This window comes from Sesamum indicum, linkage group LG4 (assembly GCF_026168435.1).
Source record: "Sesamum indicum cultivar Baizhima isolate 11 linkage group LG4, ASM2616843v1, whole genome shotgun sequence".
Lineage (NCBI taxonomy): Eukaryota > Viridiplantae > Streptophyta > Magnoliopsida > Lamiales > Pedaliaceae > Sesamum > Sesamum indicum.
The window spans coordinates 2,549,324-2,693,502 of NC_142660.1; the positions used below are offsets into that span (position 1 = coordinate 2,549,324).

Consider the following 144,179-nt stretch of genomic DNA (forward strand, 5'->3'; position numbering starts at 1 on the left):
TTTAAAATGCTCCATTGTACTATATTTTATTTTTTTTACATGCATATATTTATGCCAAAAGAAATTTAAATAAAATTAAAGTTATTGTAACCTCTTGTATGTATTTTTTATTTATTTAATTTTTTTTTGTAAAATTACACCTTTTCAGTTCCATTGGATAGAGGATGTTACACTTTCGATCCCACTTTATGGACTCAACAACTAATGTTCCACAATTTCAAAAGTCGCGACACTTATGGTCCCAAGCAGAAAGGCCTGTCTGAAAAACATGTGAGGTGCATGCGCAGTTTACTTCAACGAATTGAAAGAAAAAAGTGTACATGACCGTTGCATGGTTGGAAATCGATGAAATTGTTGACGCTAAATTTGCAAGTCATTCTTATACATGAAATCGGCTACTTTCAATTGATTTTTTTAAAACAAAATGAAGGCTTCAAATATAGGCATGTTTTTCGGAGAAATTCTTGTAAAAATAAAAAATTCAAACATCCCACAATACAAACACGTCAATCTTTGAATTTTGCAGTATATGCCCCTTCGAAACTTGTTTGAGTCGACATTTGAATAAAATTTTCAGCCAAAGATATGATCGTCCAAGTGAAAAAGCCCTTGTAATAATTCGTGAATTGCATATGCACATTCCTATATTATAAACTCCTGACATCTTATTTTCATAAATTTATACTTCCCGAATATAATATCCTAAAACAATTAATAGGAATAATGTCGAATTGGAGTAGGCGAGATCTATTTAACAAGAAAAAATAAACAACAGACAAAAAAAAACTTAAAAAAAATGAAGTGTACGAGTTTATTAAGAACACCACGAAACATTAATACTAGATGTCCTAATACGTAATTATAACTAATTAATAGGTTTACGCTTTAATTTGATACAATAAGAAACACCCTAGCAATACTCGATGTGTTTTGGGACAATCCCAATGCATTATCAGACAAGCACATATCATGCATATAATTAGTAGTTTATTAGATTAATTAAAAGTAGACCAAGATTATTAATTAGAACACTGGCGAATCCATTGGCGAGTCCAGCGCAGTTAGAATGTTACTCCAATAACTAATCTTGTTATCTTCTTCAGACAAACCATTATCAACAGGTGCTGTGGCACTGCCAGGTGGCAGATCTGAGAAGCCCTCCAAGAAGCTTGGATACCTCAACCAATCAGCAATCATGTCATGAATCTGCGGCGGAGAATTCTTCATTATGCCCTTGACATGATATCCGTCTTGATTGTTGTCACTAGTAATATTCCTCCCAACTACACATGCACCAGGGCTTTCAACGTAATTTATGATGTCTGATGATGCAAATGAGGGTTCATGGGTAACTCCATTTTTGGATGTGGTGGCCATGCTGTCCGAGAATTTCAATATCGATGTCGGAGATGTGATGGCTGTGTTGGAGGTGGGAAAACCGTTAAAGTTCGCTATGGTAACGTCTTTTCTTGGAGTTCCCCATATCCCTTGCCATACTTTTAGTACGTCTAGACACGGTGGCAAACCGTTAAAGTTCGCTATGGTAGCGTCTTTTCTTGGAGTTCCCCATACCCCTTGCCATACTTTTAGTACGTCTAGACACGTTGGCCTCGACGGTGGAGGTGGCACCACCGATGATGGTTGTGGTGGTGGTGGAGGAGCGATGGTGTAGCGGTAAACATTGGAAACGAGCTTGGACTCACGGACAATTCTAGCTTCGGCTTCAAGTCGGGCACTCTCCCACTGTGCCATGTGGCTAAGGTTGGCAATGTCCTTCGTTTGGCCGCACCCCGGAGCGTGGTTCCTAGGCTTATGAGTTATGGGGTCGAGTCCCATCTTAATTATTTTTTTTTTTAAATGCGTGTTCCAATAGTTTTTTATTTCATTGTCCGTTCTATTTGACAAATAACTTGCTATAGTGGACCATCTGTAAATAAAAAAGAAAAAAATATAAAAATCAAATAAATATTCTAGATAAGAATAAGGAATAAATATGTTCACACTTTTCAATTTATAGTCTGTTTATATCCTTATTATTCTTACCTTCTACATGATTACATAAATCACATTCAATTAACAGCTAAAAAATAGAATAAATTTATGTAATGATATTGATATTATTTAAAAATATCTTTAAAATTATCTACAAAATAAAATAATTTATATAAATAAATTACAAAAAGTTTAAGCATAAATATGTGTATGAATAATATAATCTGGAAGAATTGTGGGGTGAGCCCTTGAATAGACATCTAAAATCCCACATCAGCAAAGCTGTCACCGGAAAAAAAGTAAAAACACCACATATTAAAGTGGTCATCTGCCAAGTATGTTCTAATTCCCGATGACGTGGGACCAAAAATATGCTATTTCTTTTAATTATAGTTTTAATTACAAATTTAGAATCGAAGAAAAACAAAAGTGTCATTCCTCTAGTTATAAAAACAAAATTGCATTTTGTCCTTAATATAATATAGGTACTCTTAGTTAATCATTTATAATTTAATAAATTATTATTACATGTGTACTGCATATGATGTTTTTTTTTAAAAAAAAAACTTAATTGTAAAATAGCTATAAATGAGAAAATGCAAGATTTTGTAAAGTTGAGATGATAAATTGACACAAAAAAATTAAATATCAAAGTGTAAAAATAATTATAGTTGGAATGGCCGTAATTAACCCAAAAGTTAATAATAATAAGGTAGGAAGGTACCTGTTACCAAGAAGGGCATGAAGCTGAATGATGGTCTGCTCTTCTTGTAAGCTGAACTTCCCTCTCTTAATGTCTGGCCTCAAATAATTTGTCCACCTTAATCTGCAGCTTTTCCCACATCTCTTCAGCCCTATTTCATCATCATCATCGTCATCAGATTATAACAAGTCAGTAGCTACGCATGCAACTTAATGAATTACCAGCTTTAGGAGGGAGAGCTCTCCAGCTTCCATGCCCATGTTGCTGTATATAAGCTAATAGCTTCTCATCTTCCTCACGAGTCCATGGCCCTTTCTTCAACCCCACCTTCTCACAGCATGCTGACCTCCCCATTTTTCTATATATACCTACCTCACTTCAGATCAAGAAAAGCTGGAGGGGTGGGGAGATGTGATGTATGGTTTTGTGTAGAAAGCAGCCTGTCGGATCGCATAATATATATAGCAACCATGAATTTAATGCACGCATGTTTCCTCAATGGGGTTTGTACGTATTACAACACAAAATAATATTAGTATAATCAAATATCCATCATTGTTTTTCAATTGTCAATAGAGATGTATATAAATAATAATTTTTATCTTATATAATTATTATAATATAAATCTTCCTGACACCAACAATTTATACATAAAATTATCATTGTAAACAATTAATAATACATTTGTATTGACGACAACACAGTTATACTGCGAATAAATTATTGCCGACATCTCAAGTTGTCGTTAAGTATTTTTAGTGACAATTAACTTTATGTACAATTTTTCTTTCACTAATTCTTTCTATTGCTGCTACAAAAGAAGAGAAGATTAACGACAAAAAATTCAAGTGATAATTTTAATATATATTATCACAAATATAATTTTATCGCAATAGTAAAGTTTAGAGTTTATTAATCATAATTACTTGTGAAAAACATCATAGTAAAAATTAGCTACAAAAAATTGTGCATCTATAAAATTATCATTAAAAACAATTAAGAATAGAAAAATATATAACAAAATTTATATTATTAGATGTGTCACTAAAATTAACATATTTTCTTGTAGTGTGACAATTCTTTTAGTTACAAAATATTAATCATCACTACTTGAAATTGAAACTATAAAACGCATTATTATTGTAAAAAACTAAAAACTGTTACACTTAATTACATATTATTGTGACAATGACAAAACAGTCACTTAATTTCTTTTTTTTTTTTATGTATATATATATTTATATATGGAATATTCTAACCCAAATCAAGTTTGATCCAACATGAATCCATTATATGGTTAATGCAATATACTTATCGTGTGATCTGTGTAAAATAAAATAAAAAAAATGATCACATGATAAGTATATATACTTATTTTATAATTAGTTGATTTGATCAAATTTAATTTAGATAAGAATTCTTTGTATATATATATAGTGTGGGTGTGCAGAGACAATGTGTGCTAATTATCACAACTAGTTCTATTAACCAAAAAAAAGGGTTTAATTTATCCTTTTCTTGGAACCACAAAAAGGGTTGGGTGTTGGTATATATGAGAGAAAGTCAGTAGAGTTTATGAAATTTATATTAAGTAAAAAAATATTATAAAAGAAAAATATATATATGATCCTCGTGTACGTGTATATATATATATATAAACACAATATTATCAATTTATAATGAAAATATGAATTGTTCTATATTACTATGATGGTTAATGTCTGTCCTTGACCTATTACTTTGATCATGAAACTATTAATTACTATATGATAATATATAGTTCGTACATGTTGATTCGGGTCGTAGATTATTGGTCACCTTACATTCTTGGAAGGGTAGTGAACTTGAGAAAAGAAAGCAGATCGCTAGGCTTGTTGGTGGTCCCTAGCTAAAACTCTCTTATACTTAAGTCAGTAAAGTATTCGAGATCAAGTAGATAATAGAAATGCAAACTCAAGCGATTTAAAGTGGATTTTGAGTATAACTAATATGTTACCATAATGAATTAAACATACGGTATTTATAGTGCCTGAGTGGGTCCGCTTGCATGCTTGAGAGGTCCACTCGTATTTTGCCACGTGTCATCATCTTAACCCAGTGACGTATAAGTCAATGGTCTACAAGTATGGGTCTTTAGGGTTGGGTTATGAATACGGGTCGTGACCCGCGACACCCCTTAATCTCAGTAGACAAGTATGCTGTGTCGGGTTGGGGGTTTGGGTTGCGACCCGAGAACGGACCCGTTTATGCCAACTCGTGGATCTCAAATCTTCGGATATTTTTGTAGTATTGGCCTATCTCAAGGGCATTCTTATCTTTTCCCATGGTTGTTCTCTTAATCTCCCATTGTTACTCCCCCAATTCTTCTTAGTATATGAATATGCACTAAGAAAATTTGAATAGTCGCTTGCTTTGAGCTGTTGATCTCTCCAGAGTCCTCAACATCCTGCTGTCCCTTTTGGCGCACTTTTTCATGATCTACCACCTATATATACACTTGCCATTTGATTTATTCTTCACTTTATTCTTGCGAGTCGCATTTCGAGGTGATGTCTGCTCAGCTTTCGAATACCTTTTTTGCTATGTAGCCTTTCACGATCGCCTTTTTAATTTATCATCATGTCTCATGATTCTATTTCGAGCTTGTGGTCTAGCTTTGACTAGTCCTCCTAGGGTAGAAACTGATATAGAAATTGTGGATCCCACAAATAATACCCTTGAACAGTATGAAGCTATGATGTCTAAGGACCAATGGGTTGTGATCGTTAGTACTCTGCACATAGCCGCTAGAGTGATTAGAGAAAAATATTTATATCCCTAGAGATTTTGATAGACTCCTGCCTCGATTTTTTGATAGAATGCATGGTCTTCCTGAAGGGTTCTATCCCTTATCCATTGCTCACCTGGAGGTAGGTTTCCGTTTTCCCCTTCCTCGACCTGTATCCAGCATATTAAGTCGATTGGAGGTGTGTCCCATGCAACTGGCCCCCAATGCTATTCGTCATATACTTATGTTTATATTAGTCATGCGCTATAGTCAACTTGAACGCAGTTTTGATAACTTCTGGCACCTTTATAAATTCACGACCTTGAAAAGGTTTGGTGAGCGGGGATTCTTCTACCTTACCTCTAGGCCAAACTGTAGGTTCTTAGATAAAGTTAAGTCCAATGTAGGTCCCTGGAAGGATAACTTCTTTTTTATTCGTCCCCTCATCTGGTCAAAACTGGCCTTTTTCCATACGGATGACACGATTCAAAGTCTAAACCCGAGACTTATGAGGGGGCCTAGATAACGATGTAATTAACAGTCTTACCCTTTATTGGTACAAGGTTGATAAGATCTTGACAGAGAGCATCCTGAAGTTGGTTGATCTCTCTCCTGCACCCCTCCAAGTACGGAATTCGTTAGGTGATGGTCTTTTACTAGCTTTTTTTTGTCTCCCTCTTCCGCTTATGCATATAATACTCATCTGGAACCTCTTTGCAGATTATATTATAATGATTGCTCGAATCACTAACAGGGCTCGTGCCAAGAAGGGCACTTTACCTGCTAACATTGTTGTAGGAGCTGGTTCTTCACAACCACCTCCAGTTACTCCATCAAAGAGAGATCGTGCTCCCCCATCTCAAGGGAAAGAGACCGTAGAGACCCAACTGAGTTCAACTCCTGGACCTGATGTGTCAAGTCCTGGACCACTTGCTATTGAGATCGCTAGTGGCGACACTGGCTCTGTTGCTAGGATCGAAGTGTACATTCCTCGATCTCGATCCTGGCCTGATAAAACTCTTGAAACTCCGACTGAGGATCCCAAGGAGAAATTCAAAGGAAAGGAGGTCATTAAAGGACCTAGTTAACGGAAAAAATCCAAGAGAAAGAGTAACAAGAACTTACGTTCCAGCAGGCGAAGCAAATCCTCTTCGGCCAGGAGGAAGGCTAAAGCTGATGCTGAGAAAGCTGAAGAGGCGGCAAATCTCAAACTAGTCAGCAAACTCACAGTCTGGTGGAAAGAAGCTCAGGACGAGTTGCGATCCCCCACTACTAGAACATTTGAAATGCAAGGTGGAAAGAAGCTAATACATGATTGGTCCATCTGATCTCAAAGTACTATTTTGAAGACCCGTACTGGGCAAGATTCTTCGGAGGTATACAAATCTTCTTTGTTTCCTAGCAATGAAGCTCTTCTAGCTCCCTAATCGCACATTCGGGTCAAACATCACTTTGCACAAGCATTTAAACGGGTGAGGACTTCTTTACTGATTTTTACACTAACACTTGTGGTAATATGCGAGAATTTTTTGCTGAGTTTTTTTTTTTTTACTAAACTTCGATCTGTTATGCATTAGGCCAAGGCTTACGGACATCATTTGTCCTTGAAAACTACTTACTGGCGAAGGGAGAAGCTTGCCAGTGATAAGTTGCTCACTGAGTCCCAGGAGAAATTATCCTCTGCTGAAGAGAAAATCAAGCAATTAGAAACTCAGTTGAAAGAACAAGTCCTTCAATCACAAGTTGAGTTTTCTGCTGCAAAAGATGCCGCTCTAGAAGTAGGTAAAGCTGAGGGCTTCTCCGTTGCTCATTCTGCGATAGGGAGGAAGGCCTCAAAGTGTGTCGTGAGAAATACTTGGCTCTGCAGAGAATAAAAACCTTCTATTGGATACCCTTTCGTTGGGCCACGAGGAATATCTAGCCTCCAACGACAAAAAGTTTATGGCGGACCCGCTTGTAGGGCGCTAAGGATTTTCTCAAATCACCTGTCTTCCAGACGACTATTAGGATCAAAGCTATAGACTTCCTAGTGCGGGGTTTTGAGTGGTGTATAGCCCAAGTGCAGAAACTCAAGAGCTTTGTGGAAGGGATCGATACCACCTGGCTCGATCTCTCCTTGGATGGGAACTTATCTGCTTTTCTTGAAGAAGATCCTCCCAACTTGAATGATGATGAGTTCTCCAGTCTAGTAGAAGAAGTCGAAAAAATGGCATTTCTTGAAAAATCTCATCCCTTTTTGTCAACCATGATGTTATATCCTTTTTGTAATTTTGATTGAGGATGCCCTTCGATCTCTCTTTGTAATACTTTTTTCAATGAAAATGGTCGTATTTTAATTAGTTTTACATATTTTTTATGCGAATTCCTCTTGTCCATTTGTGAGCTCTTTTCTGAAATTCAATTATCACGATCCCGTTGGTCACTTGGATTCTTTTTTAGAACTTTGTGAATTCTCTTCCAAAATTAATGGCGTGCGACCTCGTAGAGTCCCTTGGATTCAGAATTTTGCGAATTCTTTTTCAGAATTGATGGTATGCGACCTATGGAGTCACTTGTACTTGGATTCTTCCTCAGAATTAATGGCGTGCGACATCATGGAGTCGCTTATACTTCTATTCTTTTTTAGAATTGATGGTACGCGACCTCATGGAGTCGATTGTACTAAGATTTTTTTTCAAAATTTTGTGAATTCTTTTTTCAGAATTAATGATGCGCGACCTCAGGAGGTCCTTCATACTTAGCTAAATTCTTTTTGAGAATTCTTTTGCAGAATTAATGATGCATGACCTCTGACAGAAACAACTCCATTACTTTGGATCTTTTCCAGATCTATAAGAGCGATCCCTTTCAGATGTGTACAAAAGCGATCTTTCTCAGATCTATTAAAGAAGCGACCTTTTTTAAATCTATACAAAAACGATCTTTTTTCACAAATCTATTAGAAAAGCAATCTTTCACAAATCTTTCACAAATCTATACAAAAGCGATCTTTTTCAGATCTATACGAAAGTGACCTTTTCCAGATTTTATAACAAAAGCGATCTTTCATGGATCTAACAAAAGCGATCTTTCACAAATCTATACAAAATCTTAGGCATAAAACCTCCTAAGGTTATGAATATTCCATGGTCTTGGCAAATCTCTGCCTTCCATGTTTTGCAATTGGTACGTTCCCTTCTTTTTTGCTTCAATTATTTTATACTGCTCCTCCAACTTGGGGTCTAACTTTCTCACATGCTTGGAGACCTCAACCTTCTTCAAGACAAGATCCCCAACTTGAAAGCTCCTTGGTTTGACTTTACTATTATAACTTTTCATCATGAGACTTTTGTAGTGCAAGATCTTTGCGAACGCCCTATCCCTTGTTTCCTCGATTGTTGCTAGATCAAAATTCCTTGCTTGATGATTACCTTCAGGTTCGTGTTGTGCGATTCGAGCTGTTTCTTCTCCAATTTCTATAGGTATTACTGCTTCTGATCCGTACACCAAAGAAAATGGAGTTTCCCCAGCCCTTGTTCTTGGCGTGATCCTATTTTCCCACAAAACTCCAGGTAGCTCTTCTACCCACAAACCTTTAGCTCCTTCCAAGCATGTCTTGTGCTGCTACAACAGAATTCTGTTCTTGACCTTTGTTTGTCTATTCGCCTGTGGATTTCCTGGTGCTGTGAAATTCTACTAGATTTTCAATTCCTTGCACCATGCCACTATCTTCTTACCTTAAAATTGGGTTCCGTTATCCAAAATCAACACCCTTGGTATTCCATATCTACAAATGATATTTTTCAGATGAAATTGATTACCTTTTTTTCAAAAAATTTTGGCAAAGCTTCAGCCTCCCCCTTCTTTGAAAAATATTCTACTACTATTGTGATGAACTTCTTTTGGGCAGGAGCTGGAGGGAAGAGCCCTAGGATGTCTATCCCCCACCGAACAAATAGACATGCAATCTTGATAGGCTATATTGGGGTCGCTTGCAAGTATCAAGGTAGCATACTTCTGACAACTGTCACATTTTTTAGCGAACTCCATGGTATCGTTTATCAAAGTCAGCCAAAAATACCCTTCCTTTGTTACTTTTGTGCCAATGAACTGCATTCTGAATGATTACCACAGCTTCGTTCATGAATTCCCCTGAGCACATAATGCACCTTCTCTAGACTTAGACATTTTAACAAAGGCCCTTCCACAGATCACCTATACAACTCCCTATTCAGCATAAATCTATTTGCTCTGAACTTCAATCTTTTGGCTACTATTCAATCCTTTGGCTCAATTCCACTTAGCAAATATTCTTCTATTTCATTCTTCCACAATTTCTCTTCCGTCACACATTGCATGCTCTCACTTTCTTCTATCGATGTCTTGTCTTTTATTATAACTGCTATCTTCCTTTCTCTTAATCCTATGATCATGGCTCCATACTTCAACAATGCATCGGCCCTCGCGTTTTCTTCTCTAGGAATATGTTGAATACTACATTTTTCAAATTTTGCCATCAAATATTTTACCTTTTTCAAGTACTTGGTCATTAACCATTCTCTTGTTTCATATACATCTAGCTGTTTTACCCCCGCGTCCAACGCCATTCTTAAACCCATAGCGGAGCCTCGTATTTTACCTTATTGTTTGTAGTGGGGAAGTCAAGTTTGGCAGCGACCTCGATCTCCACACGTCCTGGTCCCTGAAGCAAAATTCTTGCTCCGCCAGCGCTTGAGGTCAAAGATTTGTCCACGTGCAGCATCCACCCTTCTTCTCTTCTTTGTTCTATTTGTTCGCCTGCTAACTCAACAACAAAGTCAGTAAAAATCTAGGCTTTCACAACCGTTTTTTATTAGTATTCAATATTAAATTTCCCCAACTGAACTGTCCATGTAACTAATCGCCAGATGCATCGGGTTGCAGTCGTAGTGGATGGTTCGTCAACACCATGATTTTATGTGATTGAAAGTAAGGTCGGAGTTTTCTTGTTGTTGTTACCAATGTCAGGGCCAACTTCTCGATATGGATATACTTCTTCTCTACTCCCTGCAGCATCCTGCTAATGTAATAAATGGGGCTCTGCTGCCTTGCATCTTTTCTCACTAGGACAAAGCTCACTGCATCAACAGATACTACTAAGTACAAATATAAAATTTCCCTTACCTTGGGATTAATTAGTAGTGGTGGAGTTGTCAAGTACTGCTTCAAATCGCTAAAGGCCTGTTCGCACTCTGTCGTCCATTAGAAGTCTTTCACCTTCTTAACGTTTTGAAGAAAGGTAGATTTTTATTTGTCGACCTAGAGATGAAGCAAGCTAAAGATGCGACCTTACCTGTCAATTTCTGCACATCATTTATTGTTTTTGGTGAACTCATTTTCATTATAACCTTGATCTTCTCTAGGTTAGCTTCGATTCTTTTTCACTCACCAAATACCTGAGGAATTTTCCTCCTTGGACTTCAAAGGTGCACTTTATTGGATTAAACTTCATGCCATATTTTCTCATGACTTCAAACGCTGCTTCTAGGTGGGTTAAGTGTTCTTCCTCCGCCTTGCTCTTTGTTAACATGTCATCTATATACACTTTCATGGTTCTCCCAATGAGTCCTTTGAACATCTTGCTGACAAGCCTCTGATACATAACACCTGCATTTTTCAATCCAAATGGAATTACATTATAACAATATATGCCATTTTCAGTAATGAAAGCAGTTTTTTCTCTGTCTTCTTCAGCCATGAATATTTGGTGATATTTTTTATATGCTTCCATCATGTTGAACAGGGCGCATCCCGCGGTGGAGTCCACCAGAAAATCAATCCTAGGTAGCGGGTAGGGATCTTTTGGGCATGTTTTGTTTAAGTCAGTGAAGTCCATACACATTCATCATTTTTCCATTGCCTTCGGTACTAAGACCACATTATATAACCATTCACTGTATTGTACCTCGACCACGTATCCTACTTTTGATAACTTGCTCACCTCCTCTTCAATTATTCCATTGCTCTCTACCCCAAACAACCTCTTCTATTTGACGGGCTTGGATTGAGGATGTACATTTAACCTATGCACGATCACCTCTGGATCACTTTCCTTATAGTTTAAAGTATTCCAGGTATCTATATTTTTCCTCAGAAATTCTACTGTAAGGGTCTCTATCTGCAAGCCCAGACGCGATTAGATCATGATTGTCTTACCTGGTTCTCCTAGTACTAATCCTATCTCCTTGTGTTCTTCTGCTGGCTATATTCGTTCCATCCTTATCCTCTTATTTTCCTCTGAATTCTGTTGCATCGAACTGGGTTGCCTCTGGGCATCGCCTTTCCCTTCAGCACCCTTCATTATAGACAAGTTATAATATCTTCTCGTTTCTTTTTTGTCACACCTTACTCCCCAATCACATATACTGTTGGAAACTTCATTTTCAAATGGAAAGTCGACACAACTGCTTTAAACAGATTTAAACCCGGTCGCCCAAGGATTACATTATATGCAAAGAGTGTGTTTACCACCAAAACTTCACAATCATTGTTTTCCTTATGGGTTTCATTCCTATCGAAACTGGCAAATCAATTGTTCCTAAAGGTATCACTTTGCTACTTCCAAATCATATCAACGGGGTACCCACAGGTCATGAGTTAGTTACCCTGATAAGATGTCGATGGAACTCCCATTATCGACTAGCATTATGCACCACGAAGTTCTCCATATCCATCCTAATGACCATGGGGTCATTCTGTGACCCCACATATGTGTCCAAGTCCCCTTTATAAAAAATGATCTCATCCTCTTTATCCACACTCATAATTTGGTAACTTCTTATGTCTGATTCCAAGTACCTGGCATATCTCTTCCTTACTCTCCCTGAGTCTCCTCCTGCTGGTTTTCTAGCTATTGTGTTATGGCTCCCTTAACAGGAGCATTATCTAACTTTCCTTCCTCGTCCTTTCCTTTGAATATCTCTCTACTCCTAGATCGGTTTCTTTCATCCCTTCGTTCCCTCTCTCACCTTTCCTCATCTCCTTCAAAATGTATTCCTTAAAATACCCTGCTTCACTAGCCTCTCTATCTCATCTTTCAGCTGGTAGTAATCCTCTGTATCGTAGCCCTTATCTCTATGGAATTCGCATTATTTGTTTGAATACTGCTTTAATGGCGTATCTTTTGTCCTCTGTGACCATTGCAACAAATTGGCCTTCTCCAATGTCATCATTGCCCTCATTCTGGTGGTTCTCAGAGGAGTATATTTGTGATACCTCGGCTAATAAGGCGACTCTGTTTCTTTCTCAGATCGCTTTCATCGCTCCTTCCCTCTTTCATGGCATCTATCTTGTCTCCCCAAGCTCGACCGCTCTCTATCCTTCATAACAGTCACCTCTTCTTCATCAATACATTTTTGGGCTAGCCGCATTAACTGATCTATATCCTCTGGGGGATCTCTTGCTAAAGCTGAAGCGAAATGCCCCTTCTTCAAGCCGTGTATTAATATGCTTACCATCATGCCTGTTCTCAGGTTGTGTACTTTCAAAGTCTCATTATTAAATCTCCCTATAAAGATTTTGAGGGATTCATCATCTCTTTGTCTGATGGTAAACAGGTAGGTGGCCAACCTCTTCCCCTTCCTTTTGCTAGCAAAATGGAAGGTGAATTTTTGGATCAACTGGTTATAAGATTCGATAGTTCCACTCAATAGGCTGGTAAACCATTCCTATGTCTTTCCTATCAAAGTGGTCACAAATAATTTTTCATTTATATAGTCATTTTGTCCATACAAATTCAATACTAGTTCAAAACTAGAGACATGCTCATGTGGGTCCTTGGTTCCATCATACTTTGGTAGGTCAGGTAACCTGAAACTTGGATCTAGCACCTTTATGAGGACCTTGTTGGCGAACGGTCAAATTCTGCTCTACGCAACTAGTTCCCCACGCCTCTTCAACTCATCTATCTGCTGGCCCAATCTCAATCTGCCTGCCAATATCCTCCACTTCTGCTCGCAAGATTGCTGGCTCCCTTCGCTTTCTTCTCTTGCTCAAGCCCATATTTGAGACTTCTTTTTGTGACCTTTTTCAAATTTCTATCCCCTTCCATGTTTTGCTCTACTTGTCACCTCCCTGGGGTCTTCTATTACCTCCTTTCCCTTAAACAACTACCTTCTTATGGGCTCGCGAACAGTTGGTGTAACCGTTCTCATTTCATATTCAAACATGACGTTCCTTCTAGCTGCTTCGATCATACACTGTAATTCCTCTTGGGATAGAGGTACCATATGTTCCTCCTGCCTCACAGGAGTTTGTTCTTCCTCTTGTTGTATCATCTCCTCTCCTTGAGTGTGTTCCTTTCTAGAAACGCCCTCCATCCCAAATCTCCAACAAGTTCTCTTCTCAATTCCCACATACGGCGCCAATAATCCAGGTAGCATGTTGTTGGTCACCTTGCATCCTCGGAAGGGTGGACCTGAGAAAAGAAAGCAGATTGTTAGGCTTGTTAGGCGATCTTAGCTAAGACCCTCCGATACTTAAGTCAGTGAAGTATTCGAGATCAGGTAGGTAATAGAAATGCACACTCAAGCGATTTAAAGCAGGTTTCGAGTATAATTAATATCTTACCATAAATGAACTGAACATAGGGTATTTATAGTGTCTGAGTGGGTCCATTGCATGCCTAAAAGGTCCACTCGTATAATTAATATCTTACCATAAATCAAACAATGGTCGACAAGTATGGCCTTCAAGGTCAGGTCATGGATATGTGTCATGACCCGCGACCTGACCCTGTAGTCTTAGTAGATGAGTTTGTTGGGTCGGGTAATAGGTCCGGGTCGCGGGAGATCGGACCTGTTCCTTTTTCCATGGTTGTTCTCTTATCCCCCATCACGTGTAATGATCAAAGTTAAGGCTGAAAGAAGAATTACACAATTAGAATAATTACAATAGATTCTTTTTTTAATTTTATAACATATAAACACTACAAGTAATATAATATTTAACCATAATTAATTATTATGATTAATAATAAATAGCAAAATAACTAGTTATTGACCATAATCATACAATGATTATTGATCATAGATATGTATGACGGTTTTTATTAAATCATGCATAATCATTAAAATTATAGTCAATAATAATTATTTTGTCTAGTGAAATCTCCACACCAGAAATAGTTTAAACTATATTTGCACAACTTGACTGGGAAACATCACTATGTTTTATATATATATATAAATTTGTTCTCTTTGTTGTCCGTGTATGTGTTAGGTAGGGAGACATATATGAGGTTCGGTTATTTCTTACACTATAGGAAGAGGCACTGTATTTTTGGTGGACATGCTGAATTTTTATTTTATTTTTCTTGGAATATTTTTTACTAAAATCCCACAAGTACCTCAAAATGGGTTAATGCATGGTTAAGTATTATCATCATAATCATTATTATTATAGGCTATATTTACTTCAAGTGATTAGACCGAATACCTCAAACTATCTGACCTTATCACTCGTTTTGGCGCGCTATTAATTACAGAATCCCGTTATAAGCCTTGATATATGCATGATATGAATCCCACCCAATCTTTAAACAAACAAGCCCCTTCCTCTTCTCTTGAATATTTGTTGGTCATGGGTTTTAGTGGGAGGGTAATTTTAGAAATTAATAAATTATCACTTATTTTATCCCAAATATATACTACAATTAAGCATAAAATTAGTTTTATCTCAAATTTTCGATACTAGTAAACAAGATATATAATATGATAATTTTATTTGATTCCACGTTTAATCCATCATTACTCTATACCAATCTAATCCCATCACTCAAAGTAAACCAATCTTGTTTTTATGATTTTCTAACCATATTCTTGGTTAAAAAAAAAAAAATTGGATATGATTCTATTGCATTTACCACAATAGGTTAAAGCCGCTCGTGAACCCAAAAAAATATAAAAATATAATTTTAATATCTGACTGATGAGAATCAAACACATAATTGATTTGTTTTAAAAAAAAAAAAGAAAAATGGTCCATTTGTAAATGACTTGTTTGTAAAGTAGGAGTGAAGATTGTATAGGTGGTAGAATAGTAGTAAATTTGATTAGGTGATTAGTAACTGTTTATGAGAGGAGTATGCATATATATATATATATATATATATATATATATGTGCCAAAAGTAATCGACGCTTCTGTCACACCAATTGACATAATGTCCCAAAAGCCAAAAGTACTTCACTCATTTAACCCGCACCAAAACTTGTGCTACATTTGCCTTTTGCTTCTACTATTTTCAAGAAATACCTATTTATTTTTCATTTCTAATCATTGCGATAGCAATATTTGTGCGCATATAATCAGATGAATATGATACAAATTTTAAATATAAAAATTTATGATTAAAAGTATGAATATGGGTTAAAATGTAGGATAACCATGATAACATATATATTGACGGTTAAAAGATGTCGTGAGCCATTTGAAATAAATAAATAATTATATATGATGAAGGTTTGAATTAATCACAAATACATTCTCGTTATTTGAAAAATCATCGATATCTCCCTAAAACTAACGTTCATCCAACACTGTTAATTAGCTTCCATAAAGGTAACATCAACATTTTGTATTGAACTATCCTTATAATTTGACATATTTATGTATGCACACGTTTATTTGATGTTGTTGGAAGAATGAAATGAGAAGGATTTTTACTGCATGCTGGCTATGAATTTCAAAGTGAGCCACAATAAAAATAGATAAGTTATTAGGTCGAAATATACATAGGATTATAAATTTGGAGAGATATGATTTAAATTGGAGTGATTATAATTTTACCAGAAATTCATATTATAATAAATACAACATTTATTATATAAATACCATAATTCCTCTTTATGACTGATTTTGTTACAGTTTACGCGTGTATAATTTGTTTCCAAGTATTTAAGAATTTGAATATAAAAGTAAATGTGTAGAGTTTGGGCAGTTGTGGAATGAATATTTTTCCAGCTCACTGCTGTACTAAAATTCAGAGCCTTATTTATTAGTAATAAAAATTTAATGAAAATATCATATTTTTGAAGGCATAGGCAGATAAGAATTGAATATTGAGGGTAAATATCCCTATTTTCACATTTACTGCTCTATTCACTTCGCACACCACTCAAATTAAATAACCAAAATCTATTTTATGTCTTTTTTTATGTTTCTGATTGCATCCCACGTTTTTTGCGTGCACCATCCAATCACATATTCCATTAAAAATATATTTATTTAAACTTAATAAATCATATAATTAAAACTTTATAAATTGAAATGCTGTTGCTCAGATAACATTTACACACTTATGGAAATGGGATTATTCAACAAATCCTGCATTTTATTTGCGTCTTTTGGTACGAGTGTTCATTCGATACAAATATACCAAAAAAATTGATGCGCCAAGATTACTATATTAAATACCAACCTGAATTATTCGATTCAACTTTAGTAACTATCGATTCTTTTGGGTGGATTCAACGATTTGAAATCATGAATTTCAAATTCTTAACAACAGATCCTTTGTGTATATTTGAGTAATTCTACATTTAAAGAATTTCAAATCCTTCTATTCTAATTTTGAACTATGTTTTGATGAATATGAATGGATTTTAAATTCTTTTCAAATAGAGTTATTTGAAATTCTTTCTCCAAATCCTTACTTCAAATCCAAATGTACGATAGTCCAAATTTTTTGTTAAAATCTAAAAATAGTTAAAACTAAATACTAAAATTATAACTTTTTCCAAGTTTCGATTAATAATATAACAAAATTGGCATACAGATAATTAAAAGAGATCAAAATTAAGCATAAAAAATTAATATTTCAATATCCATTACAATTTGGTAACTGGAAACCAAACTAAATACCTAATTTCATAAAAGTGAAAAGCAAATGTCGAACTGAATCTTTTGGGTGTAGATTCACTTTACCGATTCAGTTGGGTCTAAATTCAATTTGCCGTACTGTTAACACCAGTACCCTTTGAAATTGGGCAAAAATTTTGAGCCCACCTTTCCTTTAAGAGAACTGTAAACACTAAACTGTAAACTGCAGCTTTTCAGGGAAAAAGGAAAAAGCATCATATTGAAGTTACAAAGTTAGGTTGGAGGAAATTAATGGTTAATTGATGAACTTTGAAGAGATGTAAATCATGTAGCAGCTAAGGTTGTTAGTTTTTTAGGTGTAGTGTAACAGTATATCTTAATCCTTATTTAGCTCATACCAGAAAGAATGAATACAGTGCTTGCTGGAATAGAGCAGGAAAGTCTATGTATTATTTATTGCTTCTATCTACCGATTCCCAGTGGAACGGTACGACATTAATTGCTACACAGAAAGGCGACTCGATATTACATAACATAACCAAATTACATAGACAAGGGTCTATGCTTTTTCCTTTCTTGATACCCAAAGGAAAATATTGAATCATGCAAATAGGGAAAGAGACCTGCCCCAGCCCAGCAAAATGTATTAGCAGATAGCCAAGCACTTGATTGATTGTATCAGCTGTGTGTAGTTCATTTGCCACATTTCCTATTGCTATATATGGTTGTATGATGTAATCCTTCTCTCAGGATATATACAAACATATGATTCACTTTTTTGCATCACTTTAAATAATGCACGTGGATGGAAAGTCGACTATTTCTTTAACCTATTTAGTACCTCCCAAAAGAATGTCTAATTGTGCAAAGTCCAAACGAGGTGTTACTCGAGCATAAAAAAAAGTGAAGAATACATGTTGCTAGAGATGCAAGCTATTGTTTTAGATATGCAGATTTAGCAAGTATAAAGAATGCATTCAATGGTGCGAATGATTTGAAAAATTGGAATTGACATTTCAACCATACCACATGCTTGGAATTGCACACTGCTCGTGGGTGAAGGGCGGTGTTGGAGCTCGTCCGCATATGATCTTAGTTCCCTTGGCCCCTGAAACAAGTCTAGCACAATTAAGTCCTAGTTCTTCAAACTACTAATCATGGTCGAGAGTATAGAGCAGTAGAATCGAGTAAAAGTGCATAATTCAAGTAAGGGTCTCCCAAATCATTATCTGGTTATTTACACCAAATATGCTCCAACTATTACCTGAAAATTCTTACTGAAGAAGGTCCATGTTTTGGTTTGCCTAAAAAAGCAAGTAGAATAAAGATAACTCAAGCAGAAACACATGTATGGTGAAGTAATTGATGCACAGTTATTCAGTATAATGTTGCTAATCAAAACATCACCACTACCATCAATGCATTATAAATTTGTTCTCACCTCAACCAGAAACAATATCAGATATAAACAGAGCTTTATGGCTTCGACCTGCTCGCTTTAAGGCTGTACATGAACTTGGTGATAGATTGAATGACAGTTGATAAAATGAATTGAAAATCCAGATTCATATCACAGCACAAATGAACTAAGATAGCAACTTATGTCCCAATATGGCCAACAAGTAGAGTAATTCAGATTTAGAGCAAGAACATTGACAGTTTGGGAAAAGAATGAAGATAATAAGATATGTACTCTGTTGATATATAGTCTGTTTTATCAGCCTTCCTAACCAAGTCAGCTTTCCATACATTTTCTTTAACCCAGAAGATTAAGCATGTTGTTATTTGACCAAAAAATGATCGAAATTCTGCATGAATAGGAAAAAAACAGACCGACTGCGGAACGCAAAACTACAAAATGGTGTGAAGCAGTGTACTCTGTTGCCTATGTGCAGCTCAGTAGTAACTCATACAAGGGTGCACATATTCAGGATCCAATAGAGGACTTATTAGAAGGATTGTAGGCCAGCAATCCATCGGAATTTCTCATAGGACACCCAGAACACAAACTGCCAAGGACCAAGCCTAGCCCAAGTAGGAAAGAATCCCTTCCACAATGCCTTCAATCCCTCAATCCTGACAGTCTTCATGAGGCAATCATAGGAGTTTTTGTATTTAAACTTGCTTTCTACCCCAGCGACTTGATTCATCATTCTAGTTTTAACTACATCAGCTGGACAGCTCAATGCAGTAGCTGAAAGACCAGACACAATGGAAGATAGAGTGTGCGCATATATGTTGTCATTACAAATCTGTTTTTCAATTATAAATCGTTTGGCATGATCATAACAGGCTAATTCTCCCATGTTTACTAAGTATGCTCTTTGGACATTGGCGGAAACACCTTTCCAGAGGCCCAAAAATCCTTCAGCACGAACAATCTTGTTTAGAGCATCAAACAGCCCTGAGTATCGGGGCTGGATACCTTGGCTCACCAAACGACCATCTGCTTGCATCCTTACTTTGATGAGATCAGCAGGGCTCGCAATTACCTATGCTAAAAAGCAAAAGTAAGCATAACACAAAATAAGAATTAGAGAAGTGAAATAAGAGCAAAAGTAACGATAACTTGTTTGAGATGACACTGCAGAAAAAGGTCCAATATTCAGAAAATATTATTGGATTAATCTTATTCAGAGGCACCAGATATTTGGAACAAAAATCACATTGGCAAAAGAGCATTAATTCTAGATAACACTGATAAGAAGAGGCATTAAAACAAGTATTTCTTAATTCCTCAATAAGGCAGCATATGCCCAAATTTTATATATGTACATATATACAGTGAAATCATGTCCTACATATTCCTCAATGCAGGTCACTAAATTCTGTATGAAAAGGTTAATAGGATTTTAAAATCAAGTTTCCCGAAAATGTAAATATAGATTTGTATTCATTCACATACTAGTATCTTGTCGCGTGGAGAATACAAGGAAAAGGTCAACACAAAAACAAGCAATGTTTCCAGCAGAATTTAGTAAATAGGAGCCCAAGAATGAAACTCCGAAGCCCTAGAGCCAGGTTAGGCTAACAGGTCCCAACTCTTATTTTTAACAATACCAATGGACCTGCTTTTGAATCTAGGGATAACTTTCCCACAGTTACCTAATGTTACGCTATTTCCGCACAGTTACATGCTTAATAAGATAACAGAATACTCCTTGCAATTCGAATTTTAACTTAGCAATCATTACAAAAACCTCCATATGGTTGGTACAAATACAGTAGGCCCCTCAGGTTTCATAATGAGATCCACCTCTCCTAACGCTACTCTCGCAACTGAAAAAGTCAGTGTTTGGCAAGAAGTTTGACGAAAACACTATTTGCCCCTCTGACGTAAACGTCTTTGGCCCAAGATCAAGGCCATCAGCAACATAAGCAATTGATATTGGCAAGCAAATAACAACTGGGCCTAAGCGCCCACAAGTCAGGCCCGAAGACCCAGTAGAGTCTAGATGGCTTGGATGGACCACACGTGGCAGGATCTGGAGCGTCTTAAGGGTGTCTGTACTATTGTGCCAAAACCTATAAATATCCCCAACCACTAATCATTTAAAGGTACACAATCCAAGAAAACGTTTATCATTCAAGCATGTTTTATATGACCTTTGATATAGACCAAGCTGATTTGGGCGTCAGATTGTCCTCAACGGAGACCACCCGATCACCCACTTCCCTTGGTGTTTAAAAGCTATTCCCGACCCGGAGATCAAGAGTAGTGAGAACAAGACCACGTGACCACGATCATTTGGTGTCGTCTGCAAGAATAGCCCCTAAACATCACTTTAGCCTATGATTCACCACCAAATTATTATCATGGGGGGGATGCAGGGCCCTCCCGTAGACCTGAACCGAGTTTGGGAAAAGTACCACCTAATGACCCCAGAAGAGCCTATGTTCCATTTCACGAAGACAGAGTTGCAACAAAAGGTTGTTTGAGGAAATAAGAGTTCATTATGATGGTGAGAGTCATGCTCCTATGAAGAACTGGCACGACCAAAACAAACGACCAAAGAACATACATGGTAACCATACAACCACAAGAAGATGAAATAGAACACATGGAGGGTGAATATAAGCGACCTATAAATCATCCTGCATATGACCATAGAAGGCACGAAGAGGACATACCGCGCGCAATGGCTGGTACGCGTTTAAACAAAAGAGGATATCCATTTTCTATAGAAATTTTAACGAAGGTAATACCTCTGTCCCACATCTTCCGAGGTATGAAGGAAGCAAAGATCCACAAGAGCACCTTACCGCTTTTGAACATGTAAAACAATTGTACGGTCAATCCAATGCAATAAACACTAGAGTTTTCATTACCATGCTCACGGGCAGAGCGCAAGAGTGGTTCACATCTTTGCCTCCAGGGATCGTTGTGCTCGTAACACAAGCAGTTGTGTTGAAAGTTTCTATATCAGTTTGCCACTAAAGGAAGACCAAGAGACTAGCCATGTACCTGTTCTATATCCGGCAAAGGGAAGGAGAAACGTGGAGGGTCTTCATGAATAGGCTCAATAATTAGTTGCTAAGCTCCAAGATATGCAGTTAGAGATGGTCATACGTATATTGATCCACGGATTACAAAAAGGATCCTTTGCCGCGGCGTTAGCTCGTATCCCCCCATTAGGAAATCAATATACCTGTGAGGAAGAGATCATCGCCACGAAAGATAGTGAATGGATACACCGACCACCCAAATTCCAGGGAGATGGTTGTATGCTGCCCCACCAAGGGGACCTTGTGGATATACTCTACTAGCGCCCACACAGGCACAAGCTCTCATGGCAATAGAACACCTGCATGTGGTAAGATGGCCAAGAAAGATGAAATAGACCACAGAAGGAATGGCGTCACGAAAATATTGTCGCTTGCAAAAGGACAGAAGTCATGATATAGAGGACTGTTATCAACTCAAAAAGGCGAGATAAAAGATTGATACGATAGTGGTACTTGAAAGACTTCTTAGGACAGGCCGGTAGGAGTGGTCCGTCGATGGGTGGAGAAAGGAAACAGAACAGACGATCTAGAAGCCAGTCATTGGGTGGAGGTCATACGCCGCCCATGAGAACGTGCAGTTGGGGATGCAAGGTGAACAAGAAGAAAGGGTGAACAAGTGAGGATGGGAAATAATGCACCTAGAAGAGGAGTTACTAACACGATAAGGGGAGGACCTACCAATGGGGATTCCTTGAGGTAAAGAAAGTGGTGTGCAAGACGACTTTTTTCACACCAAGTTCTAAACATTTTGCCAAAAGAAGATCCAATTATGTTCGATGAGTCTCACGAGCCAGTAGGGGGTGCACATGATGACCCAATGGTCATAGCCATGGATATTGCAAATTTTGCAGATTACAATGTCTTGGTCAACAGTGGTAGCTCGGTCGATATCATCTTCTTAGATGCATTGCAAAGGGTGGACATGGCCATAACCACCATGAAGCCCATAGCCCCTCTCAACTACTACTCCATATTTGTCCCTCATATCTCTTCTTCACGATTCTTTTCTCACTTCCTTCTTTTTACAAACTTCCTCCTTTTCGCAAACTTTCCTTTTTCTCTCCTTTCAATATTGCTTCATATACTAACAATAAGGATTAAAAGTAGCAGATAAAGTTAGGAATGCACATGAACGATCATTGATTTATATTGCCTGTGAACAGAGGCGAAAAAACTGTTACAAGTCGATTTTATCCTTTTCTTATGACATGCATATCTTGCTTTAATTTCAATATCAGATTACTATAGGTGTTAATTTCACTATTGTTAGTTTCTAGGTGATTGTGCATTAATTGTACTTACCCTTTCTATTCTCTGTTCTGATTTTTGCAGTTTATAATTTTTGGGAAGTCATGCATACATGGATCATGTAAATCATGTGGGGAGAAATGGTACTAATAGTTGGTTGGACTGAAAATATTTTGAACACTTACTAAGCTCTTCTTGGTTGGACTGAAAATATTTTGAACACTTACTAAGCTCTTCCTTTCTCACTCTCTATCTACAAACTTAGAAGTCATATGGTTTTTCTTGCTAAACGATTGTTAGCATTTTAGTTTGATTATTGAGATAAGTATGCGAGTACTTCTTTTTTCTTCTGAAGAACTGATCTGCTGTGGATTATTACTTCTTGAAAATTACTGAAAAAGTTGTTCCAGATAATAAGTTCTTTGAACTTAAGAATCTTTTCTTAAGCAGTTGATTTTTTTTATTCTTTTTAATTTGTGAATTCTTATGCTATTTTTTTCATCTCACTGTAGGTTTTTTAATGGAATCCGGTATTTTCTTCTAGGTTTCTTGCAGAATTACTTATGGTATTTCCTTAATGTTGTTTCTGCAATCTGTTTATTACATTGTTGAGCTTAATGTTCTTTATAATTGGTTCCACTGTTTTTGTATCATAAAATGTTACTGTTATGATTTGCACTACGAAATAATACGAATATTTGTTTCTATATATCGATATTATTAATCAAAATTCGCGTACAAGCAGAATACTAAAAAAATTATATGCACCATATTTGGCAAGAAGATAGCATCCCAGATTATTCATAATGGTGGAAAATATTTCCATTGTATTTTGTATTTATTTATAAGGAGGATGTTGAGAGAGAAAAGCAGAAGTTTATGAGGAAAAAGAAACATGGAGTAGCGGGTGAAGAAAAGTAAATAAGTTTCAATAGTAAATAAGTTGCAATAATGTGGTTATTAAAATTACTATTATGTCCAACTATTTATTTTTTTTTGGAAGAAATGGAATGAAATTAAAGTGAGGGTTAAAGTCAATTGGGGAGTACATTAGTGGCACAAGCAATCATTAGCTCACCTTAGTTCTAGCTGAATGGGCCAATTAATCCTAAGTCATATACTCAATTTTTATAATTTTTTGTAAACTTCTTGTGCATATTTAACTGACATCTATATCTATATGTCTAAATCTATACTATTATAAAAGAAAATTCTTTTATCGTACAAATTTTTGAATACCTACATTTACCCTTTACTTCATTTCTTCTCTTAAGAAAAATTTGATCATAATAGTTATTTTAATATTTTTTTTAATAATCTCGTAATTATATTTTTTTCAATCAACCCACTACTCCATGTTTCCCTTCTACCTTCTTCACGTCTTTTTTTTCCCTCACTCACAAACTTCATAATTTTAATAAATCTGCAAACTGTAATCTATTTTTTTGTCTCTCATCTTACCTTTCATTTATTTCTTCTCAAAGACTTCTTTCTTTCTCCTCACCTTATGCTATGTTTATATCTTTTCACAATTTTTTTTCTTAATCTCACACTATGATTCTTTTTTATATTCTCTCGGGAACAGCGTACAACAATGACTATCTTGCTACCTACTTCACTAGATAAAATACCGAGGAGGAAGACCTATATGCTACGATATTTAGTAGTAGATCAGCAGTTTGCATACAACGTGATATTAGGAAGGCCTGGTCTTAATAAGTTCCAAGCAATAGTATCTACTTTTCACTTGATGAAATTTGCGACAAAGTAAGGGATTGGAGAGGTCGTGGAAGACGGGAAATTAGCAAAGGAGTGGTGTTATTTCAACAAGATGAGCTAGAGATGAGAGTGAGAGTAGACAATGGAGAGAGGTCGAAATTTTAAATGGTTACTCTATGGAAGAGGAGAGGAAGAAGAGAAGTATTGAAGATACTAGGGTAGAGCCAACCAAACATATGCAAATTGAATTATTCGTTGGGGACACGGAAAAGGTTACAAGTTACAACAACTGGAGCTCATATGTCAAAGGAAATGGAGGCGATGACCATTGATTTCTTATGAAAGATGCTCACACATTCGCTTGGAAACCGTCGAATTTTAAGGGAATTGACCCTATGATGATAGCACATCATTTGAATATACACCCTATGGTGCGACCAATCCGTCAAAAGAGATGTCAATTAGTCATGAGCTAAAAGAAGATCATTGAATGGGAGGTCGAAAAGTTAGTGGCAGCTGGGTATGTGGTCAAGGTGCATTCAAGGATTGGCTATCTATTGTGGTCATCGTGCCTTAAGGGCGAAAGAAGACGGTGTATGTGCACAGATTTTATATATCTAAACAAGGCGTGCCCCAAAAATCTATATCTTCTACCTCGGATAGATCTGTTGGTGGACTCTACGACAAGATGTGCCATGCTAAGTATGATGGATGCATTTCATGGTTATCACCAAAGATCAAAGACACTCTCCATAACCAAAATTAGGATGTATTCTTAAAGGTCATGCCTTTCGATCTAAAAAATGCAGGAGCACTATAGAAGTATATGATAGGGAGCACTATAGATGACATATGTAGATGACATGCTTGTAAAAAGAAGTATATGTAGATGACATGCTTGTAAAAAGAAGTATATGTAGATGACATGCTTGTAAAAGCACTAAGGAAAGGGGCCATATTGTCCACCTATCGAAATGCTTCGAAATTGTTAGAAGGTACGGCACGAAATTGAATCCAAACAAATGTACCTTTGGTGTTAAAGGAGGAAACTTCTTATGATATAGGGGCACTGAGAGAGGTATTGAGGCTAATTTGGACAAAATCAAAGCAATAGTGGACATGCTATCACCATCATCGACCAAAGATGTACAAAAGCTGACAGGGAAGATAGCATCTATGAGTTATTTCTTATCTAGATCAGCACATAAGAGCCTTCCATTGTTTCATGTCTAGCGCAATGTTAAGAACTTTTCAAAGACCAATGAATGTGAAGAAGCCTTCCTAAACTTGAAGTATTTTACAAAAACATCATTGTTATCAAAGCCTATACTAGGGGAACACTTGTATTTGTACCTGGCGGTCGGAGTCGGTTGTAGCTCGGTCTTGATCATAGTTGTAAATGGCGTGCTTACACCATGACGCGCCCTTAGCGCCATTTTTAAATAATTCCGCAGCCTTTCCATATGGCAATGCCAAGGTTGGGCTTGAAAAAAAATCATAGAAATTTACACAAAAAAATAAAAGGTTGTAGACGTAAGGGTTTTACGCCTTTCCTGAAAGTACATGTTGTACTACCAACAACAGCACGGCGGGAGCAACACAGGCGAGAGTGGCGGCGCGACAGCGGCACAGGCAAGAGCAGTCACGTGCTCCAAAGAGTGTTTAATGTTTAGAGTGTACAGAGATGCTTAGGTCTGATCCAGAGGTGCTTGGGTGCTACAATCCAAATAGTATTTAATGTTTAATTTTATTATATGTTTAGTTTATAATGATTAACTTAATTTCTATTGTTTAGTTTTATTTGATTTGTTTGTACATTTTATTGTTTAATTTATTTTATCGAAGTTAAAACTTTTACCTTTTACTTCTTTTTAATATACTAACTGATTAAAATAGTATTTAAAATATTCATAATTTATAAATTTAAAACTAAAATTTAATTGGCTTAAGATGCTTAAGTTAAAATTCAGGGAGAAAAAGAAGAAGAAGAAGAAAAGAAAAATTGCTTAAGTGAGCACAGGCTTCCAACAGCCGAACATTTCATTCAAAGGCTTCAAACAACACTGTAGGAGGCATGCAAGTGCTTCTAATTGTCGTATAGAAAATTTTGATTTTAAAAAATAAAAACAAATAAAAAAATTTGGCATCTGATATACCAATTGTCACGTACCCAATTTACTAGATACCCAAAGTTTCGGGTACTTGCAAACTTTGGGTAGGGATTGCCAGGCTGGGTAGCTATTTTAGCTACCTAAAATTTCAAGTAGAGCACCCGAACCCAAACTACCTGACCCGGCACCCACCCCCACCCACAAGTCAGGCCCAAAGGCTCGGTAGAGTCTAGATGGCTTGAATGGACCACACGTGGCAAGGAGGGCCTTAAGTGTGTCCATCCTATTAGGCCAAAAACCCTATATATACCCCAACCACTATTCATTTAAAGGTACACATTCCAAGAAAACCTTTATCATTTCAGCATACTTTATACGACCTTTGATATGGACCATAGCTAACTTGGGCATCCGAGTGTCCTCAATAGAGATCACCCCATCACAAGTCTCCTGGGTGTTTGCAAGCTATTCCTGACCCAGAGATCAAGAGTAGTGAGATCAGGACCACCTGACGACTATCACACTCGACATCATTGATTTGTGAAAATGATAAACTTTAGACAGCCCCATGAGGTCTATCCAACTTTACAAAAACCCTTTTATATGTTAGCTTACAAGTTTCATATTGAAGAAGTATGATATTGGCAAGCAAGGTCTGAAGAAACAATTGTTCGAACATTCTAAGCCCAAGAATAGTGTTAAGGACTTGAATTTAGATCAGGCATTTTGCTTTGTGCTTAGTCAAAAATGTCTCACAAGTTAAGGATAGTTGACTGTATAGGAATCAAGCTAGGCCCTTGCCAAGGACTATGTTGAATTAAGTCTTGAAAAGGAATAGAGTAGAACTGTAAGAATAGAGTTCTTTGTTATAAGCTCGTACTTTGAGCAAAAATTTCTGCGAGAGTGCAGTCTTAGATATCAACTAATCAAACATGAACAAATTTAAATATAAGTTCTTGAATTAAAGAATAGGAAAATAATACCAATACAAAGGGCACCAACCCAAAATTTACATTTCGCTTCAGCTGCAAAAGCTGAACTAGATAAGCAATAGAAAAGTACCTGCGCAATCGCGCCAGAGATCCCACCAATTACTGCTTTGCTGTAAAAGGGAAGTGAATTATCTGAGGACTGTACAAAAGAGTTGCGCAAATGCTCGTACCCGACGATCCGAATCGGAGTATAGAACATGTGCCGGAAAATAGCTGGGGATAAGCCCTTGTACATCCCCAAAACGCCGTCAGTCCGAGTGACATCCAACGCCATTCTGAAAGCGGAGGCTGGGCGAACCGACTGTATTGACTCGCCGTGGAGTTGGAGACGAGTTTTCAGCAGGTCGACGGGGAAGGTCGCAGTCTCCGCCACCATCGCGGAGAGTGACGTCAGTAGGATCTTTTTGACGTCACGGTCGCCGGCGTTCATTCCGACTGCTCAGCCTACAACGGTGCCGTTCAGGAGTTGTTCGGATCTCAATTGAATCCGAATTCCAATGCGATGATATGTATACAAATCCGTTCTGGATCGGCTAAAATATGAAAAAAGGCCCTTACATGTCCAAGTTCCAACCCTACTGGGCCCCCGCATTTGCCATACAAGCCCAATATTCAAACTTTAGATTAATGGGCCCGATTTCATGGGCCCAAATCTGATTAACTTGTGGATGTGGCCCAGACCAATTTACTTGAAATGCATATCAAATATTAACTTACAAATACATAATGCCATCATTGCCATGAAAAGAAATATATTACAATATATATATATTTATTATATTGAAAGATAGGGCATTTTTGTTTTCTTTTTATCAAAAATATTGCAATTTTGACCTCAATTAAAACCTTATGGCCTCATTTATTTTATTGGATAAGATAGCTCGAGATTAAACGTAGGATAAGATAATTCAGGAGTCAAAATTAATTATATGTTGTTTACTGTTCGATAAAAATATTAGAATAAATATTGTTATATATTTGCAATGTGAAATAAGATTAATTAAAACCATGAAATATCCTTTTATATTATTTCACCATATGATGTATGATAAAATCTCATACATGCAAATACACCAATAAGATTAAAATTATAATTAAACGTGCCATTATGATCGAAAGTATAGTCAATGAATATAATGATTCGTATTTTATTTTTCTGGAATTGTATTTACATGATGGCGTATTTTAAGAAGTACTTCAAATTTCTTCATAAAATAAAGATCCGCGTACTTTTGCTTGAATCTTTCAAGAAAATTCATACAAATACGAATTATATTAATCTTGGATTGATCGGACTGTCTGGGTCGCCACATAATTTTATAGACTTAAAACCCTCCTAGATATAAACACTCACTCTCCATAATCTAGTCACTTAGGGGGTTGGGAAGTGTCTCCGTCCTTTCAACTTTTAGTTATGCTTATCGTTCACTTTTCCTAACGTTTCCAGTACCAACCAATTCATTCGGGCAAGACATCTTATGATGTCATGATGCGCCCATTTCTATGGCCATTCCTTTAATACTTGTGGCTCTCGGGAGACTCTTTCTAGGATCGTATGCATTTAATATTGTCATATTTATCCCTTTAATTCTCTCGCCCGACTCAAATTTAAATTGATTTAGACATAATCAAAAAGTATTTTTAATTAGACGACATGATACAAATCAACAATCTCTCTTTTTTTAGATCTGAGTTTTGAAGTCATAAATCGAAATGCTCCCACACGTACGCTCGTTGACCTAGCTATTTCAACTCTTAAGTCATTATACTCTTAACCAAAACTATCTCCAAACAGCTACTATACCCTAGAATAAGGAATACTAATATACACAGGAGATCAGGCAGCTCTAGGTATTGGAATGTGATCATCATGACTCTTGGCAAACCCTAATCACACATATATAATTTTGACTTTTTTCACTCTACCTAGCTAGCTCGTACCCTACATGCCATGCCCACATTAAATATTTCCATATCATAACCTTTCGAAAGTAAGCCAGTTCATGCATATTTATTACACTCATCCATATTTAAGAAGCAAGATCTCTATAATCTCCGCCCCGTATTCTCTAACTTAAATACCAGCGGATTGAGTTTGAAACGAATTAACTCGAACGACTTAAATTATTACCTATTTTAGTTTCGGGATTTTAGTCGTAATTTGGTTATATATATATAGTATATGTGTGATCGTTTAGATAAGATTTAAAAAGAAAAAGAGCCTTTATGAGGAAAAAAACCCTAATCTTGTTACACAATTAGTACATGGGAAAATCACACTAACTAACGAATCAGAGTCGTTTTTCTACCTACTTTGTTGTAAGAAAATTAATCCTAACACCTTAGTCGGTACATCTGCATCATTATTACACTAACCTGGAATCATAGTAATTTACCTAAATTACCCCTAAAGCCCAGGCGACTCAATGGGCGACCTCACCAAATTTAGTAACTCACTCCAATAATCTGCTGCATCTTCAAACTCAACGGCTCCACCGGTGCTGTACCCCTCATAGTTATGATTAACTGAGGCAAGGTCCACTGAGCCCGTCATATCGTAGTCGTGATCGTATTCGTAATCGAAATCCACATAATGATAATCATCAAGATTATTACCGCTGTCAAGATATTGGGACGTCGTCGAAGAGTTATCCATTGTGCGCAGCTTCACTTCTGTGTAGCTGTTAGCTTTCCCCAGCCCACATGCGCCGGAGTTGTTCATCGAGATGACGTCGTTTTGCGCGGCTGAGCTAACCGTCGGAACTGTGAGAGTGAGACCACTGGTACTAGGAGTAGAGAAGTTCAGGGTCGAAGTTGGAGACTCTAGGCTTCCGGGTGAACCAAAAAAGCAGTTTTCTGGAACCGCGGTGGCTCGCCAGACTTTGAGCACGTCTAGACACGGTGGAGCCGCTGGATGCTGCGGCGGCGGGGGAGGTGGTGGTGGGGCGGTGACTTTGCGGAGGAGGTGGAGCTTGGAGAGAAGTTTGGACTCACGAACTAGCCTGGCTTCTGCTTCAAGCCGAGCTGTCTCCCACTGAGCCATGTGGCTGAGGTTGGCGGCATGTCTGTCGGGGTTGTTCTTGGGCTTGTAGGTTACCGGGTCAATCCCCATTCTGGTCAACCGTTTCTTGAGTCGGGTATTCCAGTAGTTCTTCACTTCATTATCAGTTCTCTTTGGCAAATGAGCTGCTATTGCAGACCACCTAAAACTAATCCAAATTAATAATAAATAAATAAAACCAAAATTTAAAAACAAACCCTAATTGTACAAAATCAAGCATGTGAAACAGTACATATATATTTCTTACCTATTCCCTAAAAGAGCATGGAGTCGAATAATCGTCTTCTCTTCTTGCGTGCTCAACTTCCCTCTCTTGATATCCGGCCTCAGATAATTCGTCCATCTCAGTCTACAGCTCTTCCCGCACCTCAGCAGCCCTGCAAAAGCAACCACCCGTCATCATCAATTATCATATGATTGATCACTTTTTTTAAATTACGAATCAATCACACTCGTTCTGCAACCAATTCATTCCAATAAGTTAAAAAGGGCAGCTGGAAAAAGACGACGAGCACCTGCTTTTGCAGGGAGGGAACGCCAGCTACCATGGCCATGTTCTTCGATATAGGCCAGCAGCTTCTGGTCCTCCTCTCGAGTCCACGGCCCCTTCTTCAACTCCACCATCTCAACCCTTCCAACTACACGTAATAACACACACGAGAAGATGTACAAATGTTGGTGTAAAAAGGTTCGTGGGCAGCATGCGTATATATACAAAGAATGAAGAAACGTACAACAAATACGATTACTATACATAATTTTATTTTTTAATGAGGGAAAGTAAAGTAGGTAGGTAGCTGCATGGCATGTTGCTAAATATTAGGGTGTATTTAGTGAATAATTATTAATAGAAGGGACGGGAGTTTGTGCATGTGGGGTGTAGTAGGGGAGAGAAATTATTAATGCAGCTTGAAACGGTGTCGGAGCATTAATGGGGTGGTGACGTCAGTGAATTTTAGGATGAGGACATGACTTCACTAATAATTGCGTTGTCCTCTGTGGTAGTTAGAACCTGGGCCAGTTAGATTTTGTAGTCCGATTCCGGGCACAGCCTTATACAGTGCTTTTGTTGTTTTATTTGATCAGACTCTAGAGAATAAATTTTTTTGGATAATTACACTCCAGAAATGATACTTGGTGTAATTATATATAAATTTTTTATAATTTGATAAATTACATTTTATATTTCTAAAATTTGCTTCCGTCTAACAAGTAAGTTCCCTATTGGTTAAAAAAAAATTGAATGAAAAATAATATTTACCCTTAATTGACTTAGAGAACTGAATTATTGCAGGTCAGTATTTTTCAGACTAGATTACCCTTATAACGGTGATAAAATGTGTGAAGATATATGAAGGTAATTCGATCATAAGAAAATTTATTTGACCTGCTATAAGTCAATAATAAGTTAATTAGGGGTAAATATAAGTTTTTTTCTGATCTTTTTGTTAATATCAACAAATTCAGTGAATTTTAACTAGTGAAAAGACTTATTTTTTAAATGGAAGAAAACCTCAAGGATGCTCGATGTCATTTTTCGAACCACAAGGGGTTTATGTGCAATGACACGAACCTTGGGTTTATGTTATAAAAAAATATAGATAAATATTCTTTTTTACTTTTTTTTTAAACGAAAATTTGAAAACAAATGAAGCTCCTTATTTTTTTATTTATTTGCATAAATAAAATATACATATCAAACCATAACAATATCATCATATGACAGACACATAAATATCGTACGCGTTATAAATTTAGGTGCATCTGTGAAAATCTTTTAAGTATGAACACTGATTATTATTTAAATGATTTATATGCATATTTAAGTATAATAAATTGTTGTGCTGAAAACTCAGGACAAATTAAGTCTTGCAAAGTGAATTTGAGTGGTTGATATACCAAAAGCGTAAAATACGTTTAGATCATTTTAGCTATGAGCCCACAAAACACACTACTGAATCGATCATAACCCTCCAATGCTTAAGTCTGTAGGTCGTAAGAGAAGTGCTAACAAAGATCGTAAGAATACTATTAGTTGTATGGGAGGCAGTTGTATACATACAGAGTTCTCCCAAGTATACGATTTCATGTGAACCACAGACATCAAAATGATTCAATGGTCACGGTAAGATCAAACAGTTTAGAGTTTGAAATGTATCGGGGGCGACGAATCATATGCAGCAACCTTAAATTAATAGAAATGAATTTGAAACTTGTTTGAAAATCGAAAGTTCTATGAGAAGATCTTAGTACGATTTTCATAAAATATATCCCACATCGAAAATATTGTTTTAATAAACATAATGGGAATTAGTCCTTGTAAGCAATAATAAGGATGGTGCTGGACCACTCGAAAAGTGATCACAATACTCCAATAGAAGTATAAAACTAAGATACTTTTTCTCTTGTAAATGAGAAAGAAAAAGTTTGATATAGCTGGAAAAATTAAATACTACAAAGTACTCCCCCCATGTGCTACTAATAATTATGTTTCATTTCTTACACTCATTTCCTCCAACAACCTTAAGTTAATTACGTACTTGCTTTCTCTCTAATTCAAAAATTCATTAAAACATTATTTTTCTTTCGATTATTTATTACGAATTAATTAAAAAGTAAAAGAATTATAATGAATATTAATTCATCATAACTACGCAATGACTAATAATTATTGATTTTGAAAACAAAATCGAGATATTACTGATAGTCAAAACCATGATAAATATTTCAATCATACGTAAAATTATAGTAAAATGTTAATTTGAATGCACATCGTCCAATTCGAGTTCAAATTCTCTCTTGATAGAAACTCTCTTTTGCTACTTCTCCGTGCACATGCACATGAGAAAATTATGATTTTAGTCGTGTAATTTAGGAGTGGTTTTTGTATCCTGAATGAATGAATTCTTTTATATTTTAGTTCTGTAATTTTATAATTTTGGCAATTTTAGTTCTTTTCAGGGCAATTTAGTCAGAAAATTGCATGTGACTTGCATTAAACTCAATTAAATTGCAATTTGAGTCTTGTACATTTCAATTCATGCAGGACCAAGAATGTCAGCTTTTCTAAGTCATAGGATTAAAAATGCCAACCGCCCCCTAAGTTATTACAAGACTAAAAATTATAATTTATTTGGGTCAGTTGTAAGTCACATATTATTTTTCGGCCAAATTAACTGCAAAAGAAAGAAAAATATCCAAATTTTAAAATTATATTATTAAATCACAAAAATCAATTCATGAATGACCAAAAATAACACACATCCTAAGTTATATATAGAACTAAAATTGCATTCTCCATCAACACAGACACATGCATATCCCTTAGAAGATATAAGTCTTGGGTTAGTATAGGCATGAATGTGAACGAGTGCGTGCCCAGAAAAAAACATACATACAGACATACATATAAGTACACATGTATAAACACACATCCAATCTTGTTGTATGAGGTATCCATCCTCACATAGGGAGGGGGAAGGGCTTATTTACTTTTATATAACTAAAAAAATATTAATAACAATATAAATTTTTTTTAATTGTATAATAAAAATATTATAAATCGTGGACAAGAGGAAAATAATAAAAAAAAGAAGGTCCACGACTCATTTTTTTCTTTTCTTTTAAATACATTAATTATTATATATTTTAATTATTTAATTATAAATTTAAATATTTTCTTATTATACTCAGTAGTAAAGTCAAAAATTTATTAATTAAAAAATTACAATCAATTGTTATAAATAATATTAAAAATATTATGGCGTCCCACAATTGCATCTGTGGTATTGACGTCTTCTTATTTTTTTATGCACATTTTGTATTGGCCCATTTGTTCATTATCATCATCACTCGTATTATTGTACAACCGACTTGATCGTGTTGTAGAATTGGACTCCACACAATATGGACTAAATGATGGAAATAGAATTGCTGAAACGTTATATCTTGGTGCACATATATGGTTAATTAATGCTAAGGCTTATAAGGTCAAGATCAACATGTGAAGAGTAGGTTTCTGCATGGTTTGGCATGTATAGAGCATATTGAAACCAATCATCTTGTTGTGATGGTTCAGTCACGTAGTAATCTTAAAGTGTATATACTTTAGACGGACCAGTTATATCCAGCCAACATTATCATATTCAACTGAACCAATGACATTGGGCTACAATTTCTCCTTTGCTTGTAGGACATGGTGGGGGCAATATTCTCATATGTCTTTGCATTTTGTTGTGACTGATTGATGAATTTTTTAAGATTTTGAAATAAGTTTTCAAACATGTCCACCAATTGATTGTATCCTTCCATATCCAGTGGTCCAGGTTGACAACTTATTGAATGAATTGTATTTATTCAGACTGAAAAATGTAGAAATTAATGCATTTTAATGTAAAAGAAAAAGTGTTTAAAATAAAGTCTGTTTTATTATTAACATACTACAATTTGGAATGTGGATGCATCTCTAGGTTGATACCCGATGTCCACACACCTCAGTAGATGTACGTGTTATGTTGCTATACCAATTCCAATGATGTGTTATGTTGTTATGTGTTCTAATTTCAAAAATCGTTATAAGAATGTGCAGTAGAAAGATTTTTGTTGATGAGCTGATTTTGAATATTAAATAAGAAAGTTCAATCGAACTATGGAGGAGATTAAGAACCACAAGCTAAAAGCATTTGCATACCTAGACCAGACCAAAAAGGAAAAATGGACGGTTTCTCAGGATGATGGATGTCGGTGCCATATTCTGACAACCAACATGTCAGATGCATCAATGGAGTTTCGCAAAGGGATTCGTCGCCTGCCTCTGACTACAATAGCGAAAATAAAATTTGCCCGTTCTGTTTATTATTTCCATGAGAGGATGGCGCGGAATAATGTAATATTAAACAAAAACCACCTCTAGACAGATTATGTCTACAAGTTGTTCAAACGTTGGTTTGAAAAAAGTGTTAAGCATGCAGTCACGAAATACCATCAATTTGAACAATCCGCCTCTGTCATTACAAAATGACACCATGGACATGGATTAGATACCCATGTTGTAAAAACTGTCACTCGAGAATGTTCATGTCGCAAATGGAATCAATTTACGATTCCTTGCTCCACGCTCAAAAGATATATACTGCATATATGATCAGAGCATCATCAATGTTTAAATAATATTATGATTTGACAGCTTACCAAATGACATATTCTAAGTCCCTCCAACCTTTGATGTTAGAAGATTATTAGGATGTCCCAAACCTTGAGTTGGCTCGTGACACTACTCTTTGTGCTTCTATGCATCGTTGAAGCCAAACATCACGCACTCACAACGAGATGGACTGACCACAAACGCATCAAATGCAAGAATACCAACAACACCAAGATCCTTCAAATGTACCAGTACAGGGTCGCAGACCATAAATAATATTTATAATAATTGATTGTAATTTTTTAATTAATATTTTTAATAGTAATTATAATTAAAAATATTTAATAATAATAGTAATACATATAATATTTTAAAAAAATTGAATCATGGACCAGGTCCACAACTTTGAGTCATGGACACTATCTACAACTCAGCAATTCGAAAAAAAAAAAAAAAACTTCAAATTGTGAATTTTGTCCACGACTTATAATAATCGTGTTAAAGTTTTGTAAGAAAATAATAGTTATATTATAATTTTTCTTTCTATATAATAAGACGGTAGGAGTTGATGATTTTGTGGGAGGAGACTTTGTGTTGGGGCCATAAATAGCATCAACTACTGGGTTAGGGTTTGCGATTAGAACATAAATATTTTGGGTGGAAGTAGTACTCACTGGGGAACCCACCCACTACCTACTGTTTCGAGTAAAAAAGAGAAACCATAACTGCCATCCCCATCATCATGACATGACCATGACCATCTCCATGATCATGACATTCATATGTTGCAACATCGTCCTCATATATATATATATATATGTCTATGTATATTTATATGTATATAATATGCTGCTGCTTCCAGACTCCGGAGGCATTCTGTTCTTTAACGGTTTCCCTTACAACATTATATATAGACTGCGGTAGAGATTACTACATCTACGTATCTCTATCTGTGTGCATATAATTATGTCTGTTTGTTTTCGGAAAATTTTATATACATAAAGAGTACTTATGAGATAGAGGCGCCCACACACACACACATATATATATATATATCTCATTCCTTAAAATTTGGCATAATTATGAATAATATCTCGTTGTTCGTGAAATTATCCACACGACCTGATTTTAACGGTTATTTAATAATTAGCCCAATACATTAAATTTTTATCAATTTCTTGTGGTGAACTGATCAAAATACCCTTGTGGATTAAAAATTATAATTTTATTTATTTTTTTATGGACTAAATTGATAATTTTTTATAATTTTTAAAATTTTTTCATCCACCCCTCTTAATTTTTAAATAAGTTTTTTATTTTAAAATAAAAAAAATATTATTAGGATAAAGTTGACAATTTCACACATTCATTTAAGGATTACATAATTTCATCAAACATCAGCAGTACTTGTGATTTTTTAAAAAATAAGGGAATATTCGTAATTATGATAAATTTTTTAAAAAAAATTATAATTTACCATGTATATATATATACATATATGATGATTAGACACGTAGGGAGGGGGTTCTGGGAGCACAGTGCCCCCCACCCACCACTCGAGCTGTAAATGTGTGTTTTCAGTACAAAATTAATGATTGTTATTGACTACTCTTTCTGCATGTACAAATAATTACGGAAAGATTATTATTTTGAACTAGATTTTACTGAATCGGTTAATTATAGAATAAGTGTAACATATTTATTATGTGTTTTTTTTTTAAATATATGCTAATTATACGAATAAGTATATATATTGCACTTACTGTCAATGACGCCTAACTCAATTGACAATTAAGGCCCCATGACCTTAGAGGTCATGGATGGTTCGAAACCCCGCATTATGCGTGGGATATTGTATATACCGAATAGTATGTGTGTCATTTCTACTGAATAGTAGGTATTGGTTCTACTTTAATAGCAGGTATTGGTTAGATTTAATTTATTTGACATTATTGATTATGGTATGATTATTGTAATGGTTTTTATAAAATGTTGATATCCGACGTAAATGATTGTATTTTAAATCAATTAATAATAGATTTATCCTTACTCGTTTCCATCGAATGTAAAAACAAAATTGCTTCGTATGTATATTTGAAAATTGATTACTTGAGCGCAAACATGGCAAGTAATTCAGTGTTTATATTTAGTAATTAGGCGAACCGAAATCGATGTTATTTAGTGACAAAAATCAAAATTAAAGCATCGATCGTATTTTACACGTGTAAGGGGTATATTAGAAAGGGTATTGCCATTTTTTGTTTTTGTGAGGGGGGTTTTTCGCCTATTAAAATTTTTTAAATTTAACCCAAAGGAAATTTAAAAAAACAGAAATAAAGCAAAAAATAGAAAAAATGATTAATTTGGGTTGTGTGATTAATGCATGGGAAGGTTGATATAATTGATGGAATTTTGAAGTGGGATTATATATATATATATATATGTATGTATGTATATAAGAAAGAGGAGAGAAGAAGGAGACAATGGTCTTAAATTCTATCTCTCACACACTGCAAAACTCTTAATATCAGCTGCTGGGCCTCTGATTTCCATCAATTAATATTTGCACCCTCACTGCTACCAGAATTGAATTAGAGAGTTGTTACAGTTAGAGAGAGAGAGAGAGAGAGAGCAAACCAAAAATTAACAGTAATCAGAACCTCATTTATTTCAACAAACCATTATGCCCTTCACTGCAGACTCTATTCTCTTTGTTAACACTTAAACTCACATTCTCTCTCTCTCTTTCCCATATATATATATATATATATATATATATATATGGGATAATTACACTCTCTCTTTATGAAGTTTAGGTGTAATTACGCGTAAATCTTATAGTTTGATAAATTACATCTAGCACCCCTGATATTTGCTTACGCCTAACAAATAAGTCCCTTGGTTAATCAAAATTCATCGAATTTATTGATCTATACTATATAGAAAGAAAAAATATTTTTCACTCACATATGGCGTTATGATACTGCAATATCGATTTTATTGTTATGCCAATAACACCCTTAATTTGATTTCTTTTTTTTTTTTGCTGGTTGCTTTCTTTCTTTTCTTTTTCTAATTTAAAAATATGATGTATTAGTTTCTATATATTTTTTTCTTATTCATAAAATATTTTAAAACGTAAAATATTATTTATTATATGCACGCAGGGACAACGTGCCATGACGGTTACTATTACCAAAAAAATTAGAAAAAAATCTATATTTACTTCAATTGACTTATTACTAACTTATAGCAGGTAAATTAAATTTTTTGTGACCAAATTACCCTCATATGTCTTCATGTGTTAATGCATGTAAGGCTTTATCGTTATAAGCGTAGTTTAGTTCGAAAAAATTTATTTGACCTGCAATAAGTCAATCAAAGGTAAATATCAATTTGCATTCTGTTTTTTGTTAATATCAATAAATTCAGTGAATTTTGATTAACAGGGGGCTTATTTATTAGACGAAAGCAAACCTCAATGGTACTAGATGTACTTTCCTAAACCACAGATGATCTACGTGTAATTACACCAAACTTCAGTGGATATTTATATAGGGATAATTACACTCCCCTCTGTGAAATTTAGTGTAATTACACGTAGGATCCCCTGTGGTTTAGGAAATTACATCTAGCACACATGAAGTTTGCTTCAATCTAACAAATAAGTCCCTCTGTGAGTCAAAATTTATTAAATTTGCCGATATTAACAAAAAATTTGAAAACAAAATCTATATTTACCTCCGATTGAATTATTTTTTATTTATTACAAGTCAAATAAATATTTTTATGACTAAATTACCCTCATACGTCTTCACGCGTTAATGCATGTGAGAAGATATATTTTCATTGTTATAAAAGTAGTTTAGTTGGAAAAAATTATTTAACCTCTAATAAGTGATCAATTAGGGGTAAATATCAATTTTATTCAATGTTGTTGTTAATATCAACAAATTTGATAAATTTTGACTAATGTGGAGGAGGACTTAATTATTAGACGAAAGCAAACTTCAGGAGTGCTTAATGTAATTTTTCAAAACATAGAGGGCTTACGTGTAATTACATCAAACCTCAAAAAAGGAGCGTGTAATTATCCCATTACTATATCTAAAAAAATCTCAAAAAATGAAAATTTGAGGGGCTCGACGTAAAATTATATTTATATATTGGGTTTACACTACCACGTTATTAAGGGCATCTAAAATATTTTTTTTTAATAATACATCAATTCAATAAATACATTAATATGATGAAAAATAGTAATAATTGAATTACATTAATTCAATCAATATATGAATATAACTAATTAAAAACAATAACAAATTACAAGAATTCAATTAGTCCCTTAAGTAAGATAAGTAAAAATAATTGGGGGCTAATGAAATTTATATATAAGAAAATTACAAAATTTGAGGGCCCACTTTAAAAGAAATTAGAATTTATGTATGGATTGTAAGACTAAATTACTCGTTTTAAAAGAAATTATGTGTACAAATTATTTTATTAATGAATTAAATGCAATTTATCCCATGGGAAGAAATCAATGTTAAAGAAACCCTATTGTTTATAATTTACCCTAAATTCATTCATAAAACCCTAATTCTTAATCTTTAACCCTAATTCATTATTGATATGATAGGAATGGGAGTGTTTTTGTTTAAAGAATATGAATCGGACTTGACAATAGCAATAAATGGGGGTGGAAGGTACTTTTCAGAAGGATGACGAGAGGATGACGGGGTTGGCAATAAATAATAGAGAGAAGAGAAAGTAGAGTGGGTTTTGGATTCTACTCACCATCACCATGCTTATTCAAGACTGCTTTTATTACTTTTGCCAGAATTCTGATATTTTTTTATTTAATTTTGCTCCCCACTACTAATTTAATGCCCGCATGCACTGTCTTTTTCTCCAATTATTATTATTCATAAATGTATTTTTCTTTAATTAATTAAGGGATTTTTTTTTTAACTTACGGTTATTATTCATATAACGATAAAATTGGTGTTGAAGTGTCATAACCGTCGTTTATAAGGAAAACAATCATTTTCTTTTTCTATAGTAGAGAGTTTAGATTTTAAGACAGTAAGAAGGTTAAAAGAATTGTTAATTAGAAATTGTAAAAGTTGTTAGTTGTTCGTTATTCATTACATTATAAGTAACTGTTATTTGTCATGGTTAACAATAAATAGTCGTAGCAAATAATTATTGATCAGACGATACAACAATTTTTTTGTCGTGGTTTTTGCAGGATGATTAAACCATTTGTCGTGACTAAATATTTTTACTATAGCTCATAGCCGTGGCAATAATTTTTTCATGATGGAAAAACTAGTTTTTTATGGCGGTTTTATTTTACTGTAGTTAATAGTAGTCTGGTTTTTAGCCATAACCACTATTCTAGTCAATACTGATCTTTTAAAATGAAGCAATTTACTTCCCTATCTAGGGAGGTAAATTGCTTCATTTTGAAAATACAAGAGGGGTAAATTGCTGCATTTTTTAAAACATAGGGAGGTAAATTGCTATTTTATTTTGTAGGGGGGTGATTTGCTCATTTGTAATATCACAATTTTTTTTTTATATTTTGCCCACAATAACTAATATCGTGCATGCTCGTCTCCCATTTTAAACTTGTGAATATGTCTGCACAAGAATTAAAATAATATATAAGAATTTTACTCGTTATGATAAAATTATTTTTACGGACATCAACCTTACCACTTGAACGAGACCTGATGTACTACGTCCTCATATTTAGATTACTTTATGATGTGTTATTAATGAGCAGAATCAAGAAGAAGATAGATTGTCGGGATCGTGAGATCTGGATGATGGATGCAATTTGAAGCAATAAACGCACTCATACACACACACACACACATACATACGTATGTGTGTCTTCATTAGTGATGTCGAGTATTAATCCAACTCTACCTTCCCTTCTGCCATGCCATTATTATTCATCACTAAAACCATTAATTTTAGCATTATATTTAGGGTTAATTATACTGGGACCTTCTCTAAAGATATTAAATTATATATTTTTTAATTTTTTTTTGAAATTACATTTACACCCCGTTTGAAAAATTTGAATTTATATCTAACCTCTTTTCGTTAGAATTTGGATAGAAAATGCTGACCGGGAAAAGCTACGAAGTAAAAGGGTTGCGAAGTGGGAGTCTACAATGAAAACAGAAAACATATACGGCCTGAGGGAAAGCTAGAAGTATTACGATCTGAGCAAACACAAAACATTTACGACCCAAGGAAAAGATATGAGTCCACGACTTGAGGGAGAACAAAACATCTTCGACCTAAGGAAGAATTAGAGGCATGCAAACTAAAGTAAGGACGAGAAACCTACGACCTAAGCAAAAGCAAAAGCCTACGACCTAAGGGAACGTGATCAAGTGGAGAGGTCCTACAAACAGAAGTCTACAGAGAAGTTCGACTCTACAGCCTGAAGAAAAGCAAGAGCAGATGAATAACTCGCCAATACCATCAAAAGGGGTAGAGAAAAATGACTGAGAAAACGATCCCTTTGGAAAACATACATAGCCTCTTTATTATTTCCCTTGAGTAACCGTTTTATGTATTATCAATTACATGAAAATATTAAATAAGGGATAAAATTATAATTTAAAAAAATTAAAAAAAAAAGTGTAATTTACTTTTCTAAATGGAAATATAAATGTAATGAACCCTCGTTTTTATTTAGTCGGACTTATACTTTTACGTATCGAATATGATCATATTTTGAAGGAGGAGAAAACGTATTTTTCACATACAAGAACATATATGTTGATACTTCTTGATGAACTTTTCGTGTATAAAAAGTGACATATATAATTATTAATCGACTACATATGTATTGTCAATTCATACTTTAAATTGCACCATCAACATTTTTGGCTGCCCCCACTTCCCAAGCCATATTTTAGATCATGTAACATATTTCTCGTGATTGAATTATATTCGGGATTTAAAATATCATAAATTATCAATATATTTATATATAATATAAAATAATTAAAAAGTTTTGTTTCATTCATGTAAGAAATTCTCGAATTCATTTTATCAAAACACACTTACGTGCACAATTTAACACCAAAATTAAATTGACATAATTTGGGAGTGCAACAAAGAGGAGGTAAAGCACTGAGAAATGATTGTAACGAATACAATTTTTTGTGAAAATATGTGTTTTTCAAGAAAAAAAAAATCTAACTAATTCAATAATATCGTGATTTTCTCAAATATCAAGAAATTTCTTTCACACGCATCCAATACATTAATTGTAGATGCGGAATTTAGCGTACTCTGTACGTGCGTATATATTTTTAAATGTATAAATAAAAATTTGAATCAAAATAATTTTTTTGATGGAGAGTCATTTTTATATTTTTTATGGTTTATTTTAATTTATAATTTATAAGAAAAAGAGAATTACAAAGTGAAGCAGGAAAAAAAATAAGAAAAAAGGGAATAATGGCTGTTGTGAATTTATAAATTTGTGTCTCTTGTGAATTTGCAGAAAATGAAATTGATTCAAGGTGTCTCTTGTCTTGAATCTGAAATTCCAAACTGTAAAGGCTTGGTTTGGATTTGTTACTTCGCATTTTCCCAGACAAGATAAAACACACTCAATATTTGTTTTTGTGTTTTTACATATTATCTGCGTGTTTTTCTGTTTTTCAACTTTTTCTATATAATATATATATATATACATTTATATATACATAATATAAAACAAACATGATTTAACAATAAACAGTAATTTTTGTCTCCCACAAGTACAACATTAAACATAAAATATTTATATCTATATATATTTATATATAAAAATATATGATTTGACAATGAACAGTGATTTTTGTCTCCCAAATTCCAACATCAAACCTACACCACTTATTTTAAAATATTTTAGATTTTCCAAAATACAAATCCAAATATATCAAAAGTTTGTCAGCTAGGAAAGCAATCAAGACTTCTTCTCAACAGGCTTCCTACAAAAGCTGTCACAGAAAAAACTCCATATGAAGCCTGGAATGGTTTTAAACCTTCTTTGAAAAATCTCAAAGTATTTGGATGCTTGTGTTTTACTTATGTTCCTAAGACAAAACGAGATAAGATGGATAAAAGGCAGAAACTAGGATCTTATTGGGTACAACTCAATCTCTAAAGCTTACAGAATCTTCCTACCAAACACTAAGAAAAATTTGATTAGTAGAGATGTTCATTTCATGGAGAATGATTAGTGGAATTGGGATGAAAATGAAGTAGTTGAATCTCCTGATCAAGTTTCAGGATTTCAACTTGACAAGGATGAACTGGTTGATGATATTCTAGTTACAGGGATGAGATCACTCTCTAATATTTACGAAAGATGTGGTGTGGCGGCGCTTGAACCAACGGACATTAGGGAAACAAAAAAGGATCAAAATGGACTACAACAATGAAAGAAGATCTCCAAATGATTGAAAAAAAAAAAACATGGAAGCCGGTGAAAAGACCCAGAAATAGAAAACTAATTGGAGTAAAGTAGGTATTTAGAACTAAGTTGAACCTTGATGGTTCAATCAACAAGCATAAATCTAGGCTTGTTGTTAAAAGTTATGCTCATTTTTTATGTTGACTTTTCTGACACTTTTGCCCCTGTCGCTAGACTAGATACAATTAGATTGTTACTTGCAATTGTTGCTCAAAAGGGTTGGAAAGTTTATCAACTTGATGTGAAGTCAATATTTTTAAATGGATAGTATGAGGTCATGAGTGTTTCTCTCTCTAGAAAGTTTTCTCTCTAGAGTGCCTCAATCTTGTTTTGCTCTCTTACGGATTTTCTTCAAATTTCTGCAAATTTTGGATCGATTAATCGCATCTCCTTTCGTTGCTCATCGTTTCTACCGAACGATTTTGAGTTTTGAAGACGTCTTGCCGGCTGTAAAGCATCCACGACCTCTTGTATTGCCGGAGAAACTGTTTCTGCTGCAGGTTCTTTGCTTGCTGCTCTGGCGCAATTTTCCTGCAAATTGTAGCCTTTTGCTGCTACTGCTGTGCACCTTCCACCACCTTCTCCGGTCACATTCATTCCCGGTGGACGGAGGGTTTAAACTTTGAATTTCAGGTGGTCAGAGAATTTGAATTTTGAATTTTGAATTATTGAATTTCAGCTTCAATAGCTGCCCTGCTGCTGCATTTTCAATATTCTGCTACCGCTGCGCACCTCCCACCATTTTCTCAGGCCTTTATCCGGTGGTCGGAGGGTTTGAATTTTGAATTTCTGGTGGCCGGAGAGTTTGAATTTTGAATTTTTGAGTGCTGCATAACTGCCCTGCTGCTGCCATTATTCTGCAACTGTTTCTACAGTCGTTTCACACTCACTGCCTGCTATGGCCAAAACCAATAAGCTAAGGAAACCTGCTGCGGTTGCTGCTGCCGGCCTGCACTCCTACCAGCCGTCGGCAAAAGCCGCAGCTGCCAAAACAGGTGCAACTGCCCGACAGCCGGCCGAGCAACAACCTGACGCCAACACCACTTCCGCAGATGGTGTAGCCGTTTCACATCTACTGCCTGCTATGGCCAAACCCAAGAAGCTAAGGAAACCTGCAGTGGATGCTGCTGCTGGCCAGCACTCCGACCAGCCGTTGGCAGGAGCTGAAGCCGTCAAATCAACTACAACTGACCGTCAGCCGGCCGACCAGCAAGCCGACGCCAACACCAATTCCGGTAAGGTTAATCCTTCGGGTTTTAGTGTTTTTATCTCAGATATGGAGGCTTCCCCCTCCTTTACCACTAAGAACGATGCCCCGAATGCAACTGCTTCCCGGTCGGATGATAAACAACCGACAACAGATACTACCGCTGTAAATACCGCCAAGAAATCTGTCTCATTTGCAGGATTATTCAGCAACAACCGTAAGCTCACTGACGATAACAAACTCTCCAAGTTTGCGGTTGATGATGGTCCCCTCACCTTGGGGCTTAATGATTTGCTTGATGTCCGATCAAAACTGGGTTTCTGCCTCGTTGGCTACATTGTCGGCAAGTTCTCAGGACTAAAGGCGATCCGAGCACTGTCCCAATCTTGGGGATCCAGTTTCCAGTAGCACGAGAGCAGTTGGTTAATCTTCCGTTTTGCCCGTGAGGAGGATAGGCAGCGGATTTTGTCCGGAGGACCCTACTTCGTTTATGGACGTCCCCTACTTCTTAAGCACATGCCGGATTGCTTCGAATTTAAAGAGGACGATATCAGCCTAACACCGGTTTGGGCCACCCTCCCATCACTCCCGCTTGAGTGCTGGCACCCTAATGCTCTCGGGAAGATTAGTTCTAGAATTGGCAGTCCCATTGCCATGGATTCCCTTACGATGAAAATGGAAAGGGTATCGTATGCCAGAATACTGGTAGAGATTAATGCTTCCAAAAAACTCATCGATCAAGTGGAGTTTGTTATGCCAAACGACATAACCCGGAAACAACCGGTCGTGTATGAGTTCACTCCCAAGTTTTGCACTGACTACCACAAATTAGGCCACTTGCAGGAGACATGCCAAGGCGCGCATCTACAGGTCGTGGCTGCTGCACCTGCCAAGCAGGCAGAAGCAAAGAAACCACAGACCACTGAATGGACTATCGTCCAAAGGAGGAACAAGGGCAAAGCTATAGATACAGCAGCCAAACCGGCAGTGGAGGGACACCAACCAATATCACCAACGGCCAGCAAGGTGGATAAGGGACGAATGAGCACGAAAGTACCGCATTCGCTCAAACTTCAAGATAGGGAGGTTCCCTTACCGACTGACTCAGATAGCTCATCAACTGATTCCCCGATGATCACTCAACACGCAATGTTGGGGATCAAGACCAATGAGACTGCAATGACGTTCAGTAAACCGACGAAGCAGGCAGGAGAAGAGTCTCCCCCTCGGTCCCCATGAAGATCGATTTCTAGAATGTGAGGAGCTTCAATCGGCCTCTCAAATACAATGGGGTAGCCCACCTCATCAAGCATAATCAGCTTTGCCTCTTGGGCATTTTGGAGACAAAGCTTACAGCATCAAAGATTCCGATATTTCTTAGCAGATCATTTCTGGGATGGTGCCAAGCCAACAACTTTGACACCATTGCCGGTGGACACATCCTTGTGGTTTGGAACCCGACAATTATCGACCTTCAACCGGAGGATATCTCGCCGCAAGTGATCCACTGCCGTGCCACGAATAAGTCTTCTCAACTCTCCTTCTATATCTCGTTTACTTATGGCCTATATTCTGTTGTCAATAGAAGGAGTATGTGGGAGAAGCTTACAGAATTGGGACAGACGATAAGCATGCCATGGCTCATTATGGACGATTTCAATTGTGTGAAATCTCCTGAGGAGAAGCAGCTTGGAGTGGCCCCAACTTGGTATGAACTCAAGGATTTCGTGGATTGCTGTGCAGCACTTGGACTGCATGACGTCCCCACAACGGGTTGCTATTACACATGGTATTCCAACAACGAAAGCAACCCTGTGTGGTACAAACTTGACCGGGTCCTTTACAACAATGAATGGCTCGAGGCCGGTTTACATTGCGGTGCCCACTTACCCATCGGGATGCCTATCACACCACTCCCGGGTATTGTCACTATATTCGATTGTACACCCACTAAGCCAAAACCATTCCGCTTTTTCAATATGTGGGCAGACCATCCGGACTTCTTGACTACTGTTGAACAACGATGGAACTTCAATGTGGAGGGAACGCCACAATTCAGAGACTGAAATCACTCAAAGGTGCACTGAAAGCTTTCAACACACAACACTACAGCCACATCTCCACCAGGGCCAAAGAGGCTGACCTTGCACTGCAAGATGCTCAAAACCAGCTTGAAAGCAACCTAGGAGATGTAACGCTTCAGGAGTCTTTGGGAGATCTTAGGAGGAAGGCCGTTTTTCTTACCGAAGCCGAACGACACTTCTTCTACCAGAAAGCCAAAATCTATTGGACCGAAACACCAAATTTTTCCACGATATGGTGAAACGGAACGCTGCTAGAAACTCCATCACGGTAGTCACTAGAGCGGACGTGACTATTATCACTGCTGTTGATGAGATTGCCCAAGAGTTCGTTGATTACTACATATCACTCTTGGGCACCGAGGCTCACACCATCCCAATCGATGACGCTGTGTTCGATTGGGGCCCCAAGCTCTTCCCTGAGCTTACTGAAGAACTTTGTAGGGAAGTCACAACACTGGAGGTCAAGGAAGCCATCTTCAATATTAACGACAACAAGGCACCCGGCCCCGATGGATATTCCTCATTCTTCTTCAAGAAAGCATGGAACGTGATGGGTGATCAAGTATGTAGGGCTGTTTTGGATTTCTTTAGGAGTGGACGGATGCTACGGCAACTCAAATAAGAGCATTCCACCTCTATTGCCGACTACCAACCGATTTCGTGCTGCAACATCATCTACAAGGCCATCATGAAAATTATCTCGAACCGACTCGCCCCCGCATTGGAGCACTTAATAGACCACTGCCAAGCTGCGTTTGTTGGCGGCCGTAATATCACAGACAATATTTTTCTGGCCCAAGAAATGGTACGACAGTACTCTAGGAAGCGGATTTCACCTCGATGTACTATCAACATCGACCTTCGCAAGGCATTTGATTCGGTCTCGTGGACATTTCTCGCCCGAGTACTCCATGGGTATGGTTTCCTCCAACGGTTTATATCTTAGATTTTGGAATGTGTCGGCACTTCATCCTTTTCAGTGTCTTTGAATGGTTCCCTCCATGAATTTTTTTCGGGGAAGAAAGGCCTAAGACAAGGAGACCCGATGTCGCCGGCCCTCTTCGTTCTTAGATGGAATACTTCTCCAGATTGGTCAAGAGGAAGACTTCCAGCTCAGACTTCAACTATCACTCGAAATGTGAAAAGTTGAACATCACGCACCTCCTGTTTGCCGACGAGGAGACCTTCCATCTATCCACGTCTTGATGGAATGCCTGCAAGAGTTTAGGGACGCATCCGGCCTTTTCGTTAATACCTCCAAATCATGCATTTTTACAGCATGCGTGCGGAATGAGGAGCTTGACGAGATTCTCGCTAGGACAGAGTTTGCGAGAGGCGAGATGCCAATCCGATACCTTGGCATCCCACTAGCGGCACAAAGGCTTTTAGTCAACAACTACTCACCGCTTGTAGATCAAATTGCCAACTGCATTTCAAAGTGAAAATCCAAAACTTTATCTTATGCAGGCCGACTGGAACTTATCCGTTCAGTTATTCAGGGCGTGGAGTGCTTTTGGCTCCAAATTTTCTCTCTTCCATCGACGGTTATCGAAAAAATTCACCGACTTTGTGGGAATTTTCTATGGAATTCAAAGAGGGCACCAGTCGCTTGGAAGGAAATTTGCCATCCCAAAGAGGAAGGCGGTCTAGGTATTAGGCACATTCAATCTTGGAACGTTGCGCTCCTTGCACGCATCCTATGGAACATCCACCGCAAGGCAGACACGTTGTGGGTGCAGTGGGACGGTGTCTACCTTAGAGGTGCCTCGATTTGGGACTGGCAACCGAAGAAGGGGGATTCTCCACTCCTTCAACGGCTTGCTGATATCCGCAATAGGGTAGTCACTGCTTTTGGGTCACCGGCGGTAGCAATTGAACATATGATGGGATGGGCTACCATTAAGGGCCTCCAAACGTCGAAAGCATATGAGTACTTCAGGCCGAAACTTATGAGACAACCTTGGAAATCATCTATCTAGAAGGCTTTCATCCCACCGAAGTACTCGTTTATTATGTGGCTTGGCTTGCGCGGCAGATTAGCTACAAGGGACAGACTTGGATTCCTCCATGAGGAGGATTTGTGCTCACTTTGTATCAACATCAAGGAATCGACCAAACACCTTTTCTTTGAGTGTTCGTTCAGCAACTACGTTTGGTCCCAGATCCGACAATGGCTTGGGATTAACTGACGTATGTCCACCCTGCACAACGCGATGAAATGGCTAAAGAAGGAGAAAACCAGCTCCTCCGTTCATGACAAAGCGCGACACCTAATTTTGGCATGCACAGTTCACACCCTTTGGAGACATCGCAATGAAGTCATCTTTGAAGGCGCTAAACTCAATCTCGAGGGGCTTATTATCTCAGTCAAGATCATAGTGTATAGGCTCCTAATGACACTTTTCCTACACGGTTTAATTGCTCTTTAAACTTCAGTGAGGGTCCTTTTGTATCTCTCCGGGTATGCCCGGAGTACTCTGTAAATCTTACTGGATGAATGAAAACTTACATTTCACCCAAAAAAAAATATTTTTAAATGGATTCTTAGAGGAGGAGATTTATGTCAAGCAACTTGAAGGTTTTGTGGTGAAAGGGCAAGAAGATGATGTGTACCGGCTCAAAAAAGCCTTGTATAGACTGAAACAGCCCCCTGGAGCATGGTATAGCAGAATCGATGAGTACTTGATCCAGTTAGGTTTCAAAAGAAGTCTAAATGAAGCTACCGTTTACATCAAAGGTCATGAATTCAGCTTCATTGTTATCTCACTGTATGTCGATGATTTACTGGTTATAGGAAATAATGAAGAGCTTATAAAAATATTCAAGGAAGATATGCAACAAATTTTCGAGATGACAGATTTGGGGGAAATAACTTTCTTTCTCGGAATTGAAATAAAGTAGAAAGCTGGAGAAATATTCATCTTCCAAAAGAAGTATGTGAAGGAAATTCTAAAAAAAATCAGAATGGATGAATGCAAAAAAGTAGATACTCCAATGTGCCAGAAGAAAAAGCTGAGCAAAGAAGATGGAGCTGAACCAGTTGATGAAATATTTTACACATGTCTGGTTCAGTTGCTTACTGTACTTAACAACTATTTATCTTACATTCAGTAAATATACTGTCTAAATTTACCAATTGTGCAACTGAAACTATTTTTCTTGTGGAAGCTACAGAGGCCTCAGTCTCAACTTTGAAGGAAGCTTTTTAGGATTTTTCTCAAGTTTTACGCCTAAAGACTAATTTGGAGAATAACCACATCACATTCTCCAGGCGGATCAAGGAGATGTCTTGTTGGCTCTCTCCCTATCAAATACTTGGAAGTGCTACTTTTGTCCTCCAAGCCCAAGATCTCAGATTGTACTGCTCCACTACTTGACAAGATTTATAACAGAATCAATGCTTGAAGCTCTAAGCATCGTTTTTTTGTAGGACGCCTACAACTGATTAAATCGATGCTCAACTCACCAAATACATATTTGTGTACCATGTTCCTACTTCCATCAGGGGTGACTAAGCGCATTGAGGAAAAGATTAGAAGATTTCTTTGGGCTAGGGGCGGAGAAAGGTACTCGGCCAAAGTTGCATAGGATCAAATCTGTCGATCAACTACAGTGAGTGAGAGGCTTGGGGATCAGACTTGTAGTTGACGTTAATAAAGAAGAGGTGTGTAGAAACTTAGGGGAGATAGTTAGCAATAATAGTTCATCCACATTGGATCTGCCATTATAGGTGAAAGGTGAGCTATTGTGGACCGAGGGTGTAAATGAGTCGAGCTCGACCCTTTTTGGTGAGCTCAATTTAGCTCCAGCTGACTTTCGAGCTCCTTAGCTCGTGCTCGTAATAATTATAATAGTAGTAGTAGTAGTAATAATAAAATAATAATAATAATAATAATAATAATAATAATAATAAAAATAATTGAAATTGTTCAACCATCATGATCATTATTATTATCATTATTTTTAGATTAATTAATAGAAATCACTAAATTTCGACATAAATTTATAAGTAATAAAATAAATTGCATAATGCATAGTATGTATCTTGAGATAAATATAAAACTAAGAAATAGATAAAACGAAATCATAAGTGAATTACTTGTCAATTTAAAAAGAGTATAACACAATACAAATATATATTAAAATATAACATAAAGTTTATATGTGTCTATTAAATAATTATTTTATAAAAATATTATAATGTACTAAGTTATTGATTAAATTTGTTTTTATATAAAGATTAAATGTATAAATAAAAGTACCATAATTTATTATTATACAAAATAAAATATATGATATTGATTAATAACTATAATATATGATCAATGTTGAGTATAGAATTGACAACGTATTGAATATAAAATTAAATATATAACAATTTTTAAATATAAAAAATAAAAAACATAGAAAAAGTTCGAGAGCCGACTTCAGAGCTGATGAACAGAAGGAATTGAACTCAAGTTCGTTAGGAGCTCAAGCTGGTTCGACTAAATTTGAGCTGCGTCAAACTCAAAATTAAGCCTTCACTAGTCGGCTCGACTCATCTACTGCCCCTATTGTGGACTGTTTCAGCAACATGCGATTCTTGGCACAGGAAAAAGATGCTCAAACTGAAAAAAGAGAGTACCGTATTGTGTCAGCCCAATTCAATTATAGGCCCATTAGCTAAGGAATGCTTCTGTTTAGCACTCCAAATAAACTTCCAATAGTCCATATAGAGTGGCCCACTTATTTTGATTGACCTCTGACCCGACCCTACTTAGAACCCGGTCCAATACCACCTGAGTGAGTGTGCCCAACCCTCATCTCTGCTCTCACTCAAATTCACACACTGTTCAAAGGTTAAAAATGGCGGCAAATTATAGTGAGATGATTCATGTGCTGCAGAAGAACACTCTCTGCTAGCTATCTTTATCCTAATTACCTATTTTGTTCCGCGTGCGGTGATGATAATTGTGTTTATGTATCGTCCAAGTTAGGTTTTGATCTGTAGTACAACTTAGAATTTCTGTCTTTGTTTTTTTTCTGAAAATGGCGGCCGCGGAGAGTTCATTGGCGTCGCCAATGTGTAATTTGGCGATTCTGGACTCTCTGAATAAGAATTCAGTCGGAGAAATGACGGATAGCTGGAATGCATTTTGTTTGGCAACAGAAAATCTGCTAGGAGGGGGCGGCGAGTTGTCGCTTGATCCCAATTTCGTATCGGACGTGCGTAATCTCTGCAGTCGCGGACTGGAGTCGCTAATTGTTGAGCACTTCCTTTGCTCTGTTGAGGTACTTCCTACTTGCACTTGCTCATTGAATATTTTTTTTTCCATTTTGTCTTTATTCTGAATTTAATTCTGTTAAAGTCCCCCCCCCCCCCCGTTTATTTCTTGATTTTCTTTTCCATTTTGCTTGGCATTGTGTGTATGTTTAGTGTTCAGCTATTTCATTTGTGAGTCTGAGAGTTGAACTGGACCTTTATTATTTAATTTAATTGTGTATTGGATGGTGGAAGTATATAAAACTGTAAGAACTAAATTTGCTTGCAGTTGGTTGTTTTTCTTGATTCTTTGGGGGCCCTTAGTGTAATACATTTGTGGGGTCAGTTTCTTTTGCGGTCATCTGGTTTTCTTTCTAAAACTGCAAAATCGATTTGAAAATCTCGAATATCTCCAGTTATATATCCTTCAGAAGGAAATCAGATTGATAGATGGGGAGATTAAGGAAGATTATATTGCGCTGGTATGCATGAATAGTAGGATCATAGTAAATGGTGTGTGCATTCCTTGTAATGGTTGTCTGCTATTTGGAGAATGGTACATTCCTTACTTCAGATGAAATGTCTTTTGCTATAAAGTATCTTCCTATATCTGAAACCGAAACTCTCTTCACTATTTCTGTTGCCACAGGAAACATTTGAGAAAAATGGGGCATCAAGGTTTTGGAAGCATTTTGGTGTCTACAGAGATTCTGCAATTCTTGATATGGAAGATCCAGTATGTGTACATGTGATATATGAACTTGGGTTTTGCTTTTCTGCTTGCTAACTGCATATTTGATTATTGAATAAATTTAGAGGATAAAGAAAAGGAGGAACACTGTATGGAGTTTTTAGTGCCATCTTTATATAAACAAAGCGCTTTCTTTGTTCAGTAAACTTGTTGTCACTTCTTCATTACTCTAAATCATATAAGAAGGTGAAGTTCATCTTTTCACATCTCAACCCAAGGAATTTGATCTAAACTAAATTTATCATTTTTGGAAGAAACTTTAACTGAATTGGTTTATCATATTATGGGGGAATACCGCAGGACGGTACAATATGAAATCAAGAAAGTTAGAACTAGTTTCCTATCAGCTGCTAGGATTGATACTCATATGTCAACAAAAAACAGTTGTAATATGCCAATATGGTACTGTATTGATGTGATCATTAAAGAATGGAGATTCACTTTGTTTTGATGTAGCATGGAAAGTTTGTCTATAGAAATTCTTTCAATTTTTTCCCCCGTTGCATGGGAAGTGTTCTCTTTATAACATAGTTGCCTGAAATTTAAGTTACAGTTTTCCTTTAGACAGAACAAGTAAGTATTTTGGAAAGTTCGTTTTCTCTGTGATTCAGAGTATACGAGCTGTGTGGAAACAAAATGATCAATTATGTATGCAATGAACCTAGGAGCTGAATTGAGTAATTGACCTTGTGGATGACATCTGCTCTTAGCCTTTCCAATTGGTGCATGTTCAATAAATAGCAGTCTAATTTCATATTGCTTTCGGACATTTATGGACATCTTCTGCATGATTGGAAAATCATTGTCCTGTAAATCTGTTGGTAATAGTAACTTTCAGGTTCTGTGCATGGAATAGAAAGAAACATTTTTGGCACTTAATCTGCTGATGATGAAAATGAGGTTTCCATTGCTGTATCAGAGTGTCTGGCATTCTGATTTGGAAGAATTTGGTACAGGATCAACAAAGTGCGATGCAGGATATCCTACATAAAGCCTTGGAAGAGATAATATCTGAAAAACAATACCAGGAGAAGTGCCTGTTAATGTTGGTTCATGCTTTAGAGATGTGCAGAGGAAGTAAGTCGGAGGAACAAACATATTTAAAAACAGAGCGAAACTACCTGTTCTCAAAATATCAGTTAACAACAGCTTCTGTCCTCATGGCCAGTATTCCACGACAATTTCCAGGTATCTTTTTCCTTGTACATCATGTAGGTCATATTCTTATGTAATATCTCCCTGGATTGAGGTCTATTAAATACTATGATGTGTTTGGTCTGCAAGTTAGATGCAAGCTTACTATGCGATCAATTCATCACATGGATTCATTGTTTTCTTCATCATTTTTGTCCATTTTGAGAGCCTAAGGATAGTCTTCATCTTATGAATACAAGAAGTCCATATGACATATTATTTTATTGATTCTGCTTATTGGATACTTTTGTTATCTTACTAAAGTAAATGTGAGCTTGATGGCTTATGCTTCAAACGAAGATGACATGTGATGAAGTGAAATTAATGGAGGTCTACCTGCATGAGATTTTATCATTTATGGTCAAAAGTGAAATCATATCGTTTTCTACTCTCTTTTGGGTCTTGGTACAGTATTTCGTCATATGATTTCTCAGTGTCACTTTTTTGCTTGCACTTGCCATTCCTGGCCATCCTCATCTTGCTCGGGGAAGGGGTTAAGGGAGGCAAAGGAGCTTATACCTGATGATATTCTGGAAACTCTAAGATATATATACTATGTTTGTTTTCATTTTCAAGTTATTTCCTGGATGAGTCAAAACATACCCAATGTTTGCCATCATATAGAAGAACGGTGTTTTTAACTATTTTAGCATAAATACGTACATATATACACACACACACATATATAAATATAATATATAAAAAAGACATGATTTCACAATGAACAACAACTTTTGTCTCCCAAAACACAATATTAAACGTACAATACTTATTTTAAATTATCTCCAAAAACAAATCCAAACATACATACTACCTCGAAACATACTTATTTATCTTTGTTTTTTTCTCTCTATCTCCACAAACACAACAAAACACTCAGAAAATGGATCCAAACACTATGATACCTTCTTAAACTGCTTCATTTCTGGGTCATTAAATTCAGATGTACTTCGCTGGTACTTTAAGGGGCGGTTGGAGGAGTTAAGTGCAATGATGGCTAGAGGCTCTGAGAATGATAGTGAGTTACATGAAGATGATGGAATGGACCTCGACTGTAAAACAGCAGAAATGGATATTGATGGAACTCATCACCATAAAAGCACTTTGGGAAACAGCAAATTAGTAAGGAACATTGGAGTGGTTGTTCGCGATCTTAGGGGTCTTGGGCTTACCTCAATAGCTGAAGATGCCTATGCCTCTGCTATATTTCTGCTTTTGAAGGTTGTACTATGTGTTTAATATCATTAATTTCAATTGTCTTATTTTTAGTTAGATTCTTTTTGAGAAGTGATGTTACTCTTGTCTAAACTTTTAGATGGTATAATCTCAATAATGGCTGCTACGTTCCCTTTGTTTTTGCTTCTAAGTCTTATTCATTATGTCACTATTTATTTATTTATTTTTAAATTTCTCTTCTCTTGACAGGCTAAAGTACACGAGCTAGCCGGTGATGAATTTAGGTTTTCAGTATTAGAGTCCATTAAAGGGTGGATACAGGTATGTAAATGAGATTGCTCAATAGGGCCCCCCTCAGAATCAAGGACCCCGTTGATATCTCCATTCATTAGGCTATTGAGTTTTTTTTCAATACTTCCGTTTTGAGTCTGAGTTCTAGTAACAAATTCTGAGTTGATAAAAGGACACAATTATGGTTTCATGTAAGATCTCTAAAACGGGGAGCTATAATTTGCAGGCTGTGCCGCTTCAATTTTTACATGCTCTCCTTGCTTACCTTGGTGAATCTAAAAGTTATGAAAGCCCTTCTTCTGGTCTGAAATCCCCTTTGGCATCCCACTTGTCTTTTACCCATCATGGAACTGGAATCCCTTCTGAGGGACTCGTCCGATGGCAGTTGCGCTTAGAGTATTTTGCTTATGAAACATTGCAAGATCTCAGAATAGCCAAACTTTTCGAAATTATTGTGGATTATCCAGACAGGTAACATGTGCATCTTTAAACCAACAAGATAGATCTATGATTTAGCAATCTAATGGGTTATAGGTCACTCAAAACTTGTTTCTGATTCTTTGGAAGGCACATGTGATTGGTACCAGGTGAGTAAGACATGCATGCTTGATTTGAGCCAGTACCTGTATCTGAATATGTAGTCTTTCCTAGCTCATAATGCAGTATTATACAAGTATTTCTTTTTTCTTTTTTTTTTTTTTGGGAATCCATGAGTGGGAAGAACATTCACAGATTGTACTTGAACCTTCTTTTTGTCTCTTGCTCAATTGGGTTGCACTATTTCTGAGTCAGCAGTTAAAGCATGGGAAAAGCTTTGTCTATTCATTTGATTTCATTTAGGTGTAAGCAGCTAGGTTTTGATTTATCTGAAAAAAAGTGATCTCTCTTTTTGATGATGCATTTATAAGGTGTTTTTATCGTCTTCTTCATCTTCAGTTCCCCTGCTATAGAAGATTTGAAATTATGCCTCGAATACACGGGACAGCACTCGAAGCTTGTTGAATCATTCATAGCTGCTTTAAAGTACCGGTTACTGACAGCTGGTGCCTCTACCAATGATATACTGCACCAATATGTTTCAACTATCAAAGCCCTTCGAACAATAGATCCAGCTGGTGTATTCCTTGAAGCTGTTGGTGAACCAATAAGAGAATACTTAAGGGGAAGGAAGGATACCATTAAATGCATTGTCACTATGCTTACTGATGGGGCTGGTGGGAATCCAAGTGGACCAGGAAGCACTGGGGACAGCCTTCTGGAGGAATTAAACAGAGATGAAGAAAATCAAGAGAATTCTAGCCTTGATGATGACGCCAACACCGATGACAAGCAGGCATGGATTAATGCCCAAAGGTAAGCTGCTCTACTCTAGAGAGAAAATTACAGAGTGTGATTTATCATACCACTTTATACAACAGATCAAATGAATAATCCTTATGGGCCATAAAAAGGGAATAGATGCACAGTCGTTTCCCAAATTGGACTGTTAACACATTGTGATGGTGTTTGCCCTTTAAGTTGGGAGCCTGATCCGGTGGAAGCAGATCCCTTAAAGGGTGGTAGGTATCGGAGGAAGGTTGACATTCTTGGCATGATTGTTAGCATAATCGGTTCAAAGGATCAGCTGGTGAATGAGTATCGTGTTATGCTGGCTGAGAAGCTTCTCAATAAATCTGACTATGACATTGACTCAGAGATACGTACTCTGGAGCTCCTCAAGGTTGTTTGGAAGATAATTAATTCTGCAACTTGAAATACTATGAAAGTACTGCAGTTTTAGCTAATATACCTCCATTCTTTTGGTGTTACCAATTGCAGATTCATTTTGGTGAGAGCAGCATGCAGAAGTGTGAAATAATGCTCAATGATCTAATTGATTCCAAGAGGACTAATACAAACATAAAAGCAACGCTTAAACTACAACCCCAGCCAGGTTTTACTTGCCATTATATTTATGATTTCTGTATTTGGAAGAATCAGAATGCTTCCTTACACAACCATCGCAAGATTCTTCTTCTGAATTAGTACCATCTTTTTACAAACTTTGAATGGCTGATGCTTCCATGAAATACAGTTGCTGATGTTGGAGAGCATGAATTATCTCTTGATAATCTTAATGCTACTATTATATCATCAAATTTCTGGCCACCTATCCAGGTATGGATATCACTTCTTACCTTCTTGCTTGGCCCACACATCTCCTGCAGCTTGTCAAAAGGAAACACATTAATTGTGGCTTCTGGAAAAATTAAAGATGTTTAGAGAAGTAATATTTTCGATTTGACTTGACTCTTAAGTGGCTATTACATAATTTAGAATTTATTATGTATGCACCTGTTTTGTTTAATGTCCACTGAAGACTAATAAATTTTCACTTGGTCAATGATGTTTCTTATTTCAGGATGAGGCACTTATTATACCTGGACCAGTGGACAGGCTTCTGAGTGATTATGCTAAAAGGTTCAATGAAATCAAGACCCCACGTAAGCTCCTTTGGAAGAAAAATCTTGGTACTGTAAAGGTCAGTTGCTTCCAAGCAAAATGCAAGCAGCAGAATATTTTACTTGGACTTTGGAACCATTCTAAAATATTATGAGGACATGCTATTCTGGACCAATTTTACTCAGGACTCAACAAGGAACAAAATTATTTCACTTATGAAAGTGGAAAAGAATCTTGTTGGATCATGATAATTGTAGTTTTATGTGATTATTAATCTCGCTTGCTTGAAAAAGTCAGAATTAATATAATAAATGTAAATTCTTTGAAAAAATAAACCGCTTGAAAAGTTGTCAAAAGAATGTTTAAACCTTGTGCTCTTGCACCACCACAGCTAATACAATACCACCCATGTAAGATATGCATTAACATCGTTCTCTGTCTGGGTCTCGTACTTGTGCAAACAACATTAACAATTCTCTTTTGCCGTATTGTCCAGTTGGAGCTGCAATTTGAAGATAGAACACTGCAGTTCAGTGTCACACCTCTTCATGCATCTATTATTAGTCAATTTGAGGATCAAACAAGGTAATGCTGAGGAATTATATTTGTCAATTTATTATTTTTATTATGTAAGATGCATTATTATTCTATAATCATGTGTTTTTCGCTTCCAGTTGGACCTCCAAGAACCTTGCTGCCGCTGTAGGTGTCCCTGTGGATGTCTTGAATAGAAGGATATATTTTTGGATAAACAAGGTTACTTTCATATCCAGCATCCTGATTTATGATTCTCTTAGAAGTTCGACACTCTAAATTATTTTTTGACAGGGTGTTTGAATTCATTATGCTGTTATCTGAGTTTTAGCTTCTTGAGTAAGGGCAAATAGCATCTAGACATCTTTATTAAGATCCTGGGTCGCTTGCAATTTTACTAGTTTCATTCTTCCTTGTATAGTTCTCAGTTGGCAAAAGGCATTTGCCTTTCAAGGCCTGTTGACTTCTGCAGTTGTTTGAAGCTCATAAGAAATCCAAGGGTTTGTACTGATGATGTCTATTTGCTTTAATCTCTTATCCCTCGGGTTAATGCAGGGAATCCTAGCAGAATCAATACAAGAGTCTGGCGATCACAAATTCACATTGGTGGAAGCTTTGGTTGAGAGTGGAAAGACTGGAGCTAACACTGGTAGCTGTGAAGAGCTTCTAGTGGGTGATGAGGAAGGAGAGACATCAGTAGCATCCGTTGAGGATCAACTGCGAAAAGAAATGACTGTTTATGAGGTAAAACTGCAAACCCTCCCAAGCAATGAATAGAGTCTACTATGGATACCAATTACCAGCTTGATGCTAATGTGACGCAAATAAATCTCACAGCTGTTAAGACTCAGAATTATATTTCTTCTTAGAGCCAGTTTCCCATTGCTATGACTAAGTTGACCAATTCTTTTGTTTTTATTTTTCTTTTTCGAAAATTGTTGCAGAAATTTATCACGGGGATGCTTACCAATTTTGGCAGCATGGCATTGGACCGGATTCACAACACTCTCAAGGTAATTCTTTCGGTAAAAGCTGAGGACTGTTAGGGATAACGGATACATGATAGCACGACTATCTGATCAAACAATACAATGCCTGTTACAGATGTTCTGCATAGGAGATCCGCCCTATGACAAATCACTCCAACAATTGCAAGGCTTTTTGACTGGTCTAGTTGCAGAAGAAAAACTCGAGCTTAGAGATGGAATGTATTTCTTAAAGAAGTAAAAGGCTTATGAGCTGAAACTCTTGATTAGAAATGATGGTCAGGATTATGCAGCTCCCTTCTTTGGTTAATGAGGAGGTTGAAGGAAAGCTCAAATTTCAGCTGGCAAATGGGCTAAATTTCTTGTTATTTTCAAGAAAGTGTAATTTTAATCAAATTGTTGAGCAAGCTTACTTGCACCCTGCTGTATAAGTGCAAGGGTCTCTATAAGTTGTATAAGAGCGTGAAATGATCAATGCCTGCCTGCTAGTCAAACACCAATATTCAGAATCAGGAAAATAGCTTTGTGATAAGAAGGTATTGATAAGGTTAAATTGATTGGTGCACACAGGTGGCATCTGGTAATTTCGGTTTCAAAAGTGAGAAAGTTTAGTATCTCAATGGCTGGATTTCTTTTTTGTAATACTAGTTGTTGTGTTATGCTATTTTTTCTTGCATATAATAAATAATTCTTCACATTTTAAAATATATTATAAATAAAAACAAAATATATAAATCACTACATTACATTAAAAAGATTAAAAAAAATACTAATTATTAGTTAAATATAATTTGAAAAATTGAATAATCCCCAATCAACCTACATTAGGATATATTTACGTATATATATATATATATATATATAATCACGAGAAACGGAGGAGTCATGATAGTTTTCCTGAAAAGGAATTTGGAGTGATAATCCCCAGACAGTAAATCAAAAGGTTGGGAGAGTAGGAAGTAGAGAAAGAGTGGAATGGAATAGTTGTAGTACTAATAGCCGTAGGAAAGAAACGCAATAATCCAAAGTGTAAAAACGGACCCCAAACAGTCGCCCTTTTCATTCAAGTTATAGCCGTTACCCATGTGATGACCACAATTAAAATAAAATAAAAATATTTACTCCGCAATTCGACCGTTACATTTACTCAATTCAAATTTTCACTCGCCAGAGACCAAAAAGAGTGAAAATCATCGAGGAAACAGAAACTACAGTAGCACCAAACAATCGACCAGACACAGATGAGAGAAACAGAAGCACTGCCGCAAGAAGAAGAGATGGAAGTAGAAGAAGAAGAAGAAGAAGAAGAAGAAGAGAGAATGCAAAATTTGAGATCCAAAGCCACAGAACTTCTCCTAAGAGAAGAGTACAAAGGCTCAATCCAAGTCTACACTCAAATCATTTCTCTCTGTCAACATTGCATTTCCAAGAAAAGTCCGGACGCAGTCCACCTCTCCAAGCTCCAGAAGACCCTCTGTTTGGCCTTCTCCAATCGGGCCGAAGCCCAGGCCCGGCTGTTGGAGTTTTCTGAAGCATTGAGAGATTGTGAGGAGGCACTCAGAATTGAGAAATCTCACTTCAAGACTCTTCTTTGCAAGGGTAAAATCTTGTTGAGTTTGAATAGGTATAGCATGGCCTTGGACTGCTTCAAGGCAGCAAATCTTGATCCGCAGGCCAATGAGAACTCTGATGTGGTGAATGGGTTCTTGGACAAGTGTAAGAAGTTTGAGTTTCTATCAAGAACTGGGGCATTTGATGTTACTGACTGGGTTTTGAGTGGTTTTAGTGGGAAACTACCCGAATTTGCGGAGTATGTGGGTGCGGTGGAGATCAGGAAGTCTGAGATTAGCGGGCGTGGATTGTTTGCAACCAAGAATGTGGAGAGTGGGACTTTGCTGTTGGTGACTAAAGCTATTGCTGTTGATAGGGCCATAATGCCTCAAGATTCTGGTGAAAATGCTCAATTAGTTATATGGAAGAACTTCATTGATAAAGTTGTGGAGTCAGCCACAAAATGCAGCGAAATCAAGAGTTTGATATCCAAGTTATCTCCAGGTGAAGATGAGGAGAATTTGGAAGTTCCAGAGATTGGAATTTTCAGGCCTGAAGCAGAGATGAATAGTGGAATTTCTGTAGACAAGCTAGATATGGGCAGAATGTTGAGCGTTTTGGATGTGAATTCTATGCTTGAGGATGCGATTTCAGCCAAGGTTTTGGGTAAAAACGCTGATTACCATGGCGTTGGCTTGTGGATCTTGGCTTCTTTCCTCAACCATTCTTGTGATCCCAACGTGAGGCGCTTGCACATTGGCGATCATGTCGTGGTTCATGCTGCAAGAGATATGAAGGCAGGGGAAGAGCTAACGTTTGCCTATTTCGATGTGCTTTCTCCTCTGAACAACCGGAGAGAAATGTCCAACAATTGGGGGTTCCTATGTAGATGCAAGAGGTGCAAATTCGAAGAAAACATGTGCTACAAGCACGAGGCGACAGAGATTGAAATTGCACTTGGAAAAGGGCTAGTGGACATGGGGAGTCTGGTGTGTAGATTGGAGGAGGGAATGAGGAGGTGGATGGTTAGGGGAAAAGGGAAAGGCTATTTGAGGGCCTCATTCTGGGAAGCTTATTCAAGAGTTTTTGGGTCTGAAAAGCTGATGAGAAAATGGGGGAGGAAGATTCCAGCAGCTGAGGCCGTGGTGGATAGCGTAGTCGATGCAGTGGGAAGCGACGAGAGGGTTGTGAGAGTGTTCATGGAGGGACTAAAGAGAGGTGGGATCAATGGTGGGGTGGTGGAAATGGAAAAAGCAATGAAATTAGGAAGAGGGATTTATGGGAAGGTAATGAAGAAACAAGCAATGAGAAGATTGCTTCAGTTTAGTGGTACTCAAGAATAAGGCTCAAGGATTTGTTCATTCTTGATGCTTCTGTCTTGAAGAGGTTGATCCAGTTTCAGACATTGTTATGTTCAAGTCATCTTGAGCACTCTAACCTTGAAAATGTTTTGTGTTTTGGTTTAAGGATTATGATGATATACTGTTCATTTGATTTTCCCACTTAGATCATTTGATCCTTTGGATTTGTGTTCTTATGTTTGACTTTGTTGATGATTTGTGAATCTGTGGTTTCTTGGCAACAAGAAGCTGTAAGAAAGATTGTGGGTGGCAGTCTTATGTTTAATTTTGGGGAGGAGTGGATTTGCAAAATGAATTTTCAACTTATACAACGTCTGCCTCGATTTATTTAAAATTATTCTAAAAATAAATTATCGAAATGTTTGAATAAAATAAAATAATAAAATTTATAAAATTGTAATGATGATACATTTCTAATCAATATGATCAAAATGTAAAAATTTTAAAAAGTAAGCTGATAACCCTTGATACTGTTCCTGTTTGTTTCTCTTTCACAAATTGCTCACTTTTGATTCATATTGCTGCCACTTATTTTTACACAGGGTTGGATATATATAAGGAGTGCTAAGATGTTAGCCGCTCATAAACTCCTTTACCAAAAGTAAAAAAATTCTTAAATTTTTATGTAAAATTTTAACAAATTTCTTCGATCTTAATCATATTATCTACAAACGTATCATTTTATTTACTCAAATACTTTATAATTTTATTTTTAAAGTAAAATCTAATATATTATAAACCTTCAAAATAATATATAAGATATTTTAATAAATTCAGCCAAAAACCTTCGCAATCTGAAGATAAGCACGAAAAAGAGAAAAGTAATAGTTTGACCAGAATCGGATAAGGATAAGTGACCATAATACAAATTACCTTTTTTATTTTTTTTATCATAAAACAAATTTCAAATATTAAAATCATATTATAATATCAACATAGTATAAGTTGTCCAATTTGTGACTGATTTGGTAATCAATTAACGGGGCAAAATTTTGTGATTTATAACTCATACAAAATTTTAAGTTGACTAATATATATATTATATATATATATATAAAAAGAATTTAAAATAATTAGTTTGTTCTAATAGATATCATCACCTTACATCATCCCATTTTCCCAATTTCCAACTTGCATCAAATCTTTTTTATTTTATTTGCTTTAATAAATACTTTGTTTGGATAACTTTTTAAATCAATTTTCATAAAATTTTGACCAGAAAATGACATACTATGAAGTTGGCTGAACAATTGGGTTTTAGGCGTTAATGAAATTTATTTTATCTGATATTGTAAATAAGTAAATTATTTTTTTTATGGTAAATTTTTTTTAAATGAAGTAATTTTACCTCCCTATCTAAGGAGGTAAGTTGCTTCATTTTAAAAAAGTATAAAGAGATGATAAAGAGTTTATAAACTCATTTAAACACTAATATGTGAATTTTTTTTCGAACTCGGGCCGAGGCACTAGAAGAATGATAATCTTCTGTTATTGTTGATTATCATAGTTAAAAGTAAAAAATTACAGTAAAAATTAATTAACCATAATCATACAACGATTATAAGACCAAAACATTAGCCACAACTAAAAATTATGTCAAAAGTTTTAGCCGTAATTAAAATGATAATGAATGCTGGTTAATCATAGTCCGAATTTAAATTTTTGTATTAATTTTAAAATATTGTAGTAAACACTATAGATTTAATTTGAAATTATAGTCATTTAGAATTGGGGGAATAATTTATTTTTTGTTTTGTAGTGAGAATAATAAACAATGTGGTAAGTGTTGGTGAGTTTGTAGATGAACAAGTCTTCCACTTTGGAATAGAATAATTCCATAAAAAGGAGTCAATAAAGACAACCCCACTACTAACCTTCATGCATCTTATTAAATGAATAAATAAAGACTTTCAACTTTTTCAAAAAAAAAAAAAAAAAGTCAATAAATTAATTAAGAAAAATAAATCCATGAGATTCACAATAATATTCTTAATTTTATCTTTGGAATAAGGGATAATTACTATCCCTTCGTTGATTATAATTTGAAAAATTACATTTAAAATCTATGATATTTATTTTTATATAATAAATAAATCCCTCCGTTAGTCAAAATTCACCGAACTTGAGTACATTAATAGTAAAAATTGGAAAAAATCTATATTTACCCCATATCGGCTCATTACTGAGTTAATGCAGGTCAAAAGTATCTTTTTATGACCAAATAACCCTCATAAGTCTTCACGGGTTAATGCATGTGAAGAGGTATATTTTCACCATTATAAGTGTAGTTTAGTCAGAAAAAATTGTTTGACCTGCTACAATTCACTAATAAGTCACTCGAGGGTAAATATCAATTTTCATTCAATCTTTTTGGGTTAATATCGTAAAATTCAGTGAATTTTGATCAATGAAGACTTATGTAGTAGACGAAAGCAAAATTCATAAATGTTAGATGTAATTTTCAAGACACATGAAATTTATATATAATTATACAGAATCTCGAGTAGAGGAGTATAATTATTTCTTGGAATAAATTAATAAAATCTTTTCTTTTTTTTCCCCCAAGGAAAATAGAGCACAATTCCACCACGCCACGTGTTGATAAGATAATGTTAATCCCAAATGATCTCTCCCCAAACACGTGGCATCAATTAATTAAGGTTTTAAGACCTACCATCATTACTTAATTTAATTTTGATTCCACGTGTTCTAATCAACAATCTGGTGGCTAATCAAATTTAAATTAAGTGGACAAAACTCAAAAACTCTATTATTAATATTATAAGGTCACGAGCCTCAATTCTATTCATCATATTTATTTATTTATTTTAATTCATGCGATATCTATTAATGTAATTAATACCTTGTAATATGAAAAATATCTGCAAATCCAACGTAGGACGTATGCCTATATTACTAATAATAATTATACATAAAATTTATGTATCAATTGTAAATGAGGAATTTGAGTAGTTTACAAGTTTTAATATCTCATCTCCCTAACGAAATATTTTTTCAAGATAAAATCGTGAGACTCATGCTAAGTTGGAACTGACAACGTTCAGTTGCATCAGATATGTAAATTGAAATTTTGATTATAATGATCTGTATAGTTTATAAGTTTCAAACTTTCTCTTTTTAAACGAAGCGTTTTTTTATGATAAAATTGTAAGATTTTTGCAAAGTCGAAGCAGACAATACCCAATTGTATTATATATATAGATATAGATATAAATTAAAAATTATGATTATAATAATCTATATAGTTTATTAAAAGAAAAATTAGAAAATGAAGAAGATGATGTGTGAAGCAAAGCCGTGAAGTGGGCAGATGACAAGAACCACAAGTTAAACCAGCCAATAATATTTATTTTATTTTTCTTTTATTTTATCTTTTGTGTCACCCATCCATTCGAGGAATTTAAGGACACGTGTCCTCTTTTTAAGTGGCTCCTGATAGCTATTATTTTGGGAGGATGCACGCCATGCCATTGACTAGCCCAGAACTTTTGAATTGTTCAATTAATTTAAAAGTAAATCACAATTATCTCTCTAAAAATTTGATATAATTATGAATATTTTTTTATTATTTAAAAATAATAAATATCTCATAAAATTTGATGAAATTATGTAATTATTGGATAAATGTATGAATACACTCTTATTGTGTTTTTTCTTTTTTTAAAAAAATAAAATTTATAACAAAATCGGATGGAGTGAATATAAAAGTTTAAAATTATAATAAAATTATCCACTTAGTTAGTAAAAAAATTAAAAAATAAATAAAAAATTATAATTCATAGTACACGAGGACATTTTAGTCAGTTCACCATAAAAAATTAAATAGAAATCTAATGGAGAATAATGGAGTGAGCTAATTGTTAGATGACTATTAAAATTAAGGAATATTGGTAATTTTTCAAAAATAATAAGGGGGGTATTAGAAATTATACGAAATCTTAGGGGAGATTGTTGTAATTTACTCTTAATTTAATTAGCAAATTATATTTTATTTATTTATATGAAAAAGCAATATAGTCTCTTCACGTTGTTGACCGAATTTAATTAAAAGTTGCCTAATCTACTAGAAATATCAAAAAAGAAAATAAAACGAGAAAAATAATATAAATTATGATAATTATCCTTTGACATAGTGATTGATTGATATCTAACTTACAAGAATAGAAGCATATTTTATGGTTGATGTATTTAAAAAACGTACGGGTCCAATTGATATGAACTATGCTCAGAGATTTAACCGAAGCAAATACCAATTTTGAAGGGGGGACCTGCAAAACAGGCGTTAGCATTGCATGCCCAAGTTGGTATCGAATTCAGGAGAAAAATAATTGTAAGAAATAAAATGTAATGAGAAATCGTGATAGAGTAAGCAATTTCATGAGAGAAATCATGCTAAGATTGCAATTCGAATGCTAAAGTAAGAATAGAGAGTGATTTTCCGAATTCTAGAGGGTGTCCCTTTTGGTGGACGGAAGGTGGTGTCCCTGTTGGAGGACTGAAGAAGGCGTCCCTCTTGAGCGATGCTGAAATGAGAAATTGAAATAAAAAATAAAGATTTCGTGAGTAAAATATGACAAAAGCACGAATTGAGAGTTGCAGCAAAATAGCAAAACAATTTCCAACTTCTTGAAGGGGTGCTGCAGGTATCAGTGTTGAGGGGTGCTACTTGTATTTATATAGAAGGAGTTCCTCTTGGTAGGAACTTTAGGGTGACCTGCCTTTCCGAGAAAGAAGGCGAAAATTCGAGGATAAGGCACGATTTTATCTCCTCCTTAACTTGAGCAACACGTCTTTGGTTGGAGGAGGACTCCCTCTATGCGAGAACTCTTGTTCTGCAAGGAGTCCTTCTAGGTCAATTTGTACAGCTTCTTGAGGGTGCCTCCCTTCCCCCAGGGCTGGGTTTGGAAGGCAGGTCTTGTACCAGGCCTCCTTCTTGGGCCGTTCTTAGTGTACTTAGCTTCCCTCTTGGGCTGAGCCTGGTAATTTTCAGCGGGCTGTCCTCATCATGGATTGGCGGACTTGGTTTAGGCTTTAGATATCTTCATGGGCCAAATGAAAGTGGGATGCCTTCAACCTCTTTTCTTTGCCAATCTTATTTTCTGGAGGGCACACGCCAAGGTCGCCAGTCTGTCTGCTTTCTAAAGGGCACCTACCAAGGCCGCCCGCCTGTCTGTTTTTAGGGGGGCACCTGTCAAGACCGCTAAGTGTTTTTGGGCCTCTCATGACTTGGGTCTCCTAAGATATTACGTGCCTTTCGTTTCTTTCTTCTTTTTTGGATCTTTTGGGCCTCTTTGGGCTAGCCTATTATTATGCACATCAATGCTATATTTGGATTATTGAAATAGGTGATCAAAAGCTAATTAGATTGGCAGTTTTTAGAACCATTCAAGCAAGCTTTATTTAAGTAATATTGTCTCGACAAATATGGTAAGTATTCGTCTTCGGCACACATGTGTGTTGTACTTACCAATTACATTAAGCTTTGCTTTGACGTTACAACAGATGCCTACAGACCATTTAATAAACCATGTAGTTAGGCTGTGCATTGGATGGCGGCTAGGTAACCAACTTCTGAGGGTTGGTCTGAAACGTTTCAAGTCGAGGACCTCGAGATTGGGCATCCAAAGTCCTACTGAGACTTGCACTAAGTATTACTTTTATTGGATGAGTGCCATATTTCATCGACGACAGACGTTGGACGTCTATTTCAGTGGGTTAGTTGACAAGGTGGTTAACTGATTGAACTGACTCGGGGGGATCGTTATATGAAAGCCTTGGAGGTTTGGTTGGTATGACACGAATCCCCGATTCTGATAGCACGGGAGTAGTCCTTAGACTTTAGGAATCACGGCAGTCACATGCATGCGATGACTATATCTTAGATCTTAGCGAGAGGTGATTGTGTCGCAGACATGATCATCATAAGCCTTGTCCAGTGCAGTAAGAGTATGTAGCGAGGACGATAAGTTCCAAGAAGAGGATTCGTCCCTTATCGGTGTGTGACAGGTATCTCCTACGCACTTGAAGATATATTCACGCCTTATGAACCTGTGGCTTGATTGAATAGGAAAAAGAGGTTCTATGTCTAGAAACTTGGCGTAACGTGATCTCAAGTATTAAGCATAGATATCTAGTCCAGGATGAAAACCGACACCAAATTTCATGCCTTAGACTAAGGCTGAAAGACGTAGATGGAAGGATCGTACCCATATGGACTCGAGAGTCTAAATGTTCACATGGACATTGATCTAGTCTCTAGTGTCATGGACCATTGCTAGACGGCCACCCATGGTAGCGACTTTCTTGATCAAGGATTGATCAAGAACAATTAATTAATTGGATTTAATTAATTGTTACTGTTGGTCACTAGTCCAAGTCTAGCTGAAAGATGAACTTAAACAGTCACACACAAATCACCGAGAAAGAATAAGGAATTAATTTAGAATTAATTCCATAATGTGTAAGTAATTGGATTACTCACATATGGGGGTCCATTGGATGGATAGTCCAAGTTTAAATAAGAGAAATTTTGGGATTGAGTATTTAATTAGATTAAATACCTAGTGAGCTCAATTAAATGAATTTTATTAAATTGTATTTAATTAAAATTTATTGGGTATTGAATTTATTTTACATAAAATCAGCCCACTCATTGAGGTCCACTAGCAAAATTGATAGAGAGAAAGTTGACCAAAGAATTGCATTTTTCGAAAGTACTAGCTTGGTCATAATTTGACTTTTCTTCATTTGGAATGGATTAAAGAGTTGCTTTATAGATAATAGAATGTATATAGACACATTCTAGTTTATCTATTCAAGATATATAAATATATATCGTGTATAATTAGTATGATAATAATTCATTACACAATACAAAAAAAGAAAAAAGAAAAATTCTGCTCATACTCTATATGTTTAGTCGCCCCTCTCTTCTCACAAAGAGTGAGACTTTGGCCTCGATTCCTTCTAGTAAAGGGATCAAGGCATCGTTTATTCTGATGTGGTATGAATCATCTTTGGAGGATTCCTACATTGAAATCTCGAGTGGGCAAATTAGACAAAGTTGCTTGGTTGGAAGCTTGAAACTTTAAGAGGTAAAATTCGATTTTACACTTATGCCCCTCCTCTTATTTTGAACAATAGCCTCGTATGATTAATTCTTTATTGTTGCATAATTTTCATACTACATGGAATGCCTGAGAACTCCAAAGGTACACCCCCTTGAATTCATTGTTTTACACTTTAATTTTTAATTATTGTATGCGTTTTATGCTACCGCTTCGCTAGTGCGTTTTCAGGCCGTACCACGCGATCCTTCATGGATATTGATGTATTTTGACACCAATGTGCAATAAAATATAGTTTAAAATAATATTAATGTATTACAAAAAAAATAATTTTCACACATCATAAATAATTAATGACTAAAAATAATAGTAAATCAATACTATTTATCACGATCAGACAAAATCGACATAAAAACTCAAATTCTAACTATGACTGATCAACATTCGCTATGATTTTACGTATAACCAAAACATTTACCTAAGAAATTGAAGTCTGTTTGAAAGATCGAAATTCTAGGTCGAATCTAACTCTAAATCAGATTTTTTTTATTTAAATATAAATTGTAGCCGAAATCCTCATTATTAAATAGTGAGCTAAATATGCCTTTTAATTTCTTTTGTCAAAATCTTGGAATGGATTTGTGTGAACAAATATGAACTCAGATGTATAATATTTACATGCATTCTAATTAAACTAACTACTTAATTTAATTACTGTCCTGAGAAGAAAAAGAATAGGGTTACTATTAGAAGCTTTTTTCTACAGAAAGAACTGAACTGGTCAGTAACACGTACCAAAAGTCCAAAAGCCATTGCAATAATTGATGTTAAAAGATTAATGAACATGGGGCACATGCATGCATGCATGAGTTTGTTGGATTTGTACAACGTTATTTTTCTACGAATACATACGTATGCATGTGTATATACTCATGCCAAATGTAGATATTTTGGTTCCAAAACGCGTAAGAATTATTTCAAAAATCAAAGGCGGCCAAGTTTAATTTGAATTCCATTAATTACACTATCCGGATATTTGGTATAATTAATTATATAGATATACATTTTTTGTGGTTTGAAAAATTATATTTAGTATTCTTGAATTTGCTTCTGTATAACAAGTAAGTACCTCATTTGGTCAAAGTTTATCGAATTTGTTGATATTAACAGAAGACCGAATAAAAATCTATTTTTACTCAACATTGACTTATTATTGATTTGTTGTAGGTCAAATAAAATATTTTTTATGATCAAATTACCTTTATACATATTAACACGTTAATGTATTTGTAAAGGTATATATATCTTCACCGTTATAAAGGTAGTTTAGTCGAATTTTTTTTTGATCTGCAATAAGCCAGTAATAAATCAATTAAATATAGATAGTGATTTTCATTCAATTTTTTTATTATTATCAATAGACTCATTGAATTTTGACTAGCGAAGGACTTATTTAATAGATGAAAGCAAACCTCAGGGATATTGATGTAATTTTTCAAACCATAAAAAATTTTATGTGTAACTATACCAAACTTTAGGAGAGGGTGCGTAATTATACATAAAAAGAATTAATAATATGCAGGTATTTAATTATAATTATAGATTTATAAAGAAGAAAAAAAAAAGAAGAATAAAGAAAGCAAAGTAGAGCATTTTGAAGTAATCCCGCAAGTATGGGTGTGGTTAGGTAGCTTGCAGCATTTGCTCATCCATTACATGAAAGCGAAAGTCAAAAACAACCTAATCAAATACATACAAACTGTATATATGTATGATGTCATCCATAACATGACAACAAACCCTCAAATATAAATTGCCTACCAATCTTCTTGCAAACATTTCAAACTCCCTCTTCTCTTTTCTCATCATACCCCCCCCCCCCACCCCCACCCCTAAACAAGAGATAAAAACTTGAAGAAGGCTAAATATTGTCACACATACTACTAGATCTAGCTAATTAATATTTGTGTGTTCTTGTTATGACAAAGAATATGGTAGGAAGAAATAGCTCAGCCCTTCCCCCTGGTTTTAGATTTCATCCAACCGATGAGGAGCTAATAATGCACTACCTCCGCAACCAGGCAACGTCGAGGCCATGCCCCGTCTCCATCATCCCTGAAGTCGATATCTACAAATTTGATCCTTGGGAGTTGCCCGGTTAGTACGTACTATATGAATTATATTGCTTTATTATATGTAGGCCACGTAGTTTCACACAACATTAATAGAAATATGTCGTATTTGTACTAATTGATGGTTTCGTTGCATGTGAATGGTTGAGTTCAGCGAAGGCTGAGTTTGGGGAAAATGAATGGTACTTTTTTAGCCCTCGAGATAGGAAGTACCCTAATGGGGTTCGTCCCAATAGGGCGGCTGTGTCAGGGTATTGGAAGGCCACGGGCACGGACAAAGCCATCTATAGTGGATCAAAGTATGTAGGTATCAAGAAAGCCCTTGTTTTCTACAAGGGTAGGCCGCCAAAGGGCATCAAGACCGATTGGATCATGCAGAGTACCGATTGAGCGAGTCAAGGTCGCAACCCCTCAAGCAAAATGGCTCCATGAGGGTAAGCCATCCTAATTAATCTCTTTGAAAAATTCTTGTACAGATCAGGTCTATTGGACTAGGCAAGATCACAACTTGTGCTGACCATCAATAACTTGTATTTGATGTGTATCACCAGTTGGATGATTGGGTGCTATGTAGAATCTACAAGAAGAAGAATTTGGGAAGAACATGTGATCAACAAATTAGAGTTGATGATGAGAATCACTCATTCTCTCAACTAGTGCCTACCACTACTTACAATAGTCATGCCAATACTGAACCACAACCATACAAATTCCCAAGAACTTGCTCCCTAACTCATCTATGGGAGTTTGAATACATGGGCTCAATCTCCCAACTTCTGAGTGACAATGCTCAAGAAACGTCGACACCACTTAGCAACAACGGCAACTTTTCGCTGGCCGGCGAAAAATATTACCAGTTAGGGCAAGCGCAGCAGCAGCTGCCGTGTGCAGAAGCCATGATGATGAAGTTTCATCAAGTGAACAGTAATCAGCCAGTTCTTGAGAATCCAGTGTTTGAAATGCAGTGACAAATCAAGCATATATGGATGGAAATGGGGTGAAGATGCAAATTGCTCATTCATCGTCAACTGTACAAAGAAGATGGCAAACTTGTCATTGTCAATGCACAAGTACTTATGAATATCTTGCAAGTCTTATCTTGTACAAAACAACTGTTGTGCATGATTATCTCATCTGATCCTGTTACTACACAGATAAAGATAAAGCAGTTTGTACATTTATCATATTGGTTTTGGAATGATATACCTTTTTCGTATGTCGGGTGAGTTAGGGAATCAATTTTGATCATATATTAGAAATGAATGATATATATATATACGTATATGTGTATGTGTGTGAAAATTTAAACATGTATATGAATTTTAATAGGTAAAATTGCAAAATTAGTCCCACAATTTAAGGTAATTTCAAACTAGACCTAAATTTAACCCATGCTTCTTTAAACACAATTATAAAAATAGACCATAACATGGAAAAGAAAGTCCCCTCCCACTAATAGACATTTAGTACGTGAGTACTCCACCGTTATTAGCATTGGCTTTTTTGTTATTTTTGTAAATTTTAACAAAATATGTTACTATATATAAATATAAAATTTCGGGATAAATTTGAATTGTGAAAGCATCCTAAATTGTAGAATTAGTCCTCCAATTTCGCCAATATTCTTACAATAGTCTGAAACAAACAAACGACGGCTGCTGGACTTAAGCAGATGTAGAAATAAAAAAAGTTGAATAATTTAGGAATCAAGTTGCGCCGCCGTTTGAAAAACATGGACGACTTTTAACTACATAGGAATCTAATAAAGTTGCACATAGAATTAATTAGGTGGTCATTTTAGAAAATTTGGACCTTCCAACTCTTCCATTATTTTAGTAGCTGATTGATTAATTAAGTCGGGTTTCTGGCCTGATTGTATTAAGTCGCATTCAGATCTGTGAAAAACCTAAAAATTTGATGTATATCATTTTTCATCGATCTATTTTAAGTACATAGAAAAGTACTCTTAAAAAGGCGGGTGGGAGGATAGTGGGATATAGTTAATCAATTAGGGGTATTTTAGGTATTTTTTTTATTGAAAATTAAATGTTTGGTAAAATTAAAACTATAATTAAGCCCATATATACTGATCTTATCCCTTAATTTATGAAGTTGATATCTGAGGTGCATGCATGAAGTGTATATATGAGCATGCATCACTTTAGTGACATCGACATTTAATTTTAATTAGGACGTACGTTCCCTCTTTGGATGAGAACCAATTTATTTAATACTTATATTGCCACCCATCTAATTATCTTAATTAATACCTTAATGAATTATTTTAATTAAGTTTTAAAAATATAACTTTGAATTAAGGTACATAATTAAATTAATTCTTCTTACCTAACTATATATTACGTACATAAAGGAAATCAAAGTCATAGTCAATTTTTACAATTGAAACGCATGCAAATATAATAGTGTCCACAATTAATTTTATTTCGAATCTGATTCAATTATATTTATAAATATATATATTTATTATATATATGTTTGATGTATAATTATAGATAAATAAATAATCATATAAAAAGTATAATATTTTTTCTTGTATTAATTCCGTGTGATTCCGTGTGTTTTGATTTTACGAATTTTTATCCATGTATAGGAATAACGGGGGGGGGGGTTGTTGACTTGGGCACGTTCAACTAGTTAGATTATAATTTTACTAATGCCTCAGGCCATATAATAAATAATATTTTATATTTTAAAATATACTATAAATAGAAAAAGATATATATAAATCAACACATCACATCTCAAAAAAAATAAGAAAGAATAAAAGTAATAAAGAAAAAAAGAAAATAAAATAAACTTAGGGTTATTATTGGCATAATAATAAAATCAGTGTCACGGTGTTATAACCGTCATTTATGAGAGAAAAATGTCTTCTCTTATATATTAGTATGGATTACACTTTATTAGTATATAATTAATTATTCTTTGAAATTACATAATAAATAATTAAGAAAAAATTACACATAGATCCTCTGTATTTTGAAAAATTACATATAGCATCCGTGAGGTCTGCTTCTGTCTAACAAATAAGTCATTTCGTTAGTCACATTATCGAATTTGTTAATATTAATAAAAAAAAAATGGATAAAAATTTATAGTTACCCTCGATTGGCTTATTAGTGATTTACAATTCAAATAAATCTTTTTATAACCAAATTACCTTCATACGTCTTCATACAGTAATGCATGCGAAGAGATATTTCTTCATTAATCGAAAAAAATTTGTTTGACTTGCAATAAGTTAGTAATAAATTAATCAATGACAAGTATCAATTTTCATTTAATTTTTTTTTTTGTTAATATAAGCAAATTTAGTGAGTTTTCAGTAATAGAGGGACCTATTTATTAACTGAAAGCAAACCTCAGTATTTGTTAGAGGTAATTGTTTTAAAATGTATAATTATATCAAATTTTGAGGGATGGAAGTCCAATTATCCAATTAATTTGAATTATTGACAGATCTGGAGTGGTCATTGGTTGTGGGGGCTCCCAGCTGGAACAGGTAGCTGAGCAAGACATGATGCACGATTTGCTGCTAGTCAAATGTTTATTTATAAAGATTGTCCAGTCAAGAAACCTAGTCGTGCCAGCTCAATTCACGACTTATACTGTTAAAACTCAATGGCAACTTCACTACATCACTTTCAAAAACCACACCCCCAACTGTTTCAATTTGACCAAATTGCATAAATTATTGATGCGAAATGCGCCTTTACATGTCTTCACATGTGGGGATTTTTGTATGGGTCGCCTACAATGCTTTTTTCTTGATATCTACATGACCCTTATCTTAAACCTCTCCAAGATTAATGGAAAATTAAATAAAAACAATAAATCTTACAATCTAGTACCAAAAAAAGGGGACTTCTTTTATCGGATGGGAAATTTGTACCTGAATTATGTTCTTTTACGTCAAATCAATTCATATTATAAATATTACTGCATTTGTCGTATAATTAATTCACTTTTTTTAATAGGACAACTATAATATGTTCATGATAAGATTAGTACTTTTGATTTCACGGAATGTGATTCAAACTAAAACATCTAAGTTAAAAACTCGAAAGAAAGATCGGCTTTCGATTCACCGGATAATCAATTTGCATGGGCCTTTGACACTGCAAACATTACGGTAATTCCTAGATTTACAACTCATAACCTAAATTTTTTAGAAAAATCACCAGAACATGCATTTCTGCATTGTCAGTTTGTCACTACTAAAAGACAAGGCATCCGCTTCGGCCTAGCCGTGACAGATACTCAAATATATGTATTTATAGCTACAAAAATGACTGTAACTACTTCCGAAATCTATGCCTCTGTAGTTAATTTTGATTAGAGTTATTTTTCTTTTTGTATCTATCTCATGACTACGGATTCTTGTACCTCTTTTCTTTAGGCATCTAATATGTTTAGGTTTTGTGGCTAATCTTTGTTGAAGTAATGATGAAATATCTATTGCAAATATTTAATAATTTTTATAATATTAATTATGAAATATTTATTGTTATATTCATGTGTCACGCTTCTGGATCACTTTCAAGCACGTAGCACTTTATCTTGGATATCACTTAGTTCCCGATTTTGCTTGGTGGTTGACCCTAATACCATTTGTCACACCCCGAACTCGAGAGCCTGTTGGACTCGAGGATTGCCTCCAAACCCATCGGAGTGCATCCTGAAATTTAATTGTTAACAACTCGCCAAAAAAATCCAATTGATGCGCTTGAGTTCTTACTCAATGCTTATTATTGTTTATCTTATTAGTTCATAATCCATGTGGCATGGGATATCACATATAGTAACAAAAAATCTGTAGCCAATTTTGTTGCAATAGAAGTGGAAATTTTGTAGTCTACGAATATCATTTAGCAATTTTTTCCACCAAAATTCCGCAGCAGTGTCGTAGCAACGAAAATTCATAATCCATTGGTACAACCTACGAAGCACATCGATCATTGTCTCATCATCACACAACTCTTGGCAATAACCGCTGCCTAGTCAATACTAAACCTGACAAAGGGATCAACAGAACAAAAATAAGAACTACACCAAAAGAACCAATCAAAGATCCTGTGATTCGCTCGCAAAATTTCTGGTACTGTTGACAAATAGCAAGCCAATTTGCTGATGCGTTCCCCTTGTGTGCTAAATATACGATGGCTGCTGCTGCGGAGGCTCCTGCAGTTAGTACGGACAACATTGTCTGCAGAAACATAAGTTCTAGTTATGCATGCTGTAGTAGGGTAAACCGAGGTCTTCTGAAGTCATAAGGCAAACGTAAAAGTAGGATATCGATGGTTTGGCATTCCCTTTTGGGGTCTATGAGTGACTGAATAAGAAAACGGAGAGAAGGAAGTTCTTTATTACCGCGTCCAAGAAAATCAGCAATGCTCGACTCTTTGCTGCTCCTGTTCTGATAACGTGATAAACGGCCATAGGAAGAGAAATTGCAAGATATCCAGATACTAGTGCATTTGTGATCACAAAGAACCTATTCAACAGTTAGAAAACAAAAACGTTTCCGTTTTGAGTATTGTCAATAACGTAATGAAATGAATCATATGACAGGAGAAAAGTACAAGGTTCCTTGTTAAGAACCTGAAAGTTGGGATATCGTCGTATTGAGCCTGGAATAACACAGTTTGCGTGGAGAAGGGAAGTGTTTGATCAGTTGTTCCCATTGCCACAGCACTTGCTAATGTCCCAAGAATTGCAACAACTCTGAGCACAAGTTCTAGTATTGGAAATCCTCTCCTCAGTCCTAATTCTTTGGATTCTTGACCAGCTGTTCCTTCTGGCTTCATTCTCCCGTGCTTCAATGTTCTTACCTCAGCTGAGTCTGTGTTTAAATAGAATTCAGGCAGTCTGAGACTTGAACAAGAACATTCTTCGACTGCTACAAATTAGCATATGAAAGCAATTCTGGATCTTCCCATGTAATCCACCAATGGAATATAAGCAATGTGGATTAGGTTTCGGAGATTTGTAGTCATGCAACTTTGCTTCCCTCATCAAATTACACAGGATTTGATTAGTTTATGTGCTGAACTCCTATGTGGCCTATTTCATTGCTTCTTTTTGTCAGTGAGTTTTTGGAATAATCTGCTTCAAGATAATACCCTTTTCTGATGGTGTTTTAGAACGAACTTAAACAATTTATTGGATGAAAAAGCTGATTTAATTGACTTTTTATAATCAAGAAGAGAAAATATATAAATGAAGGCACTAGCACTCAGCAATTGGTGCTTGAATTATCACTGCAGCATAGGCCATACTTATCTTTAATTAAATGCTATATGGTATATCAGTATATTGGCCACAATTGAAATCGTTCTTCAAAGTATCATCTTCTTTATTCGCCTGCAATTGGAGAAAGAAACCACGCGTATATACAGCGAGGAGCAAATATACCGTTGTCTGAGAAAGTTTTGAACCATGAAAAAGCAGCAGCAACATAATTCTCCTAGATGAATAAATACATAGCCAACGGCAAAGGAGATTAATCAAAAAGCTTGTTCGAGCAAACCCTGTACCAACAGAACGATTAAACAAAATCCAGATTTCATCCACAGGATATCACTGTACTGAAACGGACTTCAGTTGTTATATTAGTCATCAAAGCATAATATTTGAAGGTACCCAGCAACAAGTTTTTCATTAGAAGACGATGTTTGAGGACATCTTCATCTGGTTCTCGTTGCTTTGTCTTATGCTGTAGGCATTGCCAAATGGGGTAATAATGGTAGCTTTAAGCATCATGCAGCATAGCTGTTTTAGAAACAGATGACGGGAAAGAAAACATGAAAATAAGCCGTATTAGAATTCAGGCTACATAGGACAGAGATAACAAGTTAAACAAATAAATGCATTGATTAGTGTATTAATAAAACCGGACGAGAAAAGAGTGTCACAGTCCAACCAATATCAGACACAGCCAAAAACATTAGACTAACCATAAGATCTCCTTGAAGAAACTATGACAGTTTGGAAGAAGTAGAAGCTAACCATTCAAAACCTCCAAAGAAAGAATTACAAGCAAACAGAAGCAAGCAAGTTGTGAGCTTAAAGAGGCTGTAATTTACACTTATTTTTCATAAGAATTTCAAGGGGGATAAGCTTTTCTACCTGGAACCGGTAGGGCGACCAGCTGAATAAACAGGATATGCTCCATAAGCACTTTCACTGACAACCTGAATCATTGGACTTGGATCAGATGTATAGAAGGGAAATGTTTGAAGATCGTGTTCCAAAATGAATGTAATGTATGAGACAGAATCCAGCCGAGTCAATCCAAAATCAAGCTTACCTGTGAATCGTCATAATTCCCATAGTTGCCAGTTGAAGGCAAGGTTTTAGAACTGTAGCCACCAGAGTAAGTAGAATATCCTGGATTACGTGTTCTGTTATCAGGAGTTACATACTTTTGACCAAATGTCTCTGTTGATGTTGCAAGAGATTGAGCAGGTATAGGAAATGCGGACGAATTTCCATCATTCTCAAATACATTGGTTCTCAAGCGCTGCATTACTTGTAACAATGCATTTTTAGCAGCATGCGCATCCCCAGTTATCTGGTCAGCATTATATGAAAGATTTAAGTGCTAGCATCTGAAACTCATGGCCTCAAGGATAGTACATAGAATTAAATATTACAAAAATAAGATGGGAAAATGCATGGACATGTAAACAAAGGCTGGTACGAAGACAAGTAAACATGAAAAGCAGATGCCAAAATGCATGGCACAAATTTATTCACCTGGACCATCTCATCATCTTCAGATGCAACTTTGGGAACACTCTCGTCAGAAAAAATACGAATGTTTGCTCTAGAGGTACTCCTCATCTCTTTAATAATTGCCCCACCTTTACCAATGATACATCCAATTCTTGAGCTTGAGACTAGCAAACGAGTTATGATCACAGAATCACCTGAATCTCTTTCCATTTTCCCACTGCACCTCGGTTGCAACCGCATCACCGCATCAATAGTCCGAGAAGGAGCTTCAAACAACTACAATAGCAGAAAAGGGTTTAGTACATTGATTAACACCTAGTTCATTTGCTATATGAGCAGAATTATGTCCAGTTATGCTCACCTCCTTAGCAGAGACGGATATAATACAGTCATCTTCATCAGCACCAGAACTATCAACTATTATAGATGCACCTGATTCCTGTCTTATTTGTTTGACAATGGCACCACTTTTGCCTATTACGGCACCAAGATTTTCAGTTGGACAAACTAAACGAAGTGCGAATTCCTTCATCATAAAAGACCAATCTCTGCCGTTGTTTTTGTAATTCCCATAAGGACCCATTAATGAGGTCACACCAACAGGTCGTCCACCTACATGTGGATTACTAAATGTAATTCCAGATCTGTAAATGCTTGGACTACTCAATAGTGATTGCTGTGACCGCGACGGGTTTTCATGAAGACGAAACGCGACTTCATAAAGAGCTTTCTTCACAACAGTGGCTTCCCCATTTATCTGATATTTCAGCATGAAAAAGAAACTCACCAACCAGATTCTTTCAACCAATAACAAAAAGCTGATATCTAGGAAACAAGACATAAGATTGGCATTCGTAACCAAACTAACCTTTTAAAGACATCAGGAGTGGGTTGTGGATATTGTTCATATTAAAATGGGCACCAATTAGATAAGAAAATTCCACTTCATTTCCAAAGGGTGTGAATGGGGAATCTTATACGCATATGTTCTTGCTCCATAAAACCACTAATAACATAAATGAATGTTCATTTTGAAACAATTGTGAATTACCAGAAATGGAAAGTGGCAGATTATTTCATAAAATTTTAGGAAACATGGATATAAAGAGAAATTAACATGGTTAAAGTACCTGGATAAGTTCATCAGAACTCAGAGCACAAGGTGGTAAATGATCGCTGCCCAAAATTCTGATCTGAGCATGAGTCTCATTGCGTATGTTCTGAATTATTTGCCCCCCTTTACCGATCACACAACCTATCTGATCTGATGGGACAAGCAAGCGCAGAGTAACTTGCTGAGGTTCCTCGAACGGACCATTCAGTGGCGGTTCTTCAGCCACCACCCTATCATGCACCCTAAACAGCGCATCCTGTGCAGGAGAAATGTGTTCATTTCCATAAATGTTGGTTTCATGACTTGTGCTATAAATGGTGATAACGCGTTCGTCACACCCCGGAATAGTTTCACTAATCCTAATCCTCGCATTAGTCTGGGCCCTCAACTGCTTAGCAATATCACCACCAATACCAATAATGCTCCCAATTTTTCTCAAAGGGCACAAATAACGGTAAACCGTATGATCCAGTCCAATAGAGTTTTGTTCTTTTTCATCATTCACATTTCTTCTTTTCCCTCCATTTCCAGAATATTCAGACAGTACCTGCGACCCTTTTCCGTAATCACTTCGCTGGCCCATTTTCTTATCAGGGTTTATCTACCTAACTGCAACAAATACAATCCATTATCTTGTTATACAAGGTGACAAAAAATCAACAATCCAATTCAAATGGAAATGCAAAATGCAGATACAAAACCGTTCCACGTCAAACATGAAGCTGTAGACGCACATGCATTCAGAAAACAAAGACACGGAAAATCAGAGAAACGTATACAAAGAAACAATAAATGCTCAGGCCACAGTACACAAGTTAAAGAATCGTTCTTGTTTTCCAGTTTCTTGTGACAGAAACTGTCTATGTACCAAACAAAGCTGAACCCATTAAACTGAAAATGCTAATTGGAACAAAAAATAACAAAAAGACTGAATTATTTCATGAATAACCTGAAAGGTTGCACCTTTACGCGAAGAAATATCAGTTTCAGAATTCAATAATTTCAAGCAAGAAAGAGCATAAAGAATGCAGACCGGAGATTCACAGTTGAGATTAAACAGGTGAATGCTCTTACGGAGAGGTAGAGAGATGAGGAAGATGGTTTCGCCGTTGAATTCCTTCAGGGGCGCAAATGTTGAACTATGTTGTAGAGTGTGTGTGTGTGTGTGTGTATTCAGTATAACCGCTTCTGAAAATGTTGAAGGGCAGATTAGAAAATTTCACAAAATATCTAGGGAAAGAGTTGGTTAAAGGAATTTTAGGGTAAATACAAATTAAAAAAAAAAAAAAATCATAACAAGAAGGGAATGGGAATTCACAAAAATATCCTATTGCATAATACCTAATTTGTTTGCGAATTTATTATTTCAAAATTTTATGTATAAAAATATGAAGAAAAAAAGAAAATGCATTTTCCAGTAGTTTTTAGACCACTACTCTAGATTTTAAAATATTAATTATATCATTAAATATTTTTACTAATATAATTATTTTTTATTTCAAATCATCCACATTATTTTTTAACCGTCTATGTACTATCATATTTATCATCAACTTCCACTCGTATTAATCACTTGATCCATTTTGAATCATATACTGATTTTTGCTTTTAAAATGTATGTCTAATCTATTTGATATTATACACGGGAGTGTTGTGTGCCTCAATGATTATTTCATAAAAGCCACTTTTTACTCACAACTGACGACTTGTGACGCTGCATCACTAAATTTTAAATTACCTATTATAACCATAAATATTGTATTAATATAATTACTTATTTATTTCTAATGGTCCATGCCATCTTTTAATTATCAATATAGTATCATATTTATTCATTAATTTTCACTCATGTTAATCACTTGATTCGTTTTCAAAAATATATTTATTTTTATTTTAAAAAAAATTATGTCGTGTATATCTAATTATATGCACATAAGTACAGCATGACACAATGGCTAATACATATATATATATATATATATAATTGTATATACAATTGATCTGATCAAATAATGATTCACATGTCCACTTGGAGTAGAAAATAGTGACATAAAATGCTAGAAATTCGAGAGTATAAATGAGAGTATTATTTCTTATTTTTGTGTACAAGAGAGAGATTGACATTTATGTAAAATTCTAAATACAAAATTAATGTGTTAATTTCAACTAAAATTATAGTGTGAAGGTGAAAATCTTAGTATAAAGGTACAAGGTATATTTTTCTGCTAGGAGAGCTCTATAGGCAACACAATTCAATTGGAGAAGATCGAATCCCCGCAAATTTAGTGGAGGATTCTAGTGGATTTGGTGGAGCATAATCTCAAAGTGGTTATACAAGTCTGAATCCCTCATGGATTCGATAGAAGGTCATCTCTCAACAGTTGAGGGATCCCCTTGAATTTGGTGGAGGGTATCTCCTGTCGGTTGGAGACGAGTGCTACTAAAGGGGCGTTTGGAGTCTCCTGCAGGTGAAGGTGTATTCTAGGATAAGAATGCCTTCTTGAATTTTCAATTAGGTGGGAGGAGACAACCTTCTCCAAACCAAAGTCCAAGCTTTTAAAGTTTATAGATTACTTCTAACTGGAGGCGATATGTTTCCCAAGGGGGTTGCTGGTTCTTATCTGATTTTGTGAGTGTGCTTCTAGAGATCCTACATGGATGCCACCTAGGCCATCCGTGAACACCACGTGATATGAACTGACTTGGTTTGTGAGGCTTTGTTAGATCTGTTTATTTCTTGGGAGTACTTCCCACTGGATTACCGAGGGGCTCTATTTGGACTGAATTTTTTAGGGGGCACTACTTTTTCCTTACCATAGGTCTTGCATTCCTCTAGACTCTTGCAATCTCTTTCTTCTTTTTAAATCACTTGGGCCTCTTTGAGCTAGCTTATTTTTATCGGCATCACTTACCCCCTGCCCCCCTCCCCCCCAATAGGTAGAGATTTTGCCATTTATTAGAGGTATCATTATCTACCAGAGGTAAGAGATTGGCCCGAAGAGATAAGCATGCTTAGGAAAGAAGAGCTTACTTCATGCCTATATAGAGCAGGATTTTCTAAAGGTGTTTGCTTGGAGCAAGGCTTATGTGTTTCAATGGAGTAGGGCTTAACGGATGCTTTTTGTGCCTACTTAAGTGTAGAGCTTTATTTTTCTACAAGAAAATATTAACAATAGTGATGTGCTGTTATGAATAGGGCTTTCGTGCTTGCTCAGATCAAGATTTATGTGCCTCCATAGAAGACGACCTATTTGTGGGTGCATACTCGAAGCAGAACTTAAGGGCCTCGCCTGAGGAGCGATAAGGTGACTACCCGAAGCAGGGTTTATGTGCCTCTGCAAGGAGACCTAGGTGCCTACATAGAGGGGATTTGTGTATCTCCACGTGGGAGGGCTTATGTGCCTGTGTGGAAAACAGGATTTTTTTGTGTCTCAATGGAGGAGGGTTTGTTCCTTGAGGTTTGTGCGAGGCCTTGTCTTCCTGTTCCTTGCATTTTTCATCAAGAATTTTTATGCTTGTACTTGCTCTTCTCTATGTCAATATATATTTTTGGTGGGGCTAGGAGATTGTCAAGATTTGGAGCAGGCTTTTTAGGTGAGGACTTGAAGAAATCCCCATCTTGCAATCCCTGTGTAAAAGCACATATTAGTACATCAGAGATAGCAAAAGAAACCTCTATGGCTGCTAATTTAAAACGTTGGAGATGCTCCTCATGGATTCTCCTCCTTTTTGTTGTATAGAAAAAAAAAAAAGGCTCATGGTTGAAACATTTATTACTAGCAAATTGGTGCAAAAACAGAAAGCGAAATTCCAAATGATCAAATTGATCCCATAGGCAATTGGCTGAATTATTGTTGGGTTGACAGTTTTGAAGGTGGTTATGAACAAACGACACTTGACCCTAGCGGTATAACGGTGGAGAATGGCAACATTTTCAAAGCAGGACAGGTGCTTCTAAGGATCCATGGTTCCATACTCCAGTAGATAAGGCCCCTTTCAATTGAGGGAGAGCCTCGTCTGCCAAGATTTCTTTGCTGAAGGTGGTGCTCTCCTACTCTCCCAGAGGGGACATCCTGCTCCAAGGTTCAATGCACATTAAAAATTGAGTTGATAGAAAAATTAACATTAGGTAATGATAAAGGTGGGGCATCTAAAGTTGGATCCTAGAAGAAGGTAGTAACCATTCGCTAGAGGTCCTCTAGTGTGAGGGGAACCATCTTGTCCGATGAGGTGTCAGCTCCAGTGTTTGTTGCTTATGTTATACACATCTTAATTCTATGAAAAATATGATGCCAATTTTGTTGCAAGAAAAAAAAGGTGCTCATGTCCACTTGGAGTGAAAGTAGTGAAATAGAACGCTAGGAATTAAGAGAGTGTAAATGAGTCAAAATGAGATGTTATTCCTTGTATTTTGTATTCAAAACAGATATCGACACTGAAGTAAAACTTTAAATATGAAATTAAAGTGTTATTTTCAGCTAAAGTTATAGCATGAAGGTGAAAATCATAATATGAAGGTACAATGTGTCTTTTCCCGCTAGGGGGGCTCTTTGTTTATATGCACCCATAAGTCGGTTGGAGATGACTGAGTTCCTCGCGGATTCAGTGGAGGATTGTAATACATAATTGTGGGGCTAATTAGTAAGTATTCAAGAAATTTAAATTAATTGATAAATAAATTATCAGTTAAAATTTGAAGAGGCTTTATAAAATATTGGGACAATTTATATTAATTAAGAAAAGTTAGAGAACATAATCGATATTCAATTTTTTTTAAGTTAAAAAAGAAACAGGATAAGGATGGGTGCGGCCCACGTGATCTAGCACCCACCTTCTTAATTAATTGTTTGATTATACACACAATTATTAACTCACACACACCCTATTAGGAGAACATGAACAGGTAAGGAAAAATCTTATATTAAATTATTATTAATTTTTATAATTATATTACTTTATTAGTATATTTATTAAATATTATCTATATTATTTGATTTAATGTTTAACTGAAAATTTCCTGAGTTTGATTATTTATAAATTAGTAATTGGTTAAATATCTCATTTGAATTAGGGATGTTATTGTTAATTAATGAAATTACTTAATATAGTAGATTCAATCGTTGCTATACTGATTTATTCAATTTAATTGAATTAGTTAACCATAAATAATTACATGGATAGGTGTTTAATTAGTTGCCATAATAGTAAGGAATTAATAAAAAAAATGAATGAAGATGTTAGAAAATTATATTTGAGAGATACTAGAAAGTTATATTTGAAAATATTATATTTATTAAAAATGAATATAGAATTTGTGAAATAATTCAATTTAGGGATGTTATCAAGAATAATAATTATAAGAAGATGAGGGTTTAATAAAATAAATTCTTATGAGTTAATTAATAAACTATATATATCTTTAGAAAGTCTAAATTATCTAGTTATTTAGAAGAAGTGGAATGAAAATTTGTATTTCGATATATATTCAATACTAAAAAGTTGGTAAAAAATGTACAAATGGTATTTGATATTTTATGAAAATTATGATATTATCGAAATATTGATTATATGCATTATAATTTATTATAGGATACGGGAATAAAGTAAAGGATTGAACAACTCCCTATTTACTAATTGAATTATCGTAAAATCGAGGTAAGTAAATAATTAGTATTATCGTTTCTTTTTCTTTGGATATTGCTCTTATATAAGAAATTAAGTAATAATATCAGATGCATGGTTCTCTACCTCTATATGCTTTCATGTTTGAAGTGTATGAATTGTGTTGGAAATTAATTACTATGTATAATATTGGTGATTTGAAGCTTTAGTTTGAATGGTTATATTATGGAGGTAAAATGAGAGTGTATTTTCATATTTCATGAGTTTTATGATATTAATGTCATGTGTTTGCAAATGAAGATATCATGATATGTGAGTTCACGTAGTTAATAATTTACAAGAATGTGGATATGTGAAAATGTTGAGGTGATAGAAATAAAATATAATTATTATGTGAATACTCGTTGATGATTTTAAATAGCCTCTGTGGCAAAATAAAACGAAAAGAGCTACAATGCGAAATGAAAAGAGCTATGGTGCGAAATGAAAAGAGCTATGGTGCGAAATGAAAAGAGCTATGATGCGAAATGAAATATCTATGATGTTAAATGAAAAAAGCTATGATGTGAAAGAATATTGATTAACATGTATCATATAAAGGGATTCACTTAAATATATGTGATGCATGGTGAGGTTGAGTTCATAGATAAATATAGTATATCACCTTTCTGGTAAGTAGATTAAGAAGAGAAGAGTAGAATTGATTGTCCAGTTATGAGATGAATCCATTATGAAACAAAGTTAGACATGTTGGAATCAAATTGATTATATTTTATATATGTTGCTTGGTTTGTCTTGTTTGAGACTATATATATTTGATGTACATGTATAGATGGTGTCAATTATTAACTTACTCAGTTGCAGTTCATTCCTCTACTCATATTTTTCTGGCGTAGATCTCGTTGTGTTTACTCTCCGAGGGCTAGGTTCAAGTATTGCATTCCGTTGAAGTCTGGTCATACGCAGTTTTCTACTCACCCATCAATAAACATAAAAATCACACTTTGGGGATATGTGATACTTAGACAAGATACAGTCGTAGTGTTGTTTAGAAGAGTGTTATAAGGATTATTACAAATTTGGTGGAGCAAAATCTCAAAGTGGTTGAATAAGGTTGAATCCTCCACGGATTCAGTAGAAGGTTATCTTCCAGTTGTTGGGGGATCTCCCCCAAATTTAGTGGAGGGTTATCCCCTATTAGTTGGAGACCCACGATTCTCAGGGTGTAGTTGAAGTCTGTTGTGGGTGAAGTTATCTTTTAGAGATTAGGATTTTTTATTGGATTTTCGATGAGGTAGTTGAGGAAACGCCTTCTTGTAGTCGGAGTCCAAGCTTTTAGAATTAATAGGTTACATTTGACTAGAGCAGCCACGTTTCCCCAAGGGGCTACTGGTCCTTATCTGATTCTATGAGGTGTGGCTCCAGAGATCTTATGTGGATGCAATCTACGCTATTCGTGGACGCAATATGGGCTTTGACTTTGACTAGGGAATTGTAAGACTCTAAGCTTCCTTATAAGCCTGTGAGATGTTCTTGGATGTTTTTATTTCTTGGGGGCCCCTCTGCGGAACTCCCCCGGGGCCTTACCTGGATTGAGCTTCTTAGGGGCACACTGGGCCCTTACTCGGAACTGTGCCTTTTAGGAGGCACATTGAGCTTTGCATTCCTTTGGGCTCTTGCAATCCCTTTTTTCCTTTTGAACTACTTTGGTCTCTTTGGGCTAGTTTATTTTTATGGGCATCAATAATCAGCATAAAACATTAAGGAAATATTTGGTTGAGATACTTTTATTTCAATATTATCCCATTTGTTAAAATTGATTTTTACTAACTTTTTGAATAATTCTTTATGTGGGTTTTAGTAATATTGGATAAATTGCATAAAACTCCCATGTGTTTTTATTTTTTAGCTAAAACCCCACCTTGTTTTAATTTTATTGGTAAAAATCGTTTGTTTCACAAAATAATGCAAATTCTCATATTCTATTAGTCAGAGTTAATGGCATTAAATTTTCTAAGAAGTTGACCATTATACCTTGTTATGATCGCCATGATCTTCAATAGTTAAGTATGAAAAGTCTAGATTTAAGTTAATTTAAATATATGCTATATTAAATATATCTGGTTATCTCAATATACAGTTATATATACATATGTATACATTTATATAAATGTACAATTATATATATATATACATGATACCCATAAAAACGGCTAGTCCAAAGAGGCCCAAACTAGCTAAAAAAAAAAATAAATGCAAGGGCCATGGTGTCCTCCCAGGAGGCTCAGTTCGGGAGAGGGCCCAAAATGCCCTCAGAAAACCCAGTCTAGGTAGAGTACCCAAGGAGTTTGGCAGGCACCCCCAAAAAATAATTGGGCAAAAGAAGCTTAATCGGCCCAAATTCGAGAGGGTCCTATTTCGAAAAGTCCTCACAGACCCACAAGAAAGTTTAGGGATTTTTAATCCCCCCAGCCAAAATCAAAGTGCATCCACATGGCGTTCAATAGTGGCTTAAGTGGCATCCACGTAGGATTTCTAGAGGCACACCTCACATAATCGAATATGCAACCACCCCCTCGGGAATATGCGGCGCCTCTAGAGAGAAGTAACCTATAAATTCTAAAAGTTGGGATAATGATTGGGAGAGGGCATTTCCTCAACCTCCCTAAGAACTCGGGAAGACATCCTTATCCTGAGAAAGGATCTTCATCCGTAGCGAACTCCAACTGACTCCCTCGAATCCGGGAGGAATCTTTCAACTGCTATGGACTCTCTATCGAATTTGAGGGGGCTTTAGCATTATTTAATAATTTTGAGATCATACCATCCCAAATTCATATTTTTCTCCAACCAACTTAGGGTTACCTATAAACAGCGAGCTCCTCCCAGCAGGAGAAGGCATGTTTTTTATATTTTCTACACGTTGACCCTACATATTATAATTTTAACCATTATGCTACCACTTTAGCTGAGGGAACATTATAATTCGTATTGAGAGCTTTCTTTCAATATCAACCTTTCATTTGTACATGTAAGATGAGCAATAATACTCTCTTCATCACTCATTTATACACTTCTATTTCTTAGCATTTCACTTTATTATTTTGCACCTAATTGGATTGAGCATCACTATTTTTTGCTTGCCACATTGGCGCCGTGTGTGGAAACACAAAACTATAACGTGAGAGCAATAGAAGCTACCAACATCGGAGCTAGCACATCCTCGAATACCTTCTCTGGAAATATAGTCCCCCTTGTTGAAGGACCTCCACTGAATGATCATTACATCCATTCAGGGCCAAACTTCAGCAACCCTACCATTATCATCATCTAATGCTAATGTCCCTATTAACCAACTTTTAATGTGCAAGGAACCTCGCGATAGGACGTTTCCTTTGGGAGAAGGCGGGAGCACTGCCCCCAGAAAAAGGTGCCCCCATGGACTGCAAGGCGCACATTGATAAGTTTCAGTAGGAACTCTTAGACCTACAGATACGTGTTTTCGAGGTCCTCTTAGGGAGCAGGAGGCACCCCTTGATGGGTGTCGAATCCACCAAAAATAATTCCTACGAACACTTTTGTAGATGTGTGAGTAGGGTCGAATCCACAGAGATTGGTTTTAAATTAATTCCTTCAAAAACGAAAATAATTAGGGGGAGTTTTGATTGTGAAGAAGAATAAAACTAAAAAGCTAATAAAATTAGAAGAGATAAATATAAGAGAAGAGTATTCCAGTTAAAGATAGGATCACACTTAATTCCACGGTTGATCATAGATGCAAAGATAACAATTATTCATGATAGATAAATTGGTTATGGCAATTGGTACGACCTAACGACCTCACCTTTCCTTACCTTGTGGATAGTCAAGGAACGTCCGTTGACTAAACCCCTAATCAGTAAACAACCTTGGGAACGTCCTCAAGATTTAATTTACCGACAGCATTAAGAACTAGAAAGGCCCAATTCTAACCAATAAATTCCTACGAGGATTTATTTAAGTTAGATTGTGCATTCCCCACAACATAATCGAAAACTTCTACATAATCAATTATGTTGTGTTACCACTAGTTATCGAACTAAACAAACAATTACGGATTTGAAAGTTCAATTGGCTAGGCAAATATTCTTGACAATAAATCAGATTATTTGTAATAAAAGCACAGAGAACAACACAAATACCAATATGAACAAAAGTAGAAAGCATAAATTAGATCTCACAACCCGTTGGATTTAAGCGTTCACCAAGTCTTCGACCGGAATGAGAGATTTAGCTAGACATGCTCATGGAAGAACGCATGAAAAGCAAAATAATATAAAAACGTAGAGAAATAGAAGAGTTCAAAAGTTGTCTCTTAAAGTGAATTACATCACCTATTTATAATAGCTAGATACCTAGTTCTACTAGGATTAGAAGTAGATTCCTAGTTGAACTAAAAGACTTATAGAGATAAAATTATAATCCTAGTTAAACTCTTCCTTCATCAGAGGTAGTCCAAGCAGTTCCAAACTCTTGCCAGAATTTGAGTTTGAGTCTTGTTTGAATTTCCATTTTGGTGCTTTTCTTCATTTTCCAATTCTTTTGTCCTAATGCTGCAAAATAATATTTAATTAGGAGTATTTGATCACAAAATAGGCTAAAATATTATATGAAATAAGTACAAAATGCGATTCTATCAAATATCCCCCCACTTAACCCTTTGCTCGTCCTCGATGCAAAGAAATAGAGATAAAATAGTTGAAAAAATTCATTCCAAACTTTATGGATCGCAGACGAAAGTAACAAGCAAGAATCTAGTTAAGTGTTCAAAGAATAGTACATCATATGATAAAGACAATTCAACAAGCTTCAAACAAGTTTTCACAAGATGATCTTCATGAAAACTAAGCATGGAAAACAAGTGGACTATGCTCTCATATCTCCCAATCTCTCAAGCGTTTTTGGTTGAGTGTTTCGCTCAAATGCTTGCTATGAAAATGCTTCACCATAGGCTTGATTATACACCAAAATCTCCACCACTTATAAATATGCACACACTTGAATCAAGAGGTCTTATATTTTGGTTATAATGGGGCTTTGGTTTGGGGGTAGGAAGAATAAGGAAAAATGAGGTGAAAATCCAAGGAACTAAATTAGAGCACCAAGTAATAGATGTAGGAATCCAAGCTTTTCAAAATTGATTTATCTCATGCTCTTTCATGTCCCACTTTCCTCGACTTGAACTATGCCTTTCTTTCGAAGAGAGAATTTTCTTTTTCTTCTCCTTTTTTTTTTTTTTTTTCTTTTCTTTTTTTTTTTGTCCTTTTTTTTTTTTAAAGTATTTCTTTTTCTTTTCTCTCTTTCTTTGTCTATTAAGGCATAGAATAAGATTGTCATGTGACATGTTAGCTCATAAACGTCCTTTACAATAATTGAGATATCCCCCCACTTAATGTCAAAACATATACTTAGAATACATCTTTGTTCTTTGACGCTCTACTAGTCCTTGGAAGGGCCAAACAAGGATAATAAAAAGACGGTAGAGTTTGTTTATACATAGGGTTGCATAACAAGGAATTAAGGCTTATAAGGCTCAAATGGGCTTACTAAGGGGATTTGTATGTAGGTGGTCTTTTTAAGCTAAAGGGGTTTTTATCCTAGTGCCTTTATCATTTTCAAGTGTATGCATAAAGATGTGGCCTCGATATGGTTCAAAGCAAGTTCTAGGAAGACAAAATCATGAAGCATTATCTCTCAAGAAAAGAAAAAATTGTAGATTTTTATGAGTGTATAGGCTCAAAATTCCTCTCTAGGTAGGTTATGTCCACCAATTTTCCACATTCAATTTTCAAATCAAATCACCATTTGCAAAAATAAGTTCTTAACCGTAAGTTGTCAGGAGTCATTAGATGCACATCCTTATCACACATTACCAAATTATTACTTGATTAGCCTAAGTCTTTGATCATAAAGCTAGTGTGAGAACAAGATAAAATAATATTTGCTTCAACAATTATGGAAGGAGTGGCAAGCATCAATCAAAATAATTAATTCACCAAGACTCGTTTTCTATCAAAGCAATCAAAACACCCTCCCCCCACTTAATTCCACATTGTCCTCAATGTGGTAAGCATGTATATCTAGGACAATAAAATAAGGAAAAGGGAGAAAGAGAGCGTCCCTTAGTGATTCGGGAGTAGGTGGTGGAACTGCGGGAGCTCGAGAATTGTGAGGCTTTGAATGAGAAGGAGAGTCCCTTGTGGATGCTCATACCTTTTGACCTGCAAAAATCGATTTTAGTGGTATCACAACATTCACAAGAGGTTAGATGAGAGAGAAATAAATAACTGAGAAAAAGAAAAAGGACATGGGTTGCCTCCCAAGAAGCGCCTTTCTTTAACGTCTTTGGCTAGACGGGATGGTGTTTCTAGGTGATGGTGGGTTCCATGAGTTGTATTTTGTCTACTAAAGTTGATTGAAAACCTTCGTAGAATGGTTTAAGCCTATGCCCATTCACCGTGAACACTTTTTGAGTGGTTGGACTTTTGATTTCAACTGCACCATGAGAAAAAATATGAGTCACAACAAAAGGTCCAATCCAACGAGAACGCAGCTTACCCGGAAAAAGTTTAAGTTTGGAATGAAAAAGCAGCACTTTTTGCCCAACAACAAAGACTTTTCTTGAGATGGCTTGATCATGGAAAATTTTAGTCTTGTCTTTATAGATCCTTGAGTTTTCGTAAGCGTCATTTCGAATTTCCTCAAGCTCTTGGAGTTGCAATTTTCTTTGACACCCCGTCTCATCCATCATCATGTTGAGTTGTTTGATTGCCCAAAAAGCCCTATGCTCAAGTTCAACAGGAAGATGACAAGGTTTACCAAAAACTAAACGATACGGGGACATACCTATTGGAGTCTTGTATGCAGTGCGGTAAGCCCATAATGCATCATCCAAGCGAACGCTCCAATCCTTGCGATTGGGATTGACTGTCTTTTCAAGTATGGACTTGATCTCACGATTGGAGACTTCGGCTTGACCATTTGTTTGCGGGTGGTAGGCAGTGGAGACTCGATGAGTTACATTGTACTTTTTGAACAAAGCACTTACCATCTTATTGCAAAAGTGAGTCCCTCGATCACTAATGATGGCTCTAGGCATCCCATACCGAGAAAAGATGTTAGTCTTCACAAAATCTATGACAGTTTTAGCATCATCCGTACGTGTGGCTTTTGCTTCAATCCACTTAGATACATAATCTACCCCAAGAATGATGTAAGATTTACCAAAGGATGAGGGAAATGGTCCCATAAAATCAATTCCCCATACATCAAAGATTTCACACACAAGTATGGAGGTTAGGGGCATTTGATCACGGGGACCGAGATTTCCCGTCATTTGGCAATTCTTACAAGATTTGCAGAATAGATAGGAATCCTTAAACAAATTTGGCCAAAATAAACCACATTCTAACACTTTCAATGCTGTTCGTTTAGGCCCAAAATGCCCCCCACAAGCATGAGAGTGACAAAATTCAAGAATAGATGTAACTTCGGATTCGGGTACGCACCTCCTTATGATTTGATCTGAGCAATACTTCCACAAATATGGATCGTCCCACACATAGTACTTTGCATCACTTCTAATTTTTTCTCTTTTTGCTCTAGACAAATCATTAGGCAAAGCATTAGTAGCAAGGAAATTTACTAGATCAGCGTACCATGGGATTATTCCTTGTGTGGCGAGGAGTTGTTCATCCGGGAATTCATCTTTTAAAGGGGGTGAATGTCCATCGATTATTAATCGACTGAGATGGTCGGCAACGAGATTTTCCGCCCCCTTTTTGTCCTTAATGGTTAAGTCAAACTCTTGTAGTAAGAGTATCCACCGTATGAGCCTTGGCTTTGCGTCTTTTTTTGACAAGAGGTACCTAAGTGCTGCATGATCAGAATAAACAATCACTTTAGTACCAAGCAAATAAGAACGAAACTTTTCTAAAGCAAAGACAACAGCTAATAGTTCTTTTTCCGTGGTGGTGTAATTGCTTTGAGTGTTGTCTAACATCCTTGAAGCGTAGTAGATGACATAAGGGTCCTTTCCAACTCGTTGGCCTAGAACGGCGCCAATAGCATGGTTGCTTGCATCACACATGACCTCAAATGGTAGTTTCCAATTTGGAGGTTGAATTATTGGTGCGGAGGTCGAAGAATCTTTCAACTTGTCGAATGCCAGTTTGCATGCTTCATCAAACACGAATGTCTCATCCTTTTGCAACAACTTGCACAGGGGTTGAGTTATCTTGGAGAAATCCTTAATGAACCGTCTATAAAATCCTGCATGACCAAGAAAAGAGCGAATCTCCCGCACACTAGCGGGGTAAGGTAGGGATTTTATGACATCAATTTTAGCTGGATCGACTTCTATTCCTTTAGAAGATACGATATGCCCCAAAATCAAACCTTGATCAACCATAAAATGACACTTTTCATAATTAAGCACAAGGTTCTTCTCTATGCACCTTTCAAGAACTTTAGCCAATTTTCCCAAACAATCATTGAAAGAATTTCCATAAACAGTAAAATCATCCATGAATACCTCTATGAATTGTTCCACATAGTCAGAAAAAATGCTTACCATACATCTTTGAAATGTGGCGGGTGCATTGCATAAACCGAAGGGCATTCGTCGATAGGCAAATGTGCCGAAGGGGCACGTGAAGGTTGTTTTGTCTTGGTCGGCTGGTGCCACGGGTATTTGATGAAAACCTGAGTAGCCATCAAGACAACAATAATGAGAACGCCCAGCTAACCTTTCTAACATCTGATCAATAAAAGGAAGTGGAAAATGATCCTTTCTAGTGGATGCATTGAGTTTTCTATAATCAATACATACACGCCAACCATTTTGAACACGAGTGGGTATCAAATTTCCAAAAGAATTTTCAACCACAGTGATACCCGTTTTCTTAGGCACAACTTGAGTAGGACTTATCCATTCACTGTCAGAAATAGGAAAGATTATACCTGCATCAAGAAGTTTTAAAATTTCTTTCTTTACCACTTCCATCATAGGCGGGTTCAATCGACGTTGTGCCTCTCGTGATGGTTTGGCTCATTCTTCAAGTAGAATCCTATGCATGCACGTAGAAGGGCTTAGCCCCTTGATGTCGGCTATGGTCCAACCAATGGCCTCTCGGAACTCTCGAAGCACACGGATCAATTTTTCCTCTTCTAAGGAGGAAAGCTTGCTAGAGATGATCACCGGTAGAGTGTCGTTTTCTCCTAAGAAGGCATACTTTAGATGCTTGGGTAATTCCTTCAACTCCAAAGTAGGTGCCTGCAAGATAGAAGGGACAAGTTTAGTATGAGATTGTGGCAATTCAATGAAAGCAAGATTGGAGGGTAAAGGTGGAAGGGCTTCAAATTCGAAGACGCTTTCTCCTATGTTTGGATCGAGTGCTATAAAGTCCTCCAAAAGTTGCACTTGTGTGGGTGTGAGGCTCCTTTCTAGCACTAACTTGGCGTGGTCTTCATTATCATAATTTGTCAATTCCTGCACAACAGGGTCAAGTGCATCCAAAAAGAAAGCAGTAGGTACATCACTAGGATATCGCATGGATTCATATATATTAAATCTTATAATTTCGCCATCAAATTCCATAGTGAGAGTACCATTGTGGACATCAATTTTTGTTCTAGCGGTTTTAAGAAATGGCCTTCCTAACAAAATAGATGTAGAATTGGGGGAGTTATCTTCCCTCATATCTATCACAAAGAAATCAGCAGGAAAAACCAATTCATTAACTTCTACTAAAACATCTTCAAGGACTCCTTCAGGATAAACAATAGAACGATCAGCAAGTTGAATCACAACACCCGTTTCTTTTAATGGACCAACATTCAAAGATTTAAAGATAGTAAGAGGCATGACATTTATAGAAGCACCCAAATCACACATGGCTCTCTTAATACCTATTAAACCAATTTTACAAGGGATAGAAAACATACCAGGGTCTTTGCATTTGGGGGGTAGTTTTTGTTGGAGAATTGCGGACACATTCTCCCCCATACTTACCCTTTCATTGCCTTTCAACTTTCCTTTGTTGGTGCACAGTTCTTTGAGAAATTTGGCATAGCGGGGTATTTGTTTAATTGCGTCAAGTAATGGAATGTTTACCTCCACTTTACGGAAAGTTTCGAAGATTTCCCTCTCTTCTCCTTCTTTTTTACCCTTAGCAAATCTTTCCGGGAAGGGTGGTTTTGTCACCAATGCCTTAGGAATGTCATTGCTGGTTTGTTTGGATTTTTCAAGCTCTTCCTCTGTTGTGCCTTGTTGTGTGTCTCCATGCTTAATGCTAATTTCGGACTGTAGCTCTTTTCCACTGCGTAAAACAATAGCACTAGCATTTTGCTTAGGATTAATAATAGTTTGGGAAGGAAACTTACCTTGAGACTCCAAACGGCTAACGGAAGAGGCTAGTTGGCTCATTTGGGATTCCAAATTTTGTATGCTCGAACGAGATTCTTGTTGGAATTGTTGGGTGCTCAAGGCGAGTGTCTTCACGATATCTTCCAGAGGCATACCATTATTGGGATTGGCTTGAGGTGGTGGTGGTGGTTGTTGGTGTGGAACCCTTTGAAAGTTTTGAGGTTGATTGCTATACCTCAAATTTGGGTGATCTCTCCATCCGGGGTTATAGGTATTGGAAAATGGGTCATATCTCCTTTGTTGTTGCCCAGAAAATCTACCAACGGCGTCAGCATGTTCGGTTGATTCTTCGTGAAGTGTAGGACAAGCGTCGGTGTAATGTCCCGAAGATGTACATATCCCACAAGTTTTGGCTTGTTGAATGCTTCCCCCTATAAATTTTTCAACAAGAGATGTAAGTTTATCCAAACGTTCATCAAGAGAAGTACTTACCTCGTTTACCCTTTGTGGGGGGTTGTCGTTTCTATTACCGAATTGTTGATTATTAGCCGCCATGGTTGTGATTAGTTTGCGTGCTTCAGTAGGAGTTTTGTCATACAAAGCACCTCCACTAGCTGCATCCACCAAGCTTCTATTTGCCTCAGACAATCCTTCATAAAAATATTGAATTAGAAGATGGTCGGGAATTTGGTGATGAGGGCAACTCTCCACCAATTGTTTGAATCTTCCCCAATACTCATAGAAACTTTCACCGGAGAATTGGCGTATTCCACTTATTTCCTTTCGGATGTTTGTAGTCCTTGAAGCGGGGAAGTAGTTCTCAAGAAATAGTTTCTTGAGTTCGTTCCAACTAACAATAGATCCCGAAGGTAAGGAGTAGAGCCAATCTTTTGCTTTATCGCCCAATGAGAATGGAAAAGCTCTTAGCTTGACTTGTTCTTCGGTGACTCCTTGAGGTCTCATGCCGGAACACACCACATGAAATTCCTTGAGGTGCTTGTGTGGGTCTTCACCTGCAAGGCCACGAAAAATGGGAAGTAAGTGGATGAGACCGGATTTAAGTTCAAAATCAACATCTAAATTAGGATATTCAATGCAGAGTGGTTGTTGATTTAAGTCAAGCGAAGTCATCTCTTTGATCGTTCGTTCGGGATTTTGGGCCATGACTTCGTCTTTAGAGTTGTTAGACGTGGACACGTCTAACTCAGAGTCTGCTGCTGGTTTGGGAGAAGTAGAAGCCTCTTCCTTGTGTTGCTTGGTTTCTTTTCGGAGTCTACGAGTAGTTTTCTCGATCTCTGGGTCAAATTTAAGTTCACCTGTACGAGAAGAACGTGGCATAAAACCAAGTAACTAGAAAAAGAAATTAATTTAAAGACACCAATCCCCGGCAACGGCGCCAAAATTTGATGGGTGTCGAATCCATCAAAAATAATTCCTACGAACACTTTTGTAGATGTGTGAGTAGGGTCGAATCCACAGAGATTGGTTTTAAATTAATTCCTTCAAAAACGAAAATAATTAGGGGGAGTTTTGATTGTGAAGAAGAATAAAACTAAAAAGCTAATAAAATTAGAAGAGATAAATATAAGAGAAGAGTATTCCAGTTAAAGATAGGATCACACTTAATTCCACGGTTGATCATAGATGCAAAGATAACAATTATTCATGATAGATAAATTGGTTATGGCAATTGGTACGACCTAACGACCTCACCTTTCCTTACCTTGTGGATAGTCAAGGAACGTCCGTTGACTAAACCCCTAATCAGTAAACAACCTTGGGAACGTCCTCAAGATTTAATTTACCGACAGCATTAAGAACTAGAAAGGCCCAATTCTAACCAATAAATTCCTACGAGGATTTATTTAAGTTAGATTGTGCATTCCCCACAACATAATCGAAAACTTCTACATAATCAATTATGTTGTGTTACCACTAGTTATCGAACTAAACAAACAATTACGGATTTGAAAGTTCAATTGGCTAGGCAAATATTCTTGACAATAAATCAGATTATTTGTAATAAAAGCACAGAGAACAACACAAATACCAATATGAACAAAAGTAGAAAGCATAAATTAGATCTCACAACCCGTTGGATTTAAGCGTTCACCAAGTCTTCGACCGGAATGAGAGATTTAGCTAGACATGCTCATGGAAGAGCGCATGAAAAGCAAAATAATATAAAAACGTAGAGAAATAGAAGAGTTCAAAAGTTGTCTCTTAAAGTGAATTACATCACCTATTTATAATAGCTAGATACCTAGTTCTACTAGGATTAGAAGTAGATTCCTAGTTGAACTAAAAGACTTATAGAGATAAAATTATAATCCTAGTTAAACTCTTCCTTCATCAGAGGTAGTCCAAGCAGTTCCAAACTCTTGCCAGAATTTGAGTTTGAGTCTTGTTTGAATTTCCATTTTGGTGCTTTTCTTCATTTTCCAATTCTTTTGTCCTAATGCTGCAAAATAATATTTAATTAGGAGTATTTGATCACAAAATAGGCTAAAATATTATATGAAATAAGTACAAAATGCGATTCTATCACCCCTTCAACGAAGAAATCTTGGTAGATAAACTCCCCCTCAACTAGAAGAAACCCAATCTGTCAGAGTATGATAGAACCACTGATCCTTAGGAGCACCAGTCCTGCTTTGAGAATGTTGCCCTTCTCTATCGTTATACCATAGGGGTCAAGTGTGGCATGTTAGAAACCACCTTCACACGGTCGGCTTAAAAGTGGTTCAACCAATTACCCACGAGATCAATCTGATCATTCGAAGAATTTTGCTCTCTCTTTATGCACCAATTTTCCAGCAATAGACAACGTCGAATGACAACAATGAGCCTTTTTCCCTACACCAAAAACAAGGAGAATCGCTAAGGGAGTATCTTCACCGTTTTAACTTAGCGTCCCTAAAGGTTCCTTCTGCTACATCTGAGGTACTAATCTATGCTTTTTAGCATAGATTGCAAGATGTGGGACTTCTTTTAAGTCCTTAGTCAAAAAGCCCCCTCACAATTTTTTTACAATCTTCTAGCTCGAGCTGAAAAATACATTAACTTGGAGGAGACTAGGAAGTACAAACATAAATTCCTTGGTGAAAAATGCGAGGAACAAGAAGACGAGGCCACAGACCTCGAGGGATAAGTCCTACTTTCGAGCAGACAAGCTAAGCTTTCCTTCGTGCAGGCACTTTAGTCCTTCTTTGGGAAGGCACATAAGCTCTATTCTGTACAAGCACAAAAAAAAAAAAAAGAAAAATCTTGTCTTCCACATACGTATATAAGCCCTGCTCCAAGTAGACACCTTATCCTCCCCCCCGACAAGGCCTTTAAGTCTTACTCCAAGTAGGCACCTTCTTAGAATAAGCCTTGCCCCCAGACAAGTACCCTCTCAGAATAAGTCCTGCCCCCGAACAGACACTTTCTCAAAATAAGCTCTACCCTCAAGCAGGGACCCTCTTAGAACAACCCTGTCCCTAAGTAGGCATCTTATCATAATAAGCCCTAGCCCTAAGCAGGCACTCTCTCAGGCTAAACCATGTTCCTAGACACATCTCTATTATTAACATTTTATTGTAGAAAAATTAAGTCCTGCACTTGTGTAAGCATAAAAGACACTCTAAGCCCTTTTCCGTGGAATCACAAAAAAGCTCTGTCTTCCACATAGGTATATAAGCCTGCTTCGAGTAGACACCTTATCTCCCTTCCAGCAAGGCCCTTAAGTCCTTCTCAGAATAAGCCCTGCCGCCAGGCAGGCACCATAAGCCCTCATCCGCGGAGACACAAAAATACCTTATCTTCCATATACACAGACAAGCCCCTTTATGGAGGCATCCAAGCCTTCCTTCGGGCAAGGTACCTGTATCATTCTTTGGGAAGGTATATAAGCTTTGTTTTGGGCAGGCACCTAAGTCCTCCTACGTGGAGGCACATAGCTATGTTCCGGGCAGACACCTTATCCCCCTTCTAACGAGGTCTCTAAGTCTTGCCTCAAATAGGTACTCTTACACAATCCCTTCTCCATGGAGACACACAAGCCTTCCTCCAAGAAGGCACCTTCAAACTGCTCCATTTAGGCACGACGTAAGCTCTTCTTTTTCTAAGCATGCTTATGCTAATAACATTTCATGGAAGAAATTCAAAATAAAACTGGCTCCCTCCTTAGGCCAGTCTCTTGTATCTAAGACATTTACTCTAATAAATGTCAAAGTCTACACTTATTATAGTTTGGGGGGGGGGGGGGGGTTGAATAATGCCCATAAATGGGCTAGCTCAAATAGGCTCAAATGGTCTAAAATAATAAAAGAATGCAAGGCCTATAGTGCCCCCAAGCCTAGTCTAGTAGAGCCCCCAAGGAGTCTGACAAGAACCCTAGAAAATAAATTGAGCAAAAGAAGCTTAATCAGCTCAAATCAAAGAGAGCCCTAATCTAAGAAAGTCTCACATGCCCACCAGGAAGCTTAAGGACTTGAAGCCCCCAACCAAAGTCAAAGCTTATCTAATATGGCGTCCACAGGTAGCCTAGGTGGCATCCACATAAGATCTCTAGAGGCACACCTCACAGAGTCGGATAAGGATCAGCAGTCCCCTTCGGGACACGTGGGGCCTCTAGAAAGAAGTAACCTACAAACCCTAAAAGCCTGGACAATGGTTGCGAGCAGTCATTTCCTCAACCTCCCTGAAAATTTAGGAAGGCATCCTAATCCCCAAAAGGGACCTTCATCCACAACAGATTCCAACTGACTCCTTGGAACCCAAAGGAGATCCTCCTATTGCTTCCCTCAAATCTGAGGGGATCCTTCAACTGCTAGGAACTCTCCACCGGAGTTGAGGGAGATTCAACATTATCTAACAATTTTGAAATCATGCTCCCCAAATTCATGTTTTTCTCCAACAACTTAGGGTTGCTTATAAATAGAGCTCCACCAACGGGAGAAGACATGTTTTAGTTTTTTTTACACTTTGAGACTATATACTATAATTTTCACTACCATTTTAGCTCAGGGAAACATTACAATTTGTGTTGAGAGCTTTGTTTCAATCAACCTCTCATTTGTACATCCAAATGAGTAATAATACTCTCTTCATCACTCATTTACACACTTTTATTTCTGCATTTCACTTTATTATTTTGCACCCTAACTGGATCGAGCATAATTATTTTTTGCTTGCATAAATACCGTTATATGTATATATATATAATATATATTATAGGGAGGCAGTGACGATCGTCTCCTTTGCGGGCAGCAACCGGTATCGCGGTCAATACACGTTGTTGCCCAAACTTCTGGGCAACCTCACTGTTGCCTCGCTCAAGCAAGCACCCCCCCCCCCTTCTAGAAAGATCGTCGTATCCCAGATCCATGGGAAGACAGTGGTCAGAATGCGGAGGCGGTGGGGGATAGACTATCGATTTTACTTTTTTATTTATAATTTTTCATTATATATAAATATAAATATATATAAAATAAATCTTAATTTGAAAAACTTATTTTTAAAAAAATAATTAAAAGTAATTTAATTTTTCAAAATTTTAAAATAATAAAAGAATTTGTTACATTTTTGTTTTAGAAACATGGTAATTTTAATTTAAATATTATTTATAAATAATATAACTTAAAAATATTTTTATATTATTTTTTAGTATTTTGATATTTAATTAATATATTATAAATAAATAATTTTTTTGAACATATCTAAAAATAATAATTTAATGAGTTAGTAATATACAATTGTTATAATTGATTTTTATTTATAATATAAATATTTAAAATTTAAAATTATATTTATTTTAGGTATTCTAATATTTAGTTACTATATTTTATAAATAAATATAATTTATTAAAACTAAATAATAAATTTAATTAATCAATAATATGTAATTTATTAAAATGATGCACTTTGCAAAATGAGAATGAAAAAACATCTGTACACTTAAATGTCTAACAAAGGGGGCAAAGTAGACATATGTTAACTAAAAATAACAATAAAAACGGCCAACAATGATTCCAACTTGCATCACCTGGGATAGTTTGTTGCCTTTTAAATAATATGCGACTTTTTTTATCTATAAACATAACACACGAACACCTGTGGTGTTATGCAATTTACTCTTCAATATTTATGGAAAAAAAAATTGGATCAGTATAATCTACTATGTGAATAAACATATATGATGTATTTGATTGTTTAAAATTAAATTAATTGTGAAAGTGCACGAGATGATGTGCAAATTGTTGAATACATAGTGGGAAGGTGTTATACAAACACTGGAGCATTCAGATGTAATAAGTGGAGGAACACTGAACACAATTTTTACTATATTTATTCACAAAACCAGGGTGGGGGGGGGGGGGAATGTATTACTACATTTGGTTCTCATATTAAATAAGGAAAATATTTTAGCGAAAAAGCAAAATAGAAATGTCAAATTGGACAGATAAAGAAACAGCTCCACTGGCGTTTCTCACACAGTACACAAAGTCGGTCAGATTGCTGAGCTGAAGAGGACGAACTCCGGAATGACACTTTGTTCATCCAATCCATGCTCATGGTTTTTCTCCAATCTCATCATCACACAAACACCAAGAATTACTTCCCCAACCTTAAGAATGGTGAGGAAAAGCGCTCAAGATTTGCCTGGACACAATGGCGGCCAACAATACTGCCCATGTTGTCCCAGAAGACATTTTCTTGGGTCAGTGGTAGGAACAGGTTTATTGCCCGTTTTCCCTGCATTAGCCTCTGATAAAGATTCCATTCCCCAGGATCCTACGGTATGATTCTCATTTCTGTTCTTGCTACAGAAATTGCAAAGAAGAGTGAGTGAAAGATAGGTTCTTTGTTACTTTCATTATTTACTGAATATGGTACAGCAGTTCTACCAATGTAATTGGATGTTAGCTAGTGAAAAAAGTTGCAAGGTTTTTGACCCTTTTGTCCGTACCAAATTATTCACTTTGTTTTGGATTTCATATTGTGAAAAATTGGGTCTTGACAGCTTTTGTAGCAATAGACTTGAAAAATAAAAGAGACTATTTTTGCTGCGCTCAATGCAGGAAGTTTTGAATAGGATTCATCCTCCAAGGCCTGATTGGTATGAGGAATTCTATGCATCAGCTATGGACAAAACAATGAAATCTTATGAAGCAGAGGTTAATTTATTTTTTTCGTGCAAGATTTGTTTTCGTGTATAGTTCTAAGTATATGATAGTTAAAATAGTAGATGTTGGTGTGGTAAGATTGCAGGTTACAAGTCACAGCTTTTTGCTAATTTGAGAGGAAAGGCAGACAGGATTTTGGAGATTGGCATTGGGACGGGTCCTAATATCAAATACTATGCTAATCATTCAGGTATCAACGTTGTCGGAGTTGATCCGAATAGGAAAATGGAAAAATATGCACAGGCAGCAGCAGAGGCTGCAGGACTCCCACGATCGAATTTTAGCTTTATGCAAGCAGTATGCATCTATTCAACATGCCTTAACTGTGTTAAGATCTCTTAATTTGTAATATATATGTATCATTTTCTTCATATTTTGTGTATTTGAAGAGATCTACTTTTCCGTCCCTACTATAATGCTTTCTAGGCTTTAGAACTTAATCTAGACTTCCAATCCTTCATTTCTTTTGAAAGGGAGATCAGAGGTGGCAAAACCTGTTTTCGTTGGATTTTTCTTCTGAAAATTCCAGTTTAAAAGGGTGAAATGAGTATCTTTCTGCAAGTAGTTCCACCATGATTATGCTCTATGTTCTGCATTAACATGGATCAAGATTGTGGTGAGAACAAAATACCACTCTGTTAGTGAATCTGCTGATAAATATATATTGTGAAGTACGGGTGCTAAAAGAATCTTGGTTGATATTACTCAAGTTTTACGCAGGTTGCAGAGGCTTTGCCATTAGGTGATGCATCTGTTGATGCTGTTGTTGGAACGCTCATTCTATGTTCTGTAAAAGATGTTGATCAGACATTACAAGGTATATTGATTCTTGCTGGTTCAATCTTCCAAGTCTGTGCATGATCCTCTATTTCGAGTTTCATTGTGGAAACAATTGGACAAGAGGATTCTCATATTTGAAAGGTCTAATTATCTCTGGTTGAGTATCATTAAGAGTGGATAGTTTCCTAAATTATGTTCTCGAAACATAAGCCAAGCTTAAATCTTAAGGTAAATTACAACTACCTCCCCTGAGTTTGACATAATTATAAATTCCTTCTCGTTGTTTGGAAAATACAAATACCTTTTAATTTTAATGTATGTTTAACAACGAGCCCATTCCGTTAGCCTTCGTTTGGTTTCCGTCAATTTTTGTGGTGAACTGCCCAAAATGCCTTTTTGGATTACGAATTATAATTTTTATGTAATTTCTAGAATTTTCTAAAATACTTTTATGATAAATATAATCTATGGATTGTTTATTTTAACCACCCTCATATTTTTTAAATTTTTTTTCAAACATTTAAAAAAAAATCAGCAAGGGTAAGCTAATAATTTCCAGCTCACCGTTTAGTGGTTCATAATTATTTCCCATTTGAAAGGGTAGTTGTAATTCCCCAATCAATAAGGTGTATTCGTAATTATACCAAATCGAAGAGGTAACTGTAATTTACCCTAGATCGTATGTTGGAATTGTGAACCAAAATTTGCCTCATCCTACCAATAATAGGACTTCTCATTTTTACATCAAGTACTATATATTCTTGTTGGATGTCATTAGGTTTCCTCGTGTAAAGTCATAAAAGCTACTTTAGGCTCAATCTCACATGCTCATATCAAAGTCTTCTGATTACAAAAGGCTCATTGATGGATATCTGAATGCATACAGAGGTAAAAAGGGTGCTTAAGCCTGGTGGGCTTTACATATTTGTGGAGCATGTAGCTGCAAGAGGTAATAAATCAGATTGATGATGTCCTTTGTGCAACAGAAAAAGAGCTCATTGACGTCCCATTATTGCTTTCCCCTCCCCTTGCTGAGGTATTTAACATCAAAATTTAAGGTTTATTTCCTTGTTAATTACAGATGGAACAATTCTTAGATTTGTACAGGGGATTCTTGATCCATTGCAGCAGACTGTAGCGGATGGGTGTCATCTCACCAGGAATACTGCAACTAATATTGCTGGAGCAGGTTTTGCAAGTCTTGATGTTAATCAGGCTGTTTTATCCTCCGCGTCGCTCATAAATCCCCATGTCTATGGAATAGCTTACAGATAGCTCTAAATTACATTTATCATAGACATGAACACATTAAACGGAAGTAGAACATATTGAAGCTTCTATCTAAGAGCTTGAGAGCATAGTCCGCATCCATGTGATCTACTTAGTTATTACATTCTAGAAATATCATTTATGACAAGTGTGCCAATTATCTATGTTGTAAGTGTAGAAATATTAGTTAGGACTGCCTTAATGAAGTTGTCACTCATGTTACTCCTGCTGCTGATACAGGTTCCTTGTATTCCTGAATTCATTAACTGAAACAGTTATTCTATACTGACATACAATTCGAGTACTGCCAAGAGGCTTAGTAGAACACTTAGCTGTACCAGCTGATCAACACTATGACGATGAAAATTTGCCGTCAAGATTTCTTCTGTGATAGTGATATTGCATATATGACGGGACCTAGTTACTGTGCTAGCACACATAAATAACTAATCCTTGCCGTGGCCAATAATGTTTATGCTTGATGCGACTTGCAACTGAACTGTTAGGCATACTACGTGACATGGGAAGCGATCCCAGTTATATGACTCATCATGTGTTTGCACTTTCCTTGTGTCAAGATTTCTCATACCGGGAACTGAATATATGAAAATCGACGAAAAGGGCACATGGAAAGCAGGAAACTCCAGTGGTTGGATCTATCATTGATGTAATGATGTGAATGTTTCTATGAACTACTTCCTTGGCATTTGGAATGCATCCTAAACTACTTGTCCTAAATTCCCATGATTTTTGGTGCTGTTCTGTGAACAATAATGGGATTTTTCTGTATGTGTCATTTTGTTGGTTCTGAGAGTTGGTGATTCCTTTTGAAGCAACTGAAAAATAGAATGTTTCTGGTCTGGCATCCGAACATTTCACCTGCAGATTAATGATTGGACAGACCAGCTAAGAATGTGGACCATGCTGAATTATTCAGCTCATTATTAGGGGAAAATATTGTTGTCTTTGTTTATCATTTCAGTGTGATTCATTTCCTTTTCTTAGTCTGAATGATTGCTTCAAGACAAGAACATAAGATTTGGTTGCTGTAATCATGAACAATAGTGAATGAGCTAAAGATTTCTAACATGTTGAGCACTATTACATGTACTAATTTGAACTCAACCGTTGCTGAAGAGAAGGCAAGGCAAAAGCCAAAGTGAAGATTTGTGAGTAAAGAGTTGTATTATGTTGAAGAAGTGTACAATACAAAAATAAACAACAACGAAGTATAACTCAGGGATAATTACACTTTCCTCCCCTAGGATTTGGTGTAATTATATATAGATTTTCTGTGATTTGAGAAATTATATCCAACACTCTTAAGGTTTACTTCCATCTAACAAATAAGTCCCTCTATTAGTCAAAACTCATCGAATTTGATGATATTAACAAAAAAATAAAAAAAGAATCTATATTTACTCTCAATTGACTTATTACTGATTTATAGTAGGTCAAACAATTTTTTTTATAACCAAATTACCCTCATGCGTCTTCACGCGTAATACATGTGAGAAGGTATATCTCACCATTATACAGGTAGTTTAGCTCGAAAAAAATTGTTTAACCTGTAATAAGTAAATAATACGCAATTGAGGGTAAACATCATTATTCTTTCAATTTTTTTTATTAATATCAGCAAATTAAGTGAATTTTGGCTGATGGGTGACTTATTTGTTAGATGGAAACAAAGCTCAAGAGTGTTAGATGTAATCGCTCAAAATATGTTGAGTTTATGTGTAATTATACTAAATCTCAGAGGAGGAGGGTGTAATTATCCTTAGAACTTATTAACATGACCAAATTTTTATATTTGTTATGCTTGGGTTCCAACTCAAAATTACTTTAACAATGGGGAAACAATATTTTTCGTCACATAACTTAGGGTCTTTTCATTTTTTATTCTATTGGCTATGAGATTATCATATTTGATCTTGTAAAAGTAACAATTTGGTTTCATCCCACATTTTCATTAAAAAAATTTAACGAAAATCGAATTTACACTTATGGTCACATTGGCTAGGGGATTATTATTTTTGGTTTAATAACTTTTAAAAGTTAGCATTTTTTACCACGTGCACTTAACAGCCACGTAGCCTTTTCCGTTAAATATTCAATGGAAAAGTGCCATGGGACCAAAAATACTATTTTTTAAACTATCGGATCAAAAATAAAAAAATCCTAAGTTACAGGACCAAGAATACTATTTCCCATAATCAGTGTTTGTGCCTCAATAGCAGTCGAAGCACACGCAATACTTATGTCTTATTTAAAAATTTTATTATATTTATTTAATTAAATAAAAAAAAAGAAGAAGACGAAATGTATAATTGATCAAAACTAATAAAAAGGATAAATTTTAAAATTGCCAAAAAAGAAATTATTGAACAACTTTGTTCGCTCACCATAAACAAAGAAAAAGAAAAAGAAAAAGAGGAGGTTCAAATGTAATATAAATATATGTGGGTAGAAGAAGAAATACTATCTAAATAAGGGGCAAAAGTGCAAAATGACTACTTAAAGAATCGCGCTTCTCTCCGTCAAATTAGGGTTCTTATATTTCACTCAAACGCAGACTTTTTTTCCCTTCTACTCTATTCAGCTTAGTCGCTTCTCCCAATTGTAAGCTGCTCCCTCCCTCTCTTTCTCCTCTCTCTGCTATAGCTAGATATGTAAGTGAGTACGTATATGTGGTTGTTAGTTTACCTAATTGTACGATTTTCATGGTTTTTGGGTTTCATTTCTTGAGCTGGGTGCATTTCATGCATTTCTTTTTCATTCTCTGAATTTGCCCATTTCCGGTGGCAAATAATTTTTTTATGGGTTTTTCAGTTTCTTTCAGAAAGTTGGGTTTTTGGCGGGTATGCTTTAATTGTGTGCTGCAATAATTGGGATTATTGAAAGCCTTCTATTTATTTTAATTTAATAAAACACCATTATTGTGTTGACCTTTTTGTGGGAAAAACTGCCAGATATTTTGGTTCTTCATGTAAATTGGCTCGCATGAAGCTCAAGTCGCTTGTAGAACTTTTATGCTTTTTACTACTTTTCTATGAAAATGTTAACATTTGAGGAGAAAATGAAGGTCTTTAGTTATAAGAACTGAAGTTTTAGAAGATAATTCTGGAGGGGTTAACTTGAATATATTAACTGGTATGAAAGGTAGGTTTTGGTTTTTCTATTTTCCTTAATGCCTGTTCAAGTTGTGATTGCTATTTTGTTGATTTCTTCTTTTGGTAAAGTAAGTTCGTTAGTTTCACCTTATATATGTAATATTGGCGGTATCTGAATTACATTAAACTTTATTTTCTTAGGTCCCAGTTGTGCAACTTTTAGCATTTGAACGGCTCTCTGAGGAGAGAATATGCAAGTCTTCATGGGGGTGGTTGATGGCTAAGGAGACGGTCTATTCTTCTTGTTGCCTTTGTTAAGCAGGCATAGTCTAATTCTTGCCAAACTTAATTTCAGTGGTTGTACATAATCAAGATTAGATTTTCAGCGACCATTTTCACAAATTTTTGTCTGGTGGTGCCTAATGCAGTGATCAATATCTATGAATTGAGATCCTACTTCTGGAAGCAATGTATTAGTCTTCTTTTGTCCTCTGAGCTTTACTAACTTTTTTCCTAGCTGTTTCCGGGAACATTTGTTTGGTGCCTGAAAAATTGGTGTGTCGTGAAAGATAGCTAAAACGGGGTCCCTTTGTTGTGTGGCTGCAAGGCCACATGGGTCCAATGCAACCAGCAGAGACTGGTCTGTGGGGCCACATGAGCCATACTGGAGAACTAATACAAGCTTTTCTCCTCCGCCATCAAGATGGGACTTTCAATTCCAATCTGAAGCTCTCTCATTTGGTTCTCACGATGGCATTCCATTGTATGGATCATCTGCATCGTCAAACAGCAGAGAAAGTAGAAATTGGTTGAGGGGAAACAATCTAACTAATCATCAGTTTCTGGTATCTGATGGAATTGGTCCATATTTAAGCAGTCCATCTGACATATCACCTGCCCAGCAATGGACCCCCCCGGCCATACAAGAAATCAGCAATGATGATTATGGTGCGTCAAGTAGAGGTATGAACATGAATTTCTTCATCTTGCTCCTGCACTATTATGATTTTCATTCCATGACTTATATTTTGCCATACATTGATGCTTTTTTGTCTTTCGTTTTCCATTATATAACATGATTTTCAATCTTGGTACTACATATATTTTCAGGATAAGTCTCCATTTGTTCCATCTGGGGGCTTTATTTGCAATTCAAATTTTTTTTTTCACCTTTTTCGGACTAAATATGGATTTTCCTCACACATTTTTGTACCTTGCTCAAGTTGTTTAGATCATTCAGCTTTGACCATGTGTTTCTAGTGAAGTTATCATGAGTTCAAATCTTGGCACCTCTATTTTTGATTGAACAGAGCTCTTCTTCCTTCTCAAAAGAAAATATCAAATAGAAAACCAGGAAGAGAAAAGTGAGGGTTCAACCCTGAGTTTTGTGTGCCTTTGGCAAATTACCTAACTTATTTTGCCTAAAAAATTGTCTTGTAATAGGCTTCGGTGCAAGTCCTCTGTAGTATTCTATGTGTCTGATATGGGCTGGTGCCTCAGGTCTTCATTTTTTGGATTATATCTGCAAGACTCTTTTAGAAGATAACAACATTTGGGAAATTATATCTGGAAGAGGATTCCATCTTTCTCCTCATGTATGCTTACTGTGTTCCTACTTTTGTTCATGTATTCCTTTGCTGTTTGCAGATGTAGTTTTGAGGCCATTATCATTTTCTCCAACAATGGAGGTATCATGTCTCTGATTGCCTTTATGTTCTGGCATTATATATTTTGCTCAAATTGTAAATGCTTACCAGGCTGAAAATTTTATAGGGAACATCGGCTGCTAGGAATAGTGGAGGTTCTACATCGTCCCGATCGGACAGTAGCTGTGATTATGAGTCCATGGTCAAGTCACACTCCTCTCATCGTAACCGTCGATGCTTTATGTCTAAAGCAATTTACCCTTTGTCATTTCCACCAGAAACGCCCACTAGAGAAAGTACCGGCCTCCCCCCTGCTGGGTTGCCAGAATTTGATGCAGCCACTCCACAAAGGGATAGACACCATTTGAGCAGTGCTAGTGGTAGCATTGATCTTGCAGAAGTACCTGAACCATTTGAATATGATCTTTCCAGCAGATCTCGTAGTCCTGCAGATTGTTTCAGATGCGGTTTGTGTGAGAGGTTCCTATCGCAAAGATCACCTTGGAGTTCTCGTAGGATTGTCAAAAGCGGTGACATGCCAGTTGCTGGAGTCCTTTCTTGTCGTCACGTTTTCCATGCAGAATGCTTAGAACAAACGACACCTAAGGCACGCAAGAATGACCCTCCCTGTCCCATCTGTGTAAAAATTGAAGAAGAAAACTCCCCCGACCAGCGTGTCTTTTCCAAGTTGAGGAGTAGTTTCCCTCGGCTTAAACCTTTTTGTGAAGATGGGCCTTCCAAGCCCTGGGGTTGCGCTCAGGTGGGAGACTGCGTTGAAGGGGCATTGCACACGCCCACTAGGAACACATTGCTGTCCCTTAACAGGAGCCGTTTCAGAAAAAATCTTTCCTTAAAGGGCAATCCAGGCCGAGAATGTCCAGGGAAAATCAAGAAAAGCGGCTCCATCTCTCCCCAGCTATTTATTGGACCAGCTGAACATGATACCGCTGGTTCATCAAAAACAACAGGGAGCGGAAGTCTGAAGTGATGCACAGGTTCTGTACAGACGGGAATGCAAATCTTGTCAGCTGTATTCAATTTTTGGGGGCGTGGAAGCAGATTATAAGCTTCTTGTTTGTGGTATATTATCATTAGCCGTAATTATGAGGATCTATGTTGTTTCCCGCATTTCCTTGTGTATGAAAACCACCACTTAACAGGAAAATATTAATGCTGCTAAAAGCATGTATGCTGATATTTCTAGTTCAAATGAAGCTGTCTTGCATGGTAGAGTTATAAATTGCAACTGTATGTATCATTCTGAAATCATCACAATCTATGGAAAATGGGTGGAAATTTTGATGGCAAAGGATCTTTTTTCATAGCACAGTAAGGCATGGTGTTGACTGAATATCTCCATTCCTGTACTGAAAGTTGGATGATTCATTGTGCTTTCTCCAATGTATAAAACAAAAGGTTCAGAATTACACTCTGAAGTTGTTATTTCATTTCAGCCCAAGTACAGTACCCCAACAGAAACATGATGAGAAACAATTTGCATTTTTCCTCAAGATTTTTGTCACTGCATAAAAGCCCAATTTCTAAAGTACATGGGCCAACTAAAAGAGCAATTCATTCATGACCAATTTACCCAATCTTAATTCTTACAGATCTGTATCCTTAACATTTAGGCCACCAAAATATTAAAAGGGAGCATCAAATTTTGCCTGAATTCTTTTGAATAGCAGAAATTGGCAACTCCACGCTCTACATGAAAAATCTCAGAAACTGGAAACAATTTTTGGAAACAGAATAGTATCTTTTCATGTTGCCCAAAATTTCGATCTTCACATCCGTGTATGAAAGTCCTCATTTTCCTACGATTTTTAAATAATAAATGGAATTCTCTCAAATCTGTGTTTGTGCTTTATTTTCATTTATTCGTTCCCATTCGTCATTTTAAAATAAAGAAATTTAAATTAGGTACCATCCGCCACTTGACTGTTTAAGCTTAAAGCGTGTTTCTTTTTATGCGTTTATTAAAGTGTAATACGTTTTTCCTTTTTCTTTTATCTTCCAGCTGTAGAGTAGGTGTATGATAACGTGGATAGTTGGTTGGGGTAATTATAGGTATTTTCCTTTGCTCCATTTCTATAAGACGCTGTCTTCTTCGTTCTATGTAGATGAATGCGAATTTCTCTACTTCAAAACTCGATTTAGGCCTTCCCAATCTCTGATTTGCCGATGAATATTTTCATGTATAATTTTCTACATGCTATCAGAGCCTTGAAGAACTTTGTATAGATAAATTAATTTGCGCTAGCAATTTTTGATTTCCTATGATCAGCTATGGTGGCTGGGGATGTTGATGATGCAATTGCAAACGGATAGATGCACATGGATGTGAATTTTGGTAATGTTACTGAAGATTTGAAGCAGCCTGAACCAGCTAGAGTTTTGCAAATTTGATGAAATATTTTGTTTACTAAAGGCGCATTTTTAGAAGTGCACTTTATATTACCCGTTTGTTTCTGTTATTAACAGTTAGCGGAGTAGTTTTGTTAGTTCCTTAGGATTAGTTAGTTTATCAGTTAATTAGTTAGTTAAATCATTCATTATTTAAAGAATGTTTTAGCTGCTGTAGAACTACTTCTCTTCTTCTCTCTGTATGTTCAACAGAATTAGTGCACAAAGCACTTCCTTTGATAGCGCTTACTACGTCTTTTGTGCAATCTTAGCATGGTACCAGAGCAGTAAGATCCTTACCGCTAGCCTTTTTTTCTCTTCTTCTTGGAATACTTTGAATCAAGAATTCAATTCTTCTAGTTTGTACTCCATTATCTTCCAATACCATGGGGGATAAGAAACCTGCCGAAGATACTGGAACAGGGGACTCCAAATTGCATCCGATTTCACAAAACATGAAGCTGTAAGGAGGTGATCACCCTGGAATGAGCTTGGTCTCAATTCCTCTTAACGGAAACAATTATTTCTCTTAGGTCAGATCCATCAAATTCGCACTATGAGCCAAACAAAAACTAGGATTCATCGATGGCTCTTGCCAAAAACCAACTGATGACAAGAACGAAATTGAGCAATGGCAAAGAATCGATGCATGGTTGTGTCATGGATTCTAAGTTCAATACCCAAAGATATTGTAGAAGTTTCTCTTTATACAACATCTGCGAGAGGCCTTTCGCTTGAACTAGAATCAAGATTTGGGGAAAGTAATGGGCCTTTACTATATCAGATTCAAAGAGCAATAACATCCATAATATAAGAAAACATGTATGTGGCAGTTTATTTCACGAAGTTAAAGAAGTTATGGGATGAATTCGCAAGCTTAGATCCCTTGCCTTCATGTTCTTGTGGGGCGAGTAATAGGTTAGCAGATAAGACTACATCTATTCAATTAATGCAATTTTTGAAGGGTTTAAGTGATGCCTATGATCATATACGTAATCAAGTGCTCCTAATGGACCCTCTACCCACTATTGGAAAGGCTTACTCCATGTTCTTGCGAGTGGAGAAACAAAGAGAAGTTTATTCTGGAGTATCTGGACTTGACAAAGAAAACACATACCCAAGAAACGACCTGTCAAGAAAAAGGGATTTGTTGATAAGAAACAACTGCGTTGTGATCACTGTAAGAAATCTCAACACTCTAAAGAAAATTATTTTGAATTAACTGGTTTTCCAAATTGGTACAAGGAACTCGTGGAGCAAAGGAGAAGAAATGTTAGACCACAAAATACAAGAGCCTTGAATGGACATCTAGAAGATGGAGAAAGTAGCATTTAAGAAAACTTAATGGCAAGACGCAAAGCATCTTATCTGAAGTGATTAGGACTGAACTAAGAAGGGCACTACAAAACCAAGAATTCAGCCAACAACACTCTACTTTGTGGAGTATCGAGATTTTGTAGGTACTGGTTTAGTATGTACTAAAAGCATGAAATTATGCAGTGATCTATGGATTATAGATAGTGGGGCATCAGCTCACATGTGTAGAAATGCTGAATCCTTCAAGGAACTCAAATCTCTGAAAATTAAAACTCTATTAAATTGCCTAATGGGATTACACATGAAGTGAAATATGCAGGAAATGTTCCTATTTCTAGAGACATCACACTTATAAATATCTTATATGTTCCTACCTTTAAATACAATCTATTGTCAGTGAGCAAATTATTTGCTGATGGACTTTTTAGTGTAACCTTCACACAACATGAATGTCTTGTGCAAGACTTTCGGACTAAAAGGGTGGTGGCAGTAGGTAGACAAGAAGGAAGACTTTACATTCTGGATAAAGGATTACCTTTTGGGAACAACACAAAGACCATTGATGGGCTTAGTAATCAGAACTCTGTAGCTCTTGGAACTAACCAAGAAAGTAACCTAACGTCTATAGTTGATGTAAATCTCTGGCATTGCATATTAGGGCCTGCCATCAAGGATATATTCAAACACTTACCTCTTTCTGGAAATAAAATCACAGATTTAAGGAATTGCGAAATCTGTCCTCTTACCAAGCAACATTCATTACCTTTTCCTTTAAGTGATACCCGAGTTACTACTGTTTTTAGCTAATTTATGTAGATGTTTTGGGACCTTATAGACAATATTCTATTACTCATTGCAATTATATACTTACCATAGTAGATGACTATAGTCGGGCCACTTGGACGTACATGATGTTACATAAATCTCAAACACAACAGAAATTAGAGAGTTTTTGCAATTTAATTGAAACACAATTCAATGTCAAAATCAAGATAATAAGAATAGATAATAGGACTGAATTTACTAATGAGCAATATCAAACATTCTCTCAAATTGAAGTTATTATACATCAAAGAACTTGTGTTTATAGCCCTCAACAAAACGAAGTTGTAGAATTGAAACATCAACATTTACTTCAAGTGGAAAGATCACTCATGTTCCAAGCTAAATTACCTTAAAATTTTTGGATAGAAACTTTGCTTACAACAACATATTTGATCAACAGAATGCCTACAAAAATTTTAAATTGGAGAAACCCCACCTAACTATGACCATGTAAAGGTTTTGGTTGTCTATGCTTAGCTACGAATGTGATCCCTCCTCATACAGGAAAGTTTGAACCTAGAGCTTTGAGGTGTGTATTTCTAGGTTATGCTCATGGAAGAAACGGTTATAAAGTTATGGACTTAGAGTCAAACACTGTACACATTGCTAGAGATATGACCTTTCATGAAGGAACTTTCCCTTTCCATAATGTTGAAAGCTCAGAAACCTCCTATCATTTGCCTGTGGTTACTGAACATGAAGATATGAAAAAAATTTCAAGACATTGAACAAATGGAAGAATCAATTATCCAACAAGAACAACCTACTTTACATGGAAGATCTACTAGGCAGGTCACAAGGCCTTCTTGGTTGGATGACTTTGTCAGCAGTGTTGTTGATAATATATCTTCACATACTAATATTGCTTTAACTCATATACATAGCTGTTTTTTAGAAAAGTTATCTGTATTGCAAGAACCAAAAGGATTTGTAGAAGCCCAAGTAAAGCAAGAGTTGAAAGAAGCAAGGCAGAAGGAGATAGATGCATTAGAAAGAAACAAAACCTAGGAAATCTCCACATTGCCTCCAAGCAAAAACACAGTAGGGCTCCAAATGGATCTACAAGATCAAGCTCAAACAAGATGGCTCAATGGGGAGGTACAAAGCAAGGTTAGTGGCAAAGGGGTTTAGTTAAGTTGAAGGCATAGATTACCATGACTGCTTTGCTCCTATGGCAAAGACAGTCACTGTAAGGTTATTTCTGGATAGCAAGGAATTGGCCTCTACACCACTTAGATGTAAACAATGATTTTCTGTATGGAACCCTGGATGAAGTTATTTACATGGATCCTCCAGAAGGTTACTAGGTTCCACTAGGAAATGCCTGCAAGCCAAGAAATCATTGTATGGCTTGAAGCAAGCTTCAATGTAGTGGAATCAAGAGTTTACAAACTGCACAAAGGGAAAACAACCCTTGAACTGGCAAGATCCCTACAGGGGTTGGTAGTAACTTAGAATATTTATATTCATGATATCTTAAAGATACTAGACTGCACAAAGGGAAGACAACCACTACTCCACTGCCTCCAGGCTTGAAGTTTTCCACTGATTCAAGAGGAGATCTTTATGATCCATCCAAGTATTGGAGGTTGACAGGGAGGTTATACTTGGGATTCATAAAGCCTGACATTTTTCATGCAACACAACAATTAAGCTACATTATGTAGCACCCATGCCAAGAACACTAGTATGCAACTATGCATTTAGTTAGATATTTCAAAGCTAATTTCTTTACAGGTTTATATATTCCTTCAAATAATGATTTTAAACTAAAAGCCTTTTGCGATGAAGATTGAGCAGCCTGCCAAATTACAATGAGGTCGTTGTCAAGATATTACATATTTCTGGGAATGAGTCCAGTCTCATGGAAAACAAAGAAACAGACAATAGTGTCAAGGTCCTCTATAGAGGTAGAGTACAGAAGTATGGCAACAACAGTCTGTGAAATTACTTGAGTTACTAATCTTCTTAAGGATTTAGGGGTTGAGGTTCCTACACCTGTTCCATTTTTCTATGACAAAAAAGCGGCACAACACATCACAACAAACACTATGTTCCATGAGAGAACCAAACACTTAGAAACCGATTGTCCTTAGTCTCAAAGCAACAGATAGTCGGCATCTTCACCAAGCCACTGTTTGGTGTTTCTTTCTTACATTTGCATTCCAATTTGGCTTGATCGTCCTAAATTCAAGTCCAACTTGCGAGGGGGCTGCTGAAGTTGCTGAAGATTTGAAGCAGCCTGAACCAACTGGAGTTTTGCAGATTTGATGAAATATTTTGTTTACTAAAGGAGCATTTTTAGAAGTGCATTTTATACTACCCGTTTGTTTCTGTTATTGACAATAAAGGAAGTAGTTTTGTTAGTTTGTTCGGATTAGTCAGTTTATCAGTTAATTAGTTCATCAAATCATCCATTATTTAAATAATATTTTGGCTGTTGTAGAACTACTTCTCTTCTTCTCTCTGTATGTCTAATAGAATTATGCACAAAGCACTTCCTTTGATGGCGCCTACTACGTCTTTTGTGCAATCTTAGCAAATTTCTTACAGCTACAAGGAGCGGGTATGATCATAGTTACTGTACCTATGGATGGTATGAACGTGAGAAATGAGTTGTGCTGCATTGATGGTAGCTATGGTCAACCTAGAAAGGAAGATGCAAATAGATAAAAATATTAGAGTTGGTAGTATGGTACATATATGGATTCTGAACTTGATATATAAGGTTATAGTTGATGCATTCTTTTATACTAAAACGTCTAGGGAGCTATGGTTAGATTTGGAAGAGAGATACGAAGAATGCAATGGTCCTTTGCTGTATCAACTGCAGTGAGACATCGCTTTGATTCCTCAAGGATCTCAGTCTATTAGTCTTATTTTACACGACTGAAAATGTTGTGGGATGAACTAGCCTGTTTGATGCTTACTCATTGATGTTCTTGTGGTCTGTGTACGTGTGGCTATGGAAATTAAATGCGGAAGCTAACACTTTGAATCAATTAAGGCAATTTTTGATGGGGTTAAATGAGAAATATGATCATTTACGCAACCAAATATTAGTCATGGAGCCTGTGCCTTCGGTTCACAAGGCTTATTGCATGTCGTTATGAGTTGAAAGACAATGACAATTGCATTTGGACACAATTGAAGCGATTGAGGGCATGCTATGAATGCAAAGTGGTTTAACAAAGATGCTGAACACCAGGATTTTAACAAAGAAAATTATAAGAAGAATGATGTGGTTGACTGGAAATCAATCACAGTTTTGTACTCACTGTAATAAGCCTGGGCAATGGCATATCAACCCTTGTGGTGTGGCTAAATCTTTTGTACGCATCACCAACAAACATGTATACGCTATATCTTGAGTCCAACTTATCTCCCACTAGTTTCTTAACATACATGGGACTTCCCCTTACCCTAAGATATTTATAGAAAGGAGGTTTATCATGCCATATACGATATGGAGTCTGAGTCATAGTCTTGATGGTGCTATGTTCAATAACTTGGCAATGTAGTCCCAGAAGGATAGAGGCAACTCTGTAAAACTTATCGTGAACCGAACCATGCCCGATATAATCCAATTCATCCTTTCAAAAAAGCCGCTAAGTTGTGGCTTTCCAAGATAAGTCCATTGAGGGAGAATCCCTTTCCTTTTTAAGTAACCCAAGAAAGCGCCACTTAAGTTTTCACCCCTTTGATTGAATCAAAAGACTTTGATTTTGCGATCAGTTGATTCTGTACTTCAAATCTGAACTCTTTGAACTTTTTGAATGCTTCAGACTTGTACTTCATTAAGTAAACGTAATCATACCACAAACAATTATCTATGAAGGTTATGAAGTAGTCCACCTTTGACCTGAGTCATTGGTGGCCCACAGATATCTATGTGGATCAAATCCAAACAGATCCTTGGCAAGACTACTTTGTCCAAAAGGTCATTGTTGTTACTTTCTCTTTTAGACATGATTCGCAAGTCAGAAGGTGGTCTAAACCCTCTACTTCTATATTCTTAGAGTTACTTTCTAGTTCCTATCTTGGGTTTACTTGATTATCTAATTTTCTTTTTGGTTGAATATTCATAATTGTATTATAGTGTGAAAAAACACATAAGCCACTATGTAATTTTTCAAGCATAGATGAACAATCGTTCTTCATCAAATAAAAATATTTTTCATTAGTCAAAAACTTGTAGCCCTCGTCATAAAGTATGGGGATTGATACAATATTCCTGATCATGCTAGATACAAAATAGCATTTGTTCAATACCATCCTAACATCAAGGCTAACAACTAAATGAACTTTTGCCACAGCTTCAGCGACAACCTATTTGTTATCTCTTAGCCAAAGGATCATATTCCCTTCATTTAGTCTTTTGCTTCTTGTCATCACCTGCAAATATTGCAAATATGAGTTCCATAGTTGATTTCCAATACCGAAGAAGTAATATTAGTCACCACATTGACTTCAATAACAAAAAGACCTTGGATAGAGGTAAGGTACTCCTTGCAATTCCTCTTCTAGTGTCCTTTCACAAAGAACTGACATTCATCTTCCACATTTTGGCCCTTCCATAGTTGATTTCCACATTTTCCTATGCCCTTAGCTTGGGGTCCTTTACTTCCACTTGGACCTTTAGCCTTCTTCTTCTTCATCCAATGTCACGCTTTCTTGCCCTTGAACTTAGAATTCGATGGTGCCTCAAGCATAACAAGCATTGTTGGTTTTTGAACCATCACATCATACTGAACTAGCATATTGATCAGTTCAGAGATGGATTTCTCAAGCCCATTCATGTTGTAGTTAACAAATTGATCAAAGAAAGGGGGAAGTGATTGAAAGAACACATCAATGTATGTGTCATTGTCTAATATTAAGTTCAACCTACTTAGTTTCTCAGCAAGTGAGAGAAACTTGATACAGTGGCCATGGGCAAATGATCCATCGGTTATCTTTGCCCTTAAGAACTCCTTAGATGTCGCATACCTAGTATGTTGATCCTATATCGCATATAAATCTTATATACAGAGGCGTGGTCTACGTAAGTGTGTTGTTTCTGTATCTCATTGCTCATGATTGCTAACATGAGGCAACGTGCCTGACAGTCATCATTATGTCCATGTTAAAACTATTCATGTTTGACATCTGTAGACCCTTCAGACAGGGAAGTGAGGGGAAGTTTGTCAAGCGATTTTTTGAATCCATAATAATTTTGAGATTACAGAGCCAATCGACAGAGTTTTTTCAAGTAAGATGATTATTCTCAAGTATAACGGAAAGCTGATTTTGGACATATTGATCTACGTCAAAATAAGATAAAGAGGAAATTAGTATTCATTCTTAATATTAAAATGTAATATTTATTACTCAGTCTTTTTAGTCACAAATTACTCCCACTATTTTTTCAAAATTCCACCAACTCTCAAGTGGTCTTCCGAAAAATATTTTCCTAGCGGGCTTGAGGTCCACAAAATAGTTTCCATACTCCACTTTTACGATTCGCATAAAAATTATTTTATGGGAGGCACCTCTTTACCATATGAGATCCCTAAGTATTTGCCTCGCTTTTCATGCAACTCCAAGGACTCCAAGTGAATTGCATAACTATGCATTACACCTAACCCATCAACTAAAAATAATCTTATATGTTGCCTCCCACAACTCGTGAGACATGGTAACCACTAAAATGATCTACTTATTTTGTAATAACAGTACAGCTTTCCACTACTCCAAAAAAATTCCACAATTCGTGAGACCATGATTTGGAAGGTGGTAGTATCACATACTACACCATTATTGATGGAAGGCTTGGATTATCAAATATTTTTTATTTAATCCATCATGGGTTAATATTTAAACCTGGACTTTTCAATTGAGAGTTTATGTTTTTCATGACTTCAAGATCTCATCACAATTTTCATTGCATATTTTTCATGTTTGTTGTTCAAATATCATATAGGAGTAGTAAGTAAAGCATAATAAGCATCACATACAAAATAAAATCTAACACGCCCCTGTGGATGATCATGAGCCCGTCCTATGCGATCCATCGCCCATGGTGGCACATTGATAAATCTAATGTGTTGCAATTGATAGTGGTCCTATACTATTATAAAGATTGTATCCAATACAATTATAGGCCTTGGTCTCCTTCAATTGAACTCCCACCAATGGTCTCCATCTTCATGACTTTCTTCACTAATTTAATTTTTAAAATAAAATAAAATTCTCACTTCTAATCTACTCTCACAACTTATATGAGGAAACCCCAATCATAAGTCGAGAGAAGTGCATAGGAGGAAGAAATAAGCCTTATTATTCCAAAGGAATAGACAAGATGAAATGAACTAAAGAGACATATAGGCCTCATCAAATGCACAATAAATATCTTATGTTAAAGTTTATATCAAATATATTCCGAAATCTAGTATCATACATATTTATATCAAATCTCATATAGTCTCAACAACTTGAATTGAAAATAGATTATAGGCGCCACAAGTATTTCTCAAAACATGTATTTGGATATTCTAAACAGAGTTTTAATTTATAAATACAATATAAAAGTTAAAACTCCAAATATTCAATAAATCATCAAATGATGTAGTGTTGGAAGGCTCGTTCTTCCATTGTGCACACTTGGGTTTGAAATCTAGTTGTGTCACAAAAACTATAATTTTAGCTGCAGGCTCACAGCACGTGCACACGCACCAGCATAATGGGACATAAAATAAGCAATGAAAGCAATAAATAAAACATTAAATGAGATTATATCCGACGTAATTCATACTATTTGTGCACTTCCATATAAGTTAAAGGATATCTTGCTTTGTCCACCAAACTTTCTCTAGAAAGTATACACAAAATACAAAATTATAACAGTGAGACTAGAACAACACTTCTCTAAAGTAAAAAGTGTTCTAGATTTCTAAAGAAAATCTTAAATGAATTTAAAGTCCTTAAGAAAAGGATGAAAGAGATACAACTCTTTGAGTAAAAAGAGAGATATAAGAAAGTGAGGAAGAGAAATATAGATATACACATCTAAAAACACCCACAAATGGACAAGTACTAGCTCTATATATAGAAAAAGTAGGTCCTTGTGGTCTCTTGAGGATTCCTTGAGGCTTGACCACAATTTGAATTAAACACACTTTGAGTTTGAATTAGTAATTAATTGATCCAATGAATTAATTACACGTCCACATCAAATCTTTATTAATTCTTGGGCATAAGATTAATTAATCTCTAAACCTAAATATTTAATTAATTTAATTAATTAATACTTTAGGTTTTCTATCATATAGCACCTCAATTGAATAATCTAGTTATTCAAATGATTAATTTAAATGAGTATCTATTTTGGAATTAATTCTCCTATTAATTTTTCACAATATCATTAGTATTTTGTGTGCAACCCTTATAGATCTATCTTCAACTAGGCTTGGACTTGTATTACTTGTAATATTTAATCTAGAAGCTAACAGGATTAGATTAATTGAATCACAATCAATTATTGACTATTGATCAACCCATTAATCACTGAGTGCCCATAACAATGCGTGGTAATTTAGCAACGGTCCATAGCACTAGGAATAGGTAAAATTAGTGTGAACATTGAACTGCACGTACCATACAATACGACTCTTCCATCAAACCATATCCCAATCAAAGTCTAAGGTAGAATTCTAAATCGGTTCTCATACTTGACTTCTAGAACTATGTATCCACTTTTCACTATATTTCTCATTAACCAACATGAAAAACTATTTTCCTATTTGATCAACAGCTCTGGTCATAGACTTCTAGAGATTTACATAGTATAGAGGATATAGGAGATTGCCATTATCTTGATAGATAATGGATTCGTTCTTGGATTGCACCAACTTCCATGTATGTTATGACTACACTGGTGCAGGCGTTTTGGCAACCACACAATACTGTATTAACATTAGTTAGAACCAAAGTATAGCCGCCCCATATACAATGCTACTATGGCTCCTCAAGTTGGAGGACTGATTTCCATACTATTGCAACTTAGGAGTTCTAGTCATACTAATCATGTCACACGAACTTCCATATAACAACTCCTCCATGCGAACTCAGTGAACTTGACAACTTATTTTTCAAGCATCCACTAAAGTGCATTGACATGGCATGTCCATTGGCGATGAAATGCAACATTCATCATGTGAGTACATCACTCGATGTCGGTCTCTACAAAACTCCTCAATGTCCACTCTTGAGGGTTCTCGATTTAGAATATTTTAGGCCAACCTTTTCAAATTGATTTCATGGTCGTCATCAAATGTGCAACCCAACTTTATTGGTTTAACTGGTCTGTGGGATTTGCAGTGAAAGCAGTAATAACATATAATATAACACGACAAAGATGACCAAAGTATAAACTATATGATGGTTTTTAATATTATATTTAATAATATTAATAGTAGATTACAAAACAGCCAATTAATTGGATTTCTGGTAATCTATACTAATAAGATACTTGTTCGATTTCTCTATTGCCTTCTGGCATTAAGTTTGACATAGATTCGGGCCCTTTACTTCATTTCTCCTAATCGTTACAGACACTTGGTGGGCAGGTTCTTATACCTTGGTTTCTCTCTTCCAAATATTTCATTTGTAGTGCAACAACTGAGCTAGTTTTTACAACATCCAAGGCAAGCTCATTAGGATGCTATAATCTATTTGCTCCATTATTTTAAGGGTTCACCTCACCGTGCTCTATTCCTTCCTTCATTTTTCTAGGCGGTGCTTTGGCTTCCTAGAAGACAAAAAAGCAGGCAACTGTGTCGCGCTCTTCTACCAAAGCTGAGTATCGCAGCATAGGCGCAACTGTTTGTGAGCTCTTATGGATAAGCTATCTCCTTAAGGAATTTCAAGTTCCTATTCCTTCTCCCATTCCTTTTTTGTTTGGTAACCAGGCGACCACTCACATAATGAAGAACCCTGTCTTCCATGAAAGGACCAAACACCTTGATATTGATTGTGCATGATCCGGGAACAGTTTAAAATGGGTTTCATCACTCCACAACACATTTCTAGAAAGGAGCAGCCAACAGATTTGTTCACCAAATCTCATGTCCCTCCGAGACGCGGGGGGGGGGGGGGGGGGGGGGTGGCGGCTATGGCAAGTTGTAGTTTCATCCGTCATCTTTAGGTGGCTTTCTTTACAAGTGATAGCTTTAAGAAGAATGCCTTTACCGCCACTTGACTATTTAAGTTTAAGCGTGTTTATGTTCACGCGTTTCTTCAAGTGTAATACGTTTTTCCTTTTCTTTACCTTTCCCGTTGTAGCTTAGGTGTATGATGACATGGATAGTTATTTGGGGATAGTTATAGATAGTTTCATTTGCTCCATTTATATAAGAGATTGTCTTCTTCATTCTATGCAAATAAACGAGAATTTCTCTACTTCAAAACTCAATTATGGCTTATCCAATCCCTGATTTGATGATGAATATCTTCACATCCGATCTCCTACATATTTGAACAAATTCTCCATTTATTGAAAAATAAAAGTTAATGCAAACACTCCAGTCATAAATGAAATGAAGGGCACGACATGTGACTTCGGGGCCCATAATCATCATGGGTTAATCCGTCTCTAAAATAAAAACAACGGAAACATTGGACTGATGAGTTGATTTTCCTCATGTAACCAAACATGCTGCAGAGGCTTACATAGATACAATGGTGTCAAGGGGTGGGTCATCCTCCATTAATTCATATCATGGGCTGTCTGTCTGAATCAACATTCTTAGTTGATGGTGAAGAAGCTAACACCTCAATAAGCACATGCTGCTCAACTTGGTTCAACTTCAACCAATTGCCCACTTTTGCTTTTTCTTTTTTGTTAATGCTATCTACCTCATCTTTCTGTCACTCTTGCTTATGCATATGTATATACATCCTCACAATTGCCACGGTTTGTATCCGTCGCCACAATTTAAATTTAAACACTCATCGGATTTTTTTGCTGAAATAACTAAAATTATGTGGTTAAATCACTTAAATTAAGTTAATTTAAATCAAAAGCAGTAAACGTCTTACTCTCTCAATTCTTTCGTACTTTAACGATAAAATCATGTATATATTGAATTGAGCAGACTGAAATTTATTTTTAATTATGTAATATAATGTTCTTTGGATTTGACGATAAATTAAGATCGAACTTATATGTTCTTCATTCATTTGAATTTGATCATAATTGAAGACATTAATGTGTATATATGTTTGAGGCGACCAAGAATGATAGAATCAAAAATTAAAAAAGAAAAGAAGAGTTAATGAATGAGGAAACTAAATTATAAAATTTTATTTAGGATAAACTGCATTTTGCTATTCGAATTATGTTCTTTTATATACTTGGGTGAATAGCAATTTATTTTCAATATTGAAAATGAGCATATTACCCCCATATTAGAAAAAAAAAAGTAGTAATTTACCTCCTGTACTTTTTAAAATGAAGCAATTTGCCTCCTTATACAGGGAGGTATATTGCTTCATTTTAAAAAACATAAGGAGGTAAATTGTTGTATTTTAAAAAATACAAGGAGGTAAATAGCTATTTATTTTTTCATAAGGGGGTAATTTGCTCATTTGCGATATCACAATGATTGCTTGCATTTTTTTCTTTTATACTTTGTCATCGAAACTTCTTTTGTGTCAATTTTGTGAAAATTTGTTGTTTTTTCTGTTAGAAAAACATCGAATGATGTATACACATGAAAAATATCACATAACATAACCCTTAAATATCACATTTGCACTGTATATGATTTTTTTCAACAAAAAATTTGGTTGAAAAACAGTCATAAATGGTGAAGTGCAAAATTTCGTAAAGTTGAGATAGTAAATTGATACAAAAGTTTCGACGCCAAAGTATAAAAACAGTTATAGTTCAGATGGTAAACAATTACCAAAAAAAAAAAAAAAGTTGTAGCAAAATCTATGTTTAAAAAGAAATTTCACTCCTAAATGATGCTCTATCATCAATGGACAAAAAAGTTCTTACTCAAAATAAATTTGATCGAATGAAACTAATCACAAAACAAATATAATATACTTATCATTTAATCGATCATTTTTTTCTCAATTATATATCAATCTCATCATAAATATATTATACTTATTATATAATCAGTTGAAATCGCTGAATAGAATTTCCCATAAGTGGATAGAAGAGGAGAAACTGCAGATTTTGAAAGATGGCCACACATTATCCAGTAATCTTTGCCAGCTCCAAACCCATTATTATTATCTCTCTTTCTTTCCATATGATTATATCCATCACTTGTGTTGCTATCCTCACAATATGTAGCTGTTGACTCATTATTACAAACACATCTCTCCTACATTTTTCCCTTTCCTTCTTTTTTATATATATATTACGAAAATATAATAAATAATTTTTCATATTCTAAAATAAAAATAAAACATGTAAAGCAATAAATTATATTTAAAAGAAAATGAAAAGCAAAAGACATCCAAGTTAAGAATATTATTCACACAACAAAAAATTTAATACGATAGTATTATATATCGAGGTTTGTGCGTCGAAATATCTTTATTTTATATATATTAATATAAATAATAATTATTATAGAAGAAAAAGTAAAATAATTGTGATCGAGGGCGAGTGGAAATTCACGTGCAAACCCATCGAACAGGATTTTGCCCAAGTCATTATTCCCTCTCTCTCTCTCTCTCTCTCTCTCTTTGTCTTTTTAATATTTTAATTAGGAGAGTTATTATATATTCTTTGCAACAGAAAACGATTGTTCAGACAATTATGGCAGACAAGGAAATTTGCTGATCTTTTTTGAAGTTTATTTTTGTCGTTGCAAACTGCTGTGTTTTAATAATACATGCAGATAAATTGTTATTTTTTTTATTGAGATAATTTGCTCATTTGCAATGTCAGAGGAGGATTGCTTGTACATTTCCCGCATAATGATCATCGCTTCTGTCCCTTTAGCATAGAATTACTCTATTAAATTGATAAATATCAATATTAAATATGTATAATTAATTAATAACTATCGTTAGAGTAGACCAACAACTACTGTTGAAGTATACTAACGCCCACATATAGGTGGGACTTCAAACCATCATAACTTCGATCTTGGTCAATTTTTTCTTTTTTATAAAAAGTGAGATCGATGAAATATTATTTCTTGAACAAATCAATTGCAATCATTAATATCAAATAACTACAAAAATCATCTACTAATAATCAATATCAGATAACTAATCAACAACTACTATTAAAGTAGAACGTCATCTACTGCTAAAGTAGAATAATATCCCACATGTTAGTGGGGGTTCAAAATTTCGAATCAACGACCTTAAGGTTACGGGGCCTCAACTTCACCAACCGAACGAAGGCCCATTTACTAACTCCGATCTTGATTATGGAGTCACAATTTCGTCGTCTAAAGTAGCTAATTATGATAAAAATATAGATAATTGTCTTCAATTAGTGAACAATCATTTGAATAAATCAATCACTAACACACTTTATTCTTTGCCCCTTCCACAAAAAGATTATGTTTGCTAAGTTGGGTACCATAAAAATTCATTTTAGTTTCCATTATATTTAATTTTAATTTTAAAATTGTCTCTATCTTTTCAATTTATTTTAAATTAATTTTTTAGTGGGTAGTTTTTTATATTACCCGTATAAAAGTTTTATTCTTTTTTTTTTTGTGTTCAAACATTTTTATTTCATTTATTTATTCATTTTTTTGAAAATCCAGTAAGTTAATTAAATTTACAATTGTTAATGTATTATTATCAAGTTATCTGAATAATTGGCCAACGATAAATTATACCAATTAAAACGGTTATATTTTCTTAAGTTTAAAAATAAAAGGACCAAATTGTAACTAAAAATAAAACGTGACTGAAAACTAATCTTTCTGAAAAAAAAAAAATAGAAGTATCAAATTGTAACTAAAAATATTTAAAAAAAAAGAAGAAGAAGAAGAGTTTTCTAAGGGTAATGGAAATATTGCCTATTGCAGGGACTAATTTGCAATAAATTCAAAAGATGTGGACTACTTTAAAGGTAAAATAAAAAATAAGGGACTAAAATGAATTTTACCCGTCATACCTTCCACATCGACTGCAAACAAAAAGTTTAACTGATTTATACATAAACCCCAAATCTTCGATTTTCTGATAAGACACTTTTTTTAGGACAAAATCATAAAATTCATACGAAATTAGAACTAATGATACGTCACTTATTTATAAGAGTGATTTTTCTTCAAACGGCAAACACTCTCAGTAAAGCAATAAATCAAAATAAAAATCAAGAAAGTGCAGATGGCATGTGGAAATGCTTTGAGTGAGAAGATTGGTTAGTTATGTGTAGAGATGGAAAAAGCATCCAACGGCTCATGTGCAGCTGAGATTTGGTAGTTATATTATTTAAGAGCCATCCATGCATCCAATTTATTACACACTTCTCTACACCTTTTTCTAAGCAAAGTTTCCACCCATCGCGCCGCAGCTTTGGGGCTCTCTTTTGTCTTTTTCCTCCACGTGTAACGTTTTTCTTACAAGTCTTTATTGAAAAATAAATATTTAAATTAAATCTGATCGAATTAAATTAATTATATAATAAATATAATTATATTTATTATGTGATTTATTATTCTTTCGATCAATCATTTTTTATAAATTATATGTCAATTATATATGATTGATTTATGTTCGATCCGAACCGGTCTGCATTGCAATTTTTTAAAGATGAATGAGTAATTCTCCTCTTTATATTTGATGGTAAATATGTGCTATCATCTCAATTTCTTTCTGATTTTAATAAAACGTTTTTTCAAGAATAAGAGAGTAAGGGCGTAATATCATGATAAATTAGTGCACAAACTCGTAGCATTAAAATATTAGATTTTTTTTTGGTGTTTTGGTATAAAAATTATAGGGTAAATTATAATTTGTCATCCAAATTTTTTGTGTCAATTTATCATCTCAACTTGTAAAATTTTTACTTTATGAACATTTTTTATCAATTTTTTTTTCGGAAAAACATCTCATGCACTGTATATGTGATATCTAAGGCACTGTACAGCAAAAAATCACATGTGCAGAGCATGTAATGCTTTTCCCAACCGAAAATGGCGAAGTGCGAATTTATTAAGATGGTAAGTTGACACAAAAAATAAAAAAACATAATATGTAAAATGAATACAATTCGAATAGCAAAATTATAATATATGAATTAAACAGTTTATTTAATCTTTTGAAATTAAGAATTATGAACCTTTATTCCATCAGTTAAATAATTAAAGTTATGGTCTAAGAGCATTTTGGAATTATTGGTCTATGATTGGATAATTGCTTCTCAATTAGCTGTCCGAAAGCTTATTGCATTGTCCATACTCAACTACAATTAGTGTAATCCAACTAAGAAGATATGCTGTTTTGCATTAAGCTCACTAAGTTCCATACAAAAATGAGGTGGCAATCTATGATACTTGTCCCAAAAATGTGTCATTTCAAATCCTATGTTATCTCATAATTGTTCCATGAATTTGGGATACTATTATTTTGATGTGCTACGAATCTTGAGCCCGTTTGGTGTGTTTTTAATGAGATTTTTTTCACTTTTTATTATTTGGATAGGTGGAATTTTGTTTGGTTAAGTCATTTTCATTGAATATGTATTCCTATTTTAATTTTGAATTTTTTGAAATTATAGGTCACATGGGTTTGTCATACTTGTCTTACCTTGTCAATATGTCTTTTCTTGTTTCAAATCAAATAAAATTGCTTTCTCTCCCAACCATTTTGGTCAACCCTCATAATTAATTTCTGTCACATAAAAAATACATATACCTATATTTTTAATTCTCACACCAGTATACCTATATTTGAAAATAACTAATCTAAACATATTCTCAATTTTCGCACGGAAATCAATAAAGCATTTTTACATAAGTACAATTGTTAGAAACTGAAAATGAAAATGAAAATGAAAACACAACCAAACGGGCTTTAGGGTTTTTATTTATTTATTTTTTCCCTATAGTTTCTTATGATAATGACAAATATATTGTGTTCATATCAGTGTATGGATCGCATATAAATTTATAAACCTCAATACTTTTTTTTCTTGTCGAGATATTTTTTCCCAAACGAGGCTGTAAAAGTCAGAGCGAACAGTAATTTATGAATCCCATCGTTCGCTACATCATTTGACACAGTTTGTTGTAATAGTCCATAAGGGACCTTTCCCAGCCCCCCATATGGAGGGCTGATGATGTTCGTCATGTCTCATATATATTAGTTGTAGACAATGAGCTTGTATGGTTTTTAACATCTTATCCTCTATCTCTCCAACGTGTTTTTTCAGAACAAAACAGTGAGATCCGAAAAAGCCCTCAACCTCACTGTATGCTACATCTTAATTAATAAAGCTTAATTCATTTACCTCTTTGTGGTATTGTAAATAAACAAATTATTTCCATATCATAAAAAAAAAAGAAAAAAAAGCAGTTTATCCTCTGTACTTTTAAAAATAAAAAAATTCATCTCTCTATCTAAGGAGGTGAATTGTTTCATTTTAAAAAGTATAGGAAGGTAAATTACTTTTTTTTTTTTGTAAGATAGTAATTTACTCATTTGCAATATCACATAAAAATTACTTGTTTTTCGTTAACTAATAATATGTTGTTACTTTGTAGTCCGAGCTAATGCTTGACTACGTGGGAAACCGTAGATTGTTGGAGCCTATTTAATCAACATAGGTTAATGCAAATTGCAAAACAACCAAATCTACTTTTGCGATTCTTCATAATGGAAAAAGTCGTTGTTTCGTAAGTCAATGTCGCTAATTATTTCGTTATTCTCTTTGGCTTTTAGGCGCAGAGCATCAAGAACCTTTTACACTGCAGCAAGAACAACTGCATGGCAGGTGAAAAATTAAGAGAGATTTGACCAGGGTTAAGAAGATCGAGTCATCTGGGGTAATGCTGACAAAAGTTATTCGGGATGGACGGACCTGATTTGTCCGATTTTTGCATCCGATGGAAGTTAGTCAGACCAGAATATCTCTGTGGTTTGGAGTTGGTTATTACAGTTGAGTGTTATAAAGTAGTCACTCTTGCTCAAAATGACCAAATTCTCCTTCACAGAGAGTGAAAAGTAAAATTCTTGTAAATGCCACACTTTGTATGTAGGATAATTGTAATTTTGGTCCTCAAATAAGTTATTTATACAATTTTGGTTCTTAAATAATTTAAAATTATAATTTTGGTTTTCAAACTATTTTTTTTTTGCGCTTTTAGTCCTTTGTTAATAAAATCGTTCGATAATAGAAGTTTCATTTTAAAGCCAAAAATATCTATTTTCCTTTCATTTTGTGGTATTTTTTAAATTTTAACTCAATGCACCCATTTTTTCCATTTTTCTTCAAACTTCAAAAGAAAAAAATAAAAAAAAAAGAATTTAATCAAAAAAATTTCTATATAATTTTAACTTTAATTTTTCTTTATATATTTTGTCTTTCTTTCTAATTTTTTGTAATCTACGGTTTAAAAAAGTATGATAAACCCAATATTATAAAAATAACAATGAAACTTGAAAAAATGGACAAAAATGGTACATTGAACCAAAGCTTAAAAAATACCACAAAATCAAAGAAAAATGGCTACTTTTTTCCCCTTCAAATGTTAACGATAACGATTTTATTAACGGAAGGACTAAAAATACCAAAAAAAAAAATAGTTTGAGGACGAAAATAGCAACTTCAAATTATTTAAGAACGAAAACTGCATAAGTGGCTTTATTTGAGGACCAAAATTATATTTATCCCCTTTTTATAGAATATATGAATTTTTTATGATTAACAGATATCCTATTTTTTAAAAATTACAGGGTATGTAACAATCATTCAAGCACCCGATATATAAAGTATTAAGTATAGTATGAATTTGATGGTGATGGATGTTTTGATATGACCGGAAATTGAACTTAATTTTCCGTTGTACTTAATTCAAGTTATAAATATTGAAATAATAATATTATTTTAAAAAAATAATAATAAATTTGGGCTCCATAAAAAAAATGTACTGATTGTGATAATAATTTGAAAACACATATCGATATGCCACCCGTGCTGGTAATGATAATAAATGCGCCCAAAATCATGTGCTCACATACATCTTGTGCATTTAAAAATAACAATAAATAAAGAGTAAATTACAACGACTCTCTTGAGATTTCGCATAATTACGAATACCTCCTTATTATTTAAAAAATTATTAATATTCCCTGATTTTATAGATCGTCTAACAATTAGCACAAACTGCTAGGTTTTCATCTATTTTTATGACAAACTGACCGAAATGCCCTTGTGGATTAAAAGTTGTAATTTTATTTAGTTTTTAAATTTTTTTGGACTAAATGGATAATTATTCTATAATTTTTAAAATTTTTCATCCACCTTGTTTGAATTTTTTTATAAATTTTTAATTTTAAAAAAATTAAAAAATACAGTAAGGACAAAATTGATAATTTCATACTTCTATCCATTAATTACATAATTTCTTCAAACATCAGGAGGTTCGTAATTTTTCAAACAATAAAGGAATATTCTTAATTACGACCAACAAATTTTGGAGGCGGCTGTTGTAATTTACCCAAAAATAAAATGCATTATTTTCCCTCCAAAAATTCAAATCATAAAAAATAAGTAGAACAAAGTTACATAGGTGATGATCAAAATTAAATTGAAGACAAAGGTCACAATATCTTTTTCTCCTTTTACATAGAATCCAAATGGACCCATTTGAAAGGGACAGAACGTGGTGTGGTCATCAAAGCCAGAACTGTAATTTCCCTCTCCTTTTTCTTCATTTTTCTTTTAATAAAAACAATCCATAACCATAATAATGTCGAATACTCAAAATCGGGCAACATTATTTAAATAATATCAAAAAAAAAAAAAATACAAAACTAATGTTGTTGTGAAATTCTTAAAGAATTAGCGGTGCATACTGTTTTATTAAAAAAAGGAAAAAGTATTATATTACATCGTTTTGAAAATTAATGAATTGAGTTAATTGTTATACGGTTGTTAAAATCAGAGGGTATTAGTGACACTTTTCAAACAATAAAAGGGTATTTATAATTATACCAAATTTTAATAGAACTCGTTGTAATTTACTAAAAAAAAACAAAAGAAGAAATGAAAGATGATAATATACATACACAATTAAATTATTATTCGAAACGACGTAATATAATAAGAAGATAAATGACCAATTAAAACATTTAAGAGCCAATTTATTCATAATTTATATTTTAAAAGAAATAAAATTAAAACTTACAACAATTATATTGTGTGACTTAATTGAAGTAACGATACCAACAAAAATTATTATTATTATTAGAATATATTTTTATAGGAAAAAATAATTTTAATTTAATAAAAAAATACAAACGGTATTTGTGTAATTTAATCTAATCTCGAAAAATATTAATGTAGTTTACCCATATTATTAACTATCTAAATTGATATACCATCTGAATTATATTAATTGATAAACCATGTGTATTATTAATTTGAAAATGGAATAGACACAATTTTTAGGGAAAAAAACATCCAAATTTATATATATATATATATATATATATATAGAAAATGGCACTGAATTTTTGTTTTTTTTCTTTTTTAAAAAAAGGCACCACGATCTAAAAAGATAAATAGTTACTTATTGATATCGGAGTAAAGGAGTGTAAGATCTAAAAAGATACGACCTATGGGATAACAGGTCTCGAGAATGAGGGGAGAATGAAATGAAAAATGAACAATCTCACTAAAAATTAACTTATTGCAGGTGAAATAATTTTTTTTCTAACTAAACTAGCATTATAACGGTAAAAATGTACCTCCTCATCTGCATTAACATGTGAAGATGCAAAAGAGTAATTTAGTCATGAAGAGATTTATTTGACATGCAATACATCAACAATTTTGTATCCGATTTTTTTGTTAATATCAGCAAATTTGGTGAATTTTAACGAACAAAGGAATTTATTTGTTATGACAGAAGCAAACTTTAATAGTATTAAATATAATTTTTCAAATCATATAAAATCTACGTGTAATTATTCCTTTTTTCTTTAGGCTATGGAAACTCGTTGCCTAGGTTGAAATTGACTAATAGGTTAGTAATTTAGTTCGAGTTATTTAAGATTCTGATGAACATGCATGTTACTATTTTTTTAAACCAAAAAAAAGGAAATTCGTTACTTGGCGATTTCTAAAAAAAAAATATTTTTTTTAGTTAATCACGACTCGACATATTAATATTAATATATTATAATAAATTATATTAATGTAATTAATAAATAAATAACCGATCCACTGTGGTTATATTGTTGGAGAAAATTACCAAAAAAATGTCAGGTTTTTTAAAATTAACGTATATGGTAATATTGAATTAATCTCTTTGTGGATACGATAACACCTGTCCATTGATAGTCCTATTAAAATTTAACTTCGTACCAATCATTTCTTTTCTTTATTTTCGATCGGGCTCACCAGCTGTAACCTGGTTCAAACTGATCCCTTGAAAATTTATCTGTTTGTTCTCTCTACCCTAACGTATTTTAATTTAAAATTGTGATAGTATATAAGTTTCAACAAAAATCTAAGTAAATTTTCTTGTAGTCGAGAATACATAATAACTTATATAAAATTTTTAAATAAATATGCACTACGCACCTTTATTAACTTGGTTGTTGATGCATCCTGAAGGGGAATTCTAATGCAAATTCAGTTCGATCGAATTTGAATTAATTATATAGCAAGCAATACATTTGTCATGTGATGGATGGTACAGTTTAAAAAAAGTAATTAATTATATAATAAATATATTATACTTATTTTATAATTGATTTGATTCGACTCAACCTAATTCGAACAAGAATTATACCTTCCCTTTTTGGCAGGTTAGTCTTTGATTTTAATGCCTTCTCATTTATATTCATTTTTTTTTTCTCTTTTTGCAATAATATCGCAACTAAAATATAATTATAATTAATTTTAAGAATAATTACACTGTCATCTTATGAAATTTGGTGTAATTATATATACATTTAATATGGTCTGAAAATTACACGTAATACTTTCGACGTTTGTTTCTATCCAACAAATAAATCTATCCGTTAGTAAAATTTATAAAATTTGCTGACATCCATAAAAAGAATTAAAAAAAAATCATATTTATTTCAATTGACTTATTACAGATTTATTTAAATTTATTATTACTATAAATTAATTTTTTAGATGATTTAATGGAATAGCCGTAAGAACGATAGCCGCATAATAGATTAATATATATGGAAAGATAATTGTTGTTTTCTAATTTATAATTTTTATGACATAATAATATAAAAGTATGCGTATTAATTTATCTATTTTATGTTTTCATTCACATCTAATTATTACTATAAATTATTAATTAATAATTATTAACTCATCATTATTTTTATATATTTTCATTCACATAACGTTGTGATCTTATTCCAATCAAATCTTTCAACACATGTTCTTGATATAATTAATCAACGGCGTTGACCAAATATCTTAATTAATTATATATAAAAAAATATATATGTCACTGAGATATATTACTTTAAAATGAAAATTATTCGAGTCCCACTAGTTTTTGTACTTGATGAATCTGGATTAATTATTTTTTTATTAATATAATTTATTTAAATTTGAAATCACGACTTGGATTAAAAATTATTTTTTTAAAAAAAAAATTCTCATGTCGTCGTTTGAGACCACGACATCAAGTTGTGGTTTCAAATCCCGACTTGGATAATTTAAAAAAAATATATGTTTTAATTTTATCGCGACTCGTTATATTATTATTATTCTATTTAAATAAATTATATTAATATAATTTATTTATTTTTTAGTAATAAAAAAATAATTAACCCTGATGAACCTTCTCTATATATATATATACCGCAAAATTGCAAAACTACTCCCATAGTTTAGAATTATTTTATATTTGATTCCACAATTTAAGAAATTTTAAAATTAATCTTATATTATGTTAAAAATTAAAGAAAAATCTAAGATAATTGTAAAAAAAGACCCCATACGTTGCCAAAAGAGGTATTTCTTACAATGTTTTTGAACTCTTTTTGTAATTTTTAACGAAACCTAGGATTAATTTTATAATTTTACCATATATATATACTAGTTATTGTTCTACGCGCTTTTCACGAGTATATAAAAAGAACCATAATGTGAAATGATAAGATAAAAGAATTTTATGAAAGAACAAATTATAATTATAAATTATAATAAATGTGGAAAAGTAAAGTGAGAGAGAAATGTGGAAAAGATTTTCTTTTCTTTTTTTTTCCTCACTAATTAAATAAGTTTAACAAAGGGAGAGCGTAAATTCTTAAAATACATAAACGCTTCAAAATTTCATGCGCACGATACTGAACATCAAGATGAATATGACATAAATTTGATACTGTGTCCGACATGCCAAATATCATATCCGTAATTAAATAAATTTTAATACAACCGATGATTCGTGTGTTGAATACGTTTTAGTGGTAAAAGAGGTGTTTGAGTGATTTATAGTCCAAGCCATCATCTCTCCATCGAGATACCTTTTTGAAACAAAATGATGAGACTCACATGAAGTTACAACGGGAAGTTACTCGTATAAAAATATACGGATCGAGTCGTAAGTAACATAATTATGCATTATCCATGGGAATAAGACCATGCGACATTCTCAAGCCCATCGTCTGGGATACTGAAGATGTAGACAAATATCTCACATTAGTTATAGACGAGAAATTTTAGTGGCTTGTAAAACCTAAGGCCTCTATTCCCTAATAAGGTACATTTTCAGGATAAAAACATTAAAAAATATGAAATCAGAGGAGATACTACGTTATGCAATGGGGCATCGATCAAATGAAAAGTCACACCATTTGGCACTGTCTGTGAGAATGAGACCATGTACGCCCGTCCCAAGCCCCCGTCTGGAGATAAAAATACAGGCAAACATCCTACTTAATTGTAGTTGATGAGGTTTAGTGTTTTATAATCCTATAAATCTCATGTCTCTAATAATGTGTCCTTTTTAAAAAATAAAAAAACTAAAATATTATTAGCAAAGGGCATCGGATCGAGTCGGAAGACACGTCAGTTTTATAGCCATATTCGTATTATTTGGCATCTATTTTATTGTGTCTGTGTCAGTACATTATAAGTGATCAATGAGTTGTGTTTTTGCCTTTCTTGTGCGCATATTATTAGTAAATAATGGAGAGAAATTGTCTTTTCAAGATAGGCAAAATCCTATAATAAAGACCTCTATTTAATTCTCTTACCATAAAAGATTTTGCATTTAATTCACTCACTTAGAGAAAGTTTTAGTGAACGGCTGAGATGAGAGCAGCCGCAAAGTATTAATTGTCATAAAGAATTTGTCCCATTAGGATCTTGCAAAATCATTAAATATATGAGATAATTACACTTCTCTCTTTTAAGATTTGATGTAATTATATGTAGATTTTTTGTGGTTTTAAAAATTATATCTAGCACTCATGAGGTTTGTTTCTATCTAATAAATAAATCTCTCTGTTAGTCAAAATTGATTAAATTTGTTGATATTAACAAAAATATTAAACGAAAATTGATATCTACCCTTAATTGACTTAAAACTGACTTATTATAGGTTAAATAATTATTTTCGGACGAAACTACCCTTATAACAGTGAAGATATAACTCCTCACATGCATTAACGTGTGAAGATATATGAGGGTGATTTGGTTATAAATAGATTTATGGACCTGTTATAAGTCAGTAATAAGTTAATCGGGGTAAATATAATTTTTTTTCTCAATTTTTTATTAATATCAGCAAATTCGATAAAATTTGACTTATGTGGGACTTATTTGTTAGATAGAAGCGAACCTCAAGGTGTTAGATGTAATTTTTCAAACCACAAAAGATCTACGTATAATTATGCCAAACCTCAGAAAAAAAGAGTATAACTATCGTTAAATATATTTATGGGGCTACAATTATTTTTCATGTAATTATTAGTTATACCCATTAAATAATTTTTTAAATTCTCTTATCAACATTAAGAATGGACTTATTTTTTAAATTTAATTATAATATGCATTCGTATAATCAATTATAAGATTACAAATTTAAATATCTTAATAACTCTATTTTTTTTTTCTGAAACCATATGTATTAATTAAATCAATTATAGAGCTATGCCTATGAACGAAATTCTCTACTATAGTTTAGTTTAAATATTAAAATAACTACAATAATTTCTTATATTCTAGCTCAATCCCTACCGAGACTCAAAAGGTTATATAGGTGTTAATATGCAATTTAATTAATTATTAATCACTAAACTTTTAAATTAATGACTGCTCTAATTAATCCAGCCTACTACTATCTAATATTTTTTTAATTTCATGAAAAATAAGAGAGTGAGTTAATAGTGCTAATAGTTAATTAATATTTTATTGCATAATAATATTCAATTTTGAGTTGAATGAAAGTTATTCACGTTACAAATATTAGTCTTATTATTTTTAATATTTTCATTTTTAAATTTTTTAATCTTTCATTATTTGTTTGAAAAATGAGAAATCATATTTGTGTTTTTCTTTTCTTTTTTTTTTTGTAGACATTTATCAAAGGATTAATGTAATTTACTTCTTTTAATATTGTAAAATGGGTAAATTATTTTTTATAATAAAATATGAAATAATTTATCTCTTTTAGCTTTTTATAATGAAGCAATATACCTTTCTAGTGTAAATTATTTCATTTTAAAAAATATAGAGGGTGAATGACTGCATTTTAGAAAAGGAAATAATGCAAGCAACCTCTTGGTGATATCGCAAATGAGCAAATTACCCCATAATAAAAAAATAAATAGCGATTTACCTCCCTATATTTTTAAAATACAATAATTTACCCTCTATAATTTTTAAAATGAAGCAATTTACCTCCCTGTATAAGGAGGTAAATTGCTTCATTTTAAAAAGTGTAGAGGGACAAATTGCTATAATTTTTTCATAAGGGGGTAATGTACTCATTTTTCATAAAAAGGTAATCTTCTTATTTGCAAACTGAAGGAGAATTATTTGCATTTTTTCCCATTTATCAATTAGATTTTTTACTATAAATTTTTGTTGTATGTTTTATTTAAATTAATATGTACAATTATATATAAAATTATGTTATTTATTGTATTTAAAAAAAAATTATACACGTGTACAATAAAAAAAAATACAATCCGCACATTTATGACCAAGCAATTAATCAACTTTGGTGGGGGGACAAAATATATTGAATTTGAAGATCTTGGAACAAAAATTGACATCAAGCCGAAATATCAGGTGCAAACCCAACACACATTTACTACTTGTCTGAAAAGGGGGTCTGAAAAATAGTGCCACAATTAAGGGGAACAATAAACAATAAAAAGAATCGAGATAATTACACGCTTCTCTCTCTTGAGGTATGGTGTAATTATATTTATATTTTCTATAATTTGAAAAAATTATATTTAATATTTTTAAAGTTTATTTCTCTCTAATAAATAAGTCTTTTCGTTTGACAAAAGTCACTGAATTTGTTAATATTAACAAAAAAATGTATGAAAATTGATAGATTTATTACTGACTTATTGCAGGTTAAATAATTTTCTTCGTCTGAACTCTCGTTGTAAGCAGTGGAGATATACCTGCTCACACGCATTAACGCGTAAAGAAGTATGGGAGTAGTTTAGTCATAAGAAGACTATTCTGATCTACGATAAATCAGTAATGAGTTAATTGAGGATAAATATAGATTTTTTTTATTTTTTTATTTATATCAACAAAATCGATGAATTTTGACTAATAAACAGACTTATTTATCAAATATAAGCAAACTTTATGGGTGTTAGATGTAATTTTTCAAATAACAGAAAATTTAAGTGTAATTATACCAAAATTCAGGAGAGGAGAGTGTAATCATCACAAAATAATAAAAAAAAAAGGTTGAGCTCTCACAATGAACTCGACTTATATGAATGTAGGTATTTAATATATTTTTAATAATAGTATATTATTTTTTATTTACTTTAAATTTATTAATTAATTTAGAAATATTAATACAAAAAGTGAAAGAGAAGGAATCAAACTGGACTACTGCCAATAATATTCGGCTCAATTATTTCAATAATATTAAAGAGAATTGCAAACTATATTTTGGTCTCTTTGCAGTTTTTTTTAATATTATTGAAATAATTAAACCAACAAAAAAATAACATGGTTTATGAAATTGTGGGAAAAACAATAAAGTAAAAACCCAGAAAATAAAATTAAAAAAATAGTTTATAAAAAGTAAAAGAAGGTAGTGGGACCCACTTATAATAAGGCCCACTAAAAACCATGAAATTACCTTTCTGGGCACCATCAGAAGCTGTAAAACCCCAGCACTCTGCCTGCACCCTTCAAAAGTTTGAGTTAGTTGTGGCGAATGACCCTCAACACCCACCCTACCCCCCACCCCCACCCTCATACCTCTATTTATAACACCATACTCCATTTTCTCTTCATTCAACTTCCCTCGCCTCATATTCTCCGCCTACCATTTCCCCTAAACCTCAAAAGTAACTATCTAACTACATTTCTACTTTTCCCCTCTTGAAAAATGCTGAGAAATTTGCTCATTTCATTGCTTTTTTGGTTTGTTTTCTGCAGGGAAAAATGGGTTTTCTTGGAGCTTTGTTGGTCGGTTTTCTTGCAATGGTTTCACATGTTCATGGGTATGGAGGGGGTTGGATTGATGCCCATGCAACCTTCTATGGAGGGAGCGATGCTTCTGGAACAATGGGTATATATACTGTTGTTTGCACAATTTTCACCCATTCTTGTAAAGACGTTTTTGGCTGACTCTTTGTACTTTCTCAAAATTCTTCAACAGGTGGGGCTTGTGGGTATGGGAATCTCTACAGCCAGGGGTATGGTACAAACACTGCAGCGTTGAGCACAGCCCTTTTCAACAATGGGCTGAGCTGTGGCTCATGTTATGAGATCAGGTGTGTGAATGAGAGGAGATGGTGCTTGCCAGGGTCAATTGTGGTGACTGCCACCAATTTCTGCCCCCCAAACAATGCCTTACCCAACAATGCAGGGGGGTGGTGCAACCCTCCCCTCCGCCACTTTGACTTGTCTCAGCCTGTCTTCCAACACATTGCTCAGTACAAAGCTGGAATTGTCCCTGTTTCTTACAGAAGGTAATTAGCCTAACATTAATTAATCTCCTTAATTAACTCATAATCTCTGTTTTTTAGTACTAATTGTTGAATCCCACGTTAACTTTGGTCTTAAACTAAGGACTAAACACCTCTTTAATGGCTTCTTGGTGCGTTCTTCACTCACATTAACATCTTTAATTGTCTGTTTGTGGTCACTAATCACTAAGTTTCTTCTGGACAGTTTTGCCCTCATCTTTTATCCCCCTCCCCTCTCTACCCTCTCTGAAACTAAATTCTTGAATTTTGTGGCTGCTGTTAGGTTTCCCATTTGGCCCCTCAACTATGAAAAATCTGCAAATTTGACCCCAAAAACTTTTGACTCTGAACATTTGTAGGGTACCCTGCAGAAGAAGGGGTGGTATCAGGTTCACAATCAACGGCCACTCCTACTTCAACCTAGTACTCATAACCAACGTCGGCGGTGCCGGCGACGTACATGCAGTTTCCATCAAGGGATCGAGGACCGGTTGGCAGCCCATGTCAAGAAACTGGGGCCAAAATTGGCAAAACAACGCATACCTCAACGGTCAAAGCCTCTCGTTTAAGGTCACCACGAGCAATGGCCAAACCGTCGTCTCCTACAACGCAGCCCCAGCAAGTTGGTCCTACGGCCAGACCTTTGCCGGAGCTCAATTCCGTTGAGACGGATGGACGTTGGTGTGGAGAGACTACCCACGACTAGATGGACTACTCTTTTCCCTAATGGGAGTTAGGTGTTTGGACATTCTACCAATATATTGGTCACTAGTATTAGTAGTGTGACTTATTTGCAATTCTAGTAAAATTAAGGGGCCAAATTTTAAATGGTCCTTGTCTTTTGAGTTTGAAAGGAGGGTGGATTTTCTTTTTTTGTTTTTCTAATTTTTGTCTGTTTATTGTCCCTCTGTGTTGTAAGGGAGACGGTTGCTGAGGTGGATTTATTACCACCCGCTTTCAGATTAAGTAGTAGTAGTAATTATAGTACTCTTTTTATAGTACACTTTGCTGTGGTTGGTTTTGTATGAAAGCAAGATGTAAATTCAATTTGACTAGTAATGAAATGGCTTGTTTCTACCTACAATTATTTCTAATTTATGTTAATGTAATATATTTGACCTGTAATAAATTAGAGGTAAGTAATTTATACATAGTCCGAACATGTGGTAAATGTTCGGTTAGAAATCTTTTTTCTTTAGTTCAATAAAAAATAAAATTAATCACACTTAGACCCCATTTAAAAACGTAAAATTATATTTTTTACTAAATAAGATTTAAAATTATATTTACAGTCTTTCTAAAAGTCATTGTTTACGCTTGTCCCTTTTTTGTTACAATTTGATAAAAAATATTGACTTTAGCAAGTAAATATACTTAAACATTCTTATAAAATAATTTTATACTTATAAAATAAAAAGTATAACGATGTTACCTCATTCTATATACATATATAAAATTTCTATTGTCCCTTTATAAGTACAAACAATACACATGAAAATGCTTAAATGAACGGATAAAATTAAAAAATTATGTAATATTTTTTTTTTGTCCAAATCCTACCTAGAAGTAGTTCAGTTAAATGGAGAATTTTCGAAAGGGGTGTTAGTATAATTTTAAAATTTTTATGGGAGAATTTTATATTTTTAGAGATGAATCTAAGTGTAATTAACTCCCATAATTATTTTCTTTCTTACAATGATTTTAAAACCTATTTATACTTCTTAGAGCATTTAATAGGGGGTGCAAATTTTTTTTCTTTCTCCCAATTAACTATTTTCATCTTA

At 35.1% G+C, this 144,179-nt stretch overlaps 12 protein-coding genes, 1 long non-coding RNA gene and 1 pseudogene across 18 annotated transcripts; 8 read left to right on the forward strand and 6 right to left on the reverse strand.

Moving 5' to 3' along the window:
- Positions 1–787: 787 nt before the first annotated feature.
- LOC105160075 (uncharacterized) lies at positions 788–3,108 on the reverse strand. The gene is made up of 3 exons (XM_011077339.3): positions 2,917–3,108; positions 2,717–2,846; positions 788–1,927 (listed from the first exon to the last, which is right to left on the reverse strand). The coding sequence occupies exons 1-3, from the start codon at positions 3,047–3,049 to the stop codon at positions 1,024–1,026; spliced, it is 1,167 nt and encodes a 388-aa protein (XP_011075641.1). The 5' UTR covers positions 3,050–3,108; the 3' UTR covers positions 788–1,023.
- Positions 3,109–18,972: 15,864 nt separating this feature from the next.
- Positions 18,973–28,392, reverse strand: UCP3 (Mitochondrial substrate carrier family protein). 2 transcript variants are annotated; one of them, XM_011077213.3, is made up of 2 exons: positions 27,947–28,392; positions 18,973–19,792 (listed from the first exon to the last, which is right to left on the reverse strand). In XM_011077213.3, exons 1-2 carry the CDS (start codon positions 28,304–28,306, stop codon positions 19,250–19,252), a joined length of 903 nt encoding a protein of 300 aa, XP_011075515.1. In that variant the 5' UTR covers positions 28,307–28,392; the 3' UTR covers positions 18,973–19,249. The 2 variants fall into 2 exon arrangements, 1 of the variants encoding a protein (XP_011075515.1); XR_016065233.1 differs by having other exon boundaries at positions 19,655–19,797; positions 27,947–28,088.
- A 1,688-nt stretch (positions 28,393–30,080) lies between these two features.
- Positions 30,081–31,695, reverse strand: LOC105160076 (transcription factor MYB16). 2 transcript variants are annotated; one of them, XM_020693456.2, is made up of 3 exons: positions 31,453–31,695; positions 31,185–31,314; positions 30,081–31,085 (listed from the first exon to the last, which is right to left on the reverse strand). In XM_020693456.2, exons 1-3 carry the CDS (start codon positions 31,691–31,693, stop codon positions 30,284–30,286), a joined length of 1,173 nt encoding a protein of 390 aa, XP_020549115.2. In that variant the 5' UTR covers positions 31,694–31,695; the 3' UTR covers positions 30,081–30,283. The 2 variants fall into 2 exon arrangements, with proteins under 2 accessions (XP_020549115.2, XP_011075642.1); XM_011077340.3 differs by having other exon boundaries at positions 30,081–31,079; positions 31,453–31,692.
- A 14,602-nt stretch (positions 31,696–46,297) lies between these two features.
- On the forward strand, positions 46,298–47,847 carry LOC105160077 (uncharacterized). Its single transcript, XM_011077341.1, has 2 exons — positions 46,298–47,010; positions 47,166–47,847. The coding sequence occupies exons 1-2, from the start codon at positions 46,298–46,300 to the stop codon at positions 47,845–47,847; spliced, it is 1,395 nt and encodes a 464-aa protein (XP_011075643.1).
- A 4,813-nt stretch (positions 47,848–52,660) lies between these two features.
- Positions 52,661–61,148, forward strand: APC2 (anaphase-promoting complex/cyclosome 2). The gene is made up of 16 exons (XM_011077214.3): positions 52,661–53,139; positions 53,760–53,846; positions 54,818–55,049; positions 55,999–56,276; positions 56,481–56,552; positions 56,749–56,993; positions 57,459–57,875; positions 58,041–58,242; positions 58,341–58,455; positions 58,597–58,679; positions 58,924–59,043; positions 59,461–59,549; positions 59,639–59,720; positions 60,054–60,242; positions 60,443–60,511; positions 60,603–61,148. Exons 1-16 carry the CDS (start codon positions 52,897–52,899, stop codon positions 60,723–60,725), a joined length of 2,646 nt encoding a protein of 881 aa, XP_011075516.1. The 5' UTR covers positions 52,661–52,896; the 3' UTR covers positions 60,726–61,148.
- Positions 61,149–61,478: 330 nt separating this feature from the next.
- SDG35 (SET domain protein 35) lies at positions 61,479–63,541 on the forward strand. The gene has a single exon (XM_011077216.3). It carries the CDS (start codon positions 61,726–61,728, stop codon positions 63,376–63,378), a length of 1,653 nt encoding a protein of 550 aa, XP_011075518.1. The 5' UTR covers positions 61,479–61,725; the 3' UTR covers positions 63,379–63,541.
- An 8,811-nt stretch (positions 63,542–72,352) lies between these two features.
- Positions 72,353–73,832, forward strand: LOC105159980 (NAC domain-containing protein 2). Its single transcript, XM_011077217.3, is given in 4 exon segments — positions 72,353–72,641; positions 72,771–72,989; positions 72,992–73,050; positions 73,168–73,832. Coding segments are annotated over 4 exon segments (873 nt in total). The 5' UTR covers positions 72,353–72,463; the 3' UTR covers positions 73,585–73,832.
- A 3,645-nt stretch (positions 73,833–77,477) lies between these two features.
- LOC105159981 (casparian strip membrane protein 1) lies at positions 77,478–79,119 on the reverse strand. The gene is made up of 4 exons (XM_011077218.3): positions 79,052–79,119; positions 78,239–78,479; positions 78,008–78,131; positions 77,478–77,843 (listed from the first exon to the last, which is right to left on the reverse strand). Exons 2-4 carry the CDS (start codon positions 78,442–78,444, stop codon positions 77,607–77,609), a joined length of 567 nt encoding a protein of 188 aa, XP_011075520.1. The 5' UTR covers positions 78,445–78,479; positions 79,052–79,119; the 3' UTR covers positions 77,478–77,606.
- Positions 79,007–82,704, reverse strand: LOC105159982 (KH domain-containing protein At4g18375). The gene is made up of 7 exons (XM_011077219.3): positions 82,563–82,704; positions 81,505–82,097; positions 80,736–81,131; positions 80,396–80,650; positions 79,947–80,210; positions 79,766–79,830; positions 79,007–79,408 (listed from the first exon to the last, which is right to left on the reverse strand). The coding sequence occupies exons 2-7, from the start codon at positions 82,069–82,071 to the stop codon at positions 79,396–79,398; spliced, it is 1,560 nt and encodes a 519-aa protein (XP_011075521.1). The 5' UTR covers positions 82,072–82,097; positions 82,563–82,704; the 3' UTR covers positions 79,007–79,395.
- Positions 82,705–95,597: 12,893 nt separating this feature from the next.
- On the reverse strand, positions 95,598–98,853 carry LOC105180247 (uncharacterized; annotated as a pseudogene).
- A 5,068-nt stretch (positions 98,854–103,921) lies between these two features.
- On the forward strand, positions 103,922–107,457 carry LOC105159983 (uncharacterized). 4 transcript variants are annotated; one of them, XR_002286899.2, is made up of 6 exons: positions 103,922–104,297; positions 104,580–104,675; positions 104,763–104,981; positions 105,405–105,501; positions 106,351–106,500; positions 106,593–106,733. XR_002286899.2 is itself a non-coding variant. In XM_011077220.3 (6 exons), the coding sequence occupies exons 1-6, from the start codon at positions 104,043–104,045 to the stop codon at positions 106,737–106,739; spliced, it is 924 nt and encodes a 307-aa protein (XP_011075522.1). In that variant the 5' UTR covers positions 103,926–104,042; the 3' UTR covers positions 106,740–107,457. The 4 variants fall into 4 exon arrangements, 1 of the variants encoding a protein (XP_011075522.1); XR_016065079.1 differs by having other exon boundaries at positions 106,596–106,731; XR_002286898.2 differs by having other exon boundaries at positions 103,923–104,297; positions 106,572–106,711.
- A 1,621-nt stretch (positions 107,458–109,078) lies between these two features.
- LOC148788244 (uncharacterized) lies at positions 109,079–110,336 on the forward strand. Its single transcript, XR_016065053.1, has 2 exons — positions 109,079–109,355; positions 110,048–110,336. It is a non-coding gene; the product is annotated as an uncharacterized LOC148788244 (long non-coding RNA).
- A 76-nt stretch (positions 110,337–110,412) lies between these two features.
- LOC105160078 (RING/U-box superfamily protein) lies at positions 110,413–112,706 on the forward strand (the record flags this gene model as incomplete). Its single annotated transcript, XM_011077342.3, has 3 exons — positions 110,413–110,809; positions 111,494–111,534; positions 111,620–112,706. Coding segments are annotated over 3 exons (1,299 nt in total), but the record flags the coding sequence as incomplete, so codon positions are not given.
- A 28,924-nt stretch (positions 112,707–141,630) lies between these two features.
- EXPA10 (expansin A10) lies at positions 141,631–143,479 on the forward strand. Its single transcript, XM_011077221.3, has 4 exons — positions 141,631–141,771; positions 141,863–141,995; positions 142,086–142,398; positions 142,755–143,479. Exons 2-4 carry the CDS (start codon positions 141,869–141,871, stop codon positions 143,059–143,061), a joined length of 747 nt encoding a protein of 248 aa, XP_011075523.1. The 5' UTR covers positions 141,631–141,771; positions 141,863–141,868; the 3' UTR covers positions 143,062–143,479.
- The last annotated feature ends 700 nt before the right edge of the window (positions 143,480–144,179 follow it).

Excerpts from the sequence above, each read along its gene's own strand:
- LOC105160075 (XM_011077339.3), bottom strand. The coding sequence starts at position 3,049 with ATGGGGAGGTCAGCATGCTGTGAGAAGGTGGGGTTGAAGAAAGGGCCA. Across the intron at positions 2,847-2,916 it reads AGCTCTCCCTCCTAAAGCTG|GGCTGAAGAGATGTGGGAAA; the intron begins GTAATTCATTAA and ends ATGATGAAATAG. Across the intron at positions 1,928-2,716 it reads CATGCCCTTCTTGGTAACAG|ATGGTCCACTATAGCAAGTT; the intron begins GTACCTTCCTAC and ends TTTTATTTACAG.
- UCP3 (XM_011077213.3), bottom strand. The coding sequence starts at position 28,306 with ATGAACGCCGGCGACCGTGACGTCAAAAAGATCCTACTGACGTCACTC. Across the intron at positions 19,793-27,946 it reads TCTCTGGCGCGATTGCGCAG|GTAATTGCGAGCCCTGCTGA; the intron begins GTACTTTTCTAT and ends TTTTTAGCATAG.
- LOC105160076 (XM_020693456.2), bottom strand. The coding sequence starts at position 31,693 with ATGTATAGTAATCGTATTTGTTGTACGTTTCTTCATTCTTTGTATATA. Across the intron at positions 31,315-31,452 it reads TTCCCTCCCTGCAAAAGCAG|GGCTGCTGAGGTGCGGGAAG; the intron begins GTGCTCGTCGTC and ends TTGCTTTTGCAG. Across the intron at positions 31,086-31,184 it reads CATGCTCTTTTAGGGAATAG|TTTTAGGTGGTCTGCAATAG; the intron begins GTAAGAAATATA and ends AATTTGGATTAG.
- LOC105160077 (XM_011077341.1), top strand. The coding sequence starts at position 46,298 with ATGCCGGATTGCTTCGAATTTAAAGAGGACGATATCAGCCTAACACCG. Across the intron at positions 47,011-47,165 it reads GGAGAAGAGTCTCCCCCTCG|ATCATTTCTGGGATGGTGCC; the intron begins GTCCCCATGAAG and ends ATTTCTTAGCAG.
- APC2 (XM_011077214.3), top strand. The coding sequence starts at position 52,897 with ATGGCGGCCGCGGAGAGTTCATTGGCGTCGCCAATGTGTAATTTGGCG. Across the intron at positions 53,847-54,817 it reads TTCTTGATATGGAAGATCCA|GATCAACAAAGTGCGATGCA; the intron begins GTATGTGTACAT and ends AATTTGGTACAG. Across the intron at positions 56,994-57,458 it reads ATTGTGGATTATCCAGACAG|TTCCCCTGCTATAGAAGATT; the intron begins GTAACATGTGCA and ends CTTCATCTTCAG.
- SDG35 (XM_011077216.3), top strand. The coding sequence starts at position 61,726 with ATGAGAGAAACAGAAGCACTGCCGCAAGAAGAAGAGATGGAAGTAGAA.
- LOC105159981 (XM_011077218.3), bottom strand. The coding sequence starts at position 78,444 with ATGAAGCCAGAAGGAACAGCTGGTCAAGAATCCAAAGAATTAGGACTG. Across the intron at positions 78,132-78,238 it reads GACGATATCCCAACTTTCAG|GTTCTTTGTGATCACAAATG; the intron begins GTTCTTAACAAG and ends ACTGTTGAATAG. Across the intron at positions 77,844-78,007 it reads TGCTGATTTTCTTGGACGCG|ACAATGTTGTCCGTACTAAC; the intron begins GTAATAAAGAAC and ends ATGTTTCTGCAG.
- LOC105159982 (XM_011077219.3), bottom strand. The coding sequence starts at position 82,071 with ATGGGCCAGCGAAGTGATTACGGAAAAGGGTCGCAGGTACTGTCTGAA. Across the intron at positions 81,132-81,504 it reads GTTCTGATGAACTTATCCAG|ATAAATGGGGAAGCCACTGT; the intron begins GTACTTTAACCA and ends CTGAAATATCAG. Across the intron at positions 79,831-79,946 it reads GGAATTATGACGATTCACAG|GTTGTCAGTGAAAGTGCTTA; the intron begins GTAAGCTTGATT and ends CCAATGATTCAG.
- LOC105159983 (XM_011077220.3), top strand. The coding sequence starts at position 104,043 with ATGACACTTTGTTCATCCAATCCATGCTCATGGTTTTTCTCCAATCTC. Across the intron at positions 104,298-104,579 it reads CCATTCCCCAGGATCCTACG|GAAGTTTTGAATAGGATTCA; the intron begins GTATGATTCTCA and ends CGCTCAATGCAG. Across the intron at positions 104,676-104,762 it reads TGAAATCTTATGAAGCAGAG|ATTGCAGGTTACAAGTCACA; the intron begins GTTAATTTATTT and ends TGGTGTGGTAAG.
- EXPA10 (XM_011077221.3), top strand. The coding sequence starts at position 141,869 with ATGGGTTTTCTTGGAGCTTTGTTGGTCGGTTTTCTTGCAATGGTTTCA. Across the intron at positions 141,996-142,085 it reads CGATGCTTCTGGAACAATGG|GTGGGGCTTGTGGGTATGGG; the intron begins GTATATATACTG and ends ATTCTTCAACAG. Across the intron at positions 142,399-142,754 it reads GTCCCTGTTTCTTACAGAAG|GGTACCCTGCAGAAGAAGGG; the intron begins GTAATTAGCCTA and ends GAACATTTGTAG.